Genomic DNA, 126,008 nt, shown 5'->3' with positions numbered 1-126,008 from the left:
GCTTGTGATTAAATTTGCTTAAGCAGTTATCTTCTTACGATGTTTTAGTATAATATACTCGATTTACAAACAAATCAATATAAATATTTTTCTCAATGAAAAATAGTACTTATATTTTGATCGGTTTGGTTTAAATTTGCTTTGTAAAATAAGTACTTAAGACATTATATTAATTGATTTAAAAATAAACGACCAATACAACTCAATGTTCGAGACAAGCAGGTTTGTTACATACTCATCATCTTATTTTTATTTTAACAACAATTTATTATTAAATAATTGCTATTATTTAAATAACAAAAGTAATTTAAAGATTTTAAAAATGTAACTAATAATAACTATAATGAATATCCTTGTTTTTAGAGAAAGATGTAAAAGTTTACTAAGTGAGTATATAAGTTCACTGGTGGTAGGGCTTTGCGCAAGCTTGTCTGGGTAGGTACCACCCACTCATCAGGTATTCTACCGCAAAACAGCAGTACTTGGTATTGTCGTGTTCAGGTTTGAAGGGTGAGTGAGGTAGTGTTTACAAGCGCAAGATAAACAACATCTTAGTTCCCAAGGTTGGCGGTGCCAACCTTTTGCTTACAAAGCTAATCTTTGTAATGTAATGGTGAAATGGTAAGTAATGGTGAAAATTTCATACAATGCCAATGTTTATGGGCGTTGGGGACCACTTAACATCAGGTGGCCCATATGCTCGTCCAACTACCAATACTATAAAAAAAAAGTTCAACAACTAAGTGTATACGTATGTCTCATACATACAAATGATGATTATTATTTATAGAATAAAATTGACTAAAATTATAGCAAAATTTATTATATATATTTGTATTATAATTGATAATCAAAAAAGAGTGACTACTGGGCTTCTTGCTAGTTTTACTAAAAAAAGGTATTGAAATAATGTGCGATCAAAAGATTAACCTCTGACTGTATTACAGTGGGTTAACAAAATAACATTATTAAAAATAGGAAGAAAGATTGGCAAATTGATTACCTAATGATTAGTGGTCACTAACGGTCATAGACATAGACATTGCCGCTGTAAGAAAAACAATAACGAACCCTTACATCACCTATGCGTCAACAATCTTCGAAATTAAGAACTTATGATAATTTGCCTATAATAATAAAAACCTTACAAAACATAACAATACAAATATTGCTTTTGGGCGGTAGAAATTGTAATGTTACATTGTTGTGGTGGTACATACCAAGACTTGCACAAAGCCCTACCAAGTATAAAATATAAAAGTTGAGTGGGGTACAGACCGATGCATCTTCCCGGAATAACTTTGCCTCACACAAAGTCTTCTCTGAAGACGAGAGAACCAGTCTTGCGACTATAGAACTGCCTCACGATTTGAAACAAAGGATAACTTGATAACTTTACTCATTATACTAGCTATTTATTGCGATTATGTTCGTTAGTAATTAACTCTGTTTTCCTGACATATAATCATTGAGAACTTACAATTAATAATATATATAATTATGTTTTTTATATGAATATCAAATTATCAAAATATTCTTTATTCAAGTAGTCTTATAAAAACACTTTTGAATCGTCATGTTATGAATATTATAAATATTGTCAATATTTCGCTATCTGTTTTTATTTAACTAGGATTAATATTATATAAAAGTATATCCTAGCATATATATATACCACCACTGACTTTTCATGTGCTTAATTTGATTTTAATTTATCTCGTGCTTGACGGCGAAGGAAAACATCCTGTGGAAACCTGCATGTGTCTAATTTCATTGAAATTATGCCACATGTGTATTCCACCAAACCGCATTGGAGCAGCGTGGTGGAATAAGCTCCAAACCTTATTCTCAAAAAAAAAGAGAGGAGGCCTTAGCCCAGCAGTGGGACATTCACAGGCTGTTAATATTACTGTGTGTTATCATTGCTGCTCTGTAAAGTAATGTTTTAACAATTTTTTTCATTTCACGATAATAACGTGAAAAATTCTGTGGCAGTTCAAATTAACTTAAAGTTTTTTCACTAGGCGATCTATATATCGCGACTCGTCACTGAAAATAATATGTGAAATCATTTATAAAATCATAATATATGTGAAAAAATATTATTCGTATTTTTTTTATAACTATAAACTTGTTTTAATTTATAAACTAATAATATGTTATTCGAAGAAATTAAAGTGATGGGCTTATTAGCAGTATTTTTGTAAAATAAATATATAATTCTACACATAGCATAATAATATTTTTAATCGTCGTCTTTGTTTATCGAGTTAAAAGCAAATTATTTGCATTAATTAAATCAGCGTATAAAAGACATCAACGCGTAACGAGCTTCAAGGTTATTGCTCGTCAGACGAGTTTTAAGAAAAATATATAATGAGTCATACTATCTTAATTATGTTATGTATTAACACCATTTTATGCTAAGTACTGTATGAGCAACTTGAAATAGTTATATTTTGATTTTTATAATTTGAAATACATTTTAGTTGGAATTGTAACTTTGAAAGGGGAAAACATTAATAATAGAAATCGTTATACATATATATTATATATGTTTGAATTTTAATAACGTCCGTAATGTTTTTTAAAATATAATAGCCTCCAAATGTGTGTATGTAAATGGTTGTGGGAACACTGTTGGTGATAAGAACTCCTCGAGACGGCTTAAAAGTTATTTAATTACACTATTCCAATGCCGATTTGTGTATGTAAGACATTTAATCCAATATGTATATGTTTCACAATGTTTTGTTTTATCGCAATAAAATTATTAACACAAATTGAGTTCATAAAAATGTCAGCTCGCTCAGGTTAGAGCACGTAATCTTCGGTTAAACCCAATACATTCATGTTTCATAATATTTTGTTTCATCGCGATAAAATTATTAACGCAAATTAAGCTCATACATACTCAGCGATGCTTGCTTAAATTTGAGTTGAGCACGCAATGATCGATAAACATTCGTGTGTCCAATATAAAAGCACAGCTGTATTAATGCATCTTTCAACGATAAACCATTATTTTGGTCATTGCGGGTGAATCACAAAAGCCAAATGTAACTTTTGAAGTATTGCTGAATACATACTTATTCAAGTGTAACGTCAGAAGCTAACTAAATGCTTTATAAAAATGAATCGAGCATTAAAAAATGCAATGGTGTGATAATTTTTTTTTTAAATATGTGTACTGTTTGATATAATTACTTAGATAAGAATATATTTTCAAAGAAAAAAACCAAATATAAATTTATATTAATTATTTAATTTTTTTATACAAAAACTATTTTCTAGTTTGGGTTGAATTTACTATAATTGTTATGGTTGATTTCAAATAAGATTTTGTTTGTTTGTATATTCCATAAAATTCAATATGTTGTATTTTAAGTTTACAAGCACTATCAAGTATAGTTAAAACAGTAGGCTTTTAGAAAAAAATATATATTAAAGTATACTTTAAAATATAAAGCACTTTTCAGTGCTGCGCCATCTATCTAAAAAATGTATAATAAGGTTGTATAAATTCGATTGATACTTTTTCATCACCTTGCCAACCGCTTTATAAGTGCTAGGTCCAGCACATAGATGGCGCTGAATACATTGTTGCATTTTGTACTTAGTAATATGTATATGTAGAGTAAATTTGAATTTATAGGTTTAGTTTAAAATTTGATCCACTACCGTTGCAATATAGCGGAAATCTCGTGAAAGCCGTCTTATGACATTTTTTATTAATTTTAATAAAATGGAATTTATTGTAAAATTTTTAAATTATAATTTCGGAGCCAAGTACTACAAAATCAAATAAAAAACGACAAATATTTGAAAATTGTTAAATCAATATTTCCTATATATTATACTTTTTATTAATTTTGTATATTTAAAGATTATTTATCTATACTAATATTGGAAATACGAAAATAGCTTTATATGTCTATTACACTTTTATGGATAAATCAATTGAATCGATTTTGATGAAATTTGATAAAAAAGAAGTTGAACCTTGAAGGAAAGACATTTTATTTCTAACACCTAACCCCTACTACGCGAGCGAAACCACGTGCAAAAAATAGTATTAAATAAAATATATTGTCCGTAAGTCATTCTTCATGTAACTTATATTTTATCATTTGTAATAAAAAAAAATGATTTGTATTATATTTTTTTTTATTAAAAAAGCATTAGACTAATTTTACAAAAACATTTAGTCTAAAAATAAATTAATTTAACTTAAAAATAAAAAATATTTAGACCACATAGTCTTTAACATCCTAATTTAGGATTTTTTTTTACATTCAGAATAAAATCTTAATAATAAATAAAAAATATATATAAAGCAATAATTTAAAAATAAATTCGATTTTATACAAATACAATATAAAAATAATGCTATAAAAATACATTAATATCTTACATACATAAATCATATATAATTTTTTTCGTAATATGTAACGCTATTTTTTACAAATATATTTTAGCACCTATTTACAAAAACATCAAAGTAAAAAAAATATATAAAGGAGATCGATTATATACTTGATATAAAACAAAACAGTTGAATTTTAAGGCAAAAATAATTTATGATTTTTATTCATCATAATTACCTTTATTAGACAATAATCCAAATAGATAAGTTTCATTAATACCTATGTAACCTTTTATTATAGTAATACATATTAAACAAGTCAAAAAATTTAATAAAATTTGTTGTGAAAATTAAAATTTAACTGTGATAGCAATGTAATTGTTTTTTTTTATTGTGAATAATATATTACTAAATATATCACAGCATACTCTTAATAAGTTATAACGTTATTCAATTCGATGTTATAAAAATGAAGGGTTGTGGTATAATGAGTTATTATATGTTTTCTTTTTTTCATAATAATATGGTAAGAGTGATCACTTTGTCATATTTATTAATATGTTTATCAAAGAAAGGAATCGTTAAAAAAGCATTGTATATTTCATAAAATTTTACCTTTAGCAAAAGGTAAATTTGATAAAAATAAATTTACGAGTTTATCAATTTATCAACCCATGGTACGAATTTCTGTATATTTGTGTATACACCCGGTAAGTGTTCCCTGCCGCAGCCGATGCCCCAAGAAACCAGTCCTATTAGGGTGCTTCGCCCCTCATATTTCATAGTTAGTGGACCTCCAGAGTCACCTTGGCACGAATCTCTTCCTCCCTAAAGTTTGATATATTGTATAAATGGATAAAACGTAAATATTAAACATTGTCTTCATATTTGAAAGAATCACGAGGATTTAGTACCTATGATATAATTAAATAAAACTTACCTCCAAATAAATAGAATATTGAGTTAACACGCAAGTTATACTTTATATATAATTAAAAATATTTTTTAAATTGTATATATATGTGTGTATGTATATATACACATACACTTGGCTGTCCCAAGTACATAATATATCCATGTGCATATGTACTAGGGCGAGAGTAAATAAAGAAAATCTTCACGTACGAGTATATGTTTAGTGTAGTCTATATTTAATTGTATACCTCTTTATATCCGGCGCAGATAAAGACATCGTGTATTGTCTCCCTTCTGCCTGCAGCGCGGAACCAGCGCTGACAGCGCTCATTGGGTATAACTTCAACGTCAACTTCCTGAAATAATAATAAATAATAAAAAATTTTTACATACATTTATGTCAAAATCTGATTATAAGCTCCGTGAGTCGAAATGCTAAAATAAATATTGCTAATTTATTTTCTAATAATTAAGAAAATTAGCCTTAAGAAATTATTACAGTACCTTTTAAAAGTGTATTTGTATTCTTAAGGATAAGTCAGGGCTGCACTGTTGTAATGTGTAAACAAACGATTTGCAGTAAAGTATTATTATTATTAGTGGATGTTAACTGCGATTTGTATGGAATGAAAATAGCGCCATCTAGTGATAGTAGTAAAATAACTCGCATTAGGCACTTTGTAATCACTTCAATGAATAAAACTATAACGTTACCTGTAACACTGAAGGCACCGTACTCTGTCCGTGTCTCGTTCGCCCCCATCCCGCTACCGTCGCCATTTTTCCTGCTAATTTCATTTGCTTCTGAGGAAGACATACCTGAAAAACGCAAATCCACAATTACGATACTACTTCTTCGTATCTAACTTCTCTTGTATTTTTAGATGTTTAAAAAAAGAAATCGCAATCCATAAATGTTGATTGTGGCGATGTTTGGAATTGAAAATTTACACATAAAACTACCAATTTATACACAGATAAGAAGATACATCAAAAGCACTGACAACGCGTCTGTGGAGACGTTTATGCCTTTATTATTATTAATTAATTAATTTTGTATATAAACATATATGTAGGTCTTAAGATTAATTAACTTCGACACTGATTGACCATCATGATAGTTGCCAGTTGTTTATTTCTAACGATACCGGCAAAAAACTCAGTAGTTACTTTTTTTCGACAATCAAGTTACATTGATTGTTATTATTTATTTATCAAGCATATAAATCAATGAACACTAGCTCCACTTGTTATTATATAAATAAGTCATTTAATAAGTATGTAGTTTGTTTTCAAATGATTTTACAAAATCTGTAGATGCGTTATAATTATATGACAAGAATATTGTACGCAAGAATGACAAGTGCAAAAATCGCTTGCAAACGTAATAATTTTTTTTTTCAGACAGGTATTATTATAATTAATTAGTACCTATGTATACATGATGCTACCTATACTACCTTGCTGCTATTTAAATCTATATAAATCTCACACTTACGGGTATTATATGTTGTTTAAACACAACTCCTTTGTCAAGTTGGACTAGCGCAACGTCATTCCTGAAGTCCGATGGTTCGTAAGCTGGATGGACTTCCTTGCGTTGGACGGCGAACTCCTCGTGCGAGTATCTTTCCCCCGCATCACGTACGTCCCATTCGCCGAGACGTACTCGGAGTTGAGAATTTGGTGTGCTGGGGAGGGGTTAAAATATTTTTTGGTTATTATTATTAACTAACATAGTATTATTGTTAATTATTATTTTATTAAAAATATGTAAACTCTTTTGAGTCGTGTACGGTTTGCTGTCACATCGGATTATGAGAGTGAAGTAATAGAGTCACTTGTCTACGCGTTACTGAATGAGTGGCGTGGAAGCAGGGGAACGAAAAAGGCGGAAGAAACGACAATACACTTTTTTTTCATCGGCAAATACACTTGCGTCCGGACACTGTAAACTTTATTGTATTTAATAGCACTTGGAAAATAACTTCGGAATAGCCCACTGTCGTTTTTATTGAGCATTTATGTAGGATACCAATCATTGGTCCTTCGAGCCGGATCAATATTTGGTATCCAATTGTATGATATAATGTTACGTCCTGTAATATAAGTAGTCATTATTAAGTTGACTATAATGCTCCCAATGATAACAGTATGTATCTCATAAAAATATATGCATGAATTTTAACAAAATTAGAGAATTAGAAACACTCTATCCGGAACACAACAATACTTCCTTGCATAAATCCTTATCACCAAGTAAAAATATGTTTTATAATTGTAAAATGATTTAACTCACGTAGCGACACAGTGCGCAGCTGTGATCACCCATCTGTCGGATATAAGAGCACCACCACACGCTAACTTCTTGCTGAGGAAGCCAGACTTAATGAGAGCCGCTTGCCATGGATGGGAACCAAAGCCTGTTGAGTGTCCCCCAACTATGCGATTCGAACGAGTGTAATGTTCACCGCAACCTAAAAATGTAATTGTTTAATTAGAATAATAATAAGGGCTATGAAGATAATTTGATTGTAGATTTAAAAATCGAGAGTAATTTTGAAGGAGATGAAGTTCTGGTGCTTAAAAACTTATATTTTTCTTTATGTAATAATGAACAATTTATGAGTGAATAGTAACGAAATAATAAAATTTTGATAACAGACATAATATTGTAAAATATCATAAACATAAAACACACAAAACATAAGGATAGTGCAAGATTAGTTTGAAAACAAAGTAGGTGTCAGAGTCTTAGCCAATCTGGCGAAGTGCAGCGGGTAGCAAGCGCGCGCAGTTACACACGTGACGCAGAGTAGGAACGTACATGTTCGAGCCTGCATGCGGGTGTGTGAGAAAGTGAGACAGGTGTGACACCTCGCCTTCATCTCTATCTTATTTAATCGTTCAGTTTATGTAGGTCAATGTTTGCAATTAAAGACATTGAATGCCGCGCTTCGCCAGATGTACGCAGAGCATTTAGACCACATCTCAGCCCAGACAAGTTTTGTGCTTGACATGCAAATAAATACTTGTTCAATGATATTCGTTGTTTGACGTGAATTTTCTTATTTGCAATACATACGTGCACAAATTATTTGTTTTTTTTTACCATTCTTAAATTTTCCCTAGATGAATATGATTGGTCGGATTAGTAGGATATGATCGTTGGGGTTAACGAACCTATAACTAATAAATTAATATGATTGATTAACCCTCTGGAAGCTGTCACTACATATAATTGTTTTCTATTTAAAGAATAATTTATTGTATATATATTTTTGAATCACAGATAAAACAACGAAATTTAGACAACAGACATATTTTACAAAAAATGTTAAATATCTGGTATATAGCTAAGCTCGTCTTTTCAATAATACACGAAGAAAGGTGGAAAAACCATCTAATAGAAAATAGTCATAACCAAAGAAATTACTGTGGAAAAATAATAAATTATTCCAAGGGACTTTTAAAAATGGGAACTAAAGTGTTATGTACTTTGTGCTTTTAAGTACTCTTATACTTCAAACCGGTACATTGTTTATCGAGCTTTTATTGCTGTTTGGCAGTTGAATATTTTTTAATGAGTTTGTACATACCTAAACTGGCTTGCACAAAAACCCCTACCACTAAGCAAGAACCGCACAAATGTACCAGCCCAAGCTTATAATTTAGATTTAAGCTACTTCATCGCTGGCAGATAGGCTTAGGCCTTAGTCTGAATACGGTAATATTTATCTATGATATTACAATTACAGTTATTATACGTAAATTTATCCAAATTAAACTAGGAACGCAATATAATATCCATATAAGTAATACATCTTTTATTACGTCATAATATTTCTCACATTGACATTATTCATTCGTAACACTTATTTTTTAGTTAATATGTTTTGATGTTCAATTTTCGCCATTTCTATTGAATTTTGTCGAAGTGTTTCTTAAAGTGTGAATTGTACAAACAAAAAAATCGTCAACATAAAATAAAATATTACACAAAGTTGAATGCTGATATTTGGTGGTCAATATGTTTAGTCTTAAAGATACATTCACGAAAAATAAAACAACTAAATAATCTAGCTCACTATATATAATTCCGTAACAGCCTGTGAATGTCTCTGTGTGGCTAAAGGCCTCCTCTCCCTTTTTGAGGAGAATGTTTGGAGCTTATTCCACCACGCTGCTCCAGTGCGGTTTGGTGGAATACACATGTGGCAAATTTCAGTCAAATTATACACATGCAGGTTTCCTCACGATGTTTTCTTCACCGTAAAGCACGAGATGAATTATAATCACAAATTAAGCACATGAAAATTCAGTAGTGCTTGCCCAGGTTTGAACCCACGATCATCGGTTAAGATTTACGCGTTCTTACCACTGGGCCATCTCGGCTTATATATAATTATAATACTATGTAATTGTAAGTTCTAAAAGCGAGTGCTGTACAAATAACAGAGTGCATGATGATTATGTAAAGGCTGTGCGGTATTAACAAGCGAGAGACAAACGGCCATATTGGAGAAAACTCAAGTAACTTTTGACAATTATAATTATATAATATACAAGCCTGTGAAGTTTTTTTATGGTTTTAGATAGGCGAACGAGCATATGGGCCACCCGATGGTAAGTGGTTACTAACGCTCATAGATATTGGCATTGTAAGAAATGTTAAACATCGCTTACATCGCCAATTCGCCACCAACCTTGGGAACTAAGATGTTATGTCCCTTGTGCCTGTAATTACACTGGGTCACTCACCCTTTAAACCGGAACACAACAATACCAAGTACTGCTGTTTTGCGGTAAAATATCTGATGACTGGGTGATCACAAAGTCCTACCACCAGTAACTCATAATAATTGCCTATTTAAAGTAACCATTGATAAGTAATCACCACCCCCAGACATTGGCACTGTAAGAAATGATACCATTCCTTACCACTTTTAATGCGTAATTAACCATAGGAAAAAACATGTTATGTAGCGTTAACAACACTGGCTCACTTATAATTCATATAGAAAAAGCAATACATCATGTTGCTGTTTGGTAGTGGAAAAAGCATTTCCCTATGTTAATTCCTTACATAACTCACTAAATGAAATTTATAACTACAATGTGCTCATACAATTCTTAGAGCTATAATTATGTATTTGAACTTATTAATGAAACTGATTTTGAATCTTATATCAATTGCTGTTAAATTATAATAAATTTTTATAAGAAATTATATAAAAGTGATTTATATGAAGTCATTAGCTCAGCTTTGGGTGACCAAAATATTTAGAAATGTAAGTTCACACATAAAATTAATAAAAAAACATTATATGTTAAATTTTAATACATTAATAGACTGAATTATTTTATTAACAATAGAAGTATTTACGATTTTAATTACTTAGCTGTTATAGCGATCGATAAAATAAGATAAGCAACTATCTCTACATAGAGGCTAGACTTGTGCAAATAAGTTACCTCATGCTTAATGGTTTTGCTCATAAAAATTGGCATTGTAAGAAATATTAGCCTAATCTTAGATTACAAAAATTTGCGTGGGATAATTTTGCTATATCCATTGTACACTCTAACTCTATAATAAATTACAGTAATACTAATTATATATACATATATAAATACTTATTATATAGTTCTTGAGTTTTCTCATCACCAAAATAAGAAGGAAGAATATAACCCGATTTTACAAAATGTATCTCACCCGGGTAGCTAGGTCTCTGTGGCTTATGACCGTTCGTGTACACAGGTACATAACCATCATCACTGTCCGGTTTATTCGAACCTACATCATCCGGATAGAAAGAATCCGGTAAACGTGTTGTGCTTTCATGATACGACGGTTTGACGTGATAATAGTGATTCTGATCGTAGTCTTGTATGTTCCAGTCTGGTTTCTGAAAGCCGGTTTGATCCGGTTCAGGGCGGTCTGTAACCGGCTTAGGGCGGTTGTAGTGCGGTTTCGGTCGGTTTGTGTCCGTGTAGATGATGATCGGGTCCTCGAATTGTGTGTTTGTTTGATAATCATACGTTTCGTGTGGGAATGTACCGATGAAGTCTATAAGGTCACCTGTTGTGAAATGTTTGTATTTACTATCTATAACTAAACTATATTTATTTAAGTATCTATATTCTAGAAAAAAAAAACCAAAAGGAACATATGAGAAAATATTAAGTATTCAATTGTATTTATATTATGTACATTAAATAGAAAAGTATAGAATAAGGTTTATTACATTACCATATGTTTATAATATTATCATATGCCGTCACGGCATACGAATCGTTCTTATCCCGAATACTTCAAACCATAACCCTAATTACATTGTCGCACATTGTTGAGTCATTCACTTCAAATATATACTAGAGCCGTTTAAAGCTTACATATAGCCTGCGCCAACCGCAAGAGGGGTAAAAACAACATAGACGCGATATTAGCCGAGATTTTGAATAACCTATGATATTCATTTTGGATTTGCGCTTAAAATGGCGTTTTGAATGTCGGTAAACATAAGTAGTTAAATTCATTTTTTAAGATCTATTTATTGTATTATATATAAATATATAATCAAGAACTGTTTAAAGTGCATAATATAGCGAAGCTTGGTGTATGTAAATCTAAGGGTTGTTTATCTTCACTCCTTCTTCGATTGGAATATGACATAGATGGCAGCAGTGTGCTAATGGTATTAGTTAAAATCTACTTATAGCATTAACCAAAAGCAAATAAGACGCATCTTAATTCCTCATCTTTTTTTTTTTATAAAAATCGGGAAAGCAAATGACTCCACTCTAGCTGATAGGAAGTGGTAGTGGAGTCAAAACACGACGACGGTCTGTCGGGAGAAATGTTCTGCACTAGCCACCCCCGCCTTGCCCGCTAAATGCCTCTACATGGCAATCATCAATGCTTGGCATTAAAAGAGGATAGCAAGCTGATTTTAAATTACAAACAAAATAAATGCCATCATTCACGCCTATATAAGCGTATATAAGTGAAAGTTTAACTACTATATTTACATACTAGCTAATGTCCTAAATAAGTTACAAGCGTTCTATGTCTAACTATTTAAAGCTTTTAATCAACGGGGTCAACGAAGCGTGAATGCATTAAATACGAACAACAAGATATATTAATTTGTATTATATATCATTAAAACAGCCGACGTAACTAATTATAACACAAATTAACTTCCTAAATCTATACGTAATTCTTTATTCTTATGCAAGTTATGTTGCGTGTGTTGTATTTCTTTTTATGTTATTTATTTACCTAATTGTATATAACAAATTGGAATTATATATGACGTAAGTTTAGTTATTTAATAACCATTTTATATTCAGTTTTATATGCAGAAATTATAAACATAAAGTAACAGCTTGTAAGTGTCCCACTGCTGGGCTAAGGCGTTCTCTCCTTTTAAAAAGAAGTTTTAGAGATTATTTCACCACGATACCATAATGGTTTGATGTATACGCCAAGTGCGAGATGAATAAACACAAATTAATTGCATGAAAATTCAGTGTCGCTTTCCCGGGTTCGAACCCGCGATCTTCGTTTAAGATTTACGTATTCTAATAACTTGGCCATCTCGGTACTTGAGTAAATAGATTATTAGAAACTCTTAAAAAAATGAATTAAAACAATTAAGTGAAATAGCCTCTTATAAAAACTCTTGAAGCAAGTTGTAGAATTAAATCAAAAGTAAACCTACTACCGGTTCGGAGATAGATTATATATAGATGTAGATTCTGGCAAGAACTGGCAAGAAATTTAGTTATTTATTCAGTAGCTTATATGAATACACTAAGAAAAACTTTGTGTAATCTCTCATAGAAAAGGAAATAGGGATACACTTACAATATATTTAAGGATAGAAAATATTCAATCTCCGAATCTAAAGGTCATAAGGTATACAGTGCTTTTTTTATTAAACTTTGGAAGGCAAAGATATAAGATATATAAATAACTCCAATCATACATTGCTCATGCATCACCAATCTAGGTTTCCTGTAAGATTCCATTTTTGAAATCCGAATTCCCTTCACCATTTGCATTTCACCATCTCTGGCAATTTCGAACTTATTATTATGAACGAAATCTATAATCAAATTCTATAATACCGTGTAATTATGAACATTAACGTACTTTCCAAACTTAGATAACTCGTCCCGGATATGCCATTACTTTTTTTTTAAGTGTCGTCCAAGACTATTGTGTTAACGCTCGACTAGGCGTGTTGCTGCGACTTTCACCGGATTTCTCTTAAATGTAACAACGTCTTTGACCAGAAAATTGGGCAATTTCTTTCTAATTCGTAACATTTGTCTTATTTTTCTAATGTACCACAGATTATAAATACGCTTATTCTGATATTATCATCTCAATAAGATTATTTTTTTATGGACATGTAAGATCTTGATGGGAGAAAAAAATATTTTATTTGCAATGTGTAAATTGTATGAAGTTTGGCTAAATTTGTAATAAATAATATAGGTTAGCGTTCGGGCAAATGGGCAACCTGATTGTTAGTGGTCATTGTAAGAAATATATACCATTCCTTACATCGCCGTTGCACAACCTTGGCAACCAGGGTGTTATGTCCCTTGTGCTTATAATTACACTGGCTCACTCACTCTTCAAACTGAAATACAATAATACTAAATATTGCTATTAAGCGGTGTAAAATCTAATGAGTGCCTAACCAGACGAGAACAAAGACCTACAAAGAAAATAGATGTAACAATTCTTGAATCAGGCTACAAGGTAATATGGTAAGATGAACGGCAGTAACATTTTTGTATACGAATCGATGTTATTATTTCAAAACTGACTCATTAAATGCAAATTAACATGCATAACTGTTTTGCATATTTATTTTATATAAAGATTATATATACTATTATACTACAAAGAAATAATTCATTTTAGGTTATTATAAGATCTTAATGACCAGCTGAAAATTAAAAATACAATAGATATTTTTTTTTATTACTTATTAAGAAACTAGGTTATAGTTAAGAAATTGTATATCTAGGTAGCATTTGAGATGTTTCGCGAAGATTTGTAATCAACTTAGGTAATACTAGAGATTGAGAGAGTCGAGCAAACCCAGTGGTTAGAACACGTGAATTTTAACTGATCAATACGGGTAACCCAGGCAAGCATCACTGATCATTTGTGTTTTCATGTGTCCTTATTATTATGATTCATGTGTCGACTGATCTGCAATATGCATATCCACCAACTCGTATTGATCAGCGTGGTGGAATAAGCTCTAATACCTTTTTCTTAAAAGGTGTGTACGCGTTAACTCAGCAGTGGGTTCAGCAGCGTTTACAGGATGTTACTTGAGACTTTAAATATTGTATAGCAGCTGTTTAGTTATATGGCGTCTAGTATTTATCTCTTTCTATCATCTTTGATTTGACATTCGAAAGAAGAAGACGCAACATTGTTTATATCACCCACTAAACTATATTTATAGTTAAAGCCATATTTTTTTTTAAACTTATACCAATACAAGAATTATATTTATAAAATTATTCAAAGTTAATTCTATTTTTTAACGCTTATATGGCAAACGGGTCGTTTCCGTTCCACTAAAAAACACACACTCAGGACAAAAACCTTACTTCTTTCAAACAAATTTGCAAAATATTAAAATTACAAAAAGTCGTTTCCCAGCCGTGAGCATACAAAGTGCATAGTATTTCTTTGTATATAGTAAGAACTATTTAGAATTCAACTCTCAACAATTTAAAAATGAGGGCATCTTTTTTCTTACGTAACGTAATAAAAAAATACTATCGTTATTATAAACGCTCGAGAAAGTGTAAACATAATACGTTACGAAATGCGCTGAGGAGATAATGAATCGTTAAAATACAGATCCGGAAATAATACGTTCACTAATTGCAGTGAAGTTCGAACAATCGGCGCGTAAACTTGATAGGTTTCGGGTACAAGTCGTTGAAGACAGCGAAATATAAGAATAATTTTTAGATTAATTTATTTTTATTAATACTCATAGTTATCAATACACATGTGGCAGGATTTCAGTGAAATTAGACACATGTAGCTTTCCTCACGATGTTTTCCTTCACCGTAAAGCACGAGATCAATTATAATCACAAATTAACCACATGAAAATTCAGTGGTGCTTGCCCCGGTTTGAACCCACGATCATCGGTTTAGATTCACGCGTTCTTACCACTGGGCCATCTCGTCCATTTTTTTTTTGAATCATCACGTTACAATATTGTATTCAAAGCACAGCTAATATAATTACTATATCTTGCTAAATATATATTGCGTATTATCACAATATAATTCTCGATGTATATATTTGAAGATATCCACCACCCACACTAATTTTTATTAAATTAAATTTCCTAACTAAATGTTTGTCTTGAAGAAATCACTTGGATTTTTTTTTAAAAAACAATTCATTTATATAAATGAGTGGCACGTATTACAAAAATACTATATAAAGAATTAAGTTCCAATCCTTATTGGGAGAACGTTTTGCTCAGCAAATTTACGAGCTGTTATTTTATTTTACCTCTAAAGTATTGCGTATTTAGTTGAATCGCTTTCCGCTTGTAACTTAGACGTGTATCTCAGCGAGAGAGAGTCTATTGTATTCCTACATAACACAGTTTCATAATTCAATGTCTCATGATAAAACTTCGCCATTCATTTGGGTATGCACGAAAAAAAGTAGGTCAGTGTTGCAATAATATTAAATGGAATTCAAAAACTGCGCTTGAAATATTTGCAACTATAATTTGCTTTGTCTCTTGTATGTTACTATATAAAGACGAGATGGCTCAGTGGCTAGAAAACGTTAATCTTAACCGATGTTTGCGGGTTCAAACTCGATCATGTAGTTGCTCTTTATTTAACTATCAATGCTTACACGCTTGCGATATCTAACAATAAAAATAAATACCTTTATAAAATATAAAAAGTTACCTTTATGAAATATGAAAGTTCAATTAAAATCTGTCGATTATTTTTATGTAATGTGTAAACATATTATATAAAAATTAAAATGGTACATAATTTCTTTTTTAATGTTGTAATAATATTGATTTTACTCAACATTTCAACAAAAGAATTAAATATAACTAATACGTGTTAACTTATAAATGGTAAAGCCTGGTCTGCTCTGGTCTGTTGTTTTCAAAACACAAGTGTTAGACACATTTAGATGCATTATTAGAACGAAGTGAAGTTAATGATATAAAACTAAATTAAATGTTAACACAATATGAAATAGTACATAAAATAATATATTATATTCAGACAAATTTCGGTTTTTCAAATACCTGGTCTTATATACTATGATATACTTATATACATACATAAATATATTCTATTCCAATTGAAGAAGGAGTAAAGATAAAAAACCTTAGATTTACATATTACATACGATTTGCTATAATAGTTCTCTTGTATGCACTACAAACAGTTCTTGATTAATATGTATTTATTTATTTATAATATTTAAAACATTTCCACTTAACTAGTTATAAATACTTTAAGTTCCAAAGTTCCGCTTGCAAATTCGCGGACATTAAAAACGTCATTTTCTCGGGTATACATAGTGGATATCATAGATTCTTCAAGATTCTCGACCAATGATATCGCGTCAATTCTTTGGCGTAGTTGTTTATTTTTCTTTACTCCCCTTTGGTTGGAATAGGCTACGCTTTCATTGCAAAAGATAAATAATTCGAGGGTTATAAAGTCGTGGACCCAATACATTTGTTGTAAAAATTATGACATTCAAAATAACAAAGAAATATTGTGGCGCTTAAAAAATGAATAGAATATGGAACCATAGTTTATGAGCCATATTTTAAAGCTGAATGATTATATACTTTAAGCTTCAAATCATACATATGCTTCAACCATGTTTATACACTATGTATGTATAAATATATAAATAATAAATATGTTTGACATAATTTACTTAGCCTTGAAAGCAATCAATAATATAGTGTAAAAGCGCTTTAAATAATGTGAATTTTAATGTTTTAAAATTAATTACTAGACGATATTCGAGTTTGCTATAATTAGAAACAGTTGCCTTTTAATTATGTCTTTATCATAAGCTTCCAAACTATCAATTTTTTTTTTAATTTTACAGTGACTTAAATATCAAAGTACTTACTGGCATTGTGGACAACAGGGGCAATCTCAGTCGGTCGTTCTGTCGTCTCCTTGTCCACACAGCACGCCCAGATCATACCGCCAGAGCACAGGTCCATTGGCTTACCACCCCCCAGCACGCAAGATATGCTCAAACCGCAGGGGTACCTCGCTCCTCTATAACGGCATGTTTGCGGTATCACTGTAACGGAAAAGGGTAATTTATCATTCTTTATATTTGTCAAAATAATGTGCAAACAAGTGTGTTCGCAAACACAGGTGCACTCTCATTCTGTCACTCTCTTAATCCTATGGGACAGCAGATTCGACACGACCTAATGACATTAGTATGTAAATATAAATGATAATTATATTTAGTAGTATATATACAGCTCTAGGTTTATTACTATTATACATAAATATTAATCGATGCACTACCGACTGACGTTGTGTGTGTGATCCATCTCGTGCTTTGTGGTGATGGAGAAAATCGTAAATAAACCAGAATATGTCGAATGAAAATCTGTTACTTGCTTATCACCAAATCGCATTGGAGTAGAAAAGCTACCAACTTTCTCCTCTATAGGAGAGGAGGCCTTTGTCCAGCATTAGGAAGGTTTTTTATATTATCATGGAATCTTATAATTATGTTATATTCCTTCTGCCTCTAATTACACTGCTTTAATACCTGAACGTAGCAATATAACGTATTGCTATTTGACGGATAATTAAAACCGAAATAAAAAAATTAAAAACTATTTGAAAAATTACAATATGTGTAATAAATCAGAATCACCAAAATATGTGCAAAATTTCAGCTTAATCGGTTGCGTGGAATTGGTTTAAAATTCAGCTACAAGATGTGATCAACAGATAATAAAAAGTAAAGCTAAAAAATTGTTATAACATCGTGACTTTTTATCCTCGTATCAAAACCATTTGTTAAATTACTAGGGCGTGAAAGAAAGTCAAATAAAGACCTGAACGTATAATTAATGATATACACAGAGTATATATATAGTTATACAAAGTATATAAAAGAATATTATTTAAAAAGACAATCTTAAATCCGTCCAAGTTCGACTAATTTCAGTATTAAGAGAAGTTCCGTACCAACCTTTTACACCTCCAATTAAGCGAAAACCATTGATCTATTGACGCTTATACATACTATATACATAGTTACACATATTATATAAAATTTTAAGCTATAAGGTTATAAAAATAAGAAGCACCTCGGTAATATATATTTATATACTTAATCTTATGGTTTCCTTTGGTTACCCTTAAACGATGATAAGATAAAAGATCACTACATATTATACAACAAAGTGCCCGTCTGTCTGGTCTAAACGCCATAAACTCAAAAACTACCGTGTGATTCATATGGAAGGTTTAGGTGATTGTTGAAGATGTCAGAAAAATCATGCCGACTGGGAGCTTTATTGGCGTGCGCCGTGTGAACCCGTGCAAAGCCGGGATGGGTAATAAATAAAATCAATAAGATAAACATATTTAAAACGAATAAATAACTATAAAACATCGTCCATATTTCAAGTAAAAAATAAATTATGTTAATTAAAAAAAAAAGCAAAACATTCGCGTGTTTACAAACAACACAACATCAATGAGAGTAAAAGTGCGCGTGCGCAGAGAAATTGATCTGTAGCGGCCATTCACCGCCATAATATTGATCTATCGTTGCGTGAATTATGCTGTTTATGTAAGCATTATACGCTACAAATAACTTCATTTATGTATTACTTCGGTTTTTCCACAAAAATATTAATTGCTAGTTTCTGCCCGCAGCTTCGCCTGCGTGTAGGTGGGGATGGGGGCAGGCAGAAACTCTATGTCCTTTTTTGTACCCCTGACAACATGTAAGCAACATTTCTTGATGATCCGTTGAGTAGTTAAGATAATATGAAAGCCTTACAAACAAACTCAATTTCTTGATTATTGAATTAGAATTATTATTGTTACTACTTGGTTTGTCGTATGGCTGGACAAAGATCATTCTACGTTTTTTCTTCAATTCCCTATTTTAGAGACTATAAAATTGTTTTAATAATATATACAGGTAATTATTAGATATATCTTCATATTTATGTACGTAATGTATTGTAAAGAATCTTCTACCCCTATGTATTCTAAGTAACGATCGTACGACATCAGGACTATTTATATCTTAATAAATAGAAATGTGTTTCTCATTCAACATAAACGTTTTATGTAGAAACTTATTCCACCCGTGCGAAGAAGGGACGGGTAGATAGAAAAAATCTGTTTATATAAATGTTTGTCCCGTATTCGTTACTATATTATTCATTCGATAGAGTTAATACTTTGAACAGTTATAATTGTTATTTGCCTGAAGGTTTCTGGCATAACACCATGGGCATACAATAGATGATGCGTGCGTCGTATTTATTATAAAAAAAAATATTAAGAGATATGCAACGAATACCAGGCAGTCTACTGGTGGTAGAGCTTTGTGCAAACTCGTCTGGGTAGGTACCACCCACTCATCAGATATTCTACCGCAAAACAGCAGTACTTCTTATTGTTGTATTTCGGTTTTAAGGGTGAGCGAGCCAGTGTAATTACAGGCACAAGGGACATAACATCTTAGTTCCCAAGGTTGGTGGCGCATTGGTGATGTAAGCGATGGTTAACATTTCTTACAATGCCAATGTCTATGGGCGTTGGTGACCAGTTACCATTATTTGGCCCATATGCTCGTCCGCATTCCTATTCTATATAAAAAAGGCTGTTGTTAATAAATCTTAATTGTTATATAAATCTGAAGAGTTCGATTTAATATATACCCATGGTAGATATGCCATTCATTAAGAAATTATATATTATATAAGAACAGGCTACCCACGTGATTACATCAGAAACGATTAACACGGTAAAAACCGTGAAACGTGGAACGGCTAGTGAAAAAAATAATACTTGTTTAATTTTCTGAATTTTAAGAATATTTTGGAGGTAATTTTAAAATTCTTATGCCTTTAAAACATTAAATAAAACTATAAGTTAGAAGCAAGCAAATTAAACAAACATTTATTATATAGATTAAATAACAGTTCTAATATCGGCGTTATTAAGGAAATAATTTGTACTTAGAATTAACTTTCACGACGTAATAATATCATTACAAAATGGAAAGGAAAGCCTGACATTTTCGTTTCTACTTTCAGATCGATACAGTCACACACATAGCAGCCTTTTCTTAGCACTTCAATAAAGTAAACAGCCTGGAAATATATGAATGGTGGACTAAGGTCTTCTCCTTACCGCTGCGTCGATGATGTGGGGGTACACATAAGATATTCATTTAACCACCATGCATTCATTTCATTCATCATTCATTTAAGCATGAGATGAATTATGATCACAAATTAAGTATGTGAAATTTTTTGGTTAAAAATGAATTATTTTGGAAATGTCATTTATGATTTAACAGCGTTTATGGATTTGTATAAGAAAGTGATCCGAGGTTCAAAAACTGGTTCAGCTCAGTTAAAGTTATAAAGTTTTTTATTCAAGAAACACAGGAATATCATGTAGTTAATAAGTTGGTGATGTTAAAATCCTTTATTTCGAAAAGCTCTAACGTTTTCCTGTATTTGAATATGTACGGCCATGTTTGATACGATGGCTGATTTAAGAGTCAGGAAATAGAAAGTGCGCACTAAAATAAAATATGTCTTGTGGCTAATCTCCGTTGAGATTAGCAACCGTGACCGAAATTTGTTGAGGAAAAATCGTTTAAGCACAAACATATTGTAAATGTAAATGCCTTGACAAATCTGTAGCATTTTATCCACTAGGGATGAACACGTTTATAGTCTGATATCAACTCTATAAGAAGCACGTACAGCGCCGAATTTATACCTAGGCCTACAAAATACCAACCTACAGAAACCGTCAGTGGAGAGGCCCACCCAATTTTACTCAATGCTTTGGATTGGGGGTGCAATGTGAAAATGCCTAGGGGCCTTGGATCTCTAAGTCCAGGCCTTGATTATTGTTTGTCAGGAATTGTTTTGCAGATGTGGCACATCTGCAAAACAATTTCGCTCAAGCTCCACGTAAGCAAGTTTCCGCCAACCCGCACTGGAGCAGCGTGGTGGAATAAGCTCCAAACCTTTTCCTCAAAAAGGGAGAGGAGGCCTTAGCCCAGCAGTGGGACATTTACAGGCTGTTAATAATAAAAATATTTTTTTTTTTGTAATATAAGTAGGTGGAAAGGCAAATGGGCAAATGGTAAGTGGTCACCATTACCCATAGATATTGGCGCTGTAAAGAATATTAATCATGTCTTACATTTGGTGGTGTGGTGGTACATTGACCATCACACCACCAAATAAACTAGTATAATGAGGTCTTAATAAGAGTATATTTTTGTATGTTAAAATATTATTATATACATATTAAAATATAATCGAATTTTAAAATAATATGTTTATCTTTTGAAGTCTGCACACTCTTGATCACACTTAACCTAACCCGGATTTACGTTCGCATCGGATTATGACACTGAGGGAACAGGTGCACCCTACCTGTATTTATGCACACACTCGTGCACGATAATATGTCCTTCGTGTCATTTGGCTTCCTTTGAGATTGATCGCCAGGGCTGTAATCAGTCAGGAGGACATCATCATGATCCTTCTATTCTAATACAATTAGTTTACGAATCACAGAACATATTGGACAATGAAACATCCCCCTGGATATTTCTTCTAATAATGAAATTTGCAAGCAAAAATAACCTATTGAGTACTTCTTGGATTCTTCTAAGGTCTGAGGAATCCCTTTTCAGAAACGATAATATTTTTATACCTTTAACTAGCAATAACTATAATGTTAACATCGAATAAAAAAAATTAAATATTTTCCTTTACAAACTTATCATACTCCACTTACTTTACTTAGTATGTTATTTTAGTTGCTATCCTCTCAACAATCTGCTATGTAATGATTTTTTATATACTTATTTGTGAAGACATGATTGGTTTGTGTTTTTTTTAATGTGATAATATTTTGTGTATTTTGTAAATGTTTGTCTTTCTAATAATAAATAAATGAATAGTACTCTAAAGTGAAATCATAGTATAATATTAATTAAGACAGAGTTTGAAATAGTTTTTTTTATTACTCGTATTATATTTATTTATAAGAATGTAACGGAGATATAAAATATCATAAATTAAAAACGATAAAATGATAAAAAAAACACTCTAGACTTTCATTTTGACATATGTTTGTTCAGCCAGTTAACAAACACAGAACAAGGGAAAAGGAGATTGCTTAGTGTGATACTTGTATTATTGTATGTTCAATCCATCTAAGTTCAATTAAGTTACTGATATAACATAAATATGTTTAATCACGATCGGCTTAATTGTTCAACAAACATACAGACAGTTGTACATTCACATTTATAATGAAAAGCTATTCTGTAAGAGCAAACTCGATACTCGCCGCGGAAATCGGTCGTGAAATGTCAGAAAGTGAAATAACATAAAAATACACGCATCAAAATAGTATAACAGCAAAGTCGGTTGTCAAAATTTCACGGGTGAGTAATAAAGTGAGTTCTTACATAATAGCACTGCAAATGTTATATGAAATTAATCAATCTTTTTATATTCCATACTATAATATAAGGAGCCTTTTTTGTAAAGCCTATATAAAAATCCTATTAAACCAATATAAATAAACGTACAAGTATTTATAAACTTAAGAATATGAAAGAAGTTGCGCTTCGCAGTATCAACCGCATTAAATTTTGACCATTGATGAGCTAATCAATAATTGAATATACGATTTTTGCCATAAGGAATTACTGTGCTATTATTATGCTATTTGCCCATCATGCGACTATTGCTCTAAGGTCTATCGTGTTTCGCATATTACAATACGTTTTAGAATACAATGCACACACAAGAGGGCTAGCTGTAGTGCATAATGCATTCTAAATTTATACTTGCGTACCATTTATGACAAATTACTTATTATTGGTTAAATATTATCATAAGTGATTTCACTTATAATATAATCATAAAGTAATTAATTGTGGGTCAAATCACGCATTTTTTAAGCCACAAACCAATTATTAAATGGCATAAATAATTTTAATGCTAGTAACAAAGTGTGATAATTTTCGTTTTAAAACTAGCATTAAATTTGTTTTTTTTTAACTATATTTAAATTTATTTGTTTTTAGATATTAATTAAGCACAATATATATTTTGCTAAAATAAATAATAAACACAAAGTAATATTCCTAATTCATGTTTTAATATACTTACTTTTTCCTAATAAATCCATTATGGAGTCATCCTCCTGGGAAGAGCTACTGCTGTATGAACTTTGATAAGAACCTTTCCTTCTGCCCAACGCATCTAATAATAAAATATCCTTCTCTTGTCCGTTTATAGGTCTCCGTCTATCAGACACTTCATCACTCAAATCTAAATTATCTTGTAAGGTCAAAACGTCATTTCCAATATCTGAACACATACAAATGTCGAACGCGATAAATAAAAAAATAAAAAGGAATCTTCTTCGAATTTTAAAATTCTGTTTTCCCGCCATCCTGATTGAAAACACGCACATCACTGTCAACACTTTTGGCACATGTTATGGTATGCGAACTCTTTGGTACACTGTTGGTTAATTTTTTTTAAATTATTTACACTTGATGAGTTAATGAGATATTTAATTTTTATTATAAATTATTTATTCTATTCAACTGTTTTCGAATTTTATTTATTAATATTTTTTTAGATTGTATTTTTTTTTAAAGTTGCATCTTATTTAATCTGTGCAAGACGTCCATGCGCGGGAAGTCAGAATTCGGAAGTAAGCGTTATGCGCGAGCGTCACGCGCCTTTTTCACTTTCGTTGGTGTAACATTTTCTCTGAGTTACGTAGCTAAAACAAACATTTATTTATGTTAATCTAACGCGTATAGAATACTGATTGATGATGTCAGGTTATTTCGTAATATTATAATTATAAAATGTTACACTGACGTTTCATTGATTCTTTTTTTTTAATTAAGAACGATTTTAATTAAGATGAAAGTGGCACGAATTATATAAGAGATATTTTTTTTTATTTGCTATTGATGACCAAAGTGTAATTGATTTTAAGACTATATTATTTTTATTATTATAATTTATATTTTATCATAATGTTAATTATTTTTTGCCGTGTTAATACGTAATATTATTATATTAACAGGCAAAGTTATATTATTTCTAACTTATAATTGTCCTCCATTTTAGAAAATGGCTTGTAAAGCATAATAATTAATTAAACAAGTACCATTCGTCAAATCGTGCCGTTGACATTAGGACTTTACTATTCAACATATTAAAATATGCCTGATATTTAATCGAACAATCTTGACCATTGAAATCCACTTTGAAGAACATAAAATTAGTATATAGGTTATCAATATTAACTATATGCATTTATTTAATTAGAATATCAAAATTTACGAGCGATCAAGTTACACAATATTTTAAGTAAAAGAGGTTGTGAGATATATATATATATATGAATAGAAAGTAGAGATGGCAACACAATTATGGGTTTTATTCGTAAATGCCGTTATTGTTAGTTTATGATAAAATAAATTATCATATTTTGTAGAAAAAATAAACGCATTATAAACGAATTATAAACGCATTTCAATTTGTAATAGTGGCATGGCGGATTAAGTACTCCTGAAGGACCAATGAGGCCAACTGTGTATTTGAATTATAAAAAATAGTTCAGTTGTGTATAAAGTTATAATATGTAATCATGGTATTATAGATTTATCTTAAGCTATTAAAAACTTTTTTATCGTGCACCGTAACAGCCTGTGAATGTCCCACTGCTGGGCTAAAGACCTCCTCTCCTCTTTTTGAGGAGAAGGTTTGGAGCTTATTCCACCACGCTGCTCCAATGCGGGTTGGTAGAATTCACATGTGGCAGAATTTCAGTGAAATTAGACACATGCAGGTTTCCTCACGATGTTTTCCTTCACCGTAAAGCACGAGATGAATTATAATCACAAATTAAGCACATGAAAATTCAGTGGTGCTTGCCCGGGTTTGAACCCACGATCATCGGTTAAGATTCACGCGTTCTTACCACAGGGCCATCTCTCGTCTCATCTCGGCTTTTTTTATCGTGTACAGGATAAAACAAATAAAATTATAATTTACGATAAGTATCAATACGATGCAGTCACACTACAGTCAGCTTCTACTTTCGCTTTAGCTTTCCAAAACATGCCTTTAAATAATGGCAAAACGCCTTAAATTACATATATTACTCGAGCCAATTTCAACTCTGTATCATTTATATAAAGTTGATATTTCTTTGTCGAATAGTAAATATATATTATTCAGCTATAGGCGGATATTACAAATTTAAACTTAAAGACTTTGAATATAGAATTTAAATTCAAATGAAAAGTGTGTTAAGGACTGCTTTCTTTAATGACTTATGCTAATGATTGTAAACGCGGTCGATAAAAAAATGTAAATATAAATATTGAAAATATAAAAAAATAAACATTTTAATAAAATAATAATTTTTTATAGTTATTAGATACTTAGAACTTTAAATCGAATGAAATTATTTTACGACTCTTGCATGTATTTACACTGGCTCACTCATCCTTCAAACCGAAACAGCAATACAAAGTTTGCTATTTTGTCCAAAACCCATACTGTAGTTATGCATGATAAAAGCCATCTTATTATGTTGTTCTCTTAACCGATCACGGCAAACATGGAGATAGTACAGTTCAAAAGTGTGCGCAAACACAAGTGATTGCACTTGTGTACGCAGATCCGGAGGTCCTAGGTTCAAGGTTAAAGTCAGGCCGATGAATAGTTATTGGGTTTTTCTGTCGAAAATTCTCAGTAGCAGTCGGAGTCTGGAAGTGTAAAGCCATTTGTCGTGCGCTTGAACTATTTCCGATCGTGTCGGATTGCCATCCCAGAGTATTATGAGAGCGAGGGAATAGAGAGTTCACCTGTGTTTGCGCACACATTTGTGCAATATAATATGTCCTGCGCAGTTGACAGTTTTCCTTGAGGTTGGTTGCCGTGGTCGAAATCGGTCATCCGATATCATCATCGTATGGAGAAAAGACAAATTTGCAAAAGCCATTATTAATTCTGTACTTGAACTCTTTCTAGTTAATAAGATTAAAGGAATAGAGAGTTCATATTTGTTTCTTCACAATGTATAAAAAGAAGATACAATTTCGCACTCGACTTCTGTAACATTGGTCTTCTTGGGACATTTATGAGTTACGTCTGCATCCGGTATGCTAAATTACTCTCATATCTTCGCAATGGTTACGAAAACCAGAGACATATGCATACCGTCACGTTCTGTTTCACATGATGGTACCACGTTTATAGTATAAATGAAATCTTTGAAAATAACATTTGTATATTGTGAAGTAATTCTATTATATAGAGCGTGAGATGAGGTGTATATACCTATAAATGTGATAAAAAGCGTTAAACTAATGTTCATTAATTTTCATGAATTACTGTATTTAGCAAAATACCACTCATCACGAGATTCCCTAAATTATCCGTCCGATTGACTTAAAATTTGTCACACTTGTACTCCTTCCCCGCTCACTAAAACGGATTTTACGCAATATCCTATCCAATATACATTTTTTTTTATGATATGATAAAAAATGTTACATTAGTGTTGATTGATTTTCATTGAAATAAATATAATGCAATGAATATATAAATCCGTACTACGTCGATTATGATAGATTATATTTTCAAAACAAATCAAAATCATTTATTCAATATAGAAACATTACATTTACTCTTGGATTGCCATAATAAAAACTATCACCGGTACGAAAAATACACTGACTTGAAAAGAACCGGCGAAAGATACTCAGCGGGGTTTCATTGATTTCTCTTTCCAGATTTTGTAATTAAAAAGGAAATTAAATGACGCGATAATTTCATTCATGAACTTACTTATGGTATAATAACATTTTGTACACAAGTATTACTATATAGTTTAATTTTGCAAGTGAGGCATTTGGAACGCTTTCTGGGATCCTGTTGTAAAACCATATACATTGCTCCACAAAAGAGTTACGGATTATGTGGTCGAGTAACAGGAGTAATTAGTTTGAGTTTGTTCTTTGTTTTTTAACTTCACAGGCAGGTATAATCACAATCTAAATTTTAAGAATTGAGCTATATCATATAAAAAGCCGAGATGGCCTAGTGGTTAGATCGGGTCAGTGGAGGCGGTACCTCCCCACTTAAGTAGCTGGATCAAAAGGAAACGAGGCAGGCTCAGGTTCAGGCTGACGCAAGTGCTTACCGGACATGGCTGCTTCGGTAATTACCTGCACGAGATAGCGCGGCGGGAGGTGTTACCCTCCTGCCACGAGTGTGGTGCGCCATTCGACACGGCGCATCACACCCTGACGGAGTGTGCCGCGTGGGGGCATTCCCTGGCGGCGGTTGTCGGCGGAGACCTCTCCTTGCCGAGCATTATCGACGCGATGCTCGGGAGCGAGGGGTGCTGGTTGGAGATGGTCTCCTTCTGTGATAGTGTAATGTTACAGAAGGAGGCCGCGGGGCGAGCGCGGGAAGAAGATGCCGCTGCAGACCCGCTCCGCCGGAAAAGACCAGGAAGAAGAAAAAGGCTCTATGCGCACCTTCTCCCCCCGCCGCAATAGGCGCCGCCGGGACTAGGGGAGGGGGTTCACAGTTCACACTATCACAGAAGGAGGCCGCGGAGCGGACGCGGGAAGAAGATGCCGCTGCAGACCCGCTCTGCCGGAAAAAACCGGGGAGAAGAAAAAGGCGCTATGCGCACCTTCTCCCCCCGCCGCAATAGGCGCCGCCTGGACTAGGAGGGGTTCACAGTTCCCTGGGAACCCTCCCTAGAGAATGGAGGCCCACATAGGTAGGACAGCCGTCAGAGCGTCACGGTAGCATGCGAAAGCGACCCCGTGACACTCCTCATCAAGATTCTCCGTCTTACTGCGGTACCGGTACCGGTTACAGCAGGTTTTTTAGCGGGTATTTCGATTTTCGGGGCACACTCGGCGCCTTGGACACCGGTGAGCCCCACATACGCCCCCACTGTTCCCGTGGGGGAAACGCGTAACGCATTTTTCCAGCATAAAAAATAAAAAAAAAAAAAATAAATAAAAATAAAAGTGGTTAGATCGCGTGAATCTTAACCGATGATCGTAAGTACCACTGATTTTTCATTTGCTTAATTTGTGCTTGACGGTGAAGGAAAACATCGTGAGGAAACCTGCATGTGTCTAATTTCACTGAAATTCTGCCACATGTATATTCCACCAACCCGCATTGGACTAGTGTGGTGGAATAAGCTCAAAACCTTCTCCCCAAAAAAGAAGAGGAGGCCTTAGCCCAGCTGTGGGACATTCACAGGCTGTTACTTTACTATCCTTGAAATAGAAAATTTAATAAAAATAAAATTCACAACGCTAATAGGAACGATATAAGCAAAATTATGACAACAATAATAATATATAATACGTAAGCTATACTTAGTATTGTCTAACAGGTTAAAGGGTGAGTGAGCCAGTGTAACCATGAGCTCAAGGGTCATAACAACTTGGTTCCCAAGGCCGGTGGCGCGTAAACATGTAAGGGATGGTCACTACCAGGCCCATTTAGTTTAGTGGTCTTTCTATCTATTTTAACCGACTTCAAAAAAAGGACGAGATTCTCAATTCGGTTAAATTTTATCACCTAAGAACTCTACAACCGATTTGAAAAATCATTTTCTCGTGAGTACTTCTCGTTTGAATGTTCAATTTAAAGAATAACATAATAAGCCTTTAGGGCGAAAAATACGAGTGTTTATTTTATGGACTCGATTTTTATTTGAAATCGGTTTGGTTTTATTCAAAGAATAAAAGATAATTATAAATTGAAAAACTCAACGTGTGTTGTTTACCAAAGTTAAACGATTTCTTTTTTTTAAATTATTTAACTAATTAAGTGAAACCTATATGTATGCAGTTTTAACATGTCAATTATCGTTTAATTTAAATTAAATTAATAAATATTTTTTTATGAATACATAAGATGTGTTTTTAATTATTTATATATTATAAAACAGACTGCTTTTATTTAATGTACTTTGATCGAGAGAATAATCGAGATTTACATATATTGAAATTATATATGTATTACATTTGTATATTTTAATCATGCTTTAGTATTAATTATTTATAATAAATTGTTTATGCTTAAACAAACTTACCAATGTTTATTATTAAATAAAATAAATGTATTTTATCACATTTTCAAGTAATTCATTTAGGGCACATTTATATGATTTGTTTCGTGTTTATTTATGTTATGTATAATTATTTATTATAGCACACGTGTTATATTATATACTTCAACCGCGCTACTGTCACCAGTGAGACGATACGATCACCTGATGCAGGGGTTGTAAACATTTTGTAAAAATTAAAAATATATAATAAATTCTTAGTCTTGAATTAATAGGAAGATATCCGAATAATTAATAATTTCAAACTTAACTTTTTTTTTTTTTTTATAGAATAGGAAGGAGGACGAGCATATGGGCCACCTGATGGTAAGTGGTCACCAAACGCCCTTAGACATTGGCATTGTAAGAAATGTCAACCATCGCTTATAGCCAATGCGCCACCAACCTTGGGAACTAAGATTTTATGTCCCTTGTGCCTGTAATTACACTGGCTCACTCACCCTTCAAACCGGAACACAACAATATCAAGTATTGCTGTTTTGCGGTAGAATATCTGATGAGTGGGTGGTACCTACCCAGACGAGCTTGCACAAAGCCCTACCACCAGTAAAAACTTTAAGTTTATCAGTTTATAACGAATTATTTTAGACGTATGAACTTATTTATAAAACACCAAAATGTTTTTTACGTCTTTTTTTATTTCCTTTATAAAATAGTAGGCGGAAAGTGGTCACCAATGCCCATAGACATTGGCATTGTAGGAAATGTTAAGCATTGCCAATCCACCACCAACCTTGGGAACTAAGATGTTATGTCCCTTGTGCCTGTAATTGCAATAGTGACTGAGACTATTCAAATCAGAAAATCACAATACCAAGTACTGATGTTTTGCGGTAGAATATCTGATGACTGGGTGGTACTTGCCCAGACGAGCTTGCACAAAGCCCTACCACCAGCCTTACCAGTTTACGTTTACGTTACATATATTATTTGTATATTATTAACTTAAATGTTATTTCATATTCTTATTTATATTGTATTAAATGTAGATTTTAAGGTGAGGTGTTAGGGGAGGTGTTAGGTATCCTATATCCTTTGCTGTACGTTTGATATCAGCAAAACTTTATAGTGTTCGGTTGAATAGGTAACACGTGAAATAAAAATACGAATAACACTCAATTCGCATTTATCATATTAGTATAAGATAAACCACAATAAATTAACCGAAACTATTGTAACCATAAACACTTAACTAAGCTTTTTTTAATTGACAGTATAATAAATAATTGAATACTTTTGTTATCATAACAATACAAATACAAATTATATAAATAATAATATCCTGGCACATCTTTCACACACAGCCATCTGATCCAAAATTAAGCTTGCACATAGCTTGTTCTATGAAAACCAGGCAACTGATATACTACATATACTACTTTTCTTTTGTAAATACATACATACATGTAGATAATTACACCAAGACTTAGGACAAACAGACATTTTCATGCACAGAAATGTCTGTTCTGGGTGAGAATCGAACCCACAACCTTCGGCGTGAAAGCCAAGTATCTACCAACCACGCCAACCGGTTTGTCAAATTATTAAAAAAAATAATAATAATTGTAAAGCCTCACATCAAAAACAAAATATGGCATCATTTAATGCACAGATAAGTAATGGACCGAGGATGCTACTAGATTTTTATGTCGATTTATAAAACAACAAAAAAATAAATATTTCATATTAAAACCAAAGCTTGCACAGCCCTGCCGGCGCCAGAGAGAGGCGTCTATCCGCGAGAGCGACTCGAAAGCTGCTGGTTTTACTTTTTAAAACTCAAAATGAGATCATTCTAACTTCCGATCTAGATTTGTAGATTAGGACACAATTATCGACATGGTAATGACCAAACCCGTTTTTGAGAATTCAAACGTATGAGAATATTAGAGTTTGCGGTATTGTATACTTTTATTTATTGTATTAAGTGGGCAATCTGATTGTAATTGGTCACCACCGTCTATAAGCGTTAATACGCGACCAAACTTGGGGACTAAGATGTTATGTCCCTTATTCCCTTGTGTCCGTAGGATAGCCTACCAGCCCAAACCAGGGATTGAGTCCAGGACTCAAGCTGTGCAGCCAGATAAGGTCGAGCCATCGAGATCAACGAGGCAGTCCATTAATATACTTCCATAACAAAGCGATTTAAGTAGTCATTCGTTGATTATTATTTGTTACATATATAAACAGTAACAGCCTGTTAATGTCCCAATGCTGGACTAAGGCCTCCTCTCCCTTTTTGAGGAGGTTTGGAGCTCATTCCAACACATATACAAACATATATAAAGTTATATCATATCTTGGAAAAATACATACAGCAGTGCTATTCTGTAAGAGCTCACTTCATTACTCACCCGTGAAACGTTGACAATCGACTTATGGTGATATACTATTTTGATGCGTAAGGTTATAATTATTATGGTCAATTTCGCATATCACTATCTGATATTTTACGACCGTTTTCTGCAATGAGTCTAGAGTTTGTTCTTATAGGATAGCCCTACAGATAACAGAAAGGAGGTGATTATTAAAATGCATTTCTAAAGTTCAATAAATCATCCTATTAATAAGCCTTTTATTTTATTATTTATTTTATTTAAAACATTTTTGACCACCACAATATGTAGTTGGAACAATAGGTGGACTTAATGCCTAAAGGTATTCTCTGCCAGTCAACCTTTAGGCTAAGCAGAAATCCGTGAAGGCGGTAATTAGTTACCAAAAATTATAATAAAAACCAAAAATATACAAACATACAAATATAACATCAACAAAATAAATACAGAGCTATAATATATACTGTATAAACATATAGAATGTGTCTAATTTCACTGAAATTCTGCAACATGTGTATTCCACCAACTCGCATTAAAGCAGCGTGGTGGAATACACTCCAAACCTCCTCTGGAGGAGGCCTTAGCCCAGCAGTAGGATATTAACAGGTTGTTACGAAAAATAGTAATAATAGTGTATTATAGATATCATAAGATGAGTCTTTTTTTTCACGCAGTGGAAACCTGCAGAAAGGTACCTAGTTCCCACTTGGGAACTGGGTTATGTGGGATTCCTACCCACTAAAACCACCGCGATGGCCGTCCTCGGCATGGATCGGAGCTTCCCGTGCTTTGCTCCGCTCGTGGCTCGGCGGAGCTCTCCTCAGGGGGCGAAGGTACGGACACGAGTCTATTTTATTCTAAACTTTTGGAATGTTGTTGCAGTTGTTGTGTGTTTAAAAAAATGTCTCTTAGTTCAGTGTGCCTCTTGGCAGAAGCCTCTTCTAACATACATTACTGTCTATCTCTAGCAACCCTCCTTCAATTTGACCCAGCTGTTAATTTGATCTCATCCTCCCATCTCTTTCAGATGACGAGCCGGTTGGTGTGGTTGGTAGATACTTGCCTTTCACGCCTAAGGCTGAGGGTACGATTCTCACCCAGACAGACATTTGTGTGCATGAACTTGTCTGTTTGTCCTGCGTCTGGGTGTAATTATCTATATAAGTTTGTATTTACAAAAGAAAAGTAGTATATGTAGTTTATCAAATGTCTGGATTCCATAGTAGAAGCTCTGCTTAATTTAGGATCAAATGGCCGGGTGTGAATAATGTTCCAGGATATTATTATTATTATTATAGATATAGGTAGCAACATTTTATTTAAACTTAAACATAGAAAACTAGCATATCTAGATGTTATTCTGCCTATGTATACAGTAATAGTCTCTGCTTCAGTTAACGGTTATAGCTTGATATTAATGTGCTACAACGCCATCTTGAGGTGAGTTACAACAATGTTGTATAAAACAAATTCAAACGGTGTCGAGCAATGGCGTAGCTATCATAGGGCAAGACGGTGCGGTGCAACAGGGGGCCCACTTTAGGGGGCAACATATTAAAGATAAATAATTGCAAAGACTTATTTATTGTAGCTTATATGACTATAAATCTACGATTTATATACTTTTTTACGTAAATAATCTCAAAAAGATTTACAAATAATCTATAATATTCTTTTTAAATATCCATTTTTATACATATACTAGTGCTAGACCAGTGGAAGAAGTTCATCAATAATTCGTATTTAAAAGAAAATAGAGCAAAAATTATACGTGATAAATTGGATGTTTTCAAATTTTCCATTAAAATCGGTTGACAAATTGGAAAAAATGTACTGAGCAGTTTTCTCTCTGTCTTATTAACATTAAAAAAACATTATATAAGTAAAAAGCCGGCTTCGAATTAAACGTCAAACCAAAACAAAGTAATACACTCCAATACTTTCTCCAACAATACTGAGATTATAAAATCGCTGTTATAATATAATATTATGCTCATTATCAATGATAACGTAACTTAGAAAGTTGCGTTTAGATATCAAACGAAGGTAAAGGCCGTTAAGATCCAAGGAAATATTTTAAGATATATACGTGACAAAGTTTATCGCGGTTTTAAATCTATTGTTATGTGTTATTTTTGTTTATCTGTATAACGGCTTAAGTATAATGCTTTTAGATATATATATATATATATATATACGCCTTTATTATAGACAACACGCGTAAATACAGAAGTACCTTATCATTAAATACAAGTTTGTACAATAAAGTGAGTTGTAAAATTAGAAAAATGCAGATTTCCTCACGATGTTTTCCTTCGCCGTAAAGCATGACATGAATTATAATCACAAATTAAGCACATGAAAATTCAGTGGAGCTTGCCCGGGATTAAACCCACGATGGATTAACCCCTATTAAGATTCACGCGTTCTTACCACTGGGCCATCTAGGCAAGATATTTACAGTTATCCATATATACATTGATAAATATACAACACACAAAACTAATGTTTAATATATAATTGTTTGTATTTATGTATGTATGTAAGCTTATAATTTAAATACCGTAACTGGTGGTAGGGTTTTGTGCAATAAAATTTTCTATACTTTCTATTATGGCAATGAGTAAGCCTGTGTAATTACAAGCACAAAGGATTTAATATCTTATATTACATGATTGATAAATGCTAACGCAAGAACTACCTAAGGAGTGGGATAACAGCATACATATTTAGCTAATCTCTTTTGTGTTTGGCCGCTGGTCAGGAGGACATCACCATCACATCCAGCACACTTGCATCCTAAACATATGTAGGTTTCCTCACGAAGTTTTCCATAAACGTGGAGCGTGAGATGAATTATAACAGAAATAATCAGTAGTGTTTTCTAAGTTCAAACTTCTCGTTTAAAATTCAATGATATATTTTTTTATAGTATAGGAAGGCGGACGAACATATAGGTCACCTGATGGTAAGTGGTCACCAACGCCCTAAGACAGTGGCATTCTAAGAAATGTCAACCATCGCTTACATAGCCACCAACCTTGGGAACTAAGATTTTATGTCCCTCGTGCCTGTAATTACACTGGCTCACTCATCCTTCAAGCCGGAACACAAAAATATCAATTACTGTTTTGCGGTAGAATATCTGATAAGTGGGTGGTACCTACCCAGACAAGCTTGCACAAAGCGCTACCACAAGTATGAGCCATCTCAGCGAATATTCTTAATTAAATGCTATCATTTTATGAATCATACTTACGTCCAATTTCATCGAAGAACTTAGACTTCTTCGTGTTAGATACGTCATTCTGTGCCCATTCCGTATCCTTTTCACTTTCACTATCATTGTCACTATGACTAATTAAATTATGTAATTCGATCGGTACCGTCGGTTTTGCGGATTTATATTTCAAATTTTTCAATTCACCATTGTCGTCCAGAATTGTTATATCTTCGTATGAATTCACGGCATCGTTATCGTTTCCGAACGTTTTGATAACGCTTTTATCAAATTTTTGCTCGTTTAAAAGTCTAATAAAGGCACTATTAAAATTCTTGTTTGCAAAATTTTTATTGTTTTGTAAATTTTCATTTACAAAACCTGTACTATCATCGGATTTAACAATATCATGCTTTATTAAAATCATTATTATCAATAATACCACATTATTTACAAATTTACCCATATTATATCAGTGAATATTATGTTTATTTATGTCAATAATCTTCGATCTTCGAATCTTAGAAAAACATCACTTTAAATAACACTTTTATCAATTCATAAACTTCACTTTTTAAGTTATTTAAAAGTTTTATAAAAATAACTATTATCAATATATGTCAAAATTCACTTTTTTTTTAATTTAACTTTTTTTTAGTACCTACTACTCAACAAAACTGTCAAAAGTCATAAATTTTAATTCGAATAATAATTTATTTTTAAATTGGCCACATTCTCCTTTATTTATAAATGTTTTTTATCACACCAAATAGTCTTGAGTCTTAAAATTCACGGTAACTCGAAAAACATAAGTTTTTTTTTAAGTTACAATTTTTTTTTATTTAGCTTTTATTATTACACTAAATTGTCAAAATTCTTAAAACTCACATCACGTTCAGTTTAAAAAGGTAGTAAATTTTATAAAAAGCGAAAGTAAACCGCTACGTTGAGACGTCGTTCTTGTGACGAAAAATCGATTCGTTTGAGACAAGTTTTGGAGAAGTGAGTTGTTTACATAACTGTTTTAAGCTTTGTCGAAATCAACCTAACGTCTATCAGTCGTTTTGATCGTCTATGAGTAATATATGTTTATGTATAAGAATAAATTATCATGTAATAATTACAAGAAACAGTAAAGTAAAAAAGTATTAATGTCCCATATCTGTCTTCCTTTGAACAGGTTTTGCTTGACGGATAATCATGTGACAGACTTTCTGATGAGATCATTCACCACAAAGGATGAAAAAAAGGACGATTCCGGTCAACGCTGGAAACTTATTAAGTACCAACATACAAGAGACAACACAAGAGATATAACATCGTAGTTCCCAAGGTAAGTGGCGCATTGACGATGTAAGTAATGGTTAATATTTCTTACAGGACTAATCTCTATTGCCCCATTTGCCCGTCTACCTACCTTTTTTCTAACCACTAGGCCATCTCGGATCTTTTGTGGTAGTAGAGTCCAACGCTAAGCGTTTGGACTCTACTACCATTTACCATCAGGTGGAGTAGTCATTTGCCCTGCCAGCGAATATAAAAAAAAATAAAAACGCGACTACGGCCAATACAGACGGGAAAAACGTTCTGCACTAGCCGCCTTCGCCTTACCGGCCCGCAAGATGCCTCTTCACGCCTCGTTTGAAGGAACTCGGGTTGTAAGAGGAGGGGAACACGTGAGCTGGTAAGGAATTCTATTTTTTGGAAGTACGACAAAGAAAGGAGTTACCAAATTTCTTTGTTCGCGATGGAATTGATGTCACAGTTAGGTGGTGACATCGAGAACCATCGCGTGGACTTAAGAAGCAAGGGGGAAGCAGGAATTAGAGAGAATAATTCCTCAAAGCACTCGCCGTGATACAGTCGATAGAAAGCGCTCAGTGCTGCTATCTCACGACGCAATTGTAAAGGTTCAAGGGTGTTTGTGACCTTTGCGTCGCCAATAATGCGTACGGCACGTCGCTGCAACCGGTCCAAGGCCTCCAGTAGGTACTTAGCGGAGCCATCCCAAAGGTGCGAGCAATATTCCACGCAAGACCGTACCTGTGTTTTGTACAGCAGGCACAGTTGTTGTGGCGTGAAAAAACGCCGCACCTTGTTCAGAACTCCAAGTTTCCGTGAAGCTGTTTTTATAACAGCCTCGATGTAATCCCTTGGACTAAGGTCGCAGCGAACGTCAATCCCCAGCATTGCGATTTTGCTTTGTATCACCAGCGGAGTACTACAGAGGGAGGGAAGAGGGAAAAATGCTGACTTTTTCGCCGTGCGAGCATACCTGTTTTTTCTTGGCTTTAAACTCAACAAGATTATCAGAGCCCCATTTGGCGATGAGCTCTAATGTCCTATCGAGTTCAGTGACAAGAACCTTCCGCCTCTCCTCAATTTCCGCTCGCCCAGCCACTGACGATTCTCCATGCTCGTCGATAGCTTCACCCCAGAGGTGTGTTACGTGGATAGAAGATCACCTGTGGACCGTTTTTGGTCGAAACCCGTACTGACGATCATTAATTAGACAGTGATCTTCTAGGTAATGGATCAGTTGGTTGTTTAAAATCCGTTCCATCACCTTACAAAGTATTGAGGTGATAGCTATTGGCCGATAAATTATCGGCCAATAGCTATCAGATTCAGTCGGCCGGGTCAGACCGATCCCCTTTTTTGGGAACCGCTTGCATATTAGCTCTTCTCCAAGCCTCCGGCACACATCCCGAAGAGAGAGAAAGTTGGAACAGGCGCGTTATCACAGGAGACAGCTCCGCTGCGCACTTCTTCAGCACTATGGCTGGTATTCCATCGGGACCGCTAGCTTTCCGTACATCAAGTGATTGCAGCTCCGCACGCACATCACGTTGCCTGATTTTTATGTCAGGCATCGTATGGCCACATGAAGGTATTGTAGGTGGCAGCGCACTACAATCATCGATGACGGAATTATCGGCAAAGAGTTTAGCCAGGAGATCACAAGCTGATCTCCTGGCTAAACTCTTGCGGACTGTGAGCTAGCGATATCCCACCGGGTGAGAAGTCAGCAGAAGGTCCAGTAGAGAAGGTGCTTGCCCATCAATGTCTGGGATCCTGGTGGGCTGATCAACCAGTTGGGTCAAGTCATGTGTGAGAGCAAACGCATGAGTAGTCCAGTCCAGCATGGTCAGTTTTGAAGGATTTCAACCATGATTCGTGGTGAGCATTAAAATCCCCCAAAAACACCAATTCCGCGTTAGGAAATTGCTCTTGCGCAGCAACTGCCACCCGACTAAGTTTATGTTTAACATCCTACCACCAGATGAGCAGATGGTCGCTCAGATATCCCTTAGTCGCCTCTTACGACACCCATGGAAACGAGAGGGGCAGTGAAATGTATTCTTTCTCCGTCACTACACGGATAAATCTTAACTGACTATCGTGGGTTCGTGGGTTTGAACTCTTTATTTATTTAATAGTTCTCTCAAATTATTTAAAATTTACACAATTAATTTAATAAAACCTTCTCACCCAGTATTAAATAACATGTTATGTTTGGTTACATAATCTGTGGTTAATTTTAACGATGATTACATCCGTCCATTTAATATTGCCTTAACTTTCTCTTTAAATAGCTTTAACCATAAAAAGTTATGGCATTTTTTATTATAATCTGTTCAACAACTTAGCCGACGTTTTTTCTTAATTATCTGTCTCAGTTTCAAAATAGCCATAAAAAGAACAAATGATTAATTTAAAATATTAAATTAAATAAATTTAGAAAAAACAACGAAGATGTCACAAACATTTATATAATATTTAACTAGATGGTAGTAGGGCTTTGTGTAAGTCCATCTGGGTAGGTACCACTCATGATTGTTGCGTTCCGGTATGACGGGTGAGTGTAAGCTCTTCCTTGTATATAATATCTTAATAACAAAGGTTGGTGGCGCATTGGCGATGTAAGGTATAGTTAATATTTCTTACTCGCCAATGACCAATGTCCAAGTGTGTGGTGACCATTTACCATCAGGTGAGCCGGCCGTATGCTCGTTCTATAACATAAAAAATTACATAATAATATTAGTTACGATTTACTTACAGCTGATCATTAAACACGGTTTTATCAAAATATTTATCAAATATTATCACAAAAGAGTTTTATCGGATGATGATTACTATAATTTAAATATTGATAGTAAAAATGTTACATATTTTAAATTAATTATTAGATCATATAAATAGATTTCTTTGATGAGCTAAAACTATTTGTATGTATATATCTAAAAAATTAATAAAATTAAAGTCTTTTAAGTTAATGTGGTGGTATGCAAATAATCAAAACCATCCTTTTTTATTTCAGACCAACGCTGCTACGTTATAATATGTATAATGTATACATATAAATCAAATCAGCTTTATGTATCTACATTAAAACGGAAGATTTCAAAAAACTTTTTTTACAAACTGAATTCCACACTAGAAGAGGGTTTCGCTAGTTAACAAATAAACACTATGAAAAAATCTGTAGCCACTTGGCACTTCTTGTAAATTATATTTACACAAATACCCACAAATAACTCGGAAAACCCATAAACTTATTAAAATTTACTGGTGGAAGGGCCTTGTGCAAGCTCGTCAGGCACAAGGGGCATAACATCTTAGTTCCCAAGGTTGGTGGCGCATTGACGAAGTAAGCGATGGTGATATAAAAATGCTAATGTCTATGGGCGTTGGTGACCACTTACCATCAGGTGGCCCATATGCTTGTCCGCCTACCTATACTATAAAAGAACTCCGCAAATTCTAATAAACAGAATATGAGATGCTTGCTGAGGTCTCGGTAAATAACACAAATTGAGGAGCTTATAGTGCAATGTGATCTTTTATTTACAATCAGTTGGTCAATTTATTCAAGCACTCTATAAATATATTTTTATAAAAATATATAAGGAATTATTAACACTGAAACAACAAAAAATATTTTCATAAATCAAATTTAATACTCAATGTAAATATATTATTTGTATAATATTTGATTCGATAGGCACGTTGGGATGACATTTAAAATTTTATATATTTTTGTATTATAATTTGCTTTTTGTCTCATTTTTTATCTGTGCCATCTCTCTAAGTTTCCTTCTCAAAATTTTCCCGCTTGCATTCTTCGGTATTTCCTTGATGAACTGAACTCCGCCGCGGAGATGCTTCGGGTTTGATAGCTGTAACAAATGTATTTGAAAAAATACTACAGTACGCCTAACCCCTTTTCCTAATTATATAAATATCTCTTTTCATCAATAAGTGATCATTGATACAGATTTATTATATTATTAACAATTCTGGCTACTGAAAGTATCGACTTGGTCCTATGTGCGAATGACAGTCGGTCCAAGACCAGTCCAGAAGTCCCATTAAGAGCTAAGATGTTGACAGTATTACAAAACCTATTTTAACAAGCACGTAAGTTTTGCGCATCTGCTATCTCTCTCCGACCGTCCCATCATACCGTATGAGTGAGATAATAAGAGATTGAATAAGCTTGCGCTTAAAGATTTGATGCCGTGGTTAAAATAATTTATTTATTTACTAATGCTTTACTAACAATGAAATGTTTCTTTTCCTAAGAATATTAACTTATTATCATTTAATAAGCGCAAAATTAATGAGTAATTAAAAATGACACCAAATTACCTTTTGTTTTACAAGATTTTTAATATCATCTTCAGTCAAATTGGCTTCTGGTTGTACAACAATAAAAGCACGTGGTACTTCTCCCGCATCAGCGTGGGGAATCCCAACAACCCCAGCGTCACGTACACTGGGATGTTGGAGCAAAACCGCTTCTATTTCTGCGGGTGGTACCTTCGAAATGGTTATTGATTATCAACGATACAATATTTAGCAGTGTGGTTTCAGACATAGTAAACTAAAAATACCCCATCGTAACCCGTTGGTGTCGTAAGCTGATGCGATCAGCAATAAGTTCCTTAACCACTTCTAAGATGGTTAAGCAAACGCACCAGCAAAAATATTCCCATGGCACCTACTCAAAAATATCCAGTGATTTAAAATAAAGCACCCTGATCAAATAAATGTTATAAGAACAGGTTTGATAATGACGTTACACTTAGTAGTGGGGACTATTACGATTGCGATCAGGTCTTCTCAGTCTATCTGTGCTGAGATGGAACTATACATGGATATTTCGAAGATCATTGCTTTCATCAGATTCATGTGTTCATCTCGTGTTCGCTAAAGAAAACGTCGTGAGAAAATCTGCATATTTCGAATATCATTCCGACATATCATGTAAGTATATCTACTGAGGAGCAGCGTGATTGGATACGCTTTAAAGCTCCATAAGAGCACATAACAACTAAGGCATTTATCCAGTGGGTCATTTGCGCCTCTTATTTTTCGTCCCCTGACATCTTTCTATTAACTTATTTGAAGATGTTATTCATTTACTATGTATGCAGTTTTATTTATTATTTAAAGAGGCGTTCATATAAATTACGCGAATAATAGAGGATTCAAAGTTGAGAGTTAATAATAATTTACCTGATAACCTTTGTACTTAATAAGTTCCTTTAATCTATCTACTATGAAAAAGCATTTGTCTTCATCGTAGTAACCGATATCACCAGTTTTGAAGAACCCTTCATCATCAAAGTCCTCCTTTCCATCTTTACCAACGTATCCCTTCATAACCGAAGGACCTTTTACGTAGATTTCTCCAGGTTGATTGACTCCTAGTGGTGTTCTTGTTTCAATATCTACAACCTTCAATTATAAAAATAAAATTATAAGTCTATGTCGTTGGTGACCACTTACTATCAGATGGCCTATATGCTCGTCCGCCTACCTATTGTATGAAATAGAAAAAAAAAATAACATAAATAAATTTATATATGTATTTTAATTGCAAAGTCCAGTTTGAAAGTAAGAGAGTGACTTTAACTAACTGTTCGCTTGCTCTCGGTAATTTTAATTAGCTCGGAAGCAATAGAATATATTTTCTCGTCCTTCTTAACTTTATTTACGGCCGTTTGGAATAGATTGTAATAACTTTACTCAGAAACAAGACACGGTCAACAATTTTATTATATCTCGTGTTGGCTTAGTAAACTTTGATTTTTATGGGCACATTTTTCAATTAAATAATAATCTGTTACTTTCTTTGTTTAAGTTTTAATCAGTTAAAAAGTTAATACTGGACCTTTATGATAAAACTAGATATGACACGGCCAACGCTGCCTGTTTTAGACAAGTGTGCTTTATCGTACGTGTCTCTAGTGACCCCGAGAGTTGCCTCCGTCATGCCATAGCCTTGAAGGACACTTGAAACATTTGGAAACCTGATGATGAAAATATATGAACCGATTATATTATTAAGCGAGATTATTATATCACTAACGGCCTTATAAACATTGCTTAGCGTCTGTTAAGCTAAACACTGATTTCACTCTTTCTGTCACAATTGATTTGACATTTGAGTAAAGAAGACAACAATTGTTTAACTAATCAGCCACAAAAAGTTTATAAGAAAGTCCGTAAGTCTGTATATAGAAATGATACCTTTATATGTTGTCTAATTGTAAGAACACAGATTACCTAAGTGGTTGAAGCTAGGTTAGTGTTTGAATAGAGACGGCCAAGTACACAGAACTTCTCATAATGAGATCCATCTAAGCCAAAACGTGGGCAAACACCGGTGTGTTTTCTTGACGTGGTTAATTTTTCTCAATAAATTATATTTCCGTCTTGATCGTACTGACAAACATCCTCAGAAAAGCTGCATATGTCTGCCACATGTATTACAAACTTTAAACATTCTTAAGGAATCAGTGGGCCTACTCATATGATATTTACAAGCTGTTACTTATCCCAGTAATTGTTTTAGAAAAATCGACCGCATACCATTATATGGAGTAGAAATTAAGAACATTCAGTACTTGCCTGCTTGCTTGCCTGGGCTTGAACCACTCGATATCTTTACAGTAACAGCTTGTGAATGTCCCATTGCTGGGCTAAGGCTTCTCTCCCTTTTTGAGGAGAAGGTTTGGAGCTTATTCAACCAATGCGGGTTGGTGGAATATTCTGAAATTCTGCCACATGCAGGTTTCCACACGTTGTTTTCTTTCATCATCAAGCACGAGATGACATATAATAACAAATTTAGCACATGAAAATTTTCTGGTCCCAGGCCCTGGTTTGAGCCCACGATCATCGGTTAAGATTCACGCATTCTTACCACTGGGCCATCTCGGCTCAATATCTTTATTAACTGTTAATTACGTAATATATGGCTGATAAAGAACTACTATCTTTCTTGGTAGTTTTTCTTTTAGAATCTTCTTTACGCATTAGATTATTCGATTAGAGTTTATTTGTTTATGTTTTATTTCATATAGATTACCTATCTGTAACGGCTCTTATCGTGTCACTGCGCAATGGCGCTGCGCCGGAGTACACCTGCTTTACCGTACTGACGTCATAGTTAGCTTGATACTTACAAAGTGCCACCAGAACTGGAGGCGCTACTACTATCTGGGAAATCTGAAAACAATATTTATGGATTGCTCAGAGATTAGAACACGGGGGTTTTATTTGAAGGTCACGCATTCAATTTCTCTTTTTTTTTCTTATTTCAACCTAGCGTTGTTTTCTTACACTTGAAAATAAATGGGTGAATGACACAAATTTAGATAGAAATTCAGTGGTGGTTGCCCGGATTTTATACCCACGTGTTCTTATTACTGATTTTGAATTTCGTGTAGATAATTCTTTTCAATAAACTTACTTGATATCTTTCTATTGTCTTTAAATAAAGACCACTTTCAAATTTAGGTAAATATACGAAAAAGCTACCACTCGCAAATATTCTTAAATTCCCCATTAGACCCATTGTGTGGTACCACGGGGTAATAGTAAGAGACGACTCTTTAGGGTTCACGGTGCTTGACCTAAAAAAATAATTAATTATATTTTGTCTGTTTTCTTTTTAATTATTAATAAATAACTTGTGCTCCGATATTCTATTCATTATGTAAAAAAGTAATAAATTGTCTATAATCTCATCCCAATATCTTTCATAAGATAGTCCGCCACAAGACTATATATAAATAGTGTATTATTATTATTAGTTGAATAAACAAAGACTAAAGACTAATTGCAAAAATAATACCGTGGGTGGGAGACTGCAGGCTCATTTGGATAGTAATAACCTGTGAATGTCCCACTGCTGGGCTAAGACCTCCTCTCCTTTTTGAGGAGAAGGTTTGGAGCTTATTCCACCACGCTGCTCCAATACGGGTTGGTGAAATACACATGTAGCAGAATTTCAATGAAATGAGACACATTTAGGTTTCGTTACGATATTTTTCTTCACCGTCAAGCGCGAGATGAATTATAAACATAAATTAAGTACATGAAAATCAGTGCTGCTTGCCGGTGAACTCACGATCATCGGTTAAGATTTCCGTGTTCTAACCACTGGGCCATCTCAGCATTTGGGTGCGTCAAGTCAATAATGAGCCGGTTGGCGTGATTGGTAGATACTTACCTTTTCACGCCGAAGGTTGTGGGTTCGATTCCCACCCAGGACAGACATTTTTGTGCATGAACATGTTTGTTTGTCCTGAGTCTGGGTGTAATTTTCTATATAAGTATGTATTTACAAAAGAAAAGTAGTATATGTAGTATATCAGTTGTCTGGTTTCCATAGCACAAGCTTTGTACAAGCTTAATTTGGGATCAGATGGCCGTGTGTGAAAAATGTCTCAGGATATTATTATTATAAAATTGAAACCATCATTGACATTGACAGGTGACATGACATCTTGGATCTAGCGATTAGCTCGTGATGGCAGGCCATCACTAATATACGATGGTTAGAAACCTGTATGCTCCTCTAATTAATTAAACAAAATAAAAACTTACATATTACATGTTGTCAACATGTTCAAATGTGTCAACATCACGCCCTTCGGCAATCCCGTGGTCCCAGACGAGTACAATATAACAGCTGTGTCTGTTTGTCCTATTACATCAGCGGTTTGAAAATTCTCCAGTGTAAGATTCCTGTTATCTTTAGCTAAATCGTTATATAATAGTGTATATGGTGGTCTGTCTGTACCGAAGAGAATAATTTTCTCCATGTACGATAGACTTCGTAAGGTCTTTTCGTGTATCTTATAAGCGAGTTGAGAACAAAATATCATTTTTGGTTTTGATATATTTAAAACGTGTATCAGTTCATCTGCAACGCAAAATAGTTTAAAAATTTAGAACCTCCTTATAGGGCTTTGTTAAAGTTCGTCTGGATGGGTATTACCCACCTGCTCATCATCTACTCTAACTCCAAACACAGGACTTTGTCTTTGTTACTAAAAATGTCTATGATATATTTCATAAGATAATTGACAGTTTGTGTCAAGACTACGCGTGAGTAAATATGTCAGTTAACTTTTCCTGGTGGCTTGAGGCTTTGTGGCAGGCCTGAATGGGTGGGTACCGCCTACTCATCCGATATTCTACTGCTAAGCAGCAATAAGTATTGTTGCGTTCCGATCGGAAGGATGAGTGAGCCAGTGTAACTACAGGCACAAGGGACATAACATCTCAGTTCCCAAGGTTGGTGGCACATTGGCAAGCTAAAGAATGCGTATTATTTCTTACCTCGCCAATGTCTATGGACGGTGGTGACCACTTACCATTAGGTGGCCCATTTGCTCGTCCGCCTGCCTATAACATAAAAAAAACTCAGTGACAAGTAATACGTTAATAGTATATAGTATATATATATACTAACGAAAAAGTCCAAGAAAAGCCAAACCATTTCGACACAATAAAAAGCCATTTGGCGTTATATCATAGATTTGTTTTTATTTTAACTATGTAAGCCGAGTGATATATACCTATATATATATTTATATAACCTACCTTTAGTATATGCCAAATTAGTGGGAGTAAACGTAGCTCCGGTACATGATATACCAATAAACGTGCTCCAATACTCCTGTGTATTCTCTGAACATATTGCTATTATGTCTCCTCTCTTCACTCCTATACGAGTGAGGGAGACAGCTATATTCATAGCATCCTTTACTATATCTCGATATGATAATCTTTCATGTGTAACTCCATTAATCTGTAATATTCGTTTAAATTTAATGGTCTTCCATCTACTGTTCCAACCATTTCATCGTCAGACAATCCATGTTTTCCTTCACTGCCGAACGTGAGATGAGATAAACACAAAATTAAGCACATGAAGATTTAGCAAGGTTCGGGTTCGAGCCCGCAATCACTGACCAAGTTTCACAAGTTCTTACAACTGAGCCAAGTTTTAACTTTTATTGGTTCTATCCAGGATTCGATCCTGGGAACTCACGATCTTCAACTGTATAATCTAGCTACTACACCAAGGAGGTCTCGAGATAACCCATAAATCATCCATAGCATAGAACAGAAAATAAATCTTCACTAAAGGTTTTAGATCTGACAAGCTATTTTGTATTTGTATTTTAATTCATCTGGCGAAGGTAACCATCCACTAATCCGCTGAGAGTGATCTTCGAAAAGAGATGTTTAAGGAGCATCCCAATGGGACATTTGCATAAGTAATAATAGATTAAAGAAACTTACCATTGCCACTTTATCTCCATGATTCCACATAGTGGTCACTATAAACTGACCGAAGTTTAAATGTGATGGTACTTCCACCAGCTCATCACCGTACACGTAAAGTGGGTTCTTTAACATTTTTCCATAAAACTTTAAAACCCTTCTTTAATAATTACTTATAATTTAGTCTTGACTCGACTGAATATTCACATATAATAATATATAACAAACAAGTTTTTTTTAAAGATAATATTATTATCAAATTAGAATTCTTATGTGTTTGCGCTATCTTTAAATATTGTTGGTATAATTCTGCTAATAAATTGCCACTTTATCGCAATCGAATCGAAGCGTAATCGTTGGCGTTTATCCATTTTCCTATTCTTTAATTTCATTATCGACTATTGTCGTCAAAATTTAAGTTTGCTTTTGATATAACGTTGTATGATATCATCATATATATATTTTTAATTTTATATCAGTATTAGTTTATTTTAATTTTTTATAAACAGTAAAACAGTAACAGCCTGTTAATATCCCACTGCTGGGCTAAGGCCTCCTCTCCATTTTGAGGAGAAGTTTTGGAGTTTATTCCACCACGCTGCTCCAATGCGGATTGGTAGAATAGACATGTGGCAGAATTTCAATGAAAAAAAAAAAAGAAAAAAATTAGGCACATGCAGGTTTCTTTATGATGTTTTCCTTCACCGTCAAGCACGAGATGAATTATAACACAAATGAAACAGATGTAAATTCAGTGGTGGTTGCCCGGGTTTGAACCCACGATCATCGGTTAAGATTCACGCGTTCTAACCCAATTTTTATAACTATTTTTATATTGTACTTAACATACATTTGTACAATTTAGTCTTAGTTTAACCATTGTTTACCTTTTTATAGTTCCTATGGTTTTTTTATTGAGTACCACTATGTAACATTTATTTTTATAATTTTAAAAAATTATAAATTTCTGTTTAGTCATTATTTATGTGCTTGCTGTGGTCTCCTTTAATTGAAGGAGCACACATTTTTTGAAACATTATTCCACGATGTGATGTACTCGCAAGTGTGTATCCTTTGTTGGGGGTTATAAATAAATGAATAAATAAGTAAATATCGGTTCGGTTCGATACGAATAAATGTATAATAGTCCGAGTTGGATTGGAATTTAATCGGTAACGTATCGTAATCGTTGTTGATTAGTAGAATTGGCCGCATGTTTCTGATATATATTCATGGCTTGATTAATAACACTGTTGCGAGGTAATAGCAACATTGTTTTTCTCTTTCTATTATAAACATAAATAACACAAAATAACTCGTTGATACGTCGCAATATTTAAAATTAATTTTAATAACATGTTATATTTTGTAATGTATTATTTTTTTTTTATAATAATATTAACTGATTGGAAAAAAATTAATAGGTCTAAGCTTTTTTATTTATGTTTTCAGGATAATTAATTAATTAGTAATTAATTAATTACTAATATAATTATAGGTATAAAAAGTAGTCATTTTTCCTTCCTCGGGGCTCAAGCTTGCTTCATACCAAATTTGATCAAAATCGGTTGAGTGAGTTAGTATTAAAGGGGAGCAGACATACAGACAAAGTTAATTTCGCATTTATAACATTAGTATATATTTTAAACTGGTGCCAACGAATTTGCTATTTGCTATACATATATATATATATATATATATATATATATATATATAATATATATTTAACTTCCATTATGTAAATAGTGCAGTTAATATTCCTCCAAAGCGAATGAATATATACGCATATATTGTTTCTAAAATAGAATACGTAAAAATTCGTGATAACAAAAAATACATTTTACATTTTTCTATATGTTGTAATTACTTCACTATTCGAGAATGTAATGACTCCAAATAAAAAACGAAAATGTCTACTATTTTTATCACTTGTTATCATTATACTATTAATTGCGTAATAAATCTTCCAAATGATAAGCAAATACATTTTTCAACGATTAATATTACAAGTCATATGACACAGCGAGTTGCTTTTTAAAAGGTTTTATAAATCTATTATATTTATTTATATATTTATTTATCGTTCATTTTTAATAGTTTTTTTTATATATATATTGGTTTGACATTTTAATTTTTTTTTAAATAGATGTTCATAATTTGAAGATTTTTTGTACAAAATAAAGTCTGTCCACTAAATTTTAAATTTATGGTTAATTAAGAGCAGGTCAGGCCAGGCTGCTCAGCATAATAATCAGCCTGGCTGATTCTTCTGCTCGAATGACCCGGATGAACTTGGAGAAAACCAAGATAATGTTCAATGAACACGTCAGTCCGGAACCAATAGCTCTTAACGGAGTTCTTCTCGAAGTTGTTCAGGAGTATGTGTACCTTGGGCAAACTTTGCAGTTGGGTCGAAACAACTTCGAGGGGGAAGCCCGAAGAAGAGTACAGCTGGGCTGGGCAGCATATAGAAAACTTCAAAAAGTCTTCAACGAGTGCGTCTTACCGGTTATGTATATACGAAGCCGAAACGTGGACACTGACAGTGCGTTTGGTCCACCATTTTAAGGTCGCTCAGCGAGCTATGGAGAGGGCTATGCTCGGAGTTTCTCTGATGGATCGAATCCAAAATGTGGTGATCCGACAGAGAACCAAGGTTATCTACATAGCCCAAAGGATTAGTAAGCTGAAGTGGGCTGGACACATACGTCGCAGAACCGACCGTTGGAGTAGACGCGTTCTAGAGTGGAGACCACGCCTTGGCAAACGTAGCGTAGGACGCCCTCCAGCTAGGTGGAGTGACGATATACGCAAGGTGGCTGGCAGCGGTTGGAGATTAAGAGCTGAAAATCGAGCTCAGTGGCGTGCCATTGGAGAGACCTATGTCCAGCAGTGGACGCTAATGAGTTTTGGAGTGCGTGTGTGATGTTGATTAGGGTTGAGGTGTCAGCGGTAACTTTGTTTTAACAATTAAATAACTGACTGCCTCGTTGGTCTAAAGGCTAAATATAAATCCGCTGACCCGGAGGTTCCGGGTTTAATTCCCAGGTTAGGCCAGTTAAAAGTTATTGGGTTTTTTTGTCAGAAAAATTTCAGTAGCAGCCCGGCAATCTGGAATTTGGGAGTGTGTACAAACCCGTGCCTCGAAAAGCACGTAAAGCCGTTGGTCCTGCGCCTGAACTCTTTTCGGTCGTGTCGGATTGCCGTCCTATCGGATCATGAGAGTTAGGGAATAGAGCGTGCTCCTGTGTTTGCGCACACACTTGTGCACTATAATATCTCCTGCGCAGTTGGCTTTCTCTTGAGATTGGCCGCCGTGGACGAAATCGGTCTGGAGGACCTTAAATAACATACTTTTTTCTTTTATCTCTCACTAAATAAATCCGCGGTACTTGCTTCACCTATTGAGGAGGCGTCACGGTATCGTTTGCGCATGCTTACGTGACGCCCTGACGGTGTCCTGGGGGAGTTCCTGTATAGAGAGGCTTCCTAGCACCGACGACGATTAAGGCGGAGGTTGGCCTTCTTCTGCGAAGCGGCTCAACGGATGCATATTACTCACCGCTCTGCTGGCTCCTTCTGCGAGATGACGCTATCCCGGAAGGAGACCTTCAGCGCCTTTCACTACCGGGCATGGCATAACAATCTCTCACACGCACTACATTATTTTATTACATAAAGTTTTCTATGTCAATAAAAGATAAAGTTAAAAATGACTTTTTTTATTTTATTAAACCTTTTTTTACAATTCACCACAGAATAAATAATATTATCAATTTCATCCAAATCAGAGCAGTCTTTAATTACATTATCAAATTTAACTAACCCACAGAATTGACACATTTGAATAATTCCTATTAAAAATATACTATCCCTACAACTTTATACAAAAAATTATCGTATTTTTCTGATTTAATTATATTTCCAAACATACACACGCATACACAATAAATTCAAATCTTTATAACCTTTTAACACCAAAATAAAAAGAACTTTATAGTACAGTTTTTATATTAGAGTTTACTTTTACTCGACTTTGCCATTTTTCTTAATTCTTTTCTCAATATCTTGCCAGTTTGGTTCTTTGGTATTTCATTTATAAATCTGACTCCACCGCGTAGATGTTTAGGATTTGAGAGCTGAAAAATGTTTATAATTACTTAAATGTATTATAGGTATTCATTAATGGTAATCTACCGACGAGCCGGTTGGCGTGGCTGGTAGATACTTGCCTTTCACGCTAAAGGTTGTGGGTTCGATTCCCACCCAGGACAGACATTTATGTGTATAAAAATGACTGTTTTTTTTTATAGATTAGGAAGGTGGACGAGCATATGGGCCACCTGATGTAAGTGGTCACCAACGCCCATAGACATTGGCATGTAAGAAATGTTAACCATCGCTTACATCACCAATGCGCCACCAACCTTGGGAACTTAGATGTTATGTCCCTTGTGCCTGTAATTACACTGGCTCACTCACCCTTCAAACCGAAACACAACAATACCAAGTACTGCTGTTTTGCGGCAGAATATCTGATGAGTGGGTGGTACCTACCCAGACGAGCTTGCGCATAGCTCTCATAGTAAACCACATTTAGGGTTTGTCTAACAGTTTATCGGATTAAACAAGCCGTGCTAACACGATCCATACTTTATATATATATGAGAATATAGGCCAGCGTTTGACCGGTAACTTGTCTGATGTAAAGCATCGACACGGTCTAGGATGTAGCATGATTTGTCGCCTACTGATCTATTTAAATTATTCTCTTTTTATGTAAAATAGGTAGGCAAACAAATAGGTTACCAGATGGAAAGACATCAACACCCAAAGACAATCCGCCATCAACCTTGGTTACTAAGATGATATGTCCCTTTTGAATGCAGTTACACTGGCTTACCCACCATTTAAACCGGAACACAACAATACAAACTGTTGTATATAATAGAGCACGAAACCCTACCAACTACCACCAAGTAAGTTAATCAACAACTATAAGATAACTATAATAAAAGCGTTACATAGAGACAACAGTTCTATGTAATGCATGTGTTACTACTCGGTAGCGATAGATGGCGGTAATAAAATCTGTCAGCTTCCTGAATCGCGCTGTCTAGATTCGCTACTGTATATATATAACGTGAAAGTGATTTTGTTAAAATATTAAGACAAAATAAGTCACGGTGTGAACAGTGGAAAGCTATTTCTTAATTTAATTTATTGTTTGATCCCCAAATGTTAGTTCGGCGTAAACAGGTTCAAGTCATGGGCGTTTTTGGTTTTTAATGCAAACTGATTGTTATCCGATTTCGGATTTATAAATCGATTTCAAAATCTGATTTAAGATATCCGCATTATATTTTACATACCTAAAACGCCCATGATTAATAAGGTCCGATGATTGTGTAATAAATTTCTGTAGCAGAACCAACAAACCGAAATCCGAATCGCAAAATTCGCGCCATCATTTTTATTCCGCTTTACTCCAATTGGTTAGAAAGAGAGAAAGCGAATTTCACAGTACGCAACAGTCAGTTAGCGTTTGGATACCATACACATTTCGTTTAGTGATATCCAGTGATGTTATTTGTCGATTCGAAATCGTTAGTGGTATCGATCTATAGATAGTTGGCGATTAGTTCGGCTAGGTCGATTTTTGAAATCGGATTTTTAGTTTGCGAAATCGATACGAATCAATTTGTGTTTGAAATCGGATTTTGAATTCGTTTTGATGTATCGGACGCATGCCTAACAAGTTCCTTATGATCAAATAAAGCCTGTTAAGCAGTGGGAGCTAATGATCCTTATGATAGTATCAGGTAACAAGGTGAAAGGTTACGAATTTCAACATACACGTTCAGCAACAAAGTCCTGCACAGCCTTCTCCGTAAGCGTTTTGCCTGGTTGTAACACAACGAACGCTAGTGGAACTTCCCCAGCGGTGGGATGTGGGATACCTATCACACCAGCCTCTCGGATGTCAGGGTTTTTGAGTAGCACTGCTTCTAATTCTGCTGGTGGTACCTGGAAATATTTTATTTTACTTAATTAAATTTATTTTTATCATGAGATATTTTAATGCTAATAATACAATTAATGTAGAAGACAAACGTTGATTGTGTTGCTGCATGGAAATAAAACTATAATAAAAAATTATAATAAACAAATATTTCTAATAAAATCGTTAACACGTAGAATATAGTAGAGGGGGCAATTAATTGTTCAGTTAATGTAAAGTTGTTCAAACATGATCATAACAAATCTTTATTGTACTTTATATATATATATTCCCTACTAGACTAGGCGAGTCTTCCCGGTGTGTCGGTCTCGGTATGAACTTGGACAAGACCAAGGTCATGTTCAATAGGCATGTCGTGCCGGGACCGATATACGTCGAGGGGAAACCTCTCGAAGTTGTTAGTGAATATACCTACCTAGGACAGATAATACAAGTCGGTAGGAACAACTTCGAGAAGGAAGCCGATCGAAGAATTCGCTTGGGATGGGCAGCATTTGGCAACCTTCGTCAAGTCCTCAAGTCGTCTATACCGCAATGTTTGAAGACGAAAGTCTTCAACCAATGCGTCTTACCTGCCATGACATACGGTGCCGAAACGTGGACACTAACTGCGGGACTAGTCCACAAATTCAAAGTCGCTCAGCGTGCTATGGAGCGAGCTATGCTCGGAGTATCTTTGAAGGATAAGATCAGAAATGAGATTATCCGGAAAAGAACCGGAGTCACCGACATAGCTTGCAAAATTAGCAGGCTGAAGTGGCAGTGGGCTGGTCACGTATGTCGTAGGACCGATGGCCGTTGGAGCAGACGAGTCCTAGAGTGGAGACCGCGAATCGGCAAGCGCAGCGTAGGACGCCCTCCAGCCAGGTGGACCGACGACCTTAAGAAGGTGGCGGGCACCAACTGGATGCGGAAGGCGGAGGACAGGGAGCTTTGGCGCACCTTGGGAGAGGCCTATGTTCAGCAGTGGACAACGATTGGCTGTTGATTTGATTTGATATATATATATTATATATGTGACTGTCTCGTTGGTCACGGGAGTGTACACACTTTCGACTTCGGGCTGCTACTGAATATTTTCTGACAGAAAAACCCAATAACTTTTTATTGGTCCGACCTGGGAATTGAACCCAGGACCTCCGGGCCTGTGGCCTTATAGCTATGTATTAATGAGAATATACAATTATATATATAATAAATTTAATGGCTGTAATGTTGCGAAGTTGCTCTTAATTACTTGTAAACAATTATTATCAGATAAAATTATAGCTCTATCTAGAGTAAATACAAATATTATGAAGCAGATATTGTTTGTTTGAACGTGCTAAACTCAGAATCTACAAGTCCGATTTGAAAAATGTATATGTATATATAATATATATGCTAGCTGACCCGTGCCCACTCTGTTGGGCGGTAAACATTTTTTTATACTTGTGATCGATTGGCCAAACATTAGTGAAATTGTCGCGCGTATTTGATATTTCAAATTATCTCTTAAACTATACAACTAAAAAATAATCTGTAAAAATTAATTTTATCTAAATAAAATTTCCTTGGTAATAAAGCAATTTATTTTTAAATAGATTGACGTGTTGTTAATGAAAAAAACCGTCTAATAGAAATATCACTCAATACATTACGACACGGTCGCGGTTCCATAACTATGTCGTATTATCTCTTTAACCATTGGTCCAAATTATATGCAGTAAAAGGAAAAAGTATTTTGTTTTAAACACTTGAGACGATAAGTTCTTTTATTTTGATAACAATACATAATTGTTGATAATATGACCGATAAACATGACGACATAATTTTTTTAAAATATAAAAAAACTACTTTTTGCGACTTAAATATAAAAGTTATACATATGCTGTCGCTGACTTTTTTGTAGGCATTATCAAACTCTACAACTTTCCTCTACAACTCATCAATCATACATCTCTCACCGTTACGGCCGTGTTCGTAAGAAACGTTTTCGTTCGACCGTTTTTTCTCCGAATTACTTTGCAAATCCCACTACTACGAAAAAGTTTTTCGGGTTAATATATAGTCTATGGCACTCACAAATGATGTGGCTTTCTATAAGTAAAATAATTTTCAAAGTCGGTTAAGTAGCTCCAGAGATTACCCCCTACAACCTCACAAACTTTACCTCTTTATAATATTAGTAGAGATTTATTGAATAGGTAACCAACGCCCATAGCGCCACCAACCTTGGGAACTAATATGTTATGTCCCTGTGCCTGTAGTTACACTGGCTCACTCACCCTTCAAACCGGAACACAGCAATACCAAGTACTGTTACTGTTTTGCGGTAGAATATCTGATGAGTGGTCGGTACCTACCTAGTCGAGCCTAGAAGTCCTACCACAATTTCTGCATTAGACAGTCAATTTATTAAAATAAAAATTGAGATTATATTATATCGCGTTATGAACCAAACAAGCGGAGCAGGGAGGCATTTCTACTAATTTATACCGGTTACGATTCGTTCTCGATCTAACTTCAACCGATCCACAACTGAATTTAGTAGAATAAGAAAACGTTTGAACGGCAACGATTACGGCATATGGTCTGCCTGCTCAGCTATGCACCTGGATTGCCAGCTTCCTACACAAGCGTAGCCTTCGTGTTTTAGTTGATGGTTGCGCTTCACAATTCTATGTAGTGAATGCTGGGGTCCCCCAGGGATCTGTGCTATCTCCCACACTCTTTCTTTTGCATATCAATGATATGCTCTCTCTTGGGAACATACATTGCTATGCAGACGATAGTACAGTGCATGGTGGATACCACGGACGCGCAGTGGCTGGGCGAGCGGAAATTGAGGAGAGGCGGAGGAATCTTGTCATTGAACTCGATAGGACGTTAGAGCTCATCGCCAAATGGGGCTCTGATAATCTTGTTGAGTTTAATGCCAAGAAAACACAGGTATGCGCTCTCACGGCGAAAAAGTCAACATTTTCCCCTCTTCCCTCCCTCTGTGGTACTCCACTGGTGATGCAAAGCAAAATCGCCATGCTGGGGATTGACGTTCGCTGCGACCTTAGTCCAGGGGATTACATCGAGGCTGTTATAAAAACAGCTTCACGGAAACTCGGAGTTCTGAACAAGGTGCGGCGCTTTTTCACGCCACAACAACTTTGCCTGCTGTACAAAACACAGGTACGGTCTTGCGTGGAATATTGCTCGCACCTTTGGGATGGCTCCACTAAGTACCTACTTGAGGACTTGGACCGGTTGCAGCGACGTGCCGTACGCATTATTGGCGACGTAAAGGTCACAAACACCCTTGAACCTTTACAATTGCGTCGTGAGATAGCAGCACTGAGCGCTTTTTATCGACTGTATCACGGCGAGTGCTCTAAGGAATTATTCTCTCTAATTCCTGCTTCCCCCTTCCTTCTTAAGTCCACGCGAGCTGGTTCTCGATGTCACCGCCTAACTGTGACATCAATTCCATCGCGAACAAAGAAATTTGGCAACTCCTTTCTTTGTCGCACTTCCAAAAAATGGAATTCCTTACCAGCTCACGTGTTCCCCTCCTCTTACAACCCGGGTTCCTTCAAACGAGGCGTGAAGAGGCATCTTGCGGGCCGGCAAGGCGAAGGCGGCTAGTGCAGAACGTTTTTCCCGTCTGTACTGGCCGTCGTCGCGTTTGGACTCTACTACCACTTACCATCAGGTGGAGTAGAGTCATTTGCCCTCCCGGCGAATATAAAAAAAAAAAAAACGTTTTGATATAATAGCGATAAATTCCAAATTTGTTAGTAGAGTTATTTCCTAGTGCAGACACCGCTTAACATTATCACTCAAACAGCAAACAACGGGTAAGTTTCAACAACTGACAACTAACCAATAAACGTCTATTTTGATATACTTGTATTGTATGTTACTTATTCCTAATTAATTTAATAATAACATAATTTCAGTTTTATTAAAAAAAATACTTAATAATACTAATTTTAAAAGATCAGGTAATCAAACTTACCTTATACCTCAAGAGCCGAGGCCACGTGGACCTTAACCAGCGATTTTTATGTGCTTAATTTGTATTTATAAATTATATCGTAATCTCGTATGCAGCAGTTAAAGACAACATCGTGAGGAAAAATCCATGTGTCCGAGGAAATTCTACCATAAGTGTGTCGAAAACAAAACGAATAAGCTGCAAACCCTCACCTAAAAAGGGGAGGAGGCCTTAGCCCAGCAGTGACATTCTATTGACAGGGTTTTACTAATTTTAAACTCACCTGATAGGCTTTGTATTTAATAAGTTCCTTTAATCGATCGACGATATACAAATATCCTTCTTCATCATAGTATCCAATGTCACCGGTTTTCAGGAAACCTTCATCGTCGAAGTCATCACGTCTATCCTTCCCAACGTAGCCTTTCATACCCATAATGCTTTTCACGCATATTTCGCCCCTTTCGTTGGGACCGAGGGCTTCTCTTGTTTCTGGATTCACGACCTATAATAGAATCTACGATTTTTAACTCTGCCATTGATATGATTTGTATAAAAATGGGCTATCGTCTGGGTAGGTACCACCCACTCATCAGATATTCTACCGCAAAACAGCAATACTTGATATTGTTGTGTTCCGGTTTGATGGGTGAGTGAGCCAGTGTAATTACAGGCACAAGGGACATAAAATCTTAGTTTCCAAGGTTGGTGGCGCATTGGCTATGTAAGCGATGGTTGACATTTCTTACAATGCTAATGTCTAAGGGCGTTTGGTGACCACTTACCATCAGGTGGCCCATATGCTCGTCCGCCTTCCTATTCTATAAAAAAAAGCAGTATAAGTGATCACCACCGTCCATAGACATAGGCAATGTAAGAAGTATTGAACGTTCCTTACATCGGCAATGCGCCATCAACTTTGGAAACGAAGATGTTACGTCTATTGTTGTTTAGCATTAGAATATCTGATGAGTGAGTGGTACCTACCCACCCGGCCTTGCGCATAGCCTACCTAATCTGGACCATAGGTACAAATTATTCTTATAATGCCATGACTAATTAGTGAAACTTTTTTGGTCTGCCCGCTTCACATAAAATGCCCCTAATATTAATTCACTTGACGGTAAAGCTTTGTGCAAGCTCAGCCCTATATAGGTTTGACATTATGTTTACTATAGTAGCGAATGCTGTCGTTATTTTATCAACGATTTAATGTTAGGCCCATAGAACGAAAACGCTCAGAGAAACAGACCCTACAATTCACTGAGGTTATAATAAAATAATAATAATATCCTGGGACATTATTCACACACGGCCACCTGATCCCAAACTAATCAGAGCTCGTATTATGGAAACCAGACAACTGATATAGCACATATATACTTTTCTGTAAATACATACTTATATAGATAGTAACACCCAGACTCAGGACAAACAGACATGTTCATGCACTCAAATATCTGTCCTGGATGGGAACCGAACCCAACCAAACCTGTTTTAAATCATCCACATTGCGAAACCCATCATAACTGTTGTAACACTTATAAAATGTATAACGAGTTCAATGTTACATCGAAAGTGTTAATAATTAAATGTATAATTCAAAGTTACCTTAGCAATAATCAAAACTTACCTTAGCAACGGTGTGTGATATTACCGTCCCAACACTACCGATTTTGTCAGGATTAAAATTAATCGAAATAGCGAGAGTCGTTTCGGTCATCCCGTAACCCTGTAGAATAGCGCGTGCGCTCGGAAATCTGAAATTTATTTACTGTTTAATAATTAAATAGAAATTTTAAATATAAATTATCTTGTAACGGAATTGAAGTAAGGGTGCAAACTTTTTTTTTATCAAAGAGTACGAGTGTATTTTGCCAGTTCTAATCAGGTCAGGGTTATTCTTTTCTAAACCGGAGTTAGTAATATTTCGTAATTAAATAAATGTAGATATTCTATATAAATAAAGGAATTTGATTTTGATTTTTATAAGGTCGTGTCGGATTGTCATTCCATCATTATGAGAGTTAGGGAATAAAAATGGACCTATATTTACGCACTTATGTACTTGAAGGCTCAACTTGCGCAGGTTGCGGAATTAGTCATTATCACATCACCATGTATAATATTTATGTGTTTTTTTTTTATAGAATAGGAAGGCGGATGAGCATATGGGCCACCTGATGGTAAGTGGTCGCCAAACGCCCTTAGACATTGGCATTGTAAGAAATGTCAACCATCGCTTACATAGCCAATGCGCCACCAACCTTGGGAACTAAGATTTTATGTCCCTTGTGCCTGTAATTACACTCGCTCACTCACCCTTCAAACCGGAACACAACAATATCAAGTATTGCTGTTTTGCGGTAGAATATCTGATGAGTGGGTGGTACCTACCCAGACGAGCTCGCACAAAGCTCTATCACCAGTGTTTTCAAAATTACTGTTACTTGTAATTTTTCGTTCTTGGAAATGTTATATAATGTACTAATATATGAATATATGATTCTTAACTTTTTACTTGGAAAGGCTTTGTGCAAGCCCGTTTGGGTAGGTACCATATACTCATCATATATTTTATCGCCAAGCAGCAATACAGTTAAGTATGGTTATGCAATAGCATCTTAGTTCCCAAGGTTGGTAAAGCATTGGAGATGTAAGGGGTGCTTAATATTTGTTTCAATAATAATGTCTATGAGCGGTGATGACCAATTACCATCAGATGGCACACTAGTCCATCTGCTTATCAATTATATAAAAAAATACCTCTGCTTAACAGCCTGCGCGGTTTCTTCATATAAAGGTGCAGCTCCGCAGAATATTATTTGGACAGAACTTGTATCATATTGTAAATTTGATTTGCACAAAGCTATAAGCATAGCAGGCACTACCGCCAACTGTGATATCTGTTAACAAAAACGTAGTTAGTACTCGTTGATATATAACAGTAATAGTAACAGCCTATTAATCTCCCACTGCTGGGCTAAGGCCCCCCTTTACTCTCTTTTGAGGAGAAGGTTTGTGGAATACACGTGTAGTAGAATTTCAGTGAAATTAGACACGTGCAGGTTTCCTCACGATGTTTTCCTTCACCGTCAAGCACGAGATGAATTATAAATACAAATTAAACACAAGAAAATTCAGTGGTGCTTGCCCGGGCTTGAATTCACGATCATAGATTAAGATTCACGCGTTCTAACCAATAGGCCAACTCGGCTCGGCTGAAACCTGTGGTAGCTTAACACTTAATTTTATTCTGTAAGTATCATCAGGCAGTTTTGCGCATTTTTATTGTGGTTAACATATCAGCGTCGAAACTTCAAACAAACCGATGGTGTGCTGTTGTCGTGCCGTTTTAATGCAGACTGTGTGCTTAGCCCTAATGACACGATGAAACAGTATTTATCGAATTAAGATTATTTCTACCCCATAGACAATAGCACAGCGATAAATAAAAACCAATTCTAACACCATAAATGTGTGACGTGATCTGTGCTGTTATGTCCTGAGTGCCAATTATTGTCTTCACCTTTTAAATCTAAACATAGCTATACAAAGTATATTCCCTTTTCGAATAATATTTAGGATAACATGTGAATGGCCTGTTTTAATCAAAATCCATAGAAAATATATCAAAATTCGCCCAAAAAACTTAGTAAAAAACTTTGAACTAAAAACATTATTGATAAAAGTGAACAGGCTAAATATATATATTTTTTTTTATTGTGATGCTGCATGGAATATGTACATATGAAGAATATGCACACACACAACACCAACCTATAAGCCGTTAGGAAGACAACAAGACAATATAAATTAAAAAATATATAAGAATAATTTACCTCATATTTTTCTATAGTCTTTAGGTATAATTCCACCTCGAACTTGGGCAGGTAGACCGCAGTGGCGCCCTTGCAGAAGTTCGCTAAGCCACTGATGAGTCCCATCGCGTGATACCATGGAGTGATATGCAATGGTTTCCATGGTGGTAATACTAAAGTAGGCCTGTAAAGAAGTAGTTTATTTCATTATATAATATATATATATATATATTATATAATGAATGCGACATATATATATATATATATATATATATATATATATATATATATATATATATATCAAAACGCCATAATCGGAGTACAACGCCGTGCCGCCAGCGAGAGGAGGCCCGCGAGAGGGTATTCGCCGACTGGTCGGAGAGACTGGGTGTCCCGGGTGCTAGCCGGGACCTCGTTGCGGCCATTCGGCCGGTGCTGAGGAAGTGGGTCGAGCGCAAGCACTGCCCACCCACGTATCACCTCACACAGCTTTTGACCGGCCACGGTTGTTTTGGCCGGTACCTGTGTGAGGTGGTCGGTAGGGAGCCGACGGTGGAGTGCCACCATTGTGGCGGAGGAGCCGTGGATACGGCGGAACACACGCGCGTCGAGTCCACGGCTGTAGGTGGGGACCTGTCGCTTCCGGCCGTCGTCGAGAAGATGGCCGGAAGCGAAGAGATCGGGGCGGCAGTGTCCCGGTTCAGCGCATGCGTCATGTCGCAAAAGGAGGAGGCAGAGCGGGAGCGGGAGGACGACGTGGACTCGCTCCCGCAACGAAGAAGGAGACCTCTTCGACGGCGACGTGCCTTCGCAAGCCGGACGCTGCCGCAGAGTTAAGGTGTGGTTGGCGGCGGAGCCAGTTTGTTGATCCGCCGCGGGGCTTCAAGCCCTGACGCCCAGCCTCCAGTGGCGGACTCGGGGGAGTCCGTCACGTAACAGGACGGAGGCACAGAGAGGGGGGAGGCGCGCCCTAACATCCTGGCGCGCTCTCGAGATGGGTCGCCTTATGGCGACGGCCGCTGGCGGGGTTGCGGTTATAAGTCACAACGTTCCCGTGACCCCACCGCCTTGCGGAGAGGCGGAAATCCGGGGAGGTTTTAGTGGGTAGGACGGGGCCTTCTGCCCCGTGAGTCCCACATACCCGTCCCGGTCCCCCCGGACCGGGCGGCAGGCGTAAATGCCTTTCCTCCCCGAAAAAAAAAAAAAAAAAACAGGTTGTGAGAGAGCTTTGAGCGTCACGGTAGCATGCGAAAGCGATCCCGTGGCGCTCCTCGTTAAGACGGTAAGGGTACCGCTGGTTTTTTAGTGGGTATTCCGATGTTCGGGTCGCACTCGGCGCCTTGGACACCGGCGAGCCTCAAATACCCCACTGTTCCCGTGGAGGAAACGCGTAACGCGTTTTTCCAGCGTTAAAAAAAAAGGATGTGAGAGTGCCAACTTGACAGTTATTACTTGTTAATGATTTAACATCAGACCCTTGAGGTTTGCTGAACGCTCTCGTGCATGCACTTTGCAAAAGGACTCGGGGGCCGTCCTACTGTATCGAGCTTGCTGTGTTTCCATCTATTTTAATCGGCATCATTCAAATAATTTTAAGTCTTATTCTCGTGATTACCGATTGTAAGCGAACAAATAAACAAGTTCTACGAGATTGAACTTTTATTTTGCGCCTACAACATTTCTGATAACGGCTTCCATCCCTTATGCCATATCGTGGTTTGACGTCATCGATGGATCGCCATTAATTTTAATTACGTTTGAATTCTAATTTAAGACGGATTTATCTAATGTCTCTATTTACGTAATGTCCATACTGATACGCCGATTTATATATATATCCATACCAATAGAATATATAAATTTAATAGGACCATAATGCCATTAATGAGTAACAATTATAATATTTAGTTATTATTATTTTACTTTTTTATGTTTCTGTTTATTGTTTTTTTGTAACTTTAAACTTAGATTTGTCTTACATTTGTTTTTTTTTTTTTAGCTATAATGGCTCTGTTGCCTTATTTTTTATGCAGTTATCACCTATAATTAAGGTAACGCTTTTTTCTTTATTTTATCAACTGTACGTTTTTTTTTTTCGGATTGTGTAATACTGTTGGCCTTACTGGCCTCTACAGCGTCACCGGGTGGGATGGGCGAGTTGAACTCAGTCGGATGTTGGGAGCCACACAGGGCTCAAGAGAGACGGACGTCCTAAGGGTGCCTCCTGTGAGGCCGGACCTCGGCTTAGGACTCCGTTGTAATCGGGAGGGAGCAACTGTACGTACTTTGTTGGTGAACTAATAAATAAATAAAATAAATTATTAAACCGCATGTGTTCTTTTTTTATAGTATAGGAAGGCTAACGAGTATATGGGCCACCTGATGGTAAGTGGTCACCAACGCATATAGACATTGGCATTGTAAGAAATGTTAACCATCGCTTACATCGTCAATGCGCCATTAACCTTGAGAACCAAGATGTTATGTCTCTTGTGCCTGTAATTACACAGGCTCAATCAGCCAAACCGCAACACAACAATACCAAGTACTGCTGTTTTACGGTAGAATATCTGATGTGTGGGTACCCAGACGAGCTTGCACAAAGCCCTACCACAAGTGTATGCAAAATTTCATAATTCATCAAACTGACTATTTATACTAACTAATAGTAAGGGTTAGTTACTTACGAGCATAATGCGATTACATTGAGGTGTGTCAGCATCACGCCCTTCGGCAATCCCGTTGTTCCCGACGAGTATAAAATAAGCACCACGTCGTTTTGACCTTCCACATCGACCGATTGGAATTCCTCAAATTTAACGTTACGCGTTATTTTGTAACGTTTAACGTTATTTGTTGTGTCATCATCGCTCGCTATCGCTAGATTTTTGTATAAAATTGTATTTGGGGGGCTTTCATTACCGAATAAGAAGATCATCTTCAAATGACTGAGGCTTGTGTACACCTTCTTATGCGCTTTATAAGCGAGTGGTGAACAAAATATATATTTCGGTTTCGTAATTGACATAACGTGTTTGAGTTCATCTGAAAATAAATAAGGTTTTTTTTTTAATAAATAATTATTATAAATGATGAAAATACAATAAAATTGCCTGGGTTATTACCCACGGTCATCGGTTAAGATTCACTCGTTCTAACTGGGCCATCTCGGCTTTGTGGCTGATATTATTATATACTTTTTTATAGTGCCTATGTTTTTTATTGAGTACACTATGTAAGATTTACTTTTATATTATATATTTTTTAATTTCTTTAGTCATTATTTATGTGATTGCTGTGGTATCCTTTAATTGAAGGAGCACACATATTTTAAAACATTATTCCACGATGTGATGTGCTCGTAAGTGTGTATCCTTTGTTGGAGATCCTTAATAAAATAATAAATAAATAAATATTTTATTATTGGTCTAATAACGTGCCAGGATTTTAACCCAACATCTCCTGCCACTTTACAAAACACGTTCTCTCTATAGGACTCGTATTCCCAGCAGTGGGACTTTACTGTACTGTAATAATCATTATTATGTATCCCGTATCTGTAATGGTGACAAGAGGGTTGAGCCTTTTCTCAGTGTAGTGTTACTATCTACCAACTCTATGAACTTTCACAAAGTCCTATCTATAAAAACAAACAAATTGAATAACACATTCAAAAGTTCGACGTTTCTGTGTTTATTTATTATCAAACATCAAAACAATAATAATAATATCCTGGGACATTACTCAAACACGGCCATCTGATCCCAAACTAAGCAGAGCTTGTACTATGGAAACCAGACAACTGATATACTCCATATACTATTTTTTTTTATATAACATACTTATATAGATAATTACATCCAGACTCAAGACAAACAGACATGTTCATGCACACAAATGTCTGTCTTGGGTGGGAATCGAACCCACAACCTTCGGCATGACAGGCAAGTACCTACTAACCACGCCAACCGGCCCGTCAAAATACAATAATATTAATTAACAATAATACAATATAATATTATTTACCAACAATAATTTTATACTGATAAATAATTTATTATTCAAACAAAGAAATTGCTTTATCAAAGATAAAGCAGTTATCTACAAAGAGCAAATAGTTATTACTATCATAAATGTCACTCAAATTATATTTATTATTATAACTTATAATTTTATCTTTGATAATAAATCGATATTTGCGTTTAATAGAAGTGATGTTGTTTTCCATTACTTAATCTTATTAACTATGTATATAATAATATTCGCGATGAAAGCAAAACATAAAGATAACCGAAAGACCTTACTTCCACGGGCGCAACGATTAGCTCTTACAAGTACTTATGTTAATAAGAGTAGTCTGTTAGCAGATCAAAAAATGGGCAACTCGCTACTGATCTATCTCCCGTGTAAAACAATGAATTGCTAATTAAACATCTAGTAATCAGCACCGGTAGAGCGAGTTTAACAATAAAGTATATCCGTATGATAAGCCTGACACTATTTTGTTTTTATCTTATATAGAAAAAATATTGTTGTTATTTCTGTTTGATATTAATAAACATCGACAATGTTTGGCCGATCACCATGAATATTGGTTTATGTATATATATTTCAATTGAAAAGGTTTTTATCCTTATTGTTGTGACTGGCCGCTAGATGGCGCTGCAGTAGATCAACATATATATATATATATATATTGATCAAACAAACTCACTTTGACATATAAATTACTAATAGGACACATACCATTTGTATATGCAACATTAATCGTGGTAGCGATGGCTCCTGTGCAAGAAATTCCAATTAGAGTACTCCAGAATTCCCTACGATTTTCTGAACTAATGGCGATTACGTCTCCCTTTTTAACGCCTAAGTGTGTGAGGGAGATGGCGAGATTTATAGCTTCTTGTTGAAGTTCATGGTACGTCTGTTCTTCTCCAGTAGATCCGTTTATCTAAAAAAGTTTTACTATAATTATTAATTAATGGCAATTAAAATCGTATCTAAACTGTCAATCATATTAAAACAACAATAATCGATTCAATAAAAGTTTGCTGTCTTTCAACTTTTGTTGATTTTCAAATTGCATCGTTTTGAAAAAAATCGTTTACATATTTTTGTTGAAGTACAAATACTGAAAAAGTAAATTTAAAACTTGTAATGACAACTAAAATAATAATATAAGTCTAATATTTTTCTTCAAAAAGATACCACTAATGTTTTTTTTATCATAACGTGAATTTAAAATACCCTCATACATACTTAATTCAACAAAATTCTTTTTATAAGTTATATTCAGTATTATTTTTTTTCAAACTAAACAGTTTCTATATTATTACTATCAACTGTTTTAGTTATACTATTCTATTCGGCCTGCGATGTATACTCGCGTGTATGGGAGGCCTTATTTACTCTATGTCCTTTTTTGCACTGTTGACAACGTGTATGCAAAATATAATAATGATCGGATAAGGCGTGAAAGCGTAACAAATAAACACACTTTCGCGTTGATAATATTGAGACGGATTTCAATGACAGGTCACAGGAGTAATGATAATGGCGGGCGTGTTGTCTAGGAACGCTCGACATTTTTGGAGACTTCGGAAAGACTACGGTTCCCAAGATCACGTTAAGTGAACAGCTGAACACCTTTTTTCATAATAAGGAAGCTTGTTTAACCGCGGAACTATATCGAGTTGATATATAGACTGGACAATATTTCTTCTTCATTTCCGAGAAAATGATAAAAAATAAATAAACACATAAAAAAAATCCTGGAGTTGAACCCATTACCCGACCTCCAGTTAAGATCGTATTTATATAGCCATTGGCTTATCGCAGCACAGTGTGTAGTTATTTAAACATGATATAAAAACACACTTAAATTAACACAATTGAAGCATATAATAATAAATTATACATAAATCATTTAATTATAATTTATTATTATATACTTCAACATTTAAATGCGTAGAAATTAAATTATTGAACTTACTACAAGCTTAATCTAGGATTTCTAATAAAAATAATTTATTTTGTTATTTCGATTATTATGTCAGCTTTTTAAAACGAACGATTTATATAATTTGACAGGTAGTTATTATCTGTTGTGGTACCCATTTAAGTTGATTTGTTGTTTTAAATAACAATACTGTCATAATATTAGCAATAGTAACTACGTTTTACAGAACATTTCGTTACATCACTGTTTACGGAACCGCAAAATATAATAATTAACACTTACCAAAGCGATTTTATCGTTATTTTCATTTATTTTTCGTAAAATGAAATCACCGAAGTTTATATTAGCTGGGACCAATCGATCTGATGGTCCGTAGATGTATTTTGGATTTTTAAGCATAGTTGCGTAGGTCCAAGTAGCACAGAGTCGCTAAACACACTGAGAATGACGTCTGGTCTGGCGTCTGGGTAATACTCAATCAACAAACGACTACGGCTTGGCTGGCCATCCACTTATCAATGTGATTGTAATGATTATTAAGAGTGTGAGATAAAATCTTCTTTTTATTAAACAATAATATGTGATTCAATTATGTGCATATATATTTTTAAATGGTTTGCTTATCATATAATATGAGGTATGTGTTTATTAATTTAAGATTTCATGCAAATTTATTTATCCGATTGACATGGAACTTTCTTAGTATGACAGGTTGTTTTGTCATTATTTTCCATACAATATTTCTAATGCGCAAATTTATGTTGTAACAGGTTTGCCTGCTTTAACTGCGTGTGTAGAGGTATTATATATCCGTGTATGCTTAATTTCATTAATCGGTTGAATAGTTAATATGTGAAAGATTAACAAACTGACAAATAAACAATCTCGCTTTCGCGTTTATAATACTTATTAGGGGTCTAATGTCTTTATGCATACACGGTAAAATAAGTCATTGACCTTATATGTTCGATAATACTTGGAGCGCTCAAGACGATTTCTCGAATGTTGTAAGATCTGCCTATTAGAGATCAATATGCACACAGATAGCCGAGTGCAAGTTTTTTTTATAAGATATATCGGTGAAATGAAAACAGCGCCATCTAGGGACAATAATCGGAATTCCATTCAAATCGCAATTAACTTTAGCGCTACCGAGTAAATAAAAAACTCGCACTAGGTACATAGTAACAAATAGATAAGGTTTTGTTTGGAAAGACGAAAAGTGTTTTTAGACTACTGTCAAAAGTATCTTTATTTTATGTAAGAGGGGGGCAAACGGGGATGAGGCTCACCTGATGGAAAGTGGCCACCACTTTCCAAGGACATCTACAACACCAAAGGAGGTGCCTATATCATATCATATATTTCTATATATTTCTATATCATATCGTTTCGGAAAAGTCACCGGCGAAATGCGGTACCCACAGAGTAACGATATTAAATAAACTACATATGAAATACCAGTTTTTTGTTATTAAATAAATAAAAATTAAGAAACCAATTATAACCCAAGTTACGAACGCCCATGTATGTGGAGTTTTGAATTATAATTAGAAAGAATATATTTGTAGCATTTTAAAAAAACCTCGCATGGTCCTTTTAAAAATAGAACACCAAATTATGTAAATTGATGTAAATTAGTCACTTATTTGTTCTTAAAAATCCTAATAACACAATTGAACACATTCAACAAAAAAGTCGCGACAATCATTAATAATTAATTACTTTACCTTTCTGTCTAACAAATTGGTGGTTTTAAAATAGCGCGCGTCTTTTTTTTTTAATAACGCTGTTGGATCAAGGAATCTCGTGACTTTTTTTTCCTCTTTTCTGGCGCGTATCCCCCTTACCTTTATATAAATATATATATAAAATAATCACTGTCAGATGTACAGTTATAATTATTCGTATTATTTATAATGAAATATCTTTACTGACCGGATTAATGTTTCATCAAGCAACATATAATTCGTCTGTCTCTCATAATTACACACCGATACATTTTAACGAAAATTTTGATAAAATTTAAGTTTTTTTTAAAAGATAATATAGTCATCAACAAAAAAATGTGCGTGCAAAATTTAAACTCAATACTGTGAACTGGTTTTAACCGGTTTAAAAATTAAAATTCATTGACATTCGACCCACACACACAAATCGGTAAAAGATATAAAAATTTTAAAATAAGATATGCCAGGACCAAATCTAAAGACTGCATTGTATCTATAAAAAGGTGATAAGGGTGGGGATAAGGGTGGGGATAGATTTGGTAGGATTACATATAAAATGAAAGTCAGCTAGAGATAATAGTTATAGTTTATTTATTATGCGGTTAGGCGATCACGCTAAGTAACTGTATGTGTCCTTCTCACCCTCCGTGCGCTCCAAGTATTCCTTTTCTATCAAAATATCGATACATTTCTGAAACAAATAAAAAAAGATATATTAAATATATATTATTTATAATAAAGATACGCGGATGGGCAGATGGGCCACCTTATGGTAAATTGTCACCACCATCCATGTGCGCACGCACTTGTGCACTATAATATCTCCTGCGTATTTGGCTAATCTCTCTTGAGATTGGCCGCCTTGGCCGAAATCGGTTTCGATGGCATTATAACTTATAATATAAGGAATGGTTAATATTTCTTACAGCGCCAATATGTCTATGTGCGGTGGTGACCACCTAACATCACTTTGCCCATTTAGTAAACCTACCAACCTATTATAAATTACTAAAAAAATAAATATAATGTGACATTTATTAGGGTTGTAAGAAATATTAACAATACCCTTACATCCTTAATGCATCACAAATCTTGGAACTAAGATGTTACGTCCCTTGAGCCTGTAGTTACACCGACTCACTAACCTCCCAAACGGAACATAACTATACCAAGTATTGCTGTTTCGCGGTGGAATGTGTGAGTGGGTGGTACCTTCAGACGAGCTTGCACAAAGCGAACCAAGTACAGTTCAATATATTACGAATTACGACAGTGGGTTACAACCCTACCAAAGGTTATGTGTTGGTCAAGACAGATGTAGGGCAGACTCAAACTGAAAAATCAACCATTAAAATAAAGTATTATATATGTATGTTACATAGTATTTTATATAAAGCCGATTATATGGCAGGAGTAAAGATAAATAAGAATCTCATATCTCAATTCATAATGATTTCTTTATGAAAAATTAAGGTTTTGAATGTCGGCAAAGTTGATATCGGAATTTTGGAAGTAAAATGTGACCATTATTGCAAAAATGTTATATAAATTATCCAAAAAATAAATAAATAAGCGAATCGTTTTGTACGAAGCATTAGCTCAATACGGGCGAGAATTCCGTCACAACATACATATAAATAATATATTTCACCTTTATGACCGGAACCCTCGGTTTGAACCGTGAGGAAAGCTGATTCAGCACTTCCACGACGAGATGTTGATGCTTTAAAGTCTTCCTCGTCTTCATAATCCTCACTATGGCAGCCTGGTGGGAGAAATATACACTTTAATACTGAACATATAAAACATGATATGTTGTTTATAAGAACCTCGATATTAACAGCTCAAGCTACCAATCTGCTACCCTGTGTGTTAGTATGTATTAAGAAAGCATCTAGATAATTTTCTCATTAACTGGCTAGAAGACGTGAATTTAAACAGTGCAAACCTAAGCAAACATCACCGACATTTTAGATGCTTAATTCTTTATTATAATTCATAATAAACATAGCAAAGGAATGTGTACATTCATTAAACCGCACTGGAGTAAGCGTGCTGTATTAATTTCTAACTTCTTAAAAACAAAGGAGACATCTGCCCAGCAGTACAGTAATAATAACAGCCTGTAAATATTCCACTGCTGGGCTAAGGGCTCCTCTCCCTTTTTTGAGAAGGTTTGGAGCTTATTTCACCACACTGTTCCAATGGCGAGTTGGTGGAATACACATGTGGCAGAATTTCGATGAAATTAGACACATGCAGGTTTCCTCACGATGTTTTTCTTCATCGAAAAGCACGAGATGAATTATAACAGAAATTAAGCAAATGGACCCACGTTCATCGGCTAAGATTGACGCGTTCTTACCACTGGGCCATCTCGACTGCCCAGCTGTGGGGTCATTTATTAAATCCCCCCCCCCCACTCACCTGTATGAGCATCTTGCGGTCCTCCTCGATGTGCTTGTGCGTCGCCTCCTGTTCTACTTTCAGTTCTGTTTTCAGTGGTATGTTTATGTTCACGCGGAGTTTTTTACTGTTAAAAATAATTATAATTATTATTATACATAAACACGTTTTCTTATAATATTAATTATACCACCGACTATGGGATTTGTGATTTTATGTACATTATGCCTATAATTCCACTTGCTCACTCGCTCTTTACACCACGACACATTAATGTAAATGTAATATTATTCGTAGCTAGAATAATTTTATGAGTTAGTAATATCTAACAAGAGGGGCCTAAACGAAGCCTAACATTACGATACAAGTAAAATATTTTCATTGGATTTTTGATTACTAAATAAACCCTGTGCCTATATTTAAACTGGCACACTCAACATCAAAATATCTTCAAACTGGAACACAACAATACTAAATATTGATGTTTGGCGGTAGAATATCCGATTATCTGATGATGAGTGGGTGGTGCCTATCCAGGCTGGCTCTACCACCATGTAACCAGGTTTTAATCTAATCTTACTTATTATCACTTACAACTAACTAAACAAATTCTTATTTCATTATTTAATAAGTTAACATTCGTAATAAAACTCATAACATTTACTAACTTTTTATATCCTAAATACAGTTCGACGATCGAAGACTCCATAAGCTCGGATTCGTCGTCTTGACACACGAGCAACTTCGCCTTCAGAAGGATTTGTAGAACCTGAGAATAATTAAATATATATTAAAAATCAATTAACAGCCTTTAAATAACCTCTAAACTCCCAATCCCTTAAATGGGGGTAAGTGAATATACATGTGTTTCAACCGACACATGCAAATTTCCTCATCTTTTCTTGCACGAGATGAATCAAGTCCAAATGAAGCAATTGAAAATTCAGTGGTGCTTGGCCGGGTTTGAACCCACGACCGTCGGTTAAAATTCACGCGTTCTAACCACTAAGCCATCTCGGCTTTTAGGAAGAAACAATAATAAATAATAAAGAATATTGAACAAGATATAAAATGTCTTCGACTGTAGTAAATTTTTGATATACCTACATAATACGCAATTCTTTTTCTTATATATATTTTTTTATTTAAGCTGTTATAGAACAAGTATTTATTTATTTATTTGAAAAGGCACATGTACAGTTCATATATTAAACACTTTTAAATTTAGTAGCATCTTTTTGTAACATATATCTGATATACGTAATAAAACTGATAAAATATTCTAAAAAAAAAACAACAATTACAAATTTATTATTAAGACTAATAGTATTTTTTTTATTTTATAGAATAGGAATGCGGACGAACATATGGGCCACCTGATGGTATGTGGTAACCAACTCCGATTGACATTGGCTCTGTAAGAAATGTTTACCATCGCTTATATCGCCAGCGCAATGCGCCACCAACCTTGGTACCTAAAATTTTATGTCCCTTGTGCCTGTAATTACACTGGCTCACTCACCCTTCAACCGGAACACAACAACACCAATTACTGCTGTTAGCAAGTATTGCGGTAGAATATCTGATGAGTGGGTGGACCTAACCTACTCAGACGAGCTTGCACAAAGCCCTACCACTAGTAAAAGTACCACTACCACCAGTATATCGTAAACTTTACTCTTAAGTATGTATTATAAGCTATTGGAATGCAATTGATAGTCGCACTATATACAAATATGATTATATTAATAATAATTTTTTAAATCAATTTAGGAAAAAGAAACACGACAACCTGTAGATCTGGAAATATACATTCGATATTTTGAATATGGTTAATGTTTTATTTTTATAATAAAATCCTTGGGTCTTTTTTCACACACGGCCATCTGATCCCAAATTAAGCTTGTACAGAGCTTGTACTATGGAATCCAGACAATTGGTTTACTACATATACTAGTTTTCTTTTGTAAATACATACTTTATAGATAATTACACCCAGAATCAGGACAAACAGACATGTTCATGCACACAAATATCTGTCCTGGGTGGGAATCGAACCCACAACCTTCGGCGTGAAAGGCAAGCATCCACCAATCACGCCAACCGGCTCGTCAAATTATAATTATTTTTAAAACATAATAAATGATGTCGTTGAAGGGTCATCAGACAATTTATCCTATTGTAACTTAAAACTTGTAAGCCGAGATGGTCTAGTGGTTAGAACGCGTGAATCTTAACCGATAATCGTGGGTTCAAACCCGGGTAAGCACCACTGAATTTTCATGTGCTCATGTGCGAAGGAAAACATCGTGGGGAAACCAGCATATGTCTAATTTCATTGAAATTCTGTCACATGTGTATTCCACCAACCCGCATTGGAGCAGCGTGGTGGAATAAGGTCCAAAACCTTCTCCTCAAAAAGGAAGAGGAGGCCTTAGCCCAGCAGTTGGACATTAACTGTTACTGAACTTTAAACTTATACTTTCTTAATCACTTTAGGGGAGAATGGTTTCACACCTGTATGAGGAAGTCCCCCTTGATGCCGGTGTGGTGTTCCAGTTGGCGCACACTCCAGGATGTGTTGTCATTGTACTGTAACAGCACCGCCATTTGGAACGTACTCGCTTGCAATGTGTATCTGTGAATATATAATACAATATTATTATCTATTTATCACCTTTTTTCTATAACATAGGTTGGCGGACGGCCTGGTAGGCCACCGTACCACCCTCACGGTAGCATGCGAAAGCGATCCCGTGGCGTTTTCTCGTTAAGACGGAAAGGGTACCGCTGGTTTTTTAGTGGGTATTCCGATGTTCGGGGCGCACTCGGCGCCTTGGACACCGGCGAGCTCCACATACCCCCCCCCATTCCCGTGGGGGAAACGCGTAACGAGTTTTTCCAGCGTAAAAAAAGGCCACCTTACCATCAAATGGTCACCACCTATACACATTAGCAAAAATATTTAAATTAATTGCTCTAAATATATTAACAACTCTATGCGGTACCAAAAATATATTTAATGTTTTACAGATGATCCTGTATACATCTGTACATATTGTTTCAATTCATAAAAAAAACCTAAATTATAAAATACAAAAAAAAAATCAAAGTACAGCAAAAAGACGCTCACTTAAGACGAAAGCTACAATAGTATAAATAAGATATTTTTTTAAAAAGAGACAATTAAATCACACCTGTACTATTGCAACCGTTTACAATGTCCATTATATAGCAAATCCTATCAAATATTGAATATTTAGTCTGCCTTTTGTAATAAATAATCTATTTTAGTCGATAGTTCAATAAATAAATAAAAAAAAAAAACAAAATATTCTCACCTGTTCTTAAAACAATTGGTTACGAGTTCACCCTTACTCATATTGTAAAGCCAATTCAACTTTCTGCCCGAGTGTTGAGATGAATAGAATGTTGTGAATCTGTGTACTGAGCGTTCCAACTGTAGATAATAAAGTAAAATAAATCTTCGTTAATTAAAAGCACATATATGTCCCACAGCTGGGCACAGAAAATTCTGAAAAGTTATAATTGAAAATACACTTACGACCAAGCAAAACTATAGCAACAATCTTGATGAACATGTATACATGTTCATACATGTATGGTCGAACTTTATCAATTAATCAATTGTTCGAAAATGTTATTGTTAATAATAATAATAATAAATGTTATATTTTATATGACCCACTATACCAAAGACGGAAAAGTATGGTCAGTAGTATAGACCTTTTTTATAGACCTACATAAATGAGTAGCTATTTGCATTTTTAATTCAACTTGCTTTGTTACTCTCTGGTTTTGTGTATGGTCGAATATATTGAATAAAATGTTACATCGCTTAAACTACATATATATAAATATATAGTTTAAATTTTTCTCAGAGCAGAACTAAAAGATATAAGCAATTTGCAACAGTTTTAATTCGTTTCTGGCATTCTTGGCTTGGCTTTGTCGCTTTCCGGAGAATGATTATAAAAATAGCCGAAGCTATTTTTTTCTATTCACTTACAATTGTTTTTATTTGTAAACTAAACATATTTCACCTCAGTTGGTAACTGGAAGCTGGAGGATTGCTGGAAAGGCCAGGAACCAGAAGATAGAACTTGAATGCTGAAGTCGATATGCAGAGGTTGCTCGGAGCTGTTGGCCATGTGCTTGCGGAAGTTCTCGTTTAAGTCTTTGGATACACCAATGTCCTGGATGCAAAATTATAATATTAGAATACATATTGTAAAAAATAAGAAAATAAAGATTATTAGATAAAAATATATGACAAATAAGCTATTAAATATATATATATATATATATATATATATATATATATATATATATATATATATAAAAATAGGTACTTATATGGGCAAATGGAACATTGTAGTGGCAAGTGGTCACCACCGCTCAAAGACATTGCTACTATAAGAAACATTTACCATTTCTTACATCGTCAATGAGCGCACCAACTTTAGGAACTAAGACGTTATATCCATTGTGCCTGTAATTACACTGGCTCACTCACCCTTTAAACCGGAACACAGCAATACCAAGTACTGCTCTTTTGCGGTATAATATCTGATGAGTGGGTGGTACCTATTTAGACGAGCTTGCACAAAACCCTAAAACTAACTTTGAGGGCTCAGCAAGTAGTGCTTAAATAATAATTACTAACCTGGAACATCCTTTGTAACTTGCTCGTGTATTCGAAACCGCACGCTTGCTTCAGTTTTGAGATCATTGAGGCCTGGAAAGTAAGACATAAGTTTGAACTATGTTTATATCACAAATATATATATATATATATAACTAGTCATTAATTATATATATTCAATTAACTTTATAATATAATATACATATTATAAAACAAAGCCGCCTGCGTCTGTCTGTACGCGATAAACTCAAAAACTATCGAACGGAATGTCATACGGTTTTCACCAATGCGCCGACTGATTCACGAGGAAGGTTTTTGTGTATTTGAATAAGGTTTTATGTAAATTGGCGATTATTATCGAAGCTGTCAGAAAATATCATGGCAACTGGGACTTTTACTGGCGTGTGCCGTTTAAACCGATATAGTTATATGTATATAAGAGTTATAATAGGGATATAAACGTTTTATTAAGACCATTATTCTACCTGTGCGAACCGGAATGGGTATCTAGTAATATATTGTAATTGAAAAATTATATTAAATTACTTCATACAGCTAAAATTCATACAAATTACTCCCATTTTCTCGTTGCAAAATTGAAATTGAAAAAAAAAATCAATAATATTATAAACCTTTGTTCCAGAATTCAGTTTCTAGACTCGGTTGTGTTTCGAGCATTAATAGTGAGCCAGGATAAACAATAAGTGAAGATTTATATTCTACCTCAGCATCATCACTGGCAGACATGTGCTGGACGAGTCGTTTGGCTAGCATCTTGCTGTAGAACTTCTGGAAGACGTCTTTATCCTCGATGTATTTGAATACCACCATCTGTGAATAACGATATAACTTTACTTTTTTTTTTTTTTAAATAGGAAGACGGACGAGCATATGGGCCACCTGATGGTAAGTGGTCACCAAACGCCCTTAGACATTGGTATTGTAAGAAATGTCAACCATCGCTTACATAGCCAATGCGCCACCAACTTTGGGAACTAAGATTTTATGTCCCTTGTGCCTGTAATTACACTGGCTCACTCACCCTTCAAACCGGAACACAACAATAATAAGTACTGCTGTTTTGCGGTAGAATATCTGATGAGTGGGTGGTACCTACCCAGACGAGCTTGCACAAAGCTCTACCACCAGTACTACTGCACAGGAGATGCACAAGTGTGTACATAAGCACAGTCCAACTGTCACTACTAGAGAGGGGTCACTGCTAACAGTTTTTTGACTTATATTAGTAGCTTTTATTGGTATGTAGCTAGAGTCTAGAATATATTCTAATATAGATAAACAAACCTTATATTTGAACATCCCTTGCTTTTTGCTAATATCATTACCATATTATACACTACAAACAGTTTTTGAATTATACATATTTACAAAACTATTGCGCCACTTAACTAATTACATCCACTTTAAGTTTCATTTCAAAGTTCCGATACCAACTGCAGCGACATTCAAAACATCATTTATTCAAGAATCCATAGATAATCTTATGTGTACTTTTCTTGCTATTGAAAAAGCCTATATTAACCAAGTTGGCAGTGAGCCTATTTACGCACATATGTACAAGACATTGCTTGCAGTGTGCGAACTCACCCTATCTATATATTTGACGAACGCGTTGGCGTGGTTGGTAAGATACCTGCCTTTCACGCCGAAGGTTGTGGGTTCGATTCCCACCCAGAATAGACATTTCTGTGCATGAACATGTCTGTTTGTACTGAGTCTGGGTGTAATTATCTATATAAGTATGCATTTACAAAAGAAAAATAGTTTATGTAGTATATCAGTTGTCTGGTTTTCATAGAAGCTCTGCTTAGTTTGGGATCAGATGGTGTGAATAATGTCCCAAGATATTAAAAATAAAAAATAAAAAATTACATAGATTAAAATTTGAAAACTCACAACTTGGTTAAGTGTGTCCTCTAGCTCTGCCTCTTCGGGGTTCTTGCTTGACTTCTTCAAAAGCAGGTCACAGTATTTAGCCAATAGTTCAGGACTCTTCGACGACGAATTTGCCGCTTTCGTTACAGCATTACCTGAAATAATTTTATTGTATTAATATTAAATTATTATGTCACAACAACTAGCTGCACTAACGTATACTTCACATATTTATACATATTTATTGTTTTATATATATATACATATATATAAAACAATTATCTAAAATGAATGGCATACTATATATTAAAAAAAAATCTTCAATAGAGTTCGATGTTTATATAGAAGGATATCGAATTATTTTATATAATATGATATAACTTAAAAAAAAAACGAATTTTTAATTTGAAATTAAAAATTACCGATAGTTTTAAAAATCTTATTTAACAAATAAAAAAAAATAAGAAAAATACTCACTGTTAATGAACCTTCCACAGGCTTTGTCCAAAGCGGCCACGAAGCCAGAGTCATTGTTGAAAGCGACCAGAACTAACGCATTGTATTTCTTGTGGACTTCTAAGATCGTCGACACATACACCTTTGGATCCTGGAATATGATGATCTGTTTAAATACGCTAAAATTAAGGATTAAGATCAAATTACAGTAGCAGCCTGTGAATGTCCCACTGCTGGGCTAAGGCCTCCTCACCCTTTTTGAGAAGGTTTTTTGGAGCTTATTCCACCACGCTGCTCCAATGCGGGAGTTGGTGGAATACACATGTGGCAGAATTTCAGTGAAATTAGACACATGCAGGTTTCCCCACGATGTTCTCCTTCACCGTCAAGCGCGAGATGAATTATAATCACAAATTAAGCACATGAAAATTCATTGGTGCTTGCCCGGGTTTGAACCCACGATCATCGGTTAAGATTCACGTTTTCTTACCACTGGGCCATCACGGTTAAGATCAAATAATGACACTTTATTTTATATATAAGGCTATATCCGTCTTTGAATAATAGTAGTACAATACAGCGCTTCTCTACTCGTTAGTCTATTGGCTTGATTCAAGGCAGGTTCATGCCATGGTAAGGCCAATAGGAGTTACTGGGTTTTTCTATCGCGATATCGAAAGGGGCACTAAATTCGATAGTTGGTAGCGTTAACACTCCTGTGTCTCGGAAAGGAAGGAGGTTCTGCATCTGAACTTCTTCCTCCAAAGACCCCCCCCCCCCTATATCCGAGTAGGCAGTGTACTCACGGAGTGCGCGCAGTCTCCGCACTTGTCGATGGCGGCGAGTCCCTGCGCGTGTATGTGCTGCTCCAGCAGGCGGCGCAGCTCCACCAGCCCGTCCGGGATGCGCGCCACGAGGCTGTACATGCGGCCCAGGTCGGCGTTTTTGTCCGCGTCCAGGAGTTTCTGAGGGAGAACACACATGACCTTCAAAATCCAAACAAGCATTAATGATGGATTCATTTTGAAGCTCCTTTGACACAATGCGCCAAAAAAAAAACCAAATACCATATTTAAATTTGGACCATACGAAGAAGCTGATTTGCATTCGTCCCACAGACTTCGTATTTACATATTGTTTTGTTGTTTTCTCCAAAACGAAGAAAGATTTCATAAAGGAAATATTCCGGAAATATGTAAATTTTCAGTTCGATTGATTGGATTAACCTGGTTTTATTCTTAGTGGCAGCATCTGGACCAGTAACTAACAGTTGAAATACAAAAAAAACTTGTAAATAACATTGATATCGTAATGGATCGAACCTGGAACTCTGCGTGGAATATCTCGAGATGTTTCTCGATGAGTACTCGGTCACAAGTCTTGGCGAGTCGCTCCATTGTGGTCTCATGCAAGTAGACCTGCACGCGACGCTGTTCCTCCTGCAAGCGCTGCTCCGCCTGGGACAAACACACACATCTTATCTATAAATATACAAGGCGGATATCGCTTTGATTTACTATCAAAGAAAAACTTAACTATAAGACATTTAGGATAAGGTTTTTATTCCATAAAGTAGTGCCTGTACTTTAAAACATAATAGTATGAAAATTTTAGTTTAAATGGAGCAATGCATCCTTTGTCTATTTACACTTGACACAGTCTTAGCGCCTTTACATATCTATACAAATTAAAATTCATTTATTCAATATAACCCCGACTTCAGACATTGAAAACAACCTGCTCAGGAAGAATCGGCGGAAGAAACTCGACGGTTTTGTTTTGATAAAACTTTGTAAGGTTAATAAATTTTAAATATGATAAACTACATTTCTATAATTATTCGCTCGACTATCTATTTCATCTCATAAACGACGTGATGATAAAATGATGTCACCTGATGGTAAGTGGTCACCATCGCCCAATAACATAGGCACTGTAAGAAATATTAACTATTTCTTACAATGCCAATGCGAACTAAGATGATAAGTCCCTTGTGCCTAAGTAACTTAACTCTCCCTTTAAACCGGAACACAATGATACTAAGTACTCCTATTTTGCGGTAGGATATCTGATGAGTGGGTTGGTACCCAGACGAACTTGCACAAAGTCCTACCACCAAGTAAAGGATTACTATTTTTATTATTATATGCAAATAAAATTTAAACACGCACCTTATATAATACATATATCAACAGTTCTCAAAGTTCAAATTTAGGGATCACACTATAAGTATGTTTGTAAAGTAAAAACTAATATCACATCACTTGAGCAGGATAGCCCCCCCCCCCCCTTCTTTTTGTGTTATCTATTTCCGTGGCTTTTCGGTGCTGTCGTGTTCTGCGGACCGCGGTTCGAGTACCACTGAGAGGCGCATTGGCTATAAGCGATGGTTGACATTTCTTACAATGCCAATGTCTAAGGGCGTTTGGTGACCACTTACCATCAGGTGGCCCACATGCTCGTCCACCTTCCTATTCTATAAAAAAAAAAAAAAAAGATAGACACTCGTGACATCTCGCTTGGTTCAGACGGGTATTACCATAATTCTGTTGTCTTATGCAAATAAAATTCTATATCATCGCGACATGCACTTGAATCCCATATTATTTACGTTTATACTCCATGTACACATAATCTTGTTTCATAAATTTTAAAATCATACTTTTTTTTATTTATTTTTTATTTTTTTATTATAGTAGATAGGCAGACGAGCCACCTTTTAGTAAGGTCACCACCAGCCATAGACATTGGGACGATGTACGAAATATTAACCACTCCGTACATAGTCAATACACCACCAACCTCGGGAATTAAGATGTTACGTCCCTTGTGCCTGTATTTACACTGGTTCATTCCCAGTTGAAACCATACCGTACCGTAACCGTAACAGCCTGTGAATGTCCCACTGCTGGGCTAAAGGCCTCCTCTCCTCTTTTTGAGGAGAAGGTTTGGAGCTTATTCCACCACGCTGCTCCAATGCGGGTTGGTAGAATTCACATGTGGCAGAACTTCAGTGAAATTAGACACATGCAGGTTTCCTCACGATGTTTTCCTTCACCGTAAAGCACGAGATGAATTATAATTACAAATTAAGCACATGAAAATTCAGTGGTGCTTGCCCGGGTTTGAACCAACGATCATCGGTTAAGATTCACGCGTTCTTACCACAGGGCCATCTCGGCTTAGTTGAAACCATCAATCAACAGCCAATCGTTGTCCACTGCTGAACATAGGCCTCTCCCAAGGTGCGCCAAAGCTCCCTGTCCTCCGCCTTCCGCATCCAGTTGGTGCCCGCCACCTTCTTAAGGTCGTCGGTCCACCTGGCTGGAGGGCGCCCTACGCTGCGCTTGCCGATTCGCGGTCTCCACTCTAGGACTCGTCTGCTCCAACGGCCATCGGTCCTACGACATACGTGACCAGCCCACTGCCACTTCAGCCTGCTAATTTTGCAAGCTATGTCGGTGACTCCGGTTCTTTTCCGGATAATCTCATTTCTGATCTTATCCTTCAAAGATACTCCGAGCATAGCTCGCTCCATAGCACGCTGAGCGACTTTGAATTTGTGGACTAGTCCCGCAGTTAGTGTCCACGTTTCGGCACCGTATGTCATGGCAGGTAAGACGCATTGGTTGAAGACTTTCGTCTTCAAACATTGCGGTATAGACGACTTGAGGACTTGACGAAGGTTGCCAAATGCTGCCCATCCCAAGCGAATTCTTCGATCGGCTTCCTTCTCGAAGTTGTTCCTACCGACTTGTATTATCTGTCCTAGGTAGGTATATTCACTAACAACTTCGAGAGGTTTCCCCTCGACGTATATCGGTCCCGGCACGACATGCCTATTGAACACGACCTTGGTCTTGTCCAAGTTCATACCGAGACCGACACACCGGGAAGACTCGCCTAGGCTACGCAGCATTTCGGTGAGTTGTTCCAGCGACTCTGCTATGATGACGATATCGTCGGCAAATCGAAGGTGTGAGATGTACTCGCCGTTTACATTGACTCCATACTTAGTCCAATCCAGCGTTTTGAAAACGTCTTCCAACGCGTTGGTGAACAGTTTCGGGGATATTACATGCCCCTGTCTCACCCCTCTGCGCAGTTGGATCGCCTTCGTCTTACAGTCCTGGATGTGGACAGTCATTGTAGCGGCGTTGTACAGACATCTCAGTACCTCGATATATCTCCAATCGATATGACATCTCTGCAATGAGTCGAGCACTGCCCAGGTTTCGATGGAGTCGAAGGCTTTCTCGTAGTCCACAAATGCCATACACAGCGGCTGATTGTACTCTTCGGTCTTCTGCACAATCTGCCGAACAGTATGGATGTGGTCCACGGTGCTGTAACCTGATCGAAAGCCGGCTTGCTCTGGGGGCTGGAATTCGTCAAGTCGTCTGGCGAGACGGTTCGTGACGACTCTTGAGAACAGCTTATACACGTGACTCAGGAGGGAGATTGGTCTGTAGTTTTTCAAGAGGGTTTTATCACCTTTCTTGAAAAACAGTACCACCTCACTCCCGCTCCACGTTTCCGGGGTCTTGCCATGTTGGATGACGGAATTAAAGAGGCTTGCTAGCTCTTTTAGGACCGGAGTCCCGCCTGCCTTAAGCAACTCTGTTGTGATTCCGTCATCTCCCGGAGCTTTGTTGTTTTTAAGCTGTTCTAGAGCCGCCCTAATCTCTCCTTGGTCAACGACCGGGAGCTCCTCGGAGTAATGGCGCATAAGAGGGGCGCGCTGGTCATCAATACTGATTCCCACGGGTTTATCCGATCTTGAAGAGAATCTGTGGCGGAAAACACTTGCGGGATGTGTTTTGCAGTATTTTGACCAGCGTGTCGGTTCTCTCATCAATGCTGCTTATGGTTTCCAACGCGGTGAATTGATTTTGAAGTTCCATTTGGAACTTTTCGGAGCCTTGAGCAGCTTGGAGCATGGTAGGTCGGAGAGTAGACCTCATCATTCTCGATCTTTCGGCTTTTAAGTTGATATTTAGAGTGCCTCGAACCAAGCGGTGATCACTTCCGGTATTAAACCTGTTGATCACTGAAACATCTCTAAATATGTGCCTTTTATTCGAAATGATAAAGTCTATCTCGTTCCTTGTCACGTTATCGGGGCTTCGCCAGGTCCACCTCCTCTGAGGCTTCTTTTGAAAGAAAGAATTCATCAAAAAAAGCCCCTGCGCTTCGAGAAAGTTTACCAGCATTTGCCCCCTGTGATTTCTGCAGCCCAAGCCGTAAGGTCCGACTTTCGATTCACCGCTATCTTGTACTCCCACTTTAGCATTAAAGTCTCCCATAACAACATTGTAGTGGGCCTTCGAGGTGTCGTTGAGGGCCTTTGCGATGTCCTCGTACATCGCTTCGACCACATCATCAGAGTATGTCGAAGTTGGCGCATATACCTGTACGACCTTCAGGGAGTACCTGTCGGAAAGTTTTAGGACAAGGTACGCTACCCGGTTCGACACACTACTGATTTCCACAATGCTGCTAATGAGATCCTTTTTGACTAGAAAACCGACACCACCCTGGGAGAGGTTATCACCTTCGCGGAAGTAGAGTAAGTTACCGGACTCTAGAGTTATCGTGTCCTCCCCCTGTCTTCGGACTTCAGATAACCCCAGTATATGCCAGTTTATATGACTTAACTCTACTTCTAATTCGGCGAGGTGATGGTCCAGCCTCATCAAGCGTCCATTATACGTTGCATTTTCAGTCGTTTTATACGGTAGCCTGCCGTGAACCGGTGATTCTTAGCACCCCCTGCTCTGCCGATACCGCGACCGCTACCTTGGTCGGGCCTAGCGGGCTTGCCGGTAACTGGGGGCCTTTTATTTGGGCGCATCTGCCATTAAGGGGGGGGGGTTTGCCCATACTCGCCGCGCTGGGCAGGCGTGTTGGCGAGCGCAGTAGGGGGGTAAGATGTTTATGTAAAAGAGGGGGAAAAAGAGGGGGGACGCTGCTGCCCATCCCCCCTTTTCCCCGTCCCTCAGTCGCCTCTTACGACACCCACGGGATGAGATTGGGGGAGTACTATTCTAAGCCGGTACTCCACGGCGAGTACCGGCTGTAGTTGAAACCATAAGACAATAATATTAAGTAATGCTGTTTAGCGGTAGAATATCTGATGAGTGGTATCTACCCAGATGGGCTCGCACAAAGTCCTACCACCGAGTAAGTAATGTTTAACTCGTTTCACAGACTTATGTAATTTTGACATTATCTAAAAGTTCCTATTACCATTTTAAGTGGTAAGGTAAAGTTTGATTGAGTTATATTTCATAAGCATTATTGTTTTTCACGTTTATTTTTAATTGTTTGTTTAGAAATTATTTCATATTCAGTATAAAACAATAACTAAAATAACCGTTTTAGCTATAAATGTTATTCAGATGTTGATTAGTTATACTGCTGTCTTCTTCTTTCGAATGTCAAATCGGTGGTGACAGAAAGAGAGAAATAAGTGTTCAACCAAACATATACGTTTAAATTCATAACGTTAATTACCTTAATCATATATTCAGTGACCGGATTATTTCTCAGGAAATCGGTGCTTTCCCTTGTGTAGAATCGCTCCGTGTCCTCGAGGAATACAGCTTCGAATGTATCTTTATATACCGCCAGGTTCTGACCACGGGCTGAGGGCTCCTCTTCGTTGAGACCCAGCGCTACGTAGCAGTTGATCACCTGGAACAAACATTGGATACAGTCAACATGGTTTGAAGGGTGAGTGAGCCAGTGTAATTACAGGCACAAGGGACATAAAATCTTAGTTCCCAAGGTTGGTGGCGCATTGGATATGTAAGCGATGGTTGACATTTCTTACAATGCCAATGTCTAAGAGCGTTGGTGACCACTTACCATCAGGTGGCCCATATGCTCGTCCGCCTTCCTATTCTATAAAAAAAAAAAAACACGCGTTTGAAGGTGAATCTCAAAATTATAGATTGATTCAATTCTACATTTTATCCAGATATTTGGTCTAGTCGCTAGCTCATAAGCCAGCGGATCATGAGATACTGCGTTCAAACATCGAGTCGAGCTGATAAAATTTTTTTTTTATTTGATTTTCGTGTCTGTGTGTTAAGATTCCTGAGGCTCAGAACGCACGTAAAGTTCATCCAGAGCCTGATCTCACTTCGTTCGGTGCGGATTGCCACCCCATCGGCTTATGAACTAATGATATACCTGTGTTTGAGCACACACTCGAGACACGTTATCAGCATATGATCGAATATTTTGTAGTATTTTTTTTTGTTACAATTAATAGGCCAGCGTTTAACCGTTGACTTGCCTGATGTTAAGCATCGACACGGTCTAGGATTTAGCATGCTTGTATAAGAAACCTGTTTACTCTGGATTTGAAGACACAAACATTGTACCCATCAGGAAATACGGACTCGGGCAAAGCATTCCATAGTTTCGCAGTGCGAATGATGAATGTAGATTCAAAGCGCTTCGTACGTAGGCGGGGAATTTCCACTGTGTACCTGTGGCACTTTGGTCGCGTTCGCCTGGCCGTTCGATAGTAAAAGTAGTAGTAGAAGTAGTAGTAGAAGTTGTATAGAAGTAGTAAAATAAATGAACAAAACTCACCCCCGAAACTAGTCTAGTATTAATGGTTTCTCCATTACGTTCCCTCTCGATCAGTTTCAATACAGCGTTGGTAACTTGTTTGTTCAAACTTTGGAACAAATGATCACGCCAGGTCACCAGCGCGAGCTGGTAGATCTCATAAATACCCTGTAATTAATAATAATAATAGTTTTTATATTTCATATATTAACATCTGACGAACTATTCTGTAAGTGGTGTACTGGTGGTAGAGCTTTGTACAAGCTCGTCTGGGTAGGTATCATCAAATATTCTGTCGCAAAACAGCAGTACTTGGTATTGTGTTCCGGTTGGAGGGTGAGTAAGCCAGTGTAATTACAGGCACATGGGACATAACATCTTAGTTCCCAAGGTTGGTGGCGCATTGGTGGTGTAAGCGATGGTTAACATTTCTTACAATGCCAATGTCTATGGGCGTTGGTGACCACTTACGATCAGGTGGCCCATATGCTCGTCCGCCTTCCTATTCAATAAAAAAAAAGAACAAACTAGAGAATCATCGCACGAGCACGTGACGTAACAAGCACGCACTTCAAACAATCGTGATATGCCAAGTGTCATATACATATATACTGATAATTAATAATTAGATTACACTTAAAGGATATACGCATGAAATGAGCGTATCGCTGTATTTTTATTTTTCAATATTGCACGAATGAGACATGCAGTGCTTTCTAACAGAATAAGCTTTCATTTCTATTATTTATAAAGGGAAGGCATGGCGAGTAAATAAGCCAATCTATGGAACCGATAGCGCAGATGGGGACATCGTATAAAAATAAGTTTATTATTAATTAATAAAAATTCTCTAAAGCATTTTGTCAACACTAAAGTGCTTTAGCCAATGAGAACAATCGTGTCAGCTTACGTCACGATCACGTCACATAACGCAACTTTACGCAGCGAAAGTATCCGGTACCGTTAGCAAAATCTTTCACTTGTTTTAAGCTGGCACGGTCTGCACAAGACCTCCTAACAAAGCCAATTACTTCAAATCGTATACAATAGCACTTGACACCATAACCACCACATAAGAAATGCAAATCTTATCTTACTCCATCGAACGCCATGTGACTTTAAAATATAGTACTCACTTTCCTTCCCTCTTCGCATTCACGCTTGACCCAATGCCTGTTGAGGTAGGAGCAAACCCCGTTGAGCACTCGGGAGGAGAACTGGTACTCCTCCCATTGTGTCGTGTAGAAGCCCAACACGTCCTCACCCATCAGGTCTACGCCGTGCTGTAGTAATTATACATTATGGTTAATATATATATATATAAATGAACTTATTCAATACGAGTCTTGTGAATTTTTAAAACGGATAACTTTAGTACAGTACGTAAGTAAGAAAATTTAGTATATAACGCATGCTTATCAATTGAAAAAATTTCTTTCAGCAGAAACTCTCCCCCCCCCCCCTTGTAATATTGAATATACGTTCGTCGTACAATCATACAAAAATTTAGACAACAATATACAATTAAAATAAAATCTTATAAAGGTAAATAAGATCAATACGAGTATCACTTTACAGACTTATGATTCGTCTATTTGTATCTTAATCGAGCAGCGTTCTATTTTTAAAATTTATTATTTCATGGGGACAGATATAAAATGGGTCACGCGATATTTAATGGCAACCTTCGCCTATAACTCTATTATATATATGTATATATCTTACCTCGAGTAAATTAATAAGATAGAATATAAGGAAATCACGTAGCCTCTTATATAATTCAAGACCGACCAGTTGAGCGCCGCCTGGCACTTGTTGTACCTGAAAAAAAAACCACATTATATATATAAATATATATAACAAAAACATGTACTGATTGTCTGAGGCTCGAACAACTTCCGAATAATAGGAAATCATTTCGAATTACATTATTATTATTTAATAAAGTAACATAAAATATAATCTATATAATTATTAATACAGTCCAGTAAGTTCGTTACATCAAAACTCTGAATGTTTGTCACTCGAATACATTGATATTTTTATCAACCATAAGTATGAAAAACTGGAGATTGATTTTATTTAAGGGTTTAATTTTATTTGAAGTTTTATTTTTTAAACAGGTAATTATAGATATTGTGCCGACACTTTCAAAACTCATCAAATCTCATCACTTTTAAAATCTTGAAAGAGGGGATTTTGTTTTTTTCATCCCCCACCCTAAACACAATATCGAAAAATTCACGTTTCATTTCTATTTATAAATGTATATAATGATTTAACTATTATTCCTTACAACGTTAGGAAGGTTGTTGTACTTTGCTTATCACATCAATGCTGTAGCATCTGATAACTATTAACATACATAATATTCTGGTACATTATTTACACACGGCCATCTGATCCCGAACTAAGCAGAGCTCGTGCTATGGAAACCAGACAACTGATATACTACATATACTACTTTTCTTTTGTAAATACATACTTATATGTATAGATAATTACACCCAGACTCAAAGCCAGACAAACGGACATGTTCATGCACACAAATATTTGTCCTGGGTGGGAATCGAACCCACAACGTTCGGCGTGTTAGGCAAGTATCTACCAACCCCGCCAACTGGCCCGTCAAAACTAAAGCTAGCAATCAATTTAATTTTTATATTAAAGAAGTTTATTATATTTATATTTTTCAATTTAAATAAAGACATTTTATAACCTTAACTTTTTTAAACACTTGATTTTTTTAAACGAGCACTGATGTCTGAAATGTAAATAGGGCTCTGCTATATTATACAACACGAACAGTTATTAATTAATATGTCTCTATTTATGATACAACATTATTCCACATAAATACTTATACTTCAACTTCCAAAGATCCGAAAACAATCTTACCGATATTTAAAACGCCATTTTTTCACAAAACGAATCTCGACCAATGACGTCATGCCAATTCAAGGTCAAATTTCTTTATTCACTTTAACTCCTATCCATTAGATAACTATTTTATCCCACATACCTTATTCTTATATGAGCTGTTCCTGCCACCATTATTGGTGACACTCGTCCTGCTAGAGCCGCTCGAATTGGATCCCTGCTGGTGAACTGACGTACAATAGTTATATACGTGTCTGAGAATATATTAAGGGGTTTATTGTTCTTTTAAAAAGCGCAATGTCAGCCATAATAAGTGATATATAGTTACACCATCAATAAAGCAATCCATGGTGACGATAATCGATTTCGGCAACGGCGGCCAATCTCAAGCGATTAGCCAACTGCGTTATGCATATTATTGTGCACAAGTGTGCGCTTAAACAAAGATTAACTTCAATAATAATAAGATGGGATGGCAATCCAACACCACCTCAAAGAAGCAGGCGCAGGCGAAGGACAGGACAGAGTCCTCACTTCCGATTTCAAGACTCCGGTTTGCTACTGATAATTCTCGACAAAACAAAGTAATCACTTTTTATTGGCCCGACCAGGGTTTTAAATCCAGGACCTGCGGCCCTATATCTAGCCACTAGACTAGAGAGGTCGAAGGCAATCCATAGCAGATTCAGAGACTGAACCGTGATTGAAGCGCTTACTGGAGCTGAATGGGGTTTCCGTAATCAAATAAGACCTATTATTTTTTATTCGTCATTTATCCTCGACTTTTTTGCATAAAAACAATCACAGCATCAGCTATCTACGTAAAATTGTGAAGTGTCATATAAAAATAAATTTATTTAAATCCTAGCAACACTAAATAATTTTTTTTTTCAAAGGATACGTATATAAATCCATGTATCTTTGCTTCACCATGAGCTGTCTCGTGTACACTTGTTCGATACCTTCTCGTAGATCGCCCCATATCTGAAAAAAAAAGAATACTATTTACACGACGGCGAAAACTAATGTTGAACATTTTGAATATAAATAAGCTTAATTTGACGTCTAAGTCGAGGTAACCTGCATTTGTCGGATAATAATCTACCAAGTGTGGTATCAGGTAACACTCACTCCAGCAGCGTGATCGAAAGAATCGAACTTTCTCCTCCTTAAGAAGATGATACTATTAACAGCAGTGAAAAATTCAGCTGCTCATTATAATAAGGATTTTTTAAATTTTATTTAAGACAAACGCAAGAATCTTATGTCACTTATTTCGAGAAAATCATAATAATCCACTTGTATATAACTTACATTTTTATTATTATATAGGAATTTCATATGGGCAAGCTGATGGTAACTATTTTCAACCACCCATAGGTGTTTTTGGCATTGAAAAGAATATTAACCACAACAAACAAGGCGCCACTAACCTTGGGAATTAAGATTTTATTGTTGTTACTGTAGTTACACTGGACACAACAATAAAACGCTGTTTGCTGCTTGGCAGTAGAAAATGTGTTGAGAAGGTGGCATCTATCCAGACGTGTTTGCATAAGTACTTCCGGTCGTATCAGATTTGACGTCCGATAATTACAAGGACGGTACAGACAAGTGCACTTGTGTTTGCGCGAACATCTTCCTTTTGTTGTATTATATAAATTAATAAACCTTTCTGTTCTATTCACACTACGATCTAATGATTGAATGATTTATTTATAGACGAACATTTTTTTTTACTGGGATAACGCCTTAAGGCGTTTCCCCCACGTGAAGTACGTGGGGCTCACAGGCGCTGAAGGCGCCGGAATACCCACTACAAAAACAGCGGTATCGTCTCCGTCTGGTCGAGGGTCGCAACGGGATCGCTTGCGCATGCTACCGTGACGCCCCGACGGTCGGGCCTCCATTTCTAGGGAGGTTCCCGAATACAAGAAACCCAACCAGCCCCGGCGGATTTATAGACGTACATGCTTTACGATAATACGACAATTTTATTGTGGTGACTCTAATTTGCTTATTTTACTTACTTTCTTAGTCAATTAAATTAAATGAATGAACTATTATAATTTAATTGACTGTAATCATATTATTTTTATAAGCTTGCCGTGTACACATGTTCAGCGTAATCTTGCTTAAAATGATATTTGTTTGTAAAATCTGTTTATGTACCTAAATAAATAAATAGAGATTTATATATGTTATTGAAGTGAAATGATTACTAGACCGGCTCATTTTATCAGTTAAATTTCATATGAGGTTTTACGTTTGTTTTGGTTCGTTTATTATTAAAGTAGTTATATCTTTCTTATTTAAATACATTATATAATTTTCAGTTATTATGTACAACACAATTTCTGAAATTAAAGAAATAAATTTAAAAATTACGTAATTCGAATCAAGATTGACTATAAAATTAAATTATGAAAGCTAAATTCGTTTTAAGTATGTAATTAATTTTAAGTATCGCTGTTATATTACGATTAATATTATAAGTGTGATCGTTTGTGTGTTTATCACGTCATCGCGCGAATGACTCGACGGGTTCAAATTATATTTGTCATGATGCAATTGCACGTTGCACGATATATTTATAAGCGTTTGCGTTAACACAAGTGCACTCTCTATTTTCTCATTCTCATAATCCGATGGGACGGAAAATCGAACGACTTCAGAGTTCAAACGCAGACACAACGGCTTTACGTGTCTTCCAGACTCCAGAGCTAAAGCTACCCCCGATTTGGATTGTAACAATATTCAGCCGAACAGAACCGACGAGAAATTCGTGATATTTCTCAACTTTGGTCGAACAGGTGTATTCAGTGCCTTATATATCCACACTAACTACAAACGGAATCCCGTTTACATTAACTCGCACTGATATTAATAATAAGATTTTGATATACTACTATTATTATTATTTTAATACAAGCGACATATCATCTTAGTTCCCAAGGTTGGTGGCGAATTGGCGATGTACGGAATTAATATTTCCTACATCGCCTATGTCTATGGGTGGTGACTATAAGGTGGGCCATTTGTCAGTCGACCTAACAATATCATAAAAAAATCGTATATATTTTTTTATAAATTTATAACTGACATTTCACCATCTTGTTAAGAGCAAATGTTAGGTATTAAAAAAGTATGGGCTACTACCCATCGCTAAGCTTCTTCTTGACAAATATCATTAAAATCTTATAAACTATCGATTTCTGCATTGCTATTCTGTAAGAACTTACTTCGTTACACAACTGTGACCCAAATATTGGCAACCGATTTATGGTGATATACTATTTTGATGCGTGTATTGTTGAAATGTTATGATTATAATGGTCAATGTCGCGTATCACCTTCTGATGTTGCACGACAGTTTTATACGGTAAGTTTCGAGTTTCTTCTTACAGAATAGCTCTACAGGAGTTAGTTTCACAAAATTGTGATATTGGGCGATCCTTGCGTTTCGACCTTATTCTTACCAAACATCAATAAAATCTCAAAAACGATCTGTTTCTCTTTTACATAATATAAACCCAACACAAATCGAAAGTAGAATGTTAAGTTATTTAAATACTTTAAATATATAATAAAGAAAACAACATAAGTTCATGTCTATGTATCATAATAATTAATCGTCGCTATATAAATAAATCACCGTGAAATCACGACCGGGAAATGGATTGAAAAGATTTTATATAAATGTGAAAGTGACGGTTGTCTGATTACATAGATTAAATGCCTTAACCGACACGTCATGACATTAAACAGAAAACCTAACGACACAGCTAACGCGATTTCATATCACGAAACCAAACTCAGTTGATTTATTTATTCAAATTACTATTTATGAAAAGCACAAGAACACTACATACAATCGAAATAGGCCTCATTCGAGCACGCTATGCGAGCGCATTTGAAAATTAAATATAAAGCCACCAATTATAAGTAAGTTTTTCTTAGTTGTAGAGCTTTGGGCGAGCCCGTCTGGGTGGTACTACCCACTCGAACAGCAGTAATTATTATTATTTCCGGTTTGAATGCTAAGCGAGCCAAATAACTTACTTATCACTTGAAAAATCTTAACGTCTTAATGTAAACGGGCTATCTATCAGACGTTCGTTATAATTATATATCTAAAAATAAATAAAACACAAATCTGGGCCGTTACTGCGTTTTTAATCATAAAGATTTGAGAATTCATTGGCCGTTATCCAAGCGCTGTATTAAAAATATCGCTTGCTATGTACTTAGCATAATGCGATTCCGTTACTTAAATTCATATTACGACTAGCTTTGTGGCGGCGACTTCGTCTGCATCAAAAAAATTGTACGTTTGATGGCATTTTACCAATTAAAAAAAAAACTTTTCAAAATCCAATGTATAGCGAACTCGGTTAGTTCGAACCCTAAGATTTCAATGCATCGCCAACTATCGGAGCAAGCAGTATGATTAGATGCATCCGAAATATACTCCTCATAAGGAAATGGTTAGGAGCTCAGCGCTTAGCAGCACTTTTTAGTATTCATGTATCCCGGTTTCAAGGATGAGCCATACAAGGTACAGGAACAGACATAACTGAGAGTTTGCACCGTTAGTGGCGACCATTTACCATCAGGTGGCCCATTTGCCAGTCCACCTACCTAAAAATAAATAAACCTAACAGAATATCATCCATCAACACCTTTCGGATGTTTTTCCTCAATTTTTATCGTCGGGTAATCCTCAGGGATGCCCTCCATTTCGGATGTTGATGATTGAGGGTTACGCAGACTCGTACGTACTAAAACCACCACGGTCAGTCACACTTGCGCATTCATCCGCGTCTCCGCGAACAGCTGTTCATTTAACGAACTCTTCGTTGACGGAAACGCATTTTTTTTTGTTACACGCCATTTAATATTGGCACGCTGTCGACTCAGGGGTCCCTACAATTTTCCAGGTGGTTTACCAGGAACTCCAGATATCCTATCTACCTTGATTTTTATTGATATTATTCATACTACAGTCACCTGTCAAGCTAAAAAGGTTGTTTGTTTGAACGCGCTAATCTCATGATCAGATTTTTTTTAAATTTATTGAGAATGGACTATATAAAATCACTTTTTTTTTATATAATAGGAAGGCGGACGAGCATATGGGCCACCTGATGGTAAGTGGTCACCAATCGCCCTTAGACATTAGCATTGTAAGTAATGTCAACTAATGCTTACATAGCCAATGCGCCACCAAGCTTGGGAACTAAGATTTTATGTCCCTTGTGCCTGTAATTACACTGGCTCACTCACCCTTCAAACCGGAACACAACAATATCAAGTATTGCTGTTTAGCGGTAGAATATTTGATGAGTGGGTGGTACCTACCCAGACGAGCTTGCACAAAGCCCTACCACCAGTACGTTACGTACATTACGACCCATGGGGGCCAATCAGTAAACAGCGACAGAGAAGCTAGTCATCGATCATCTGTTTGAAAATTTCTATCGGAATGACCCGCTTAACGTGCAATGCACGCGGCTTGCACGCCCACATATACCAGACCTGGGATTATAATACTAAACGCTTAAACGGCTTTATGTATGAAGCATTATATTCTCGACAAAGGGAAGGTCATAGGACGTATTGAGTTACATATAATTCAATATCGCGGTTGTGACGTCACTTTAATATACAAACTTAATTAAGATCACTATGTATATAAATTCAAATGGTATTTAGTCTTATCTATATATAAAGTATTAGCCGACCGTCCACACTTCGTAAAGAAAAAATTTATACAAAGTTACCCCTCCCACTCCCCCTCTTAAAGTTGAAATTTTCAATAATCGTTTCTTAGCGGATGCTTACTTTATAAAATAAATCTATTCCAATTTCATCTTTCTAGAAACAATAGTTTTGGCTGTGTGTTAATAGATAGTCAGTCGGGACAATTGATTTTATTAAACAGAGATTTAAAAAACCGATAAATATGATTATTATCAATGCAGAGATGAAATAAATTACTAAAAGATTTATATTTACTTATAAATTAATGGATTGGATATAATATAATAGAGGGAATTTTGTCATGTCATGCGTTACAATAACTCTAAACCCGAACCTCCTCACGCCATCTATTGTGCGTTGACGGTATTGTACCAAAAATCATCACACAAATGCAAACAACAATGTAATATGTAATGTATACCGTCACTACTCAATCGTATGAACGAAACGCGAACGTGTATAATACGAACAAAAACACATACACAAATATAACACATATGGAAAACAAGCTATTAACATACTTAAATATGTGTAATTTGGTGGCCGGTCCATCTTGATAGAAACTTTAACTCCACATATAAATTAATATTAATATTAATGAAACGAAAACAATAATAGAATACAATACGATTACTCTCAAAGATTGTCTGGAAATTAAATTTGACATAGTTTTAATATATCATATCAAACACTATGACGATTTGTGTAACAGTGTGTAGTGTAATATTTGTGTAACAAACAATCACACACGCTAGCCACATACGTAGCTGTTGTCCCGACTCATTAATTATGGCAATTTTATCTATGGTGATCAAAAGGTTCATAAGCTATAGACAAACGACTTTACCTCCTACGCGAACAAAATTACAAGTTTGATCTTAACGAAGGTACAAAAGAACGCAAATGAAACAATTCACAACATATCTAATTGTTATAAAAACAATACAACCAGTACATGTGCCTTTCAGAGAACACTCCAAAATAAAAATCCAATTTAAAAAAAAAACCCTAAAACATCATACAACTTATCGTGAATAATAAAATTACATTTTGTTTTAAAAAAACAAACATCTTTCATCTGCCGGTCGTTAAATTATGCTTCACCGACTTACACTTAAGTTATAATTAAAATTACTTAAAATAGTTCGCTCTTATATTAGAGGATTTTATGAGCAGTAACAGCCTGTTAATGTCCCACAGCTGGGCTATGGCCTCCTCTACCTTTTGAGGAGAAGGTTTGGAGCTTATTCCACCTTTTTTACATTATTGCAATTTTCGTAGCAATAACTAACTTTTTGATAATAATATATAACCTGTGTTACTTGCTGATAATGAAGCTTTCTGTCGGTGAAATAATTTTTCAAATCGGTTTAGTACTTTTTATTTATTATTTATTTATTTCATGTCCTTCACCCAAAGGTTGTCTGGAAGAGATCGCTCTTTTAGCGATAAGACCGCCTTTTGTACAAAATAGTTTTCGTTTCTTTTGTGTTTGTGTTTAAAATGGTTCTGTAACTCTTTTGGTGTACAATAAAGCATATTCTATTCTATTCTATTCTACTTTTTGTGTTTTTCCATTACAAACAAACATACAAAAAAAAATCAAAAAGATTTATAACTTTATATTATAAGTATATACATAGGTGTATATATATATATATATATATATATATATATATGAATGTGTATATCGTGAGGAAACCTGCATGTGTCTAATTTCATCGAAATTCTGCCACATGTGTATTCCACCAACCCGCATTGGAGCAGCGTGGTGGAATAAGCTCCAAACCCTCTCCTCAAAAAGGGAGAGGAGGCCTTAGCCCAGCAGTGGGACATTTACAGGCTCTTACTGTAATATTATTTAATCTTTTTAATTAGCTATTACCGTTTCAGTACGAAACGGTATTCTCCCTTCATATTATTTTAGTACCAAGTAGAACAAGCGATAGCGTCGCGGATACGTATCAACGGGTAAGGTCAATGGGGTTAAAACAACCCCTTTTCAAGCCGAACGTTTCGGCAATCGCGTCAGTTTTTAAGAAGCCATTAAACACGAAATCATTGCCAAGTAATACATATACCGTGTTCGATAGATTTTATAAAAAATCTTTGACATATATCATAAGAGAAAATATTAAATTAAATTAAAATTCTTATTGTAATATTTTATTATTATTTATAAATATATTTATAATATCTCGGAATCGACTTTTTATTTGTATTTGTATTTTTTTTTTTATTTTTTTTATTTATTTTATAGAATAGGAAGGTGGACGAGCATATGGGCATATTACCTGATGGTAAGTGGTCACCAAACGCCCTTAGACATTGGCATTGTAAGAAATGTCAACCATCGCTTATAGCCAATGCGCCACCAACCTTGGGAACTAATATTTTATGTCCCTTGTGCCTGTAATTACACTGGCTCACTCACCCTTCAAACTGGAACACAACAATATCAAGTATTGCTGTTTTGCGGTAGAATATCTGATGAGTGGGTGGTACCTACCCAGACGAGCTTGCACAAAGCCCTGCCACCAGTAAATTAGTATTATCTTTTTAAGTTTATCTAAATATGTATTTGTAGAAAAAAACGCAATTCTGTACAAAAACAAAAAAAATTGATAAAAAATTTCGTTAGAGAAAGCGAAGCCGGTCGCCCAGGTAATATAACAACAAGCACTTTCGAACTGGCATTTTATCACCGTTCCCGAATTTAGAATCAACCAAGTTTAACTGTCAAAGATCAGAAGTTAGCTTTAAATCAATTAAATTATAACATCCGAATGAGTTTATACGGAATGAATTACACCAAATAAACTCTCCATACTTTTAATTCATCAAAATAATCTTGTATTGAGTTAGTTATTAATCTATCATTATATATAATATACAAGATTCCAATTTAATAAATTACCAAAGTTAAATATATTTGCGAAATATTATAAAGAAATTGCCCGAAGACTTATTAGTTGACTTTGCGTTCTCGTAAACTTTATATGTCTTGTTTATATAACTTTGTATCTCCTATTAGTGAGATTCATAAATGGATTTGTAATATAAAAATATTTAAAAAGAAATAAGTACAGCTCGTCAATATCAGTCTAATATACTTTCATGTGTTGTGAGACATAGTCTGGACTTTATTCCACCTTCTCGCTCTCACTCCAAATTTCATTCAATACATCGAGCAATGAGATGATTTTTAAGCTCATGTAAAGCACGCGAATTACCTTAATTTAATTAATTTTATCTTTGGTTAATTACAAAATGATTAAACCATATCACATATGTGCTCGGAAGTGAAGAAAAGCAATAGCAGGATACTTGGACGTTGCTTTGCAAGAAACATTCTTAACATTTATCCGTCTGCAATTACGAGACAATTGCATGATGTAGTGGTTCCAAGAAGGCATCACATGAAGAAATTCTGAACTGGTGAATATAGCACAAATGACAACTACAAAGAAGATTCTAGAACTTAGAATGGCGATGCATAATTGAGACCACCAAACCACCAAAACCAAAACAATTCGATCTATATTTGTCTGTTTATCCGGAATAATCTTCAAAACGGCTAAAAATTACAAATGGAAATATGATATCAACCATCTTTTTTTAATACTACCGCTTAAATATTACCCAATAATTTATAACTAGAATTCAAATAAGTAAGATGTTCTTTAATATGGCGGATTTAGAAGAATTTTCTCTATCTTAGTTTCCAATATTTGACCATAAAAGAAGACACGGTCAATAGTTAGACATTTAGACATTTAGAATATCAATAACGTGTTGTACTTAACATAGTATACTTACTTGAACTATTTCCTAATTTGACAGTGGAATTAACAGTTTAGATATTATAATAGAGTATTCTCAAACCACGAGATAATCAACTTACATATGGCAATAGACTCGTGTCTATTTATAGCTAAACAAGATGCATTTATGGACGTATATACGCCGCCTGAGTATAACAATTCTAGTTCGATTATTAAATTATATTCAGGTGCATCCTGTTATCGACTTAGAACTATCATGTGATACCTTTACGGACGTAGTAAAAATAGTTTAAAAAAAAGTAAAAGCAGAGTGTGTAAATTATACCTACACCTTGGGGTGAAGGGCGAATGTCATCTTCAAAATCAAAAATCAAAGTGTTTTATTCGACTTGGAAGCATTACACTGAATTATTGATAGTCACACTAGAAACTACCACCGCTTTGGAAAAGAAACACCCAGCCCTGAGAAGAACTGGCGAAAGAAACACAACGTCTCAAACTTATTATGTCATGTTTCGTACAAAATGTAAAAAATAGCGGTCGTCGTTCGTCTTATAGTATAATCCAATATTTTTGGTCAAGTTTTTTTTTTTTTTTTTATAGAATAGGAAGGTGGACGAGCATATGGGCCACCTGATGGTAAGTGGTCACCAAACGCCCTTAGACATTGGCATTGTAAGAAATGTCAACCATCGCTTTTAGCCAATGCGCCACCAACCTTGGGAACTAAGATTTTATGTCCCTTGTGCCTATAATTACACTGGCTCACTCACCCTTCAAACCGGAACACAACAATATCAAGTATTGCTGTTTTGCGGTAGAATATCTGATGAGTGGGTGGTACCTACCCAGACGGGCTTGCACAAAGCCCTACCACCAGTTATTCACAAAACATGTGTGGGTGTCTCCCTAGCACTCATTAACTTTTCTACCACCAAATACCACATATTGCTCATACACTAATAGCAAACAGAAATATTGCTCTGTATTGGTTTGAAGGCGAGTTGTGTAAAAAGTTATTTATATTTATCGCACTGCAAAATGTCTATGGGCAAAGGTTACTTATCATCAGGTACCACATATACCATTCTAAAATAATAAATTAAAAAATATATATAATATTATCCGACCAAATTTAATATATATTTCCAAAATAAACTATAGCTTCGATAAATAAATGGTTTTTAAAACAATACGAATAACATTTTCAATCGTTCACATTCATTTAGTTTGAATCAAGAATAAACCGTTAACTTACAAAGTGAATGAGACAAGTCGTTCTTTGTAAAAGGATTAAAACTAGAAAGTGTGTTATTACACCACCTCTCGATACTATTGTTTACACTTCACACTACGATACGATAGGCTATTGTTTTCAACTCTTTCGTTTGTAGGTGTTAAAATGAATATCCGTTACGGTTATCATTTATTTTATTACTCGCATGTAAAAACGAACTTGTATCTTAAGCAAAAATTGTGTAAGTTCTAAATCGTTATTATATGAAAAGCAAAAACTTTAATTCGTGAGATAGCACCTACCTACAAAACGAAGGTATTTGTTTAATATAAATATGAACACATAATTTAAAACGCTGATGAAAAATTGGATCTCTTTCGTAATACCGTTCATATCCATGGTGCTATATTTTGAGAGACGTAAAAAAGTTTGAATATTATTAAATTTATTCTCATTACTCACTGGCCATCTATATTCGTTATCAGAAAAAAAGAATAAATGAAACCTCTTAAGTCTGTTATTATAAATCCCAATTAAATTTTTAATTATGTCACCAAATATTGTTGTCTTGGTACTTTAACATCTCTTGATAAATTTAAGTGATAATGCTGGATCTCGAGCGGGACTCAAGTCTCGCTGGCTGTAACATTAATTGAAAATGTTTACATTCTTAATCAAGTGGCTCAAAGATTGTGAGTTTCCAAATTTTACCTTATGTCAGCAAGAGAACTCAACACTAAATAGTAAGTGAGCTAACCGTTATGAAAAAATTCAACAGAACAATCAAAATTTCTTTGTACAAATCAAAAGTGATAATTTTTCATATACCGAACTAAACTCTTGAGATATATATTTCTGTGTTAATACGTTCTGAAATCTTAACCATCGGCTGCCGCTGTGGTCAGCGGCAGCCGACGTCATAGGTAACCAATGAGCGTTTAGATTAAACCAATATTACCTATTCTGACTTTGATCAATGTAACAGCGAGGGGAAGATAAATTTGTTTTGAAAGTAATTTGTTTGCAAGAAAATTAATTTAATGTATCTAATACTAGAAATTAATTGAACTAATATTCAAGGACACTGTACCCGAAGATGCAGTTCTAGTAAAGCGTAAGAATTGAGTATGTATATATGTGTATTATTAGTCCAAGAGATCAGGATCTTAGAATATTACATTTCTAAACACCATGTATACCGGTAAGCTAATGATAAATATATTTTCGTAAGACAAAATAAGTCTATGACAGCTGCAGCAAATAATTCTTTATTCAAGTTTTTTTTTTTTTTTTAATATATTTGTTTTAAAGTATTTATTTTTATTCAAGTATATTCAAAAAGACACTTGAATCGTCATGTTAAGTACAGTATTGAACTAAATTTAAACCTAATCGGTTCGAAATGTAGGTTCTATAGAGAGGAACCAGCAAGAAGCTGAATAGTTACTCTTTTTTTAACGATAACATGTATTTATATATTCACGTTGAAAACGTTATATAATCAAATAAAACAATTGTGCAGTTACGCGTATTAACTGTATTTGCAAAATAATCAGATAATTTATTATTGTTCGAAATCTGGGTCAAAGAAAAGATACCGCCCGGGCGACGACCGTTCGCAATTATGATTAAAAGATGAATTTAAATACCTAAAGATATTTACGTCATTTATACAAACCTAGGCTTTGTGGGTAAATATTTACGTCGCTTATATATGCCTTTATACAAAGCTTTGTGGATAGAGAAAACATGAATGAGAATACCGCCAAATTATATATAATGCCTTTTTTATATTTATTTATTTATTAGAATTACCAAAAAAAGTTCCAATCATACATACAAACCTTATATATCAATGTTTACATTTCGCACATTTAATTTAATTATAGGTTAATGCTTGGTATGACATTTTTATAAACATCGATGTAATTGATATATGAAAAAATAAAAGTTATTCAGTAAATCAAAAAGTAAAATTCTATCAAATAAATAAATGAGAAACAAAGACAAAACGATGAATAATTAATGCTCAAAAAAAAAATAGAAGAAAAAAATATTTCATGATAGTTCTTTCAGTCATATGTTAATTATTTTTTTCTAATGAATTAACTAGATTTCAATAATACTAATTTCCGTTACGGAATTACGTTCATACAAAAACTTAAAATATTCATAATTTATTCAAAACATGTTTTCATATAAATATATACAATCGTTTACGGTAGACGATATTATTGTGTGATTACGTCAAACAAATATCTAATTAAACAAACGTCACAAGTCATAAGAATATCGCGACGCCTTACAGTTCTATAATTGTCGAGATAAAGACTATTTTCTCAGACACGAATATTGCCGTCACATGTAATAAAATCGACGATATTCGTAAAGTGGCTGGCATCGGATGGATATTGAGAGCCGAGCATAGAGCTCAGTGGCGTGCCATTGGAGATTCATACGTCCAGCTGTGGAAGACGAAGGGTTGATGATGTCATAAAATCATATTTCTATATTAAATATTTGTTGTATTGTTGTTATATCAGCATATTTTTATATTAAGCATAGCCAATGTCCTTGTATACTGGATTCAAAGACCAGCGCTAACCACCTAACAGACGCGGTGTGTGCTGTGCGAATTTGGTGACAGGTATCACCAAGAACACAGATGTTCTAACTCCAAACAGCAATGCTCAGTATTATTGTATTCCGGTTTGAAGGGTGAGCGAGGGCGCAGTTAAAGGCAATAATAACATCTTGATGCTTCCTTTTCCTGGGTACCTCAAATTGCTGAAATGAGTCGTAAGATTTTCGCTATCAATGGTTTTCTAAGGCGATGGAAAAACCTATTGCCTATCAAGGCAAAGATCAGCTTAGCTAATACGTTCCTTTTACCAATACTGGACTGTGCTGATGTCTGCTACATGGATTTAACTGAAGACCTCCTAAATAAATTAGAACGGCTGCAAAATATAGCCATAAGATTTATTTTTGGTCTGCGAAAGTTTGATCATGTCTCTGAGTATCGGTCTCAGTTAAAGTGGCTGCCAATCAGTCTCTACTCTATTCTTTATATCGATCACACACCATCTTACCTTAAAGAACGCTTTAAATTTCTTGGTTGCGACAGCGCACACAACCTGCGTTCTTCGGATGATAATAAACTAGTTACCCCCTGCAGCCGGACACAAACCTACAGTAACTCTTTTACTGCAAAAACCATCAAACTTTGGAATGCCTTTGTCTGTTAGAGATCGCTATAAGCGATGAGACCGCCTTTGCGCACCATTTTTTTATTTTCTTTTTCTTTGATTGTTTCCTACTTCTCTCATCTAATGTATATGTTGTGCAAAAAGTGTTAAATAAATAAATAACATCTTGGTTCCTAAAGTTGGGAGCGCATTGGCGATGTAAGGGTTGATATTTTCACAGTGCTAATATTAATGGGCAGTGCCTACCTACCCATTGAAATTAAATTAAAAAAAAACTTTTACATTTTACCGTGTGACATTTACAAGCCTCTACATTACATTTAATAAATCTCGAATATTCGTTTCAAAACAGTCGTAAATACAGTAAACGATCGTGCGAATGTATGTGTACGATAATAAATACGAACACGGAATGTGCAATTGGCGAACACATGCAAACGTTTTGAGACCGTTTAAACGATCGACCTCTTTCTACCGCCGGTTGATTTTCAACTATACAAAACCACGTGTCGACATTTTACCGTTAACTAAAACCCGGCCGCTGTGAGAATGCGTTCCCGAGTGAGTTTGTCAATTGATCGTGAGCGTCACTGGTGCTAACAGCATTTAATTTAAGCTAAATTTTTTTTTATATATTATAGGTTGACGGACGAACATATGGGCCACCTGATGGTAAATGGTCACCAACGCCCATAGACATTGGCATTGTAAGAAATGTTAACCATCGCTTACATCGCTAATGCGCCACCAGCCTTGGGAACTAAGATGTTATGTTCCTTGTGCCTGTAATTACACTGGTTCACTCACCCTTCAAACCGGAACACAACAATAACAAGCACTGCTGTTTTGCGGTAGAATATTTGATGAATGGGTGGTACCTACCCAGACGGGCTTGCACAAAGCCCTACCAAATTATACTAATATTATAAATGCGAAAGTAACTGTCTATCTGTAACGCTTTCACAGCTAGACGAATGAAGCGATTTTGATAAAATCTGATACGAAGCAAGCTTGAACCCCGAGGAAGGACAAATGGTATTTTTAATACCTAGTTAGTTGTTCTCACAAATCATGCAGGCGAAGCCGCGAGCGAAAGCTAGATTAAAAAAAAAAGAAATAGATTCAACTGATATATAAGCCGACATGGCCCAGTGGTAAGAACGCGTGAATCTTAACCGATGATCGTAGGTTCAAACCCGGGCAAGCACCACTGAATTTTCATGTGCTTAATTTGTGAATATAATTCATCTCGTAATGTTCAATTCAAGAAAACATCGTGAAACACCTGCATGTGTCTAATTTCACTGAAATTCTGCCACATGTGTATTCCACCAACCCGCACTGGAGCAGCGTGGTGGAATTAGCTCCAAACCTTCTCCACAAAAAAAGGGAGAGGAGGCCTTTAGCCCAGCAGTGGGACATTCACAGGCTGTTACGGAATACGGAATATTCAACTGTTTATTTTAGTAGTGTGATTATTTAACAACCCCTTTCACCCGCTACACAACGTTTATTATTATTAGTTAAACAATGCTGTGTCTTCTTCTTTCGAATGTCAAATCGATCGATGACAGAAAGGGAGAAATCAGTGTTCAATTAAAAAGCTGAGCAACGTTTATAAGTAAGGTCATAACGATAAACAATCCTTGAAGATTTACCGTAAACAAGCGTGGTGTGCTTTCTACTTACATTTTTTACGACTACGTGTTATGAATATCGAGCATTTCACCTGACTGTTCAGTCCGTTGCATGTTATTACGTCATATAATCCACAGCAGCAGAGAACGCCTCCCTGTCAAGTTCTCGATCGTATAGACGAGGTTTTTTTTTTATATCATATATAAGGCGTATCGAATTGAGTAATAGTTTCGTTTTAAAACTATATTTTATTTAACGCGTACTTTCTATGCATTTATATTAATTTAAAATGTATTTTTATGTGTTCTATAAATAAGTATTATTAAAGAAAAATGACAATTCGAGAGAAACATAAATAACTGGACTTTATTACTTTATTTTTTCAAAATTTTTTTTTGTTAACAATAAAACTTATACTTTTTTGCGGAAGAAATGCATCTATTCAGGAGAGACTTACATAGAAAAAAATTTAAATCTTACCTGAATGGATAATTAGAGACAAATCGTTATAGCCGTTTTCGGGTTACACATTGTATATACTTAGCAGAAAAAACCAGAGGTTTTAGCAAAAATCGGCTTGCGAGGATTAGTGCAATGAGTCGCCAGTTATGCGACATTTTTTTATACTAATTTATCCGTGGACTTAGACATGATCGTGTATAATAATTAAATATAATTTAATTATTAAATATCATTTATTAAAATCAACGAATCCAAACTCCAGGCTTTTGTATAATATAATATAATCTTCTATTCCGTATACTCCATATTTTTTAATCGGCAAAGTTAAAAACATCTGCGGAACTTTGCCATAGAAACGAATATCAAAATACAATAATTGATTTGACTAATTAATTACTTTGTGCCGGTCTTTCCGGTTGAGTAGCACTCATTCACCAGTTATTCTGCCACCAAACGGTTATACTTTGTGGTCAAAACACGAAACTGCGTATCGGCACGACGCGAACATCGATATAACTGCGATTGCAAAAAGGACAGTGTAATTACAGCCCATTAATATTGGCACTGTGATAAAATCAACCCTTACATCGCCAATGCGCTACCAATTTTAGTAACCAAGATGGAATACTATAATACTGAGCATTGCTGTTTGGACTTAGAATATCTGAGTACTCGGTGATACCTATTCAAAGGCTGGTGGTAGAGCTTTGTGCAAGCTCGTCTGGGTAGGTACCACCCACTCATCAGATATTCTACCGCAAAACAGCAGTATGGTTAACATTTCTTACAATGCTAATGTCTATGGGCGTTGGTGGCCCAAATGCTCGTCCGCCTACCTACACTATAATAAAAAAAAAAAAAAATAGAGAGCGACACAAGTTACTGGGATGCGATTTCGTGCGGCAGAGCGCTACACTGCCACGTTTCGGGCAAACATATTTACGTCGCCAACGAACCAATTCACAAGTTCTTTTAGAGCGACGTGCGAGCTATCATGTCTGCATCGCATGTTTGTGTTTCGGAAGGATACATTGATTTCGCGGAGAAGTAAACATGGTAGCAAGTTTGTTATTACTTCTCGTTTACGATACTTCCTGAACCCGCGGCTTCGGTTGGAATTCGGTTTCGGACGAAAATACTAAACTGAATTTGATGACTGTCAGTTCGGAAAAGTTATGCTCTCTATATCCTCTTTATCCTCTCTAATATTTTGTCGATTACGAACAAACAAATATTTCCTCTTCCTAATATTATTATAAATATAAATTATAAAAAGAAAAATAACATAAATATCATTTTATGTTATTTTTCTTGTTTTTATATATATATATATATATATATTTTGTAAATAATTGGGTATATTTTTAAAATTACTTTAAATACAACTAGTCTAAATTTGCATGCTGTATTACGTGGTATTACGTGTTGATAACCTAATAACCTAACTTTAATGTAGAACATAAAAATACATAAAATTATATTGGTAAGAAATATTTACCATTCCTTATGTTATAGTTGAGTCTATACCTGGCTGGTGATAAAGAAATAAAGGAGTTGTCAAAGAGGTGATGTCTATAATTTACAACACCTTACATCACAATGCACCACTAATCTTGGGAACTGAGATGGTATGTCACTGGCTCGCTCACCCTTCCAACCGGAACACCTAATACTAAGTATTGATATGGCGGTAGAATATCTGATGAGTGGGTGTGGGTGGTCATACCCAAACAGTAGAAAAAAGGTAAGTTATAATTATTCACGGAAAAAATAAATTTGTCACGTTCCGAGTTGCAAAAATTAATAAGAAATAAAAAAAATAATCTAAACCCTTATTTCTAAGACGGCAAAATTTTGAAAAGAGAATAAATAACAAAATTAATTAAGTTTTCTATAGTCAATGATAATGAATATTAAAATATATTAACCGAAGTTTATAAATCAAGTGTTCACTTCAATAAATCAAGAAGAAACCTCTTAAATTATATTGAAATTGGTTATTGTGTTATTAATAGACGAAAAGAAGATTACTCTCAAGCGCCATCTTGAAATTTAAATTAAACTCGATATAGAAGCTTTAGACTTAATTATTGACTAAAAACTATCGTACTGGAAACCGCCTTGGGCGAGATTCAAAGACTGAAAGGTATACGCGACATTTACTATACCCAATAATTATCTTATATACATATATATCTATATAAATCTTCTGTACATGTATATATAAATGGAGTTTAGTGTTGTTTAGTAACATACAGACGGGGTATGTCACTAAACTCAATTTAAACAGCTGTGAAAAAATTCGGTATTTCAATGTATTTTTATGTGCTAAGATTGGACCCTGCAATCAGACGTTAAGTTTTTTTTTATTTCACCCATATGAAGTCGGGACAGACCTATATATATTATGATTAGTAACGAGAAGTGCTGCAAGGAAATGGTCTTGTTCTGCGAAAACGTCATGTCGCAAAAGGAGGCCGCGGAGTGGGAGCGTGAGAACAGTGCTTCCTAACCCGCTTCCCTAAAAGAAGACTGGGGTAAAGGCGTCAGCGCTATGCAAACCTTCTCCTCCCGCCGTAAGTGACGTCGGGGCTAGGGGGTCTCTGTACCGTTCTACCGTAAAAAATATGACCTATGTATATTATATAAATAAAGACCAAACAATTCAATATCATTTTCTTTTATATTTGTCAACCGATTATATATATTTTTTTCGTTAGTAGTTATTGAAATTTTAATGTTATCAAGAAAAAAATAGAAATAAGAAAAGACAAAAAGTTATGTTCGAAACATGAAAATTCATATATTTGCATTTTTCTCAAATTATCACGATTAGGATCGAATTTCGACCACTCGGCGAACACTGGTAACATTTAAAGAATACACGCAACGATATTGCGTGTACAGTAAGTAAGTCGGTTTCCGAAATTTCACGAGTGAGATCCGAAGTGTTGTTACAGAATAGCACAACTAATCGGCATGTGCGAATTCAATTAAAAAATAATAAGAGTATTAAATATATTACATTAATTGTATTATCTACGTGATACAATAAGTTCCGTATTAACACGTACAAACAAGACACGTGTTGAATCGTTTCTTAATCTATAGTATTGTTTTAGCTAATAGCTTTAACATTTCTAATATTAGAAACAATGCGTCATTTATAATCTATGTATGTATATTTAATATTTGGTTTCATATTCTCCATCTCTCCATGCGATCGTTATATAAAGTTATCCAAATTCGATTTTCAAATTACCTAAATAACATTTTTGTTTATTTTTTTCTTCTAGGATTAAACAAGGGTGCGACCGTTTATAACGCAAAGGTATCGACACCGTGCAGCCTCATAGCGGTATATATATGTACTTAATAAAAAAGGTCTTACCTGATCTAAGTCAATCTGTCGCAATGGAAGCTGCGGTCTTGCGTTGTTTGAACTCATCGAACTCATCTTATCGTCATATATGAATTGCACTAAAGCTGAACACGATTCATACAATAAAAAAAATAATAAAAATACTATGTCACTTCGAGATCACAGATAATGTTATTTACAATAACATAATTTTTTAGCGTCAGCTTTTATTTTTCGGCACAACGGTTTTTTCCTGAAACAAAAAAAAAAATTATTATAGCAACTCTTGTTTCCGACTTATTATTTTTATGGACTGAAATAAGGATTATTGATAGTTAGAAAAAGGAAAAATTAAAGCCTAAAATGCATATCATATATATGTATATATAGAATCTATTTATATTTTATGCATAATGTGACTAAAAGCTGAGCATAATATTACCATTCTACCTTTCTACCAACCACTGAGACTTGCTATTACATATTAAGGTATATATACCTTTCTCACATGTAGAATTAATAGTATTTTGAATTTTATAGATTCTTGTCTATATTTAGAGCTGTCAAAATAGTTAAAAGTACACACATATGTTTGTATCCAATTGACGCCATTTTGAATACGCACTGTAACATTTAGTCATTAAAATTGTATTTTGATTAAATATTTATCAAAGCTTTAAACATGTATAATTAAATAAAACAGTTTTTATTTTTATTTTAAAACTATATCAAAAAGTTTAAATTAATAAATAAATGTATTTATGTCATTTTTTAGAAGGTTTTAAATTCCAATGATTGTAGTTTGCATAGGTTAAATCATGCTAGCTGGATTGAAACAGCTTCCTCTTATCCTACATTGAAATTTTTACATGTTGGTTTGGTTTCAATGACAAAACATTTTTATTGTATAAATGACCGGACAGCTTTAGAGTCTAGATTACAGAACGAACTCATGATTGGTCAAAGGCATAGACAAGAAATGTTTTTTTACAATGTTTGTTCAATGTTAAATTGCAAATACATTATCAAAATTTAAAAATGAATTATAATTAACATTTATTATAAAATAAAATAAATAACAAGTTAATGAAAGATGTATTTGTTGTGTATATGTAATTGCATACATATATTATAGCAAATGTGTGTTGCTTGCTTGTGAAAGTAACGAATCAGTTTTAATTTACTAACAGGAAAAACATTACAATAACTTAATAATTTTTATTAATATATAAAATATATAGATATTTATATATATATAAAAAGGCTATTAATATTTTTATAGTTTAATATAATATCCATGGATTTTGTTTTTAGAAGGATTTTTATATCTGGCAACTATTGTGTATTCTAAATATTACTATTGAAATTGGAAATGTAGACAAAGAATATTGTTCCAAGTTTTACGAAAAGCTATTTAGATATGAGGATAACTTACTACGTTATTACTGTTTAAATTATCGGACCTGATAGCCCAATGGTCAGAGCACCAGGCTCTTAACCATGGATTGTGGGTTCAAACCTCATGTGTTTAAAATTCATCTCGTGTCCACCAATTTACATTGGATCAGTATGGTGTAATATGCTCTAAACCTTATCCGAAAAGGAGAGAAGGTCTTAGCCCAGCAGTGGGATATATACAGGTGTTACTTATTTAATAGTATAAATTACAGTATAAATGTATAAATTATGAAAGATATGATATAAATTTATTCTCATGTTGTCATTTTCGGTCGATGTCATGACAACCTTATATACAACAATTTGTATTTTCTATTTAAATTTCAAGTATTGAGTCAAGTTTTGATATTTGTAATTTTTTTTTGTTTCGTGTGTTTTATAAATTTTAAATGGACACACAATCAATTGAGCTGACATTTTGCATATTAGATTTTATTTACAGATAATATAAGAATGCTCATTTTAAAAAAAATATATATTAATACCTTATTATTTTATTATTATTATTATATTATTATTAAGACATAGTATAATGTCTTTTATATATTCATTGATATTTACATAATCTAATGTATGCAAATCTGACAAAGAATCTTTTATCATTGTTGCAACAAGCTACATTGTTGCAACAGCTACTGTTGACAATAAAATTATTTTCTATGAAATTAATAGCTTGCAAATGTACCACAACTGAGCTCATGGCTTTTAGAGGATGAGATTTGGAGCTATTTCTATCACAGTACTCCAAATTGGGTTGGTAGATAAGAAAAAAAATGTCCAAAATAACAATTAAGATAATAAGATTTGATTTTGATTTAAGACCATAATATAACACAAATTAAGAGCAAGCAAAAGTCTGTTTATTGATATGTAATAACTTAAAGTAAGAGTTATTAAATATAAGTTATAAAAAATAAATAGGTACTTCAACTTTGAAATTCTTAAGGTTTTTTTTAAACAACATATGTTGATGCCTTTGTCCTCTATAAATGTGAGTATAAATTAAAAAAAAACAACATGTTATATAAAATTACCTATTGTTTTATACATAACTATGATTACACAAGTTCAAAATGAGAACATGTCAAGATTTAAATCTAAGCTAACTGCATTTCAAGTTCTAACAAAAACAGTAAAAACTCACCAAACAACAGTTAAAGACCTACTCAACCATAAACTATGTCCTATTAACATATACACAGAGACAGTTGTTGTGAAGAAGCAAAAATGCCCAACGAAATTCAACTTTCTACCCACATTTTAAGAAAAAAAGAACATATTAGCGGGAAACTTTATATGGTATCTACGATGATTACGAAGAGGGAAAAGTAAAAGTATAAAACATCTGACAAAGGAATCGAGATTTTGCAATCAACAAGGGCAAACTAAATCGTGTTTTTTTTTACTTCCTTACGCATCTGTGACGATTCTGCAGTTCTCCCTTTAAGAAATCACTGTCATGGCACCGTTTATTCATTAAATACTTTTCTTTATAATAAAATAACGATTTTATAAAAATTGAAATGTTATTTTACACTGATTCATTACTCGACGAAGTTTTAACTTTAGCTGTACACCTGAATTTACCTGTCAATTGACAGTTTTATTATACTACCAAGTGAAGTAGGTCTCTCAAGCCGTCAATAATGTAAAATTGAGGTTAACTCTAAATTTAGTTTCATTATACTTACGTAGTGATCACCCGTTTTACACTGTCATCGACCACATTTTAGTTTGAGATCTAGCACTTCACGAATTAATTACTGTTATAATTCACTTCATTTACTTTTATGCAAGTTTTTGTTGATTAGTACATTTCATTGCTGTGAAATCTAGTTTATATAGGCCCTGTTTCTAAAAACTATTTCACGCAGTCAAATCACATCAAATGAAAAGAAATATAAGAAAGAGTAGGAGCATGCTACAGTGTGAGAAAACGATATTGATTACTGTTTGTTGACGCTAGGTGACGCTCAAAGATATATTTTAAGGTGCGTTCAATTTAAAAAGCTTTTTACTTGTTAGAGACAATACAACTAAATTCATGAAAATGTGATATCCATTTTAGAAATAAAATGCGAATCTATTTATTTATAACTGCCAGAGATTGTCATAATGTAAAATTAAAGAAATAAACTTATTGAACTAATCTATTATATTAGTATATATATTATACATTATTATATATATGTTATAAATTATTTCATCTTTTTTAATTAAAATAAAAGCTTTTAAAAAAATTATATAAAAATTTTAACTTATTAAATTAAATATAACTATTAAATTATTTTCATAAAAATACCTAAATTAATAATATTTTACAACGCTTCATGGATATCAATCAGATTTAATATTGATACAAGGCCTAATTATGCCATATTTATAAATTTATTGAAGTTAACGAAATTTCCATATTTTGTTGCTAAAATATGTTAGGTATTATTACCTACCTTAAGTTCCTTATTTTTATCTTCTGTAATTTATACACGACAGTCACTTTGACATTGACAATTGATAGTATTGTGACAATGACATTAGCGATCAACAAGACCACAACTTGTATATTTAGTATTTACTAATGTATTCATAGACTCAAAAATTACCATAACTGGCTAAAACTGGTGCTAATATCTTCTAAACAACAATCGTAACAAGCTTTTGTACGATGTGCTACGTAATTATTACTGGGCGTAGTCTTGCGTGGTTGCTTTTGAGCTTAGTAGCGTTCATGCTAATTTTAACCGGTATTATGACGCCCAAATGGCTTTTAGGTCAGCCTGTTGTATTGAACGAGAACAATACAACAAAGTTTTATGTACCCAGCGTAGGAATATATAATCGGTTTGTATTATTTATATAAAAAAAATATATAAATGTTTCAATATTAATACTTTATCGTGTTCTCCAAAAAATACTTAAATCCTTAACACACTTGATTACTCACATAGACATACTGACCCAGAGTGATTTTTTCCTATAAAATTCTATATTTTCATTTGTAATATGATATATATTTTTTAATTGTGATAATTCAACAAAGCAAGGACTGAATATATAAATTAGTTATTGTTATACCTTACCATTACCAGGTTATAAAAATATCTCTAATAAAGATAATATTGATACTTATGTACTTTATTTTCCAAGAAAATTAATTTTACATGAAGTTTAAGACAATAATAAGAATATCATATGTCATTAAAATATATTAAATGTATTTCACATATTATAAAGACAGAGAATAATTTACTGGTGGTAGAGCTTTGTGTAAGCTCATTTGGGCACCCACTCATCAGATATTCTACCGCAAAACAGCAGTACTTGGTATTGTTGTGTTCTGGTTTGAAGGGTGAGTGAGCTAGTGTAATTACAGGCACAAGGGACATAACATTGTAGTTCCCAAGGTTGGTGGTGCATTGATGGAGTAACAATGGTTAACTTGTGCCTGTAATTACACTGACTTAAGGGACATAACATCTTAGTTCCCAAGATGCCTATTTATGTATGTAAATATATATATATAGTGTGTTAAGATCCAGGCAAGCAATAATCAGCTGTATGTTCTTAGTTTTCATTACAATTAATCTCCAAAGCGATGAAGAAAAACATTGCATGTGAATGAGAAAATTCGTCCAATGCATGATATATTTATTATTATATTATATTAACTTGCAGTAAAGGAGTGTGGACTATCAACTAAGCTCTAAACCGTTTCTTTGCAGGATAGAAGGCTTTTGTTCAGCTGTGGGGCATGAACCTCTTTCTTTTATTCATATGCATTACTTCCCATTTACAAATCTTAATGTGGTATTATTTTCAGATGTATTCGTATGCGACATGACCGTTACAACTGTGCTCCATTCTCTCTTTATGGTTTGGCTACTGATTCTTCTGTGTATCCTAAACCATGGAAGGCTGCACTGTTCTTCTTATCCCTTTGTAAGTATTTCTGATTGAAATATAAATAAATATCAAATAGATATTTTCATAGAATTTATACTTTTATTCTCTTTGGTCTTGCCGTTACCTTATAAGGCTTTAGAACTCAAGGTTGTAGGATATAGCCTGGATTGGTCTGTTAAAAAGTTATTGGATTTTTCTGTCTAGAAATTGTCAGCCCGGAGTCAAGTGATTGGCAATGATAACACTCCTGTGGCCCTGAAAGCGCATAAAACAGTTTGTCTCGATTTCACTGAAATTGCAACGATGCTTACACACACAAATGTGCACAATAATTAGTAGCTGATTTACATATTTTTCAAGTATAGGCTATTAAGTTTTTGCCTCCTTATTTGGATTCCATAAAAAATAGCTTGTATAGGTATAGGTCTCATGTACAGTGAAATTATGGGGGAAAAATCATTGGTAACCTTTTAAGACTTTTTTTATGGTCACGCAGCCTCAATTGTAACAAACATAAAAAAAATGGCTTCTAAGTTATAATAATAATAATATCCTGGGACATTTTTCACACACGGCTATTTGATCCCAAATTAAGCTTGTACAAAGCTTGTGCTATGGAAACCAGACAACTGATATACTACATATACTACTTTTCTTTTGTAAATACATACTTATATAGATAATTACACCCAGACTCAGGACAAACAGACATGTTCATGCACACAAATGTCTGTCCCGGGTGGGAATCGAACCCAACCTTCGACGTGAAAGGCAAGTATCTACGAACCACGCCAACCGGCTCGTCAAATCACCACCAACCACGTTAGCCGCCCCTCGAATTTGCCGCCCTAGGCTGAAGCTTACTCAGCCTGCTGGTAAATCTACCCCTGACAATATTCCCTTCCCAGTTGGCTAGTCTTCTGTGATATCGTCATCGGTTTTCTCTAAACATCAATAAGAAATGCTGTAAATTATTTCTTTTTCTTTCAAGGTGCCGCAATACAGTTTTCAACGGTCTTAGCTGGTGTATTGGCGTGTTGTGTGCAATCGGTGTTTAAGAAGAGCGTGATATCTCTAGCGGGAGCTACCCAAGCTTTAGGAGGTGAAATTTTTTTACTAATAATTTCATATATATTATTTACTATTTATTATATATATTATATGATGTTTATCCAGTTAATACGATACATATAATGTAGCAGCATATTTATACAGCTGTTGCTTTTTTTATAAAATAGCTAGGTACCACACGATGGTAAGTGATCTCCACCGCCCATACACATTGGCGAATTACTATTAACCATCCCATGCATAATTACAGAGAATTGTTTGGCAGGAGAATGTGATGAATGGGTGGTACCTACCCAAACGGGATTACACAAAGCCATACCTCCAAGTAGAGAGCTCAATATGAAATTGTTAGTGGAAGTTGATCAAATCGAATAATCTGTCATCAACGCATTCCAAACCAAAATTATTTCAGTACAGATGTCTATGACCGAATTCTAATGTTTAAGACATTTTTTTCCTAAAAAAAGAACAAATTCCACTTAAACTTAGGAAATAACATTAAATATATAGTACTATACCATAACTTATACGTCTACATTTTGTGCCAGTAAATAACTTTTTAATCTTTTTTTAAATATATTAATTGAATTTGCATTTATAACATCTTTTGGTAATGCGTTGTAAAGCTGTGCTCCTTCAAATAATATAGTTTTTGTGCCATATTTAGTTCGGAATTTTGGTAATTCGATTTTATGTCGGTTTCGAGTTCGAGTTAGGTGAGAATGGGTTTAAGATGTTGAATGTAATTTGTGAATGTATGGTGTTTGTAACTATTTTACGAATTATTATTTATAAATTTGTTTTATTGATAAGATTTTTGTTGTGCTATAGATATTTTTCGTAGGAGTGCGATAGTTTATATTATACAGGACTTTTAGCAGTTTATTTTGGGATATTTGGAGATTTTTTATGTGTATTTCAGCGGCACCACCCCAGATTTCAATAAGGTATTCTAAAATCGGTTTTACCATAGTATTGTAGATAATAGGTCGTACTTTAGGTGGAATACAACGCGCTGATCTTCTAAGAGCACCGGTAAGTGAAGCTATTTTTTGGTTTATTGAGTCTATATGAGGACGCCAAGTCAAATATTTATCTAAAAATAATCCTAAGTATTTTTCAGCGTCGGCTTGTTAAATCACCTCGTCATTAAGTATTAAATCGCTATAGTGTTGTATAAATTTATTTTTCGCACAGAAAATCATGTAAAAAGTTTTTGAAACATTTATTGTCAGTAAATTGTATTCAAGCCATTCATTTAATATGTTTAAGTCTCTTTGTGCTGCTTCTATTAGAGTTTGAATGGATTTGCCAAAATAAAATACACTTCACTGGATAGTGAGAGATGACTAATACCATTTATATACATTATAAAAAGCAAAGGCCCGAGTATGGATCCTTGCGGTATTCCACATGTGATTCGTGCTGGACCACTTTGAAAGTTACCAATCTTTACTATTTGTTGCCGATTTGTTAGGTAGGAAGCTATTAATTCATAAAATTCCGTTTATTCCATTTTATTTTTATTTTTTAAAATAATAAAGTATACGAAACTATGTTGAATGCTTTTTTTTAGATCAATAAATATATCTAATGCAAGATTTTTATTATCAATATTCGTTTTAATTTTAGTTACTAGGTCTATTGTGGCAGAATGTGTTCCGGATTTGGGACGAAAACCATACTGTTTTTTTCTATAAAGGAAGTTTATTTCATGTAGGTATTGATTTAATCGTGTATGTATAATTTTTTCAAATATTTTTGATAACACTGGCAGCACGGAAATAGGTAGGTAGTTCCAAGGATCGGCTTTGGTGCCTGATTTATGTATCGGTATTACTCTAGCAGTTTTAAGACTGGAAAGTATCAATCACTAATTGTCTGATTGATGCAACGGCTCAATTCTTTACTTATAAGATTTTTCATTTATTTAATTGACTTAACTGATATTCCATCTATACCAGTACTTACATTGCTGTCTAAATTTACAGTACTGTACAGACTTGAAGTTTGCTAAGTGTACGATGACTTGAAGTTTGGTGAGTGATTATGGGGTGTTGTGATATTTAGACGGTAAAATAATTATTAAAACTCTGAGCGATAATACCGTCTTTGCGCACAATTTTTTCTTATAACTTTTTTTTTGATACTCTGCTCTGATCTGTACTTTATATTACGTGCCATAAAGTTTTCAATTCAAACTTTGCTTAATAAGGATTTATTTATATTAATTTTCAGGTTTCTTCGGAGTCCTCGGGCTACTCCTTTACCCGTGGGGTTGGGGCGCGTCCCGTGTTAAGCGTCTCTGTGGTGACTACTCTGAGCCGTATATACCAGGAGAATGTTCGATCGGTAATACTATGTAGACACACACACACACACACACACACACACACACACACACACACACACACACACACACACACACACACACACATATATATATATATATATATATGTCTACAATATATATATAATATTTGTTTTTTTTTTCATATAATAATAATAATATCTAATAATATCCTGGGACATTATTCACACACGGCCATCTGATCCCAAATAAAAAAATAAGCTTTTACAAAGCTTGTGCTATGGAAACCGGACAATTGATATACTACATATACTACTTTTCTTTTATAAATACATACTTATATATATAATTACACCCAGACTCAGGACAAACAGACATGTTCATGCACACAAATGTCTGTCCTGGGTGGGCATGGGTAATATCGCTTTGAAGCGATATCGGATATCGTATCTAGATATTGTATCGAGTCTATGGTACTCGGAAATCGAATCAGTACCAGATGATATCAGATAAATATTAATAAATATTTGCGTTTATCGCATGTATTATAGATTGGTTAATTTTTTTTTATTGATTATAACATGTTTAAATAAGTTAATATTTGTTTATTAATAGATATGTTGCAGTTCCGAATTTGAAAATCAGTGAAATGAACTTTCCTTCATACTTTTTTCAGGCTTATGACTGACTGCGTAATAGCGATGATTTTCTGTAATGCCGGCGTATTTAAAAGTTCATTTGTTCGTATATACATATCTTTTAACTGTTGTCGAAAGTGTAATAACTCGTATTTCTTTTGATCTAGTTTGACTTTTAAAAATATCTGTAAAATGCCTGAAGAGCCCTTGTCTTTTTGCCTACAGTTGAATTTATCGAAAATTACGCTCGTATTGGGACGAGACAATTCTTCATTGTATTTAACACAAACATTAATCTAACTAAAATCATTCTTTAAAATTACATTTAATGAATATTAACACTTGCCCTAAATACCTCATTTCCTTGAAATGTTCAATACAATATGTGCATTATTTTACACACATCATAAATTATTATATACATCTACCTAAACAAGAAAAAATACATGAGTTACGAAAATACCTAAAATTTAGAAAAAAAAGCGAGTTATTAAATTACAAAGCTAACAACGCGACCGCGAAAACATAAAACGAAAATAAAATAGATCATAAAAATAATAGCAATTTCTAAAATGACACCCAACGTCAAACAACCGATACCAGTAAGAGTAAAAATATCATAATATCCTTAACGGTTAAAATATCTAGATATCCGTGGACAGAGAAACTAAACTTTGTTTCTCTGTCTACGTAGATATCGAATATCCGATATTTTAAAAAATATCAACAGATAACCTAAACGTGAGGCGTATTTATGAATCGTTCTGAAACCGATTATATTTTTATTAAATCAAATATAATATAGAAATGTGTAATTATTAAATATTAGACTTGCGCAAACTATATCATTAAGAAGAAAAAAGAGATATCACATATATCACTCTTTTATATCTCGCTCAGAGCCAGAACAGGACGAAGTAAACAAATGTAAGAAGCTATTTGTTATTGAGCTAGGTTACCAGACGTCACATAATAAAAAACCATATTACAAATATACTCAAAAATAGCTGTGACGCAATTATTGTACTATAATTTCCAAACTTTTTAATTTAAATAAGACAATTATGTGTACCAACATTTTTCGGTGAGATTTTAAAAATACTTCTTGTATTATAAGTTCGGCGGCTCGACTACTGCGATTATTAGATACTAAAAGATTAATTCTAGTTAGTAACAGCCTGTAAATGTCCCACTGCTGGGCTAAGGCCTCCTCTCCTTTTTTTGAGCAGGTTTGGAGCTTATTCCACCACGCTGCTCCAATGCGGGTTGGTGGAATACACATGTGGCAGAATTTCGATGAAATTAGACACATGCAGGTTTCCTCACGATGTTTTCCTTCACCGAAAAGCACGAGATGAATTATAAACAGAAATTAAGCACATGAAAATTCAGAGGTGCTTGCCCGGGTTTGAACCCACGTTCATCGGTTAAGATTCCCGCGTTCTTACCACTGGGCCATCTCGACTATAAGTCGAGATTAATTCTAATAAAAACTTATTTAAAAAATATAAAAAACTTTAATATTTATACTTCAATATGAACTATCGATATGTCGTTCAAAAATATTACATAATTATAATAAATATAAATAACATAATAATAATAAATTGTACTAAATATAGTTATTTCTAAATAATAAGTTCGATATATCGATATTTCACTAACAATCCTACTCGCGTTCGCGCCAACTCGTTTGACAGTTGATATTTACAAATTAACAACGATATTCGATATCGGATATACTGTATGCAGAGTATAAAAGACCGATATCAGTGAATATCCAAATATTATAAATACTGTGCGTGCGCTTCGATGTCTAGATATTAGACTTAGTACCATAACAATACCGTATACAGATTATAAAGAAACGATATCAGTGGATATCCGAATATTATAAATACTGTGCGCTCCGATATACAGATATTGTATCTATATACGATTTGTATCACCCATGCCTAGTCCTGGGTGGGAATCGAAGCCACAACCTTCGGCGTGAAAGGCAAGTATCTACCAACCACGTCAACCGGCTCGTCAAGTTATAATCGTCTGTTTTTGTTTAAATGTCATAAGAGCTTAGGGAAATACAAATGAGGGGTTAGAAAAGTGTTCCAAATAACTTACTCCTAAATCGGTTTCCACGTTATTAAAGTTTGACAATACTATTCGTAGAATGGTATTAAAAATGGCGGTTCATAATTTTTTTTTTTAATATATAAGCTAGCGTTTGACTGTTATCACACCTGATGGAAAGTGATGATACAGTCTAAGATGGAGCGCGCTTGCCTAGAAGATGCCTATTCACTCTAGACTTGAAGGAAAAACGGAGGTCGTGAGGGTATAATTTGTTGTGTATGAATAGTGTAACAATGAAAAGAGATAGACTGTAAACTAATAACTTTAACCTTTAAACATTAGAGTTACTAGTTTAGTATTAAGTATCTTTACCGCGTCACGTGGGTCGTCGTCATATTTGTGAGGGTGTGGTAAATGGTCACAATTGCCCATAGATATTGGCGCTTAAGAAATCTTAATCATTCCTTACGTCGCCAATTCGCCACCAACCTTGGGAACAGGAATACTAAGTATTGCTATTAATCAGTAAAATATCTGATGAGTGGATGGTAGCTACCAATTTTTTTTTAACGCTGGAAAAACCCATTGGTGTATGTGGGGCTCGCCGGTGTCCAAGACGCCGAGTGCGCCCCGAACATCGGAATACCCACTAAAAAGCCAGCTGTACCCTTTCCGTCTTAACGAGGAGTTCGCACGGTTCCACGGGTTCGCTTTCGCATGCTACCGTGACGCTCTGACGGCCGGCCCGCCTATGCGGGCCTCCATTCTCTAAGGAGGGTTCCCAGGGTACTGTAAACCCCCCTATGGTAGCTACCCAATGTAACCACCAAGTTAACCATTATTGTTAAAATCCTTTGAAATATCAATTTCTACCAAATTCAAGTGTGAGAACAACATTTTAAAAATCAAACACAATATTATTATAATAATTTGTCACGTTCTAAAAATCAGAAAATAAAATAAAAACTACTGATAACGACAGACTCCTAAAAGCGTCAAGCAAAACAAATCACTCATAGATAAATTTTCCGTTTATTTGTTACAGGATGGGCCCTCTTCGTGACTGCTATAGGTGTAGCTCAAGTTTTCCTAGCCAGTGCCTTATCCAAGACCGCTGATAAAGCTGCCAACTCAGACAAAGTCCAGTTCCAGATGGATGAAGGGAAACAGCTGATATGTCTCGTTTGATAAGACCTAATAACTATTTTCTATTACATAAAGCAACTCTGTAACAAACTCGAAACTCACCGAACACGACCGTAAAATGTCAATAAGTGATATGCAATAATGACTATGAAAGTATTTTTAAAGGATATACGGATTAAAGTATATTTAAAGGATATACGGATTAAAATAGCGTAGCACTGTAAGCTGTGTTTCAACATTTCAAAAGTGAGTTACGACCATTTCTTACAGACTGGAATTGCTGGTTGTATATTTGTATTCGAATATTAGTATAACAGTTCTCGAAACTTCCACATAAGATTATGCTTTGTATGGGATAAAAATAACTTCTTGACTAATTTATTATTAATAAATTCAGAAAGGAAATACTTTTTATCGGTATATATAGTTTGATAAAAAAAATACTAACTCGAACGCAAAAGCACATATTTATGTAATGTAACGAACATCCAAAATATGTATTTAATTTATTCAATTATATACCTATTATGATTAAAGAAGTCGAATGAGTATCACGTGACCGCTTGCAATAAATCTTATGGATTCGGCCCGGACTTAGAGATCCAAGGTCCTTGGACACTTTGACATTTAAGCTAACCCATTCCGAAGTGGTTAGAGTGAAGTTATGTTATTTTTGGCTGGCAGAGCCCCTAGGCCGGCATTGTAAGCCTAGGAATAAATCCGCGTAGGGTCCTTTCCATCCGTATTGTCGTACATCCTTAAGGGTACTATGTAAGACCTATTTTTACTAGTCTCGAGCTTATACTGAAATCTCCGGAACTAAATATCCTATGCAATATTAAAAACTCTACGCACATCCGTCCCATATAACTCAAGTTTTAGTTTACATACAGATTGGCAAGAAACATTTAATTACATATAATGTTGCGGGTATTAAAATGCCATAAATTTTAATAATTTATCGTTTTTTTTTAATATATGCTATACAAACTTCCCGTCCAGACTTTGTACGTATGTAAAAATATCCTGGAACATGACCTCAATGACACCTACCGGGTTGAATCTGTACCCCCTCCCAAACACGCACAATTTTTTTCATCAAAACAGTCCGGATGTTTAGGAGTTTAGTGCATACATACCTAAAGAATATTTATATATTATTATATTATATAAGGTTGATAACGACAAAGAATGGTGCATAATATATATTTGAAATTGTAAGTAATCTCAATTTTATAGACTGAAAAATGGCTTCCATTTTTTTTTAATTTGATTCGTATCTTATATTTTATAGTCACAGATATCAAAGAAATAGATTTTTTTTTTATTTGTAATACTCACATAATATTTAAGATTATATTTTAATAAATAAGACTTTATATAATATTATTATATTGTGAAGATGAATTGTATAAGATAGTATTTGCCATAATTTTTTTATTGTATTTTTGTCTATGCCATAGATGAAAATGTTTGGCTTTAATTGTTTAAAAAAAGAACAGTATTATTTTTTATTTCGTTCCTTTGAAATTCTTATGATTGGTTGTATTTTAGTTTTTATTAAGAAAAAAAAAATCTGAATTAATTTTGATTCTTATGGCATTGTAGTTTAAAAAATATATTTAAGTTGATTATGCAAAAGTGGTATTATACATAAAGGGGAAAATACCGTTAATAATTTTATAAAAAAATAATCCTTAATCTATTAAAATTATAAAAAAACACTCAATACGGATAAAACCACTTTTGTATAAAAAAAATCATATACTGCCTTATGATACTTGTAAACTAGGCTAAGTTTTAACCACTACTAAACTATTTTTATATTATATACAAACAATTTATATTATTAATAATTTAATAGTTATTTTTTTTAATTAATATAATGCAAAATAATCCATTCACATAACAAAATAGAATATATAAAATGTTATTAAACATTTGAAAATTAATCACAAAAAAAAATTGCGTTTTAGACTTGTTGCTTTCTTTTTATTAAAAAAATAATGTCAATAATATTTTATAATCTGTGCTCAATAGTAGTTGTAAGAATAATGGATGACTTAACTCTCCAGGTATATTGGCGATGTAAGGGGTGGTTAACATTGGCCTCTTCGGTTTCATCGCCAACTGTCCGTGACATATATATATTTGCTAGTAAATCTACTTGACTATAACTCCTTTATGTTTTATGTAAAAGCTTTAGCCATTCGGACGGCTTCGAAAATGTTATTTAATGTAAAAAATAATAAATTCACCAATCAAACGTTAATAAAAATAAATTTCTGAAACTTTAATTGGCTATTAGTATATTCGTAAACTTGTACGTTTCTTTTACTATATAAAAATAATGAATGATTAATGTCATTATCAAATGCATTCTTTGTTTATTATAAAAAATATCAATGAACACATTCGAAAATTGAAAGTTAAATTATGGACAGTTTCTGAAATGAGGAAACAAAGTGAGACTAAATTCTGAACGCTCATTGGTCGCCATTTGCCAACGATTACCAATCAGATTAAAGTTGATTTATACGACTTGTCAGCGTTTTAAAAACATGAGTCCAGTCAATTAAAATATTTATTATCTTGAAACCGGTTTTAAATGTTACCATTTATTCAAGAACGCAATGATATCTGTCAAAAACGGTTTGATAACATATTTAATTGAACAAATATAATAAATGATAATCATTTATTCTCATAAAAGCATTTATTTTACAAAAAATATACATGTTCTTAATATTACGATAGAAATAAGAATACTTTTATAATAATTATATTGTCTGTATTTTAAGACATTCTTATTAAACAAATTATACAATTTAAAATGCGTTTTATTACAATAATGTAAGATATATACTATAAGTGGACGCTACATGCGTTGACAAACTGGCCCCGTCACATGTCATCCTCGTATCGCCGCGGATAAACGTTGCATATATTCATCTCTTATTTCAAATTTGTACGGTAGCTATTTTTTATTTGTGGAGTATTTGAAATTAGAATGGGTCTTAAGCAAAAACAACAAGGCACCTGATGATGATAGTGTTACAGCTGAAGGCGGGTGGAACACCGATCCTCAATGCTCTTCAGAGGCAATTCAACTCCGTAATAGCCAAAGGTCAAACGACAAAGGCATGGCACAGAGGTGTAGTGGAGCTTTTCTTCAAAAAGGGTGATAAAACCGTTTTGAAGAACTGCAGACCCATTTCACTGCTGAGTCATGCTTACATTAAGTTGTTTTCGAGAGTCATTACGAATTGTCTCGAGCGAAGGCTTGACGACTTCCAGCTACCCGAACAAGCTGGTTTCCGAAAAGGTTTTAGAAACATAGACTACATACATACGTTGCGGCAAGTTACACAGAAAACCGAGGAATATAACCAGCTACTTTGGTTAGCGATTATGGACTATGAGAAAGCTTTTGATTCAATCAAAACCTGGGCCGTGCTGAAGTCCCTTAAAAGGTGCCAAATAGCTTACCGGTATATCGAGGTATTAAAGCGCGTAAGAGATCACCATGTCGATCCGACTCGCACTCAAAGTTGAACTATGTTTGCCTAGGTCAGACCATCCAACTAGGTAGGGCCAACTTTGAGAAAGAGGGCATTCGTCGAATCGGCTGGGCAGCGTTCGGGACGCTACGCGATATCTTCTCGTCCCAAATACCGCATAGCACCTCAAATCGTAAGTCTTCGACCAGTGTGTGTTGCCAGTGATAACTTACGGATCAGAAACGTGGTCGCTCAATATGGGCCTCATATATAATAAGAAGGCTCAAGGTCACTCAAAGAGCAATGAAAAGGGAGTTTTTCTGCGAGATCAAATCAGAAATGTTGAAATCCGCAGGCGAACCAAGATATCCGACATAGCCCGAAGAATTGCTAAATTGAAGTGGGAGTGGGCGGGGCACATAGCTCGCAAAACTAACGGTCGCTGGGGCGAAAGGTTCTCGAGTGGTGACCACGAAACGGAAGACGTAGCATGGGCAGGCGATAAGGTGGATCGACGACAAAAGAAGAGTCGCGGGAAGCCGTTGGATGCGGGCAGTGCAAGACCGGTCATGTTGGCCGTAGGATTTCCATGTTGGAAATCCTTGGGGGACAGTCGTCAGGGGACGTCTTCCGGCTGATATGATGATGATGATGTATTTAAGGCATTTATGTAAAGAATTCTCATATAAAAATATTTTGATAGATATAAGAATATCAATTATAGCTCTAGTACTAATATAGTACGAAATCCTTTACCCATATGTCGGTTAAATATGTTTTCTAAATTCTCCGAAATCTCCTAAACATAGGCCTAGCATTAAGGACTGTTACTTAATAAATTTTGACAGGACTCTGGCTCACTCACCCTTCAAACCGGAACACAACAATACTAAGTATAGCTGTTTGGCGGTTAAATATCTGATGAGTGGCTGGTACCTACAAAATTATGTTAAAAGCAAACCGAAGACACGGGTGCAAAATTTCTATAAAGAATTTTAATTCGCAACAAAAAGAATTACTACCTTTATTTTATACATACTCTTATATATAGGTTGAATATATAACCGACTTCAACATCGGAGTTCAAATTAATTTTAAATTACCTCATATTTTCAAACGAACAATTGGGGTTTAAAATCAAAGAACACTATCGTCACGACGATATTCTTTGATTGTATCGTGACATCTGTAATATTACTCACAATTTCATCCAATTAATGTATCCATTATCCGTTTCTTATTAAATAATAAAGATATATAATTTATACCGTCATAATAATTCTACAAGAAACGCAACGTAATAGAATTACCAGTTCTGTCCTATAATTGATGTAAAACAGAACTACTTAAAAGGAATGAAATTGGATTGGGGGTTGCATAATTAATTGACAAGTCGCCATATTTGATTATCTACGGCGGACATTTTGTTTTCTTTTTTTTTATTTAGTCAAATTGTATGTTAGGGACTCATTCGACAGATAAACTAGTTCCCAGTGTATTAAATTGATTATATAAACGGTTTATGTTAGTCTTTTATTATTGTACCAACTTACTTTTACTTAAGCTTGAATGGAACATAATATAATGTATTTTTTTTATTCTTTACATTGTATAATATAATGTAAAAGTAATCAAAGAAACTGAAGTTATGTACGGTCAAGGTAGACGCAAGTTATTTTATTATTTATTTACAAAACATTGTTTTTAATCTGTGTAAAATTCGATATATCACAGTATTTGAATACTATAGAAATATTAACTAGTCTTACACTTAATCAAATCTAATAGTTCAAAAAAGGAGCAGGTTGTCAATTCGATCGAATTTTTAAACTCAAAACTCCATCGTTTATAAACCGATTTTTAAAAATTATTCTTTTATTTGAAAGAATATAATTGCAGATTGGATACTATTGTTATCAAGTTCTGATAATGAATTCTAAGAAAAATTAAGTAACTTCGTCTTCGACGAGTAAACTTGTCAAATATTATAGATATGTCTACAATATACGTATTTATTCACAATATTTTCATCAACGATATTGGGATTGTCATTAACAAGTCAAGCATTTGTATTTAGAAAGTATTAATTAGT

At 34.8% G+C, this 126,008-nt stretch overlaps 5 protein-coding genes across 10 annotated transcripts; 1 reads left to right on the top strand and 4 right to left on the bottom strand.

Annotated features, from left to right (window-relative positions):
- Window positions 1–5,014: 5,014 nt before the first annotated feature.
- Window positions 5,015–23,979, bottom strand: LOC126779122 (serine proteinase stubble). Of its 2 annotated transcripts, XM_050502971.1 has the most exons (8): window positions 23,780–23,979; window positions 17,476–17,655; window positions 11,052–11,363; window positions 7,581–7,758; window positions 6,780–6,972; window positions 5,996–6,100; window positions 5,530–5,637; window positions 5,015–5,194 (listed from the first exon to the last, which is right to left on the bottom strand). In XM_050502971.1, exons 1-8 carry the CDS (start codon window positions 23,796–23,798, stop codon window positions 5,015–5,017), a joined length of 1,275 nt encoding a protein of 424 aa, XP_050358928.1. In that variant the 5' UTR covers window positions 23,799–23,979. The 2 variants fall into 2 exon arrangements, with proteins under 2 accessions (XP_050358928.1, XP_050358929.1); XM_050502972.1 differs by lacking the exon at window positions 11,052–11,363.
- A 16,411-nt stretch (window positions 23,980–40,390) lies between these two features.
- LOC126779080 (uncharacterized) lies at window positions 40,391–47,385 on the bottom strand. Its single transcript, XM_050502905.1, has 9 exons — window positions 46,986–47,385; window positions 46,281–46,488; window positions 45,279–45,597; window positions 44,140–44,302; window positions 43,756–43,895; window positions 42,556–42,694; window positions 41,898–42,119; window positions 41,028–41,198; window positions 40,391–40,555 (listed from the first exon to the last, which is right to left on the bottom strand). The coding sequence occupies exons 1-9, from the start codon at window positions 47,100–47,102 to the stop codon at window positions 40,421–40,423; spliced, it is 1,614 nt and encodes a 537-aa protein (XP_050358862.1). The 5' UTR covers window positions 47,103–47,385; the 3' UTR covers window positions 40,391–40,420.
- Window positions 47,386–50,673: 3,288 nt separating this feature from the next.
- Window positions 50,674–67,223, bottom strand: LOC126779078 (uncharacterized). The gene is made up of 9 exons (XM_050502903.1): window positions 67,026–67,223; window positions 65,528–65,735; window positions 63,469–63,826; window positions 60,803–60,965; window positions 59,727–59,866; window positions 58,594–58,720; window positions 57,244–57,465; window positions 52,824–52,994; window positions 50,674–51,106 (listed from the first exon to the last, which is right to left on the bottom strand). Exons 1-9 carry the CDS (start codon window positions 67,140–67,142, stop codon window positions 50,981–50,983), a joined length of 1,632 nt encoding a protein of 543 aa, XP_050358860.1. The 5' UTR covers window positions 67,143–67,223; the 3' UTR covers window positions 50,674–50,980.
- Window positions 67,224–69,043: 1,820 nt separating this feature from the next.
- Window positions 69,044–111,208, bottom strand: LOC126779061 (cullin-1). 5 transcript variants are annotated; one of them, XM_050502859.1, is made up of 21 exons: window positions 110,966–111,208; window positions 107,847–108,069; window positions 89,263–89,345; window positions 88,504–88,615; window positions 87,207–87,302; window positions 86,618–86,764; window positions 85,503–85,649; window positions 84,414–84,593; window positions 79,220–79,354; window positions 78,704–78,862; window positions 77,919–78,048; window positions 77,463–77,596; window positions 76,269–76,376; window positions 75,567–75,638; window positions 74,944–75,096; window positions 74,221–74,339; window positions 73,397–73,517; window positions 71,548–71,648; window positions 70,901–71,006; window positions 70,125–70,238; window positions 69,044–69,164 (listed from the first exon to the last, which is right to left on the bottom strand). In XM_050502859.1, exons 2-21 carry the CDS (start codon window positions 107,910–107,912, stop codon window positions 69,084–69,086), a joined length of 2,364 nt encoding a protein of 787 aa, XP_050358816.1. In that variant the 5' UTR covers window positions 107,913–108,069; window positions 110,966–111,208; the 3' UTR covers window positions 69,044–69,083. The 5 variants fall into 5 exon arrangements, with proteins under 5 accessions (XP_050358816.1, XP_050358820.1, XP_050358817.1 ...); XM_050502863.1 differs by having other exon boundaries at window positions 77,919–78,039; XM_050502860.1 differs by lacking the exon at window positions 110,966–111,208 and adding an exon at window positions 110,689–110,851.
- Window positions 111,209–111,819: 611 nt separating this feature from the next.
- On the top strand, window positions 111,820–121,745 carry LOC126779137 (LHFPL tetraspan subfamily member 2a protein). The gene is made up of 5 exons (XM_050502994.1): window positions 111,820–112,115; window positions 113,095–113,213; window positions 114,169–114,279; window positions 116,487–116,600; window positions 120,316–121,745. Exons 1-5 carry the CDS (start codon window positions 111,940–111,942, stop codon window positions 120,456–120,458), a joined length of 663 nt encoding a protein of 220 aa, XP_050358951.1. The 5' UTR covers window positions 111,820–111,939; the 3' UTR covers window positions 120,459–121,745.
- The last annotated feature ends 4,263 nt before the right edge of the window (window positions 121,746–126,008 follow it).

This window comes from Nymphalis io, chromosome 28 (genome assembly GCF_905147045.1).
Source record: "Nymphalis io chromosome 28, ilAglIoxx1.1, whole genome shotgun sequence".
Classification (NCBI taxonomy): domain Eukaryota; kingdom Metazoa; phylum Arthropoda; class Insecta; order Lepidoptera; family Nymphalidae; genus Nymphalis; species Nymphalis io.
This window is presented reverse-complemented; position numbering and strand designations above follow the sequence as displayed.

What these genes read in the sequence shown, in the direction of transcription:
- LOC126779061 (XM_050502859.1), bottom strand. Translation starts at nt 107,912, where the DNA reads ATGAGTTCGATGAGTTCAAACAACGCAAGACCGCAGCTTCCATTGCGA. An exon ending in TATTCCACGCAGAGTTCCAG is followed by an intron (nt 78,863 to 79,219) that starts GTTCGATCCATT and finishes GTTCTCCCTCAG; the next exon opens with AAACTCCTGGACGCGGACAA. An exon ending in AGGACACACTTAACCAAGTT is followed by an intron (nt 76,377 to 77,462) that starts GTGAGTTTTCAA and finishes CGTTATTCACAG; the next exon opens with ATGGTGGTATTCAAATACAT.
- LOC126779122 (XM_050502971.1), bottom strand. An exon ending in TAAACCGGACAGTGATGATG is followed by an intron (nt 7,759 to 11,051) that starts GTTATGTACCTG and finishes TTACATTTTTAG; the next exon opens with GTTGCGGTGAACATTACACT. An exon ending in GCTGCGCACTGTGTCGCTAC is followed by an intron (nt 6,973 to 7,580) that starts GTGAGTTAAATC and finishes ACCCCTCCCCAG; the next exon opens with CACACCAAATTCTCAACTCC.
- LOC126779078 (XM_050502903.1), bottom strand. Translation starts at nt 67,142, where the DNA reads ATGCTTAAAAATCCAAAATACATCTACGGACCATCAGATCGATTGGTC. An exon ending in AGACTATAGAAAAATATGAG is followed by an intron (nt 59,867 to 60,802) that starts GTAAATTATTCT and finishes TTTTGTTAACAG; the next exon opens with ATATCACAGTTGGCGGTAGT. An exon ending in TTAAATACAAAGCCTATCAG is followed by an intron (nt 52,995 to 57,243) that starts GTGAGTTTAAAA and finishes AAATATTTCCAG; the next exon opens with GTACCACCAGCAGAATTAGA.
- LOC126779137 (XM_050502994.1), top strand. Translation starts at nt 111,940, where the DNA reads ATGTGCTACGTAATTATTACTGGGCGTAGTCTTGCGTGGTTGCTTTTG. An exon ending in ACTGTTCTTCTTATCCCTTT is followed by an intron (nt 113,214 to 114,168) that starts GTAAGTATTTCT and finishes TTTTCTTTCAAG; the next exon opens with GTGCCGCAATACAGTTTTCA. An exon ending in ACCAGGAGAATGTTCGATCG is followed by an intron (nt 116,601 to 120,315) that starts GTAATACTATGT and finishes TATTTGTTACAG; the next exon opens with GATGGGCCCTCTTCGTGACT.
- LOC126779080 (XM_050502905.1), bottom strand. Translation starts at nt 47,102, where the DNA reads ATGTTAAAGAACCCACTTTACGTGTACGGTGATGAGCTGGTGGAAGTA. An exon ending in AGACAATAGAAAGATATCAA is followed by an intron (nt 43,896 to 44,139) that starts GTAAGTTTATTG and finishes TATTGTTTTCAG; the next exon opens with ATTTCCCAGATAGTAGTAGC. An exon ending in TTAAGTACAAAGGTTATCAG is followed by an intron (nt 41,199 to 41,897) that starts GTAAATTATTAT and finishes ACCATTTCGAAG; the next exon opens with GTACCACCCGCAGAAATAGA.